Source organism: Lepidothrix coronata, unplaced genomic scaffold, assembly GCF_001604755.1.
Source record: "Lepidothrix coronata isolate B3197 unplaced genomic scaffold, Lepidothrix_coronata-1.0 Scaffold133, whole genome shotgun sequence".
NCBI classification, from domain to species: Eukaryota; Metazoa; Chordata; class Aves; order Passeriformes; family Pipridae; genus Lepidothrix; species Lepidothrix coronata.
In genome coordinates this window covers 2,183,122-2,325,027 of record NW_016690313.1, presented here as the reverse complement: position 1 = coordinate 2,325,027, position 141,906 = coordinate 2,183,122, and the positions used below count along the sequence as shown (strand labels likewise).

The 141,906-nt window shown below is 40.3% G+C and overlaps 2 protein-coding genes across 4 annotated transcripts; both read right to left on the bottom strand.

Moving 5' to 3' along the window:
* Nucleotides 1-44,945: 44,945 nt before the first annotated feature.
* Nucleotides 44,946-64,287, bottom strand: CCDC34 (coiled-coil domain containing 34). Of its 2 annotated transcripts, none has more exons than XM_017827009.1 (6): nt 64,073-64,287; nt 60,428-60,560; nt 57,857-57,964; nt 47,289-47,447; nt 46,731-46,872; nt 44,946-45,443 (listed from the first exon to the last, which is right to left on the bottom strand). In XM_017827009.1, exons 1-6 carry the CDS (start codon nt 64,264-64,266, stop codon nt 45,229-45,231), a joined length of 951 nt encoding a protein of 316 aa, XP_017682498.1. In that variant the 5' UTR covers nt 64,267-64,287; the 3' UTR covers nt 44,946-45,228. The 2 variants fall into 2 exon arrangements, with proteins under 2 accessions (XP_017682498.1, XP_017682499.1); XM_017827010.1 differs by having other exon boundaries at nt 64,146-64,287.
* Nucleotides 64,288-70,662: 6,375 nt separating this feature from the next.
* LGR4 (leucine rich repeat containing G protein-coupled receptor 4) lies at nt 70,663-128,094 on the bottom strand. Of its 2 annotated transcripts, XM_017827007.1 has the most exons (18): nt 127,972-128,094; nt 112,099-112,170; nt 97,937-98,008; nt 96,328-96,399; nt 86,677-86,892; nt 85,946-86,017; nt 84,441-84,509; nt 83,777-83,848; nt 83,619-83,690; nt 82,886-82,954; nt 82,378-82,449; nt 81,242-81,307; nt 80,204-80,275; nt 79,249-79,320; nt 78,824-78,949; nt 77,329-77,450; nt 76,653-76,721; nt 70,663-73,638 (listed from the first exon to the last, which is right to left on the bottom strand). In XM_017827007.1, the coding sequence occupies exons 1-18, from the start codon at nt 128,061-128,063 to the stop codon at nt 72,362-72,364; spliced, it is 2,754 nt and encodes a 917-aa protein (XP_017682496.1). In that variant the 5' UTR covers nt 128,064-128,094; the 3' UTR covers nt 70,663-72,361. The 2 variants fall into 2 exon arrangements, with proteins under 2 accessions (XP_017682496.1, XP_017682497.1); XM_017827008.1 differs by lacking the exon at nt 80,204-80,275.
* Nucleotides 128,095-141,906: the final 13,812 nt, after the last annotated feature.

The following is a 141,906-nucleotide window of genomic DNA, read 5'->3' as shown; positions in this document are numbered from 1 at the left end:
TCACCCGTATCTGCGCATAATTGGATTTTTTCAGCAAGATTGATCCACCACTTGTTCTGGATGTCACGGAGTTTCTGTTGGAGCTTGCTGCACGCGAGACAAAAGGCTATTTAGGTCCTGTAGTGCTTCCTCATCTGTCAGTGTGATGCTGCAGAACAAAACAGTTAAGCTAGGTGTTGTGGTTCAGTGTCCTTGTTGAATTTCTCCCTCACAGGACATAACACAGGGAGGCTGCAAGCATCATTAAGTAACACACAAGCCTCCCTGATCTCCTTCCTTTGCTTTTTTTAAAGAGCATTGTGGAAGCTCCCTAGTCAAAGCACACAGAAGCAACAGAGGAAGGTGACCAGGGACCCATAGTATGGAAGTGTTCCAGCTAAAACATCAGTGATTAATTTACACCCAGACAGACTTCTCTCTGAGAAAGTACGGAGAGAATAACATCTAGCGAGAATTTTGATGGTCAGCGGGGATAAATACAGCACAAAGATATATTATTTTTTAATGGAAGGATGAAACAATATCAAGATTCATCCTTTTAATAGTGGAATAGATCTGCTCATTTACCCAACTTCATGTAATACACCAGGGATGTTTTTTAGCCCCAAAAAAGCCAAGTCCAAGCCCCATCTCAAGATACAGAAGAAATTAAACTGCAAAGTACCTGTGTGGTCATCTGCACTTGCACTCTAACCCCAAGGCAGACCTTTGCCTGTAGCTGAGCAGAACAAGCACATCTACCCCAAAGGTCATATGTAACCCTGGCAACATTTAAAATAATGGTTTACTTGCAAGAGAAGCTCTTTTCTAGATCAGAAACCAAATAAAACCTTGTAAACCCAGGATACATGTGTTCTGGGAGAAGACAACAGCAGAAGGTACAACTGAAACCACTTGTAACTGTATAGGCAAAGCTAGAAAATGCTTCAAAATATATTGTGCTGGAAAAAGTCTCTAAATGCATAAAGAAGTTGGTAACCACAATGATGGGTGCCATTTAGAAACCAGAAGAGAATACAATAGTGTGTATTTGGCTCTTCTAATAACAAACAGCATGTTTCTAATCACCAGCATGAGAGTCCAGCTAAACACTTCAAACCACACCACCAAGGACAATAAAACTGTATATGCTGATGGGTCCTACCCAGCAGGCTGTATTTTTGCTTTATGTCCACCTCACCCATTGTCACACCAATTTTCTCACTTCTTACCAGCTCCTTTTGCTTGTTTGCAACTCTTATTTTAAGCACTGTATTTTTAAAGTCATTTAGCAACTCACATTTGGATAACTGCTCAGATTCCCTAAAGGATTTTGTTCCCATCAGATAAATCAGTGAAAGAGCCAGTTATGAAGTCCCTGACAGCAATCAACTTCGTCTGAAATATCATTCGGGGAAATTCCATTGGAAAACCCTGGACCCAACCAGCCTTCTTAAAGAAGAGGTAGTTTAGTAATTTCCTGGTATTCCCATGTTTCTTTTCTCCTCCTTCATATGTAGCTGGAGAGAATCATGATGAATATGAAGGGCTGGCTCTACATGCCTGTCTGTTTTTCTCATTAACAAAAGCAGAGTAGAATGATTGTTAAACTCGGGAGAAGATGAAACACAAAGCTCTGCTGTCCAACAGGCTGGTGGTCTGTCTGTCTGCAAAGCAACTAATTCCTACATTTACACGTTGCAAAATGAACAATTTTTTTTTTTGTTCATTTTGGGGGGGTTTTTTGTTTGTTTTGTTTTGTTTCAGTGTGCAGTTATAAACAATGGCATGGGGAGAGCAAACATGCAGGAAATTCTAATAGATGGCTGGCAAAGACTTGTCTTGTTGGGTTTCATTACTGAGGTCCACAAAACCAGCAAAAATGAGTCAGACAGAGAACCTGCCATATTTTCAGTGTTCAATCCTATGATTTTCCACTAAAGTCAGGGAGGAGACTGCAGATGAGGCCTCTGGAGGTCAGTCAGAAAAGCTTCCTGCCTCTTCCCCAAACTACTTGTACGATCATGTCTAAGCAAGTTTATTCTTCTTTACCTCAACCCTCTGTTTTCTGTCAAACACACCCTGAGTCTCTCTTGGCAAAACAAAAGTATGGCACTTAGGTAGGATTAATCAGCAATGCAAATTCAAAATGGGGAGTGATTAGTCAGGGTTAGACCTGTTATTTTTCATAACAGGTCTCGGTGATTGCAATGGACCTCCAGCTGAGCATGAATCAACCATGTAACTGGTTATAAAACAAACAAACACCTCACTGGAACAGGCACCCCACAGTCCTTCACCTGCTGGTGGCACACTGGCTAGAGAACAGCATCCCACTTTGGGTGCATGTTCAGGGAAGCCAAACCACCAGGAAGACTTCTGAGAAAGACAAGAGAGGAAGACCAGAGGCCCAGAACAGCAGAGGCACAAGAAGAGCCTAATTTAAATGCTGTTATCCAGCCAGAAATTAAAATTAGACCGGGAGGAGGATTGAAGGGAGGATTGAAATAACAGTGTTCAAGGCTGCTGCAAGACAGAGCAAATAATCTCTTTTCCAATATTTGTGGTGGCTAGGGAAAGAAACAAAGAGCTTAAACTGCAATAAGAGAAATTTATGTGAAACACGATGGAAAGAAGTTCTCTAACAGGAAGGGTAGGAAAGCACTAGATTAAATTGCCCTGGGAATCTGTGGAGTGCTCATCCTTGGGGGCCTTCAAGAATGAGTTGGACAAACATCTTCCAGGAATAACGTGGGGATGGTTAATCTTGCCTTGGGGCAGCACAGTACACTCGGATCTGCTGAAATCCATTCAGCCTGTGGTTCTGTGATAACACCTGAGCAGATGCTGTGTGTTTGTACAGCACCTTGCCCATCAGAGCCCTTTTCTTTCTTCCTGAGAGACAAATGGAAATTAGTAACTATAACTAGTTTTATGATTACTGTATTTCAAAACACACAGTTTAATGCCACATACATGCTATCCAAACTATAACTTCAATTTCAAGAAAATACTGAACCAGACAGTTACGAGCAATGTTTTATTTTTCAATGCCACACTCGCAAAATGAATTCACACAGCTTTCACTGATAGTGGGAAGAGAGAATACTACTGCTTTGAAGATATGGACTTCTCTCCAGTGCTGTAAAAAGGAGAAACAAAAAGTAAATATAAACCACCTATCTATTCTGCTTCTTAAAAAATGGGGGGGGAGGGGGAGAAAGCGAGACCTGAAACTTCATATTTGAATATCTTTTTGCCTTAACCAGAAAGACTTTGAAAATGGTAGGACCGTTAACTCTGATTTATTTTGATTATTGCCTCATGTGAGACTTATAAAAAAATAAAAAGAAATGAAAACCAGTTCATTTCTAATATTTCAACTACCACATAAAGTCATCTTATACAAGCAGGCGACACTCATCAGAATTGGTCACTTCACAAATTACTGCCAAAAATGATCCTCTCTGTTCAGGTTGTTAATGATGTATTTGCTCTCTTTCCAGCCTAACCACATGTGCATGTAGAGGCACATCCCTTAACTGAAGCAAAAATGACTCAATAAAAGAGAAGACTAATCACACCACAAATGAGAAAATTAATGGCTGTACTACTTCTCCCTCACAGACATTACTGGTAGTTTCTGTTTACTTCAGCACGTCATTATTAAATTGACACCAAAGCCCCACTAGGCAATAATAAAATTTAACCAATGTTTCATTTGTTGTAGCCTCAGATAAACCCTTATGCTTAGCAGCAAAGGATGGTACTCACTTCAGTTCTCACCTTAAGGATTCCATACTGCATGTCAATGTCTACAAATGAATTAGAAACGCCTCTGCTTCCGTGTAAATCTGGTTTGGGAGGATTGAATCCCATCAGATTTCAAATAATGACATACCACACAGATTTCCTAAGAAGAGTAATTTGACACAGTGATCCATTACTGGATGAAGAACAATAAGCAAATAATGTGCCAGACACATAATTATTTCCCAGATATTAAGTTGGTCTACATATATTTAGCTACATTTCTACATCATGTAGAAAAATTACGAATTATCTCTTTTTTTAATTGATATTGATATATTTGGTATTTTTAAGCTTGGCTCCCAAGTACATTATTAGCTGAGCTTTCATTAAAAAAATAATGTTTTTGTTATCCTGGAGGATGTAAAGGAGTTTGTATCAAGCAACATCTCATGTCATATTGAGTACAGGAGTAGCCTGAGGAATTTTAAGAGAATACTTGTCCACTAAGCCAATAAGGAGCCCTTGACAGATAGTACTGAGAAGAATGAAATATTTAAAGCTGTTTAATACACTGCAATTCAGAAGGTAAAACATAAATAAGTAGCAATTTTAGGTGATACTGCCTTATCTCAACCTATGAGTTGTTTTCCATTTTATTTTCTCTCCCCTGTCCAGCTGAGAAGGGGGAGTGACAGAAAAGCTTGGTGGGCATGTGGCATCCAGCCAAGGTCATCCCATCACATTAGGTAAGTTAAATATTTTCAACTCAGGCTAAGATATACAAAAACCTGAGGAAGACTTGGGGAGTCTCAGAGCTGCCTGGAGGAGGAATAATAACATAACAGAAAACTGCAGAAGAGTGAAAAGGGTGATTATTCTTACAGATGAGTGGAAAAACACACAGCAGATGGAAATTTGCAGGCCTGGCAGCATACTTCATTTATCCAAACAAAACAACAACAAAAAAAGTGGCACATATAATTAAATAATCTATTTGTAAGCACTGAAAAGAAAAGTGCTCCGTAAGTGGCAGTCAGTGTGGACCTATGCTATGTGCAAATAATGTAAAACTACTCAGTTTCCAGCTATGAGAGGGTAAAGGACTTGTAGGTATGCAGAACAGAATATATCACTTAGTTTTACTTTAGTGCAGCTTTTCGTGTTTTCTTATAGTCACACCAACCAACCACACTCTACATTAAAAAGTAATAGGTCAGTTACAAAACTGGTCGGAAAAGGGATTATTTGTCAATGTTTAAAGGAAATGGAAGCTAGGATTCTGCCAAGGATCGCCATGGGATTTTTACTATGACTATATGACCAGAAGCAGGCATCCAAGAGTCATGACAGTGACAAAATGAGGTTATTAACGGATGAATGACATGAAGATAAGGAGGGGTGACCGAGAAGTTGGAAGGCCAACCGTAAAGAAGAGGATGTTCTTCCTTAAGGACAAGTGCAAGGTGCTGTGAGTACGTGGGAATAATCAGCCTTACAAATACCAACCGGGGAACTACAGGCTAAAAAGAGGGATGCAGTAATGTTGTCAGCCCAAGTCAGTGCAGGTCAACCCCTGGACTGGGTGAATGTATCCGCTGAAATGTATAGCCAGCTACAATCTGTTGGGCTGAGGTGGGAAGCATCCCTTGCACAAGACTCAGGCCTTTAAAGCTCAATACTTAATTTCAGGGCGCTGCATTTCAGGAGAGAGAAGGAGCTGGACAAAAGTTGGATGAAAACCAGGATGTAACTCGGACTGCTTAGCCTGTAGATGAGAGTGCAGGGGGTAGGTAGAATATTAAATAGAAGGATGTCGCAGAAAGAAAAGGAAATCTATTCTCAAGATGTGTGATGAATAAAAGCAGTGGGGATTACATTTCATCCCAGGAGACTCAAGGGTTAAGAAAATTAAGAAAAATCTCATTTTTGTCATAGTACAAGTCAAGAATGCATCAGACTACAGTGCATTCATTCTTGAAGATATCTAAGAATAAGCAGGAAAACATCTGTGAGTACTCATAAATACAGGCTGTCTGGCCTTGCATTGGGGAAAAAAATTACAGAATATGTCAAGGTCCAGTTTAGCCCTATGCTTCTTTGGTATTCAACAGTTAAACAAAAAAAACCCCCAAAACAATATAAAACCAGAAGTCAGAACTTCCAGTTCTATAAATCTCTATAAAGCTAGGGGTGATGTAATTCACTTGGAGTTAGTCACCTTGTAGGCTGGGTACTACAAGGAAAGAAAAAGGAAGAAACAAAGTTGTGCTGCTTTTGGCCAGGGTAGAGTTGTTTTTCTTCACAGTGGCTGGTGTGGGGCTGTGTTTTGGGTTTGTGCTGAACACAGTGTTGATAACGTAGAGATGTTTTTGTTATTGCTCAGCAGTGCTTACACAGAGCCAAGGCCTTTTCTGCTTTTGGACTGCCAGGCTGGCAAGGACATTGAGGGTGTGTGGGAGGCTGGGAGGAGACACAGCCAGGACAGGTGACCCCAACTGACCAAAGGGACAGTCCAGATCATATGATATGTTGCTCAGTATATAAATGAGGGGAAGAAGGAGGAAGAGAGGGACTTTTGGAGTGATGGCTTTTGTCTTTCTGAGTAACCATTATGCATGATGGGCCCTGCTCTCCTGGAGAGGGCTGAACACCTGTCTGCACTTGGGAAACAGCAAACTAATTCCTTGTTTTGCTTTGCTTGTGTGTGCAGCTTTTGCTTTCCCTATTAAACTGTCTTTATCCCAACCCACAAGTTTTCTAGCTTTTATGCTTCTGATTGTCTCCCTGATCCTACTGGTGGTGTGGGAGTGAGTGAGTGGCTGCATTGCTGGCTGAGGTTAAACCACAACGAAAATCCAATAGGACATTTCTCTGCCGGGCAGTTACATTTTTCTATTACAGGGCACCACAAAAAGCCTCCAGAAGAATTAAAAGCCTGCACATCAGCCTCCTGGATTCCTGGCAACAACCCAAACAGATGTGCTACCTTTTGAATATGCCCTAACTCAATTCTCCTACAGAATTATTTTCTAAAGAGACAGGCTGGGCTTGCCTTGACTCCTCTGGCATATTTTGGTGGCTGACTGTAAACCAGAGTGGGGCTTGCTAAGAAGCAATCTAAACCATTTCTGTGACTCGTGAGCTAAACCAGTTATCTCTGGGGAGCAGGCAGAAGGCATTAGTGATCTCCTTCAGCCACCTTTTAGGACAAACACAGCTGGAAAAGGTGTTTGAAGGTGCCTTTCCCTCCAGCTATGGACTATTTACCCATATTGGCACTACTGGATTCCTGAGGTCTTAACTGAGAACAGTGGCTGGGAAGTGAGCTTCCACCCAGACCACAGGCAGCAGAAGCAATGATGTGTGACTTCTTCAAGTGAACTTGCTTGGGAAAAAAGGGAAAGAAAAAAGGGAAAGAAAAAAAAAAAGAAAGAAAAGAAACTCAGCAATACAGACAAGGCAGGAAAGAAATTCTGAAAGACAGGAGGCATGAGGAGAGAGCAGGACAGACAGCGACCCAAGGGAGGTATGACAGCAAAGTAACACAAAGTAGAAAGTCAACGGGAAGACAAACTGTGTGTTTACTAAGGCTGTTAATTCACTCTTCACGTCTCCTACTCAAGTCATCCATCACAACATAAACTAAATAGAGCTCAGACCACAGCTGCCTGCCACTGTAAATGAGCCTTCTGCACACAGAGCACTGCTCTGGCAAGCTGGCATCCTCAGAGGGAAAAACCTCAGCTGCAAAAATAAACAAATCAGGTACCACAACCTTCCTCCCTACACTTTTTCCCAAAGAATGTGTGCTACTAAGTTTTAACTCCTTCTTGGTTGTTGACTCAGTTGGTTAGAGCACAGTGCTAATAATGCCAAGGCTGTGGGTTCAAACCCCACACAGGCCATTCACTTAAGAGTTGGACCTGATGATCTTTGTGGGTCCCTTCCAACTCAGAATAACTTGTGAATCCAGCTCAGTATTTTTATTTTGCTTAAAGCACAGACAACCAGTAGCAACCTGAAGCACCAAAATGGTTACTGTATTTTACTGAATGGCACAAAGCTTTACTGAGGGCCAAATCTGGGCTCAAATTTTACTAACTTTTCCTCCATATCAGAGAGGCAAGCTCCAACTCCCCCTGCCAGATTTATCAAGCAAATACCCGTGGACCTAAAATGCACTCAGTATCATAAAACCCCCACATTTTTCAGTCCCTCCTGCAGTCTTCTCATAACACTTTGCAGTTATGGCCTCACATCCTTTTCTGCAACCCTTGCTTCAGAGCTAAAGTGATCAGCAAATTTTCTGTGCTGTGTGGGGCCCTGGAAAACATGGGAATAAAGTTTGATGGATTACACATATGTAACATATTGTTTGGTGGTTCACAGGTTCAGGTGATCAGGTGTGTCAATTTGATGCCTGGGGCAAGTACTTCTACTGCTTGCTTGAGCAGGCAACTAGTATTCAGAATGTGATGAATAAACTTTGTTTTATGACTTCAAATAATTTTCAAACTGATTTTTTTTTTTAATGAGAAAGTGTGGATCATATCTAGCTTCTATTTTGTACAAACTGGGGATATTCTATAAAATTCTTCTTTTTTAAGTTTAAAATTATTTAAGCTTCAGGGTAGCTTTTAGGGATGTTTAAACAATAGCCTGCATAAAATTTAATGACTGCTGAATCAAAATGAACTGCAGGCCTTTTGTCAGAACAGCCTAAATCAGTGCACAAACAGCTACTCTAAACTTTGACAGCATCACAGTAGAAAGATATGGAAATTGCAACATATGGTTTAAAGAAGAAAAAAAAATCACAAAGGAAAAAGTAAAATAAGGCTTCTGTTAGCTATGAGTATGACTCAGACTGCCCTACAATACTCTTTTATGGCAGGAGTCAAACACCCAGTCCCAAATGTAAATACAGTCTGTAAATTAGCAATATGGTGGATAACACCGTAAATCTTCATAGTGACGTGCAAATGTAAATTCTGAAGACACACCTAGAGTGTCAAAAACAACACAGACTACCTTCCCAGACAGAATATTTGTGGTGTTCTTCCTTTAACCCAGGAAATGTTACAGAACAGGTAAACTGCAGTTTCTCAATTTGTGTGAGGCCATACAGTCACCTACTTCAGAGGGTGCTGCATAAACCATAACTTTAGGGACCTACACAGGAAGTTTCAAAGTTGCAATACCGTGGAAATTAAAAAGAAAGACAGAGAAGACCCCAGTGAGATCACAACAACTGAACTTCCAGGAGCTGGGTATTATTAAAAGGATGAAATTCTGACTCCACTTACATTAGGGGTAATGTAACAGATACCATGGTGTCCAATCCCATCTGTAATCCCATTAGGAGGTTACTTTTCTTACCTCTGAGGATCTTGGAACAGGATTAACATGTTAACAAAGAGCATGTTGGACCAAAATTAACTTGCAAACCCTAGTAATTTTACTGAGACTAACCTAGCATCAGGCCTTTCCTGTTATATCACACAGCTTGCTTTGGCTAATCAGTCCCATGGGTTAAATCAGAAATAGGCTTTTTCTGCTGTGCTTTTGTTTGTTTTGCTTTTCCTACAGGTGATTAGAGTATCTTTGTCACTGCTTGCATTAGGGATTAAAAACATCACCTCCAGGTGGGCTTAAGTAATCACATTCTCCTCAATGTTTATTAAAGCAGTAATTGCTTTCATTTCCCAAAATACACAGTGCACACACCATGTACTGTATAAAATTCTGTTAAAATAAGAAATAAGTATGACCATAAATCTTTGAAGGCAGGGAAAGCTCTGCTTAGCCTTTGATTCTGCACGTGGCAGTTACAGAAGCAAACTTGCTACTGCAGGGACTTCTATCACTGAATAATTGTAAGTACTTTAAATATCCCCTGCCAGTACTTTACAAATAGATGTAGCATTTGGGATGCTCAAGAAGCCACATTTATACATTTGCTCTATTCATTTAATTAAATATTGACCTCAGGCAGGAACAAGTATAAAAATAAGAACTTGCCACATTTAGGGAAAACACTTAGTATTTTCCTCAGTTAGACCTTACCCTGCTATTCTTTCCAGTACATGAATTGAAGAACTCCTGGAGCTGATGCCTCTTCTGCATGTTGGTATAAATTCTACTGATTGTTGAAATCTGTCCAGAGCTCTCTAGTGCCTGCAGTCCATCTCCCTCTGTCTGAGTTACTGCAGTTACCATCAAGTGAGAAACTGGGTGTGAAAAAATGACACATGACTATATGTGTGTTGCTATCTGGAGGTAGAATCTGTCTTCCTCCTCCCATCACCCCAAGAGAGAAACAAGTATTCATGGCATAGTCTTCAGGAGATGGTATGTCTGCATAGTTTTGGAACTTAGAATCATAGAATCATTGAGGTTGGAAAATACCTCCAAGATCATTGAGCCCAACTGTTAACTTCTTCCTCAAGATAAAATACAATCAAATCATCATTACTTGTTTTGCCTCTGTGTGATTACCATTCTTTCCCTAGCTTCCTCATTCAAAGTCAATATTAACTAAACTGTGATGAATTTATCTTTAAACAGATTTCCCAGATTATTTAAATCACTGGACATCTCACGGGTCAACATGAGAGATAATGTAGAAATCACTCTCCTGGAAAATGGAGGGAGAGAGAAAGAGAGATGTTACCAAGAGCCAAGAAATTCTACATATTTTTTAAATAAAAAGTGCTTTAGACTCATAAGAGTTTTGCACAGGTAGAGTCACAAAACCTCTTGGCTTACACAATTTCCCCTCCAGAGAATGTCTCTTGAGGTGTGTGCATGTGAATGTAGCAGAGTAAGAAAGCAGTTACAAGTTAAGGAAATGATGAGAAGTGATGAATACAGTGATATATAAGCTAAATGGCATATTTGGCAACACTCAAACCAGACACATTCATTAAACATGGCTCCACTGTACATTAAAAGCACTGAAGCCTCCATCCAGTGATTTTAAGTAGTTTAGAAACTGATAGTTGTAAATTTCCGAGTAGGTTCAGTGTACAGTCCTCAAAACATGGTGTGGTTATGGTCAGTAAATACCTACAATTTACACTACAGAACAGCCAGTCTCAACTCAGGCTGAGCTGTGTAGGGGAAGGAGAGCATTGGTGCCAACAGATGAACAACCAAGCAGTTGCCTTCCCTTTTTCTCAGGTGTTACTGTACTATTTGACAAGCCCTCCTATCCGGATAGCACAGAGGAGGTGCCACAGGTTTTTTTGCCACTGAGGAGTTGTTTTCTGGAGAAAGCCTTACCAGCTGCTGGAGAGGGCTGGGGGTCATGCTCTGGACCCCGCTTGCTCTTCCACTCAGCTGGGGAGGAACCATCCCCAAACCCCCACCTGTGGAGCAGCCAGGTCCCCAGCTTGTCTGTAGCTGCCACTCACATCCTTGATTGCAGCCGGCTTCCCAAGTGTCTTGAAAATTACTCAAAATTAACTAGAAAGCTTGGAGAAAACATTATTAGACTTGCCAAATTAGTTCATAGAATCACAGTTGGAAGGGACCCATCAGGATCACAGAGTCCAGCTTCTGGCCCTGTGCAGGACATCCCAGGAATCCCACCATGTGCCTGAGAGCATTTTCCAAACATTTCTTGAGCTCTCTCAGGCCTGGTGCTGTGACCACTGCCCTGGGGAGCCTGTTCCAGCACCCAACCACCCTCTGGGTGAAGAACCTTTTTCTAATATCCAACCTAAACCTCCCCCAGTTCAGCTTCGTGCTGTTTCCTCGAGACCTGTCACTGGTCACAAGAGTGAAGAGATTGGTACTTGCCCCTCCACTTCCCCTGAGGAGGATGTTGAAGACCACGATGAGGTCTGTCCTCAGTCTCTCCAGGCTGAACAAATCCAGTGACCTCAGCTGCTCCTCACAAGGCTTCCCCTCCAGACCCTTCGCCGTTGTTCCAGTGAATCAACTAAATTCCTAGTGCGAATCCTTGAAGGGCCAAGAACTGCTGTTTCCCAAAATAGACAATCAAAATTGGAACCAATCCTGGTTTTTGGAAATGAACACTGCAGGCAAGGCAATGCCATCATTATTCTAAAAATGCAGTCTGCACATCGGCAGCTAACCAAGGCCTTTTCTCCCAGGTGGAATACCAGTGTTTGGTTTGGAATCACAAAGTACTTGTGGCTGCAGACCATGCACTGATGCCAATGCACATCATGAATTCGTCTCTGTGCGCTATTCAAAAAGGCAGAGTATCATTTACATGAAAGGTGCCTACATCTGGTACTGTTCATATGCTCTCTCCCCCTTTCCCATTCAAAATAAAAATAGCAACAGAGGGAAAAGTTGGGAAGCTTTCAAGAATTGCTGTAAATTACACGAGAAGGAAAGTTTTAGTAGTTCTGGAGATTTGCCATGGACATCTGCCCACTGGTTCCAGCAAATTTGCCCTGGTGGCACAGCAATTTGCCAGCAAGTCACATGAAGTGACTGAGAGCCTGCTTTGTTTTTAGGAACAGACTCATGTCCCCTTTTATACCTGATGAGAACAACACCACCTGGGGACAACTTGCAGATGCCCTCTGAGGATTGTTACGAGCCCTGTACTTCCCAATATTCCTTGTAAGGGAGGAACTGCTTTAGGACACATAGGGCAGAGAATTGGAGGGCCTTTTGCTAAAGCCATCTCCCTAATTCCTCTCCCAGTGGAATGCTTGTCCAACTGTCTGGGCCCAGCTGCAAAGAGCACCAGACTGACTATAGTCAACTTCTTGAAGAGAAAGACCATCATAGGAAAGAAACTTTAATATCAGTTTCTTGATAGTTTGCAAAAATTGTCCTCTTTGGGAGAGTGTAGAGGGAAATAATTACAAACAGGACAAATATAAACAGTCACTTGCCTTGATATACACCCACATGCACAGACACCTGAAAAGTATCAACTGTGTTTTAGCCAAACTATTAATACAGATTTTTCTATTGCTTTTACAAAAGGAGGACTCTTCCCTGCCTCTAAATAAAATGTATTACTTCTGCCTGTATTTCCCTCTAATTACTAGCCATTTTCTGAAGCCCACTGATGTGACAACAACATTCCAGATCTGGACCCAGCAGTGGTAAAAAACCAGGGAACATCCTGATCCAATATTAAACCAAACCAAATGCATAACAGTATTTTCCCCAGAACAGTATATTCTTTAGTTCTATAAAGCCTTTTTACTTCTTTTTACTTTTACCTACTTTTAGTTTGTAAGGCCAAGCAGCTTAAATAACTTGAGTGAATTTTCCACTAATGTTTCTCAGTGTCATAAATGTTTCCCTTGAATGCAAAGGCTCCTCACCCCTTCCCTGGCAGAGTGGTATTACTGCTCAGTGGGGCTTGTTAGAGTTCCCTGAACACTTTTTCACTGAGAGAAGTTTTATGGGTTGCCCCACAGTGAAGGACTCAAAAATAAAGCCCAGAAAATCCATGTTCCAATAGTTCTTAATGAAAACAAAGCTGGTATGTGTTTTATGCCAGCAAATATGATAAAGCAAAAACAAAAGATGAGGTGCCTTCTACTACGGCCTTATTTTCTTCAGTTGAGTTATTCCTGATTTACACAATAATATGTGGCCTGTGCAAAATCTGCCCCAATAAGCATTAAGCTCCTTTGAACTTTCTGTTTTCAAAGTTAGCTAGAAAAAGATACTTCCTTAAAAACATCTTGAAGCCCTACAGTACCTAACAGTGCCTTGGCCCAAGCCAAACATCAGCTTTGTTTTCCATTTCTGGTGCAGGCCTAAGAGTGACAGTACTTCACCTAACCAACAATTCTACTGGTGCCCATCACTGGAGAGCTCTCCAGAGCCAGTACTCACACTGAACACAGGCTTTGGGGCAGTCCAGTCCAGGAGCTGAGCTTTGCAGGGGTGTGTAACAGCAGCCATCCATTTTATGTAGTTTGCTGCTAACAGAAAAAAAAAAATAAAAAAGGGTGAAAAAAGAAGAAAGTAAGAGCCAATCAATATGACAATAGGAAAAAAATACCCATAGCACAATAGTATATACAACCTGTCTTCCTTTATTCATTCTGTTGAAGGGCGGTAAATACTTACTAGTTTCAGCACAGACTTTGAGAAACCTAAATTTGACCTATGCAGTCATTAAAAAGGACTAATCATCACCACTTTAATTTGTATGCAGGGAGAGATTTTAGCTAAAGTTTACTGATTTCAAAGACCTGCTTACAGGCACATCCTAAGACCGTGACCTGGTGTTTATTTGTTTTTCAGACCATAAATATAGTACTGTCCAATCTACCAATGTATTTTAGTACAGCTGATCAATCGAGACTCTGTTTGCTTTAATGCACATATTTTCATGTTTCCCACAGATCTACTCCTTTTTTTCAGGCCCTCTATAAACCAAAAATGCATCAGACTCCGAAACATCTCTTGACTTAATTGAGTTTGTTCCCATTATTTCACTTTCTCTTTTGCACATACATCAACTAATGTAAAACAACAATCAAAACAGAGAGTTTTGCTCATAGGTTATTAAATGACCATTAATCTTTTTCTTTCATTTTGAAGTTCTCCAAATAGTAAGGAAGTTGGCTTAAGTCTGGACACAAATACAGTCAGAAATACAGATGTGAAAGCTGGAACAGAGAATACAGCTGAAGTGGTAAGCATGATAATGTGCCAAATAAACAGACATGTTTGCATAATATCATGACCACTTCCTGAAAGACAAAACTATATAACATGTCAGAGCAAACAGAGAGTTAAACAGCATGTGAGAATATATTTCTTTTGCACAAATTCAGCTGAAGGAACATAAAATAATGAGCTCATAGTTAAAGAACAGATGATGTATGAAAAGCAAACAATGAACACGAAAACATGATTAATCAACTTAATTTATTTTGCTAGGCCTGGTATTTCTTGTTACCTAAATTTATGGTAAAACTACCCTTAACTGTAGGTGAGAGAGTCTTGAATCCATTGTATGGGCCTGCTGATGTTGTAGCAAGCTTCTGGCTGCCCCTGCTGACATGCACTCAAGCACTTGAGCACTTGAGCTATTCTTACAGAACTGGCTCAGTCTGGAGAAAGAATACATGCAGAGACAAGGTGGTGTGATTTTAAATATTGAAATATGGTTTATTCGTATTTTAAATGTTAAACCCAAAGTTTCAAGGCCCCCTACGATATTTGATCCCCCAGTTCCTACGTTTCTCTTCATTTGTTTATGTAACACTGCTGGGAGCTGACAAACAGGAATAACTGTATTTCAGTGATGGATGCAGTTAAGCCCATAAAGACAGACTGGGGAATTTAGGGTGGGAGAGAGAAAGGGAGAGGGCAGACGTTAAGGAAAGAAAGCAAAAGGGCTTAAAGACCCCAAGTGAGGATGAATTCTGTGCTTCACTGAAGATTATGAGAGTTTAATCAACTACTTCAGCAGGATCAGTATGGAAATCGTGGTTAATGTTCACTTGGATCTTGTACAACAAATTTCATATGAATGTCAGATATCACTAGTCCACATGCAATTTCTTGAAATTGCCTTTATACTTGAAATTCAATATAAAATTGCTTAGATTATCAAATTATAAACCCCATTTCCATAAAAATTAGGTTAATCATCTTTGTGTTAATCATCTTTGTATTAATCTCTTGAACAATTCACACAATAGCATACTGAGTAGAAAGCTGGCTGGAAATAAAGAATTTTGTGATAAAAACAAATAAGATAATTTGCTCCTTCTTCATTAAAATTTTGATGATTAATCCAGAAAAAGAATGCTGTGATTGAGTAGTTATCTCTTCAAATGGTTAACACAAGATCAATGAAATTAAAATAACATAATTATTTCTTACATATATCCATGTATATATATATATATGTGTGTGTGTGTGTTTGTGTGGTTCAGGAATGGAAGAGAAAGTAATATAGAATATATGAAAATATGGACCAAAATACCATGAAATGTTAAAATAGTTTCTTTAGACTATTTTCCATTCAATTTTCACCTCATGAAGTGTGCTTGAATCCCATTTCTGCATTTTTGTGCCAAGTGTCTCCATGGACTACACTTTCCATTGGGATAGGATTTCTGTGATACAAACTGGGTTGAGTGGCCACAGTCTGGCATGAAAAATGTGGCTCTTCCAGTGAACCCAGACCCTGCAGCAGGAGTGAGTCAAGGCACTGGGAAGGTATCACAACAACAGAGATCAACACAGATTAACATGAAGCAGATCTACAAGTAAAAGGATTGGCTTAGGTCTGCAAGCTGATGTTTTGAAAGCTTGTCTGGCAAAAAGTTAAGTGCTTTCTCCCCAGCTGCAATTTCTTTTCCAGTAGCAAATCCAGAACTCCAGCAAAATAATTTTAGAAACACCTCATTTCGCTTCCCACCAGCTGACAGAGCAATACCCACAAGCTCGCACAGAAGGGCCGTGTTTTCCCACTTGAAAATTCACGTGCCTGAGATGAAGCTGCCAGCTGCTGTGGGAGTGGGTGAGCACAACAGGCAGAGGGTGGGATGTGGTGGTGGTTATTCAGTCCAGTGGCACTTTTCTCTGCGAGGTTCCAGTCTGGCAAGAAGCCACAGTCAGTCAGACCCCAGACAGCAGACATATTGTCCAAAGGTTCAGAAATGGAAGATTTTTTTTTTTTTAATTTTTTTTTCCCCCTGATGTTTTTCACTTGAAGAACATAAACATATGGTGGATTTCAGCTGACCCTGCCACTGTACTCAGAATGGGAGGTGCAGGCTGCTGCTGGGGGCTGGCAAATATTGCAGTGAAGGCCTGTGTTCGGTGTTCTGACCAAATTCAAACCTTGTCAACATCATTCTGCCATCCAAAAATATATTCAAGGTTTATTTTGGCTGATATATTCTTCTCTGTGTGCTTTGCACACACTTCTTCTGTCAACTGCTATTTTGGTTAGAGTGGCTGCTTTCCAGGAATGGAGAAATTGATTTCTGGATGCATTTAATAGAGAAAGAAAGAAAAAAATCCAAATGAATTCACAGTTCATCTGACACCACTGTCCTCAGAGTGGACATGGTACAAAACATGGTACAAAACTATAGTACTATAGATAGTACTGTAGTTGCCTTGCTTTAAGAGAGATATCTCCAAAGAGTTAATTATGGACCCAGAAAAAAAAAACTAACAAAAAAAACCCAAAACAAAACATGTGGAAGGCATCAAGCCTAAATTTCCAACATGAGCAACACTAATAGACCTTTTCTATAGCCAGGCACAACCCCTGTAATTCTACAAATTAGACTGAGCCCCTGGGAAGTATGTATATGCAGCTGCTACACAGATGTGTGGATAGAATATGAAGCAAATTCTTCCAAATTACACTGGATGATTCTGAGGCTAATAAAATTACCACCGGTCCAGTGTTAACTGACAACTTTCCTTATACAGAAGTCATACATTTCATTATATAGCAAAACACATTCCAGCCTGAAAAGTATCCTCCCATGGATGGGCAACAAATTTAATTCTCAACTTCAGACTGATTCCCATCTTGTAACATTAATTTATTGTCAAACCTTCCTCTTTAGGAACGAGGGAATTTGTCCTTTGTGCTTACTTGGGAGCAAGAGCTCTTCCTCAGGAAGCTGGTGTTTGTCAAGGCAGACAAACACACGTACACTCCTGAAAGTATTTGTCCAACATTTAAACACAAACTTAGTTTCTGTTTGTGGAAGATGAAGGAATAGCCCCAGACAAGCTGTATGGTTGGCTGATTGTCAAGATCAGCTCTAAGAGCTAAAGGACCTGATTGTGGCAAGCATAGGGCTGGCATGAAGCCCACCAGACCTTACAGACACCTTTAACAACATGATTTTTAGAGTCACATGAGAGTGACCGATTAAAAACCTTTTGTACATAAGTCACAAATGTTCAGGCACTGAATTGACCTCCAATGACCTTTACAGAAACCCTGATTGATGGGAACAGGGACAGCAAAGTGAACGCTTCAAAATACTCCTCCTTCATGGGAGTCCATGGGTAGATTCAAAATTCCTCTTCATTTTGGGGAGCAAGAATCAAAACTGGACAAAATGATGATGGTTATATAGGGTGGGCAGGAAGGGACAGGAGACAGAGCAACCAGAAAGAAAAAGGATGAGTAAGACTGAAAACAAGGGAGAATGGATGAAGGTTGGGAGGGAACGTCACTGGTGTGATGAGTTCACAGGCAGGCAGCAGGAGGAAGAGATCTTTTATCCATCAGTAAACAGAAGGAAATGGGCAGCTCAGAAAGGAAGCAGAGGTATCTGTCAGGAATTACTTTAGCAAACATTTTTTCTTCCCTCTCTCACCTTTCTGCAGAATTGAGATTTATTTTAATCAAAAGGGGTATTTATATGCTCTTCTTGGAACCTGAGCAAAGTGTTGGCTCCTTAGTCAACGTTTCTTAAAGTCTGCAAACGTGCTCAAAATATTCCCCCTTTACTATAACTCAAGTGTCCTACAATCGCTTCAAGCTGTGATATCCTCAGATAGGATAAACAACACTGTGCCAACGTTTGGCTGCTGAAAACCTCCAGAGACATACCAAGAACCTAAAAGGGAGACACTGTAATTTTGCAGAGGGCACTCCTCCCTTTGAATTACTGTTCTGTTAGCATCCCACCATGCCATTAGGAGACACCACTCCGATACCAGTGGTCTCGTACCAGTTGCCTTAGGTCCAGTTCACAGTGCAGCCTATTTGCTAAGGCATCACCACACCAGCAGAAAGGTGGTGCCCTTTCTACCACCCAACTACTATAAATCTCTCAAAACTTCACATTACGCACCACAAAAGTCCCGGAGACCCCTGCAATCTTCCATGGAAGTGAGCAGCTTAATAGGAGCACCCTTGCCTGGTGTAGACATTGCTAATGTCAGACTCATAGAATCATTGAAACACTAAGGTTGGAAAAGACCTCCAAGATCATCAAGTCTAACCTTCAACATCTTCCTACACAGTTTCCTCAGAGTGCAGGGCATTTTTATCCACTTCCAGGCAAGAGGTACTTATGTGGAATAATGGGTCAGTTGCCTTTTTCCACTCTCAGAGACTGGTGCCTGTAGAGACTCACCTGTAACACCCTAGTTTTAAAGCTCTTTTCCAGACAAATACGTGATCATATATTTAAGGTTCTTTTTCTCCAGCAGTTTAAAACATTACAGACTCTGACACCTACCTCATGGGAAATGTACTCATGGCTGATGCCCAACACAGCATTCAGGGCAGCATCACAGGAGATGACCCCATTCCAAGCCCCTGCCTTGCAGATGATCCCCAACACACGACCAATTCTGTGCATCTTCCACTGGAGATGCAGGTCAGGATGAACCTTCTGTCATGTCTGTTAGCACACACCAAAGAAAGAGACACTGGTTGGGCTGCTGGTCCCACTTCCAGCCCTTGGGAACCACTACAACTAGGAGGGCTTTGGCATCACCATGATGCCAGAACATGATTAGCAGCTGCTACTTCTTCATGTCCCTTTCAAGTAGTGAAGGGAGGAATCTACAGCTTCACTTGTTGGTTTTTGACACTGGCTCTTTCTTTATACCTGAATAATTGGAAGGCTAGATGAACCAGAGAATTGGTAATAAGATATAAAATAGTTTTTAGACAGTGCATGTGCTTCTAATCAGGCTTGCTGGCACTGTTGCTGCTGCAGAACAAGGCTGCTTTGTTTTCTGTTTATTACTGGTAACATGGAGGCAGCTAATGGCCCCAGCCAAAAGTCAGGACCACACTGCATCAAGTGTTCTGTAAAACCCTAAGTAAAAATGTTTGTCCTCAAAAGTTTGCATGGGAGACAGGCAGTGGAAGGAAGGAAACCATATCTCTGTTTGCTATGGCAACTGACGCACCAGGATGTTTGTGCAGGGTCACAAGGGTAGGAAGTCTGCAGCAAAGCCAGAATCTGAACCTCCATCTTCTGCCTGCAATCATAACACCAAGTGCAACAGGCCCTTCCTTCCTCTCAAATATTTGTTTTCTGACTTCTAGCTAAGGATTTGAACCCAACAACAACAGCTTGGAAAATAAGCCTTAGACGGTCATATGGAGAAAGAAACTCCATCAGCAATTGGCAGTGCAGAATTCCAACTACACCTGCAGATCAGGAGAGAGCCGTGGTTCTGCCAGCGACTGCAGCCAGGCACAACTCAGCTCTACTCACAAGGCTCAACACTGCATGTTCTGGGAAGCATCTTCCTGAGCCAAGTTTGAAATCAGTCCATGAGGCAAAACAGCAAAGCTTGTTTTCTCTCTGTAGGTGTGAACACAGGGCCAGGTGATGCGATCTCAGACTGCCGCTGGTGGCAGGAAGGGCTGAACACATCTCAGGATACAGTTCAACATTCACTGCTAATATCTTTGCTTTCATTGAAGAGGCCAAACTAAGGTCTTCAGAAATAACTTGTTCTTTCCTAGAGTGCCATGACAGTCTCATTCATCAGGGGAAAGGTTTGCAGACACAGCACTGTCAGAGCTAATGCCTGCTGACTGAGGCTGAGCTTGTGCAGAACAGGCTGCCAGTTCACAGAACAAGAACAGCAGCAGCAAAGACAAAGAGCAGAAAGGGAAAAGCAAGGAAACTGATAGCAGAAGATACTGTGAAGTTGATAGTCTTAATTTACTGCACATCCTCCTCAGAAGTTATGGAACATTTAACTTCATTTATTCACAGGTTGGAATAAAAAAAAAATATGCGGGCTGATTAATAGGACAAATTCTAGCATTAGCCATAGCAAATACATAGCAAATTCTATTTCAGAAACTGAAGTTAACGTGCATTTGCACTGTTTCCCCCACTCAGATATTGCTGCACATCTCTGAAATTCAAGACTTTCAACTGACACCACTTTTTTTTTTTTAAATATTCCAGCAATCTGATAAAGCACATACATATAGTGAAATACCCTTTGTTCTCTGAAACAAAGTTGTTAATGCACATGCAGCTTTGTTGGTGCTGGTCTGGAAACACGGGTGCTTTAAGAAAATAGCCTTTCAGAGCTGCTCATTAGGAGTTTCTGACTGCCCTGCTCCCTCACTGCTTCACCTGGGACCCTTGGCCCAGCCCAGGCCATGGGATCTCAGCTCTTGTCTCCTGGACATCCCTGCAGATGCAGGTTCTAAAGCTTGGGGAAGGTCACCATTCAGAGGGACCTGGTTATGGAGAAGCCAGCCAGGTAAAGAGAACGAGGCCAGAGCCCATTAAAAACCTGTCTGGAAGGCAGCATTCCACTGGAGTTGTACTGCTGGTTAAAAAAAAAAATCTTAATTTCTCCCAAACTCCATCTTATTTCAGCAAGTTACCAAACAGGTAGCAGTACACACTCTTGTTTTCTCAACAGTGGTTGGGAATGAGCCAAATGGCAAAAGGTCTGATTTGCTGGCCTGCCCAGTAGTAGAGCTTCCAAAATCCTCAAAAAGATGGATGAGAGAAATGTGGATTCACTGATTCTCCTGGAGGCACTTTTGGAATGTTTACAGTGAGTTGAGAAATCAAAATTTTGATTATTAAAATGTGGCAGAAAGATTTACAGGAACAAACAAACTGCACTGTATGAAACATCATACAGAGCTTCCAGCTAGAAATTCAGATGAAACAGGGGATAACATAGTTAATAAAAATCAAAATTAATAAATGTTAAAATACTGGAGTAGCCTTTGGACCTGCAAGATGTTATCTGCAAGGGAAAGGAAAGGGTGTTTGAAAATAAAAGGATTGATTTCTATATCAGTTGTCAAGTCTTTCTAACATACCAGGTCATTTAGGAAGTTTTACATAAGCCTTTAAAATGCCTTTTCTGAAGCTAATTTTGACATGCCTTTCCTAAGTGGGAAATGCTGGCAAATTAAAACAGTCCCCTCAGGCTATCATAGGGAATATTCCTCCTACTTCCACCACTGGCTCAACTCCACCCACCACAAAAGCTGTAGGGGGAGAACTGGAATGAAAAGAGTGTCAGTGACCTTGTGCACACTACAGGCACCTAAATCAGAGTGTGCAAGGCTCTGCTGCTCAAGGTCAGAGAGCCCAGGGGTGAGATGTTGTTATTCAGAGCCTGATTTATCACTTGTACTTCCAGCATGGGCACCTGGAGGTCAGCAAATGGTGGAAATACAAGAGATTTTATGGAGCAAAGCAATGGGCAGCAGGAAAGGTACCCAGGCAGATATTCCCCTTAGCTTGAAAAATTAGGGCCAATATCTGACTGTACTGTGTGTACTGATGTAGTTCTGTGCTACTCATGACCTGGAAATAAAGAGTGAGACTTTTTGGACTTCCCAATCCAATTTTTCACCAATATTTAACCAGTTGCACACAGCAACTGCTGAAACAGTTGTTGTTATGAGTCAAAGGCTGAAATGCCAACCAGTACAAACAGTGCCACTGAAGCAAACTGTCTCTCTCATGCTATAAGTCTCCAATTATTCAATGTGAGAATGCAAAGGAAAACTGTTCCTAAACCTCAAGGGTTAAAATAGAAGAAAATAAACCCATGATTTTTCAGTAGCTATGAGACTCTTTTCAATTATAACTGCTTCTCATAATAGTAATCAGTTAAGTGACTGATTTAAAATTGTTAGTTGTTAACATTAAGTGTTCTGAAACACTTATTGAAACAAGTGTTCAAGAATTCTCCATAGCAATAGTAAGCATTTTATTCATTGAGCTGTATTACTACTGAGTGTAAAAAAAAAATTACACTTTACCTTTTCACAGTAGCAGAACTACTATTAGAAAAGTCTTTTTAAAGCATGAACTTTGGTAGCTATTTGTTTCCAAGCTAGAAAAACCAGCTGAACAACTATAGATATAGGAAATTATCTAATTTGGAGTAATCATAAAATCATAGAATGAATCATTGAATGGCCTGGTTTGGAAGGGACCTTAAAGGTCATCTAGTTCCAACCCCCCCTGCTGTGTACAGGGACACCTTTAACTAGACCAGGTTTCTCAGTTCCACTCAACCTGGCCTTGAACACCTCCAGGGATGGGGCATCCACAGCTTCTCTGGGCAGCCTGTTCCAGAGCCTCACCACCCTCACAGTAAAGAATTTCTTACTAATATCTAATCTAAGCCTACTCTCAGTTTGAAGCCATTCCCCCTTGTCTTGTCACAACATGTTCTTGTAAAAAGTTCCTCTCCATCTTTCTTATAGGCTCCCTGCAGGTACTGGAAGGCCAAAATTAAGTCACACCTTAGCCTTCTCTTTTACAGGCTGAAAAGACACGGTTCTCTCAGCCTTTCAATTAAGCTAGGGATCCCTAAAAATAGGTATTCCACCTGAATAAAAAGGGAGATTAGGTTTTGATCCCATATCCCTGATATTAATTTGTCACCCTGTATTCCTTGCCAGCAAACAATTACCAGCCAGTCCTAGAAGGCTGATAGAAGTGAAGGGAACTTCATGCCTAGTAAAGATTAGCAAAGTCTATTTTTTTTTTCCTGTTTACATTGGACATGAGCTTTATATAATTATCCCACCAGCTAGGATTAACTGGCCAATTATCCTGGCAAACAATGGGACATTGATGACAGCCAAACAAAGGCATCTCAGAGCAGCTCCTCCACCAGTGCCACTGCAGCAGAGCCCCAGCAGAACGCCTCAGTCCTGGCTGCTGTCCCAGCACCATCAACCCTCCAACAAGGGCTGCACAGTCACAGGGAGAGAGCAGCAAGGGAAACAGTTTTCCTAACCTGTCAGCACTTAAGAACCCAAACATTTTTCCTTACCAAAAAAGGAGTCGAAAATTTGGAGGTAAAAGCACCCACAGGCTGAGTGTTCGCAGCAGAACAGGATGGCTGGGGAGGGCAGTTTTGCTTCCCGTGCTTTTGAAATGTTTCCATCGGGTTTTGACCTCGTTCATGCAAGTGAAAGCAGCATTTCAACGCTGGAATGGAAAAAAAGAGGAAGTGTAAGAATGGGAATGTCAAAGGGCCTTTTTCTCTCTTAACCCCAAACCCCTATAAGCAGCAGCCTCAGCTAGCTGAATCTTGGCAACAATTCCAGTTCAGTGAATTGACTCATTTTGTCAGAAAAATTCTGACCAGCAACAGTCAGCCAGTTGTATCCCCAGTATTCAAGTATTTCAAACATTCTGTCTCTACAGCAATATCTACAAGCAGCACCTTGAAGGAGATGAGAGCTGTCAATACCTATTGATCATCCACGTTCCAGATAGGAATAGGCAGATCCATCAGGGCCATGAGCAGCTCCAAGGTTGGTGTAAAGGGAAAAATCTGGGGTTTTTTGACCATGGGATGTTCCATGCAACACCTGGTCTCCTGACACCTGGTGGGATGCACCTATCTCAGAGGGGAAAAAGGGTTTTAGCGTAGGAGCTGGTGGGGCTCATCAACAGAGCTGATGAATTATTCTTTGAGGAACTGAGGGACACTTCCAAGTCAACACTCCTTGCCCTTATGGGGGAATTCAACTTGCCAGAAATCCACTGGGAGCACCACACAGCTAGTACAACCCAGCCAGAAGATTCCTAAAAAAACCTGGATGACAACTTTATGGAATGGACCCTAAGGGAGCAGACTTGGAAAGATGCCCTCCTTGATCTGCTGCTTGTCCACGGAGCAGATCTTGTGAGCAAAGTGGAGACTGAGGCTGCCTTGGCCACAGCAACCACGAAGGGATCAAGTTTAAAATCTCTTTTGTCAGGAGAAAAAGTGTCAGAAAAACCTCAAATCCAGACTTGAGGAGAGCAGACTTCAGGTTGCTCCAGGAATTAGTAAATAAGGTCCCCTGGGAAAATGTTTTTGCAGGTTCTGGGGTCCATCAGTGCTGGTCACATTTCAGAAATCACACCACACAGTAGCAGGCGATTCCCAAATACTGCAAGTCAAGCAGGCGAGGCAGAAGGCTGGCTTGGCTGAGCAGGGATCTTCGCTTTCACACTGTTAAGCAGGAAACAAGCACAGGATAGATGCTTTTTAATGAATGTGATGCTACTTTTACCTCCCTGTTCTCTCTGGAGACTTGTACATACTTTTTAGTTTTGACTGACAATAAATAATAAGTTTCCTGCCACTAACAACAAAGTTCCTCTCTCCCATCCCAGCCTACCTTGTTGAGCTAGGCAACACTATGCAGAAATAAAAATAAATTAAAAAAAAAGAAAAGAAAAAAAAGAAAAATACATTCTTATTTCTTTTTAGAGTCTTAGACAGCAAGGAAATAGTTCCCAGTTTTAATCCTTACTTCACTGTAAAGCTAACCAGCATTATTCAAAAACTGTTCACTATCTAGTGGTGCATTTTGGTTTATGGCAATACTCCTCCAGTGCTATAGCAGATGAGGTCCTGTTACTCCACTGAACTATTCAACACATGCTTCTAATTTTCACTCAGTAATTATGTCACTCTCTGACGGTGACACAAGTCCAGCAAGCAATAGTTAGAACTGAGAATTGGTGAGGAACAAATCAAAGTTGGTTTTAATGTAAATAGAAAGTAAGGATATGTTTCTGTATTCCACCTGACCATCAACTTATTCTCTCTCATTTCCGCCTGGTGCTGCAATGAGGGAAGCCACAGCAATACAACAGATGTATTACATTATCTCTGTTGTGCTCTTCTCTGGAGGAGAAGTGTATTATGTTTAATTGTACTCTAGCAATGTTAACACTAGTGCATAGAAAAAATACAGAAGACATGAGATGTCTTAAAGAACTTATGTTATTAGTATTGGAAACCAAAATGGTACATTCTTTAAAAAAGTTTTATTTTGAAGCAGAGTAACAGTGACAGAAGAGGTGAATTTTGCAAAAAAAACCCCAAATCTCAGCTCATGTGCTATTAAACAATATTAGTTACACCAAAAGAATCAAAGTAAGTTAAGAACACACCTTTACCGTAGCTTGAACAACAAGTGCTCTAGGAAGTGTAGGAGGTAGTGGAGAGGCAGATCCTTGCTATAGTCTTATTCTCTAGTTTCTCAGGAAGGATTTTCAGTCTTTCCTCGACCTTTGAGTGCATCCCTGTGAGATACAAACCAGAACTAACCAGGAGTGGCATCAAACTTGTGTTGAGTGGTTTATTTGCAGAGTCTGAAAAGCTGAACTAAACCCTGCCACATTCACCAGCCTTTCAGGCCTCCAGATCCACAGTTCCTTACACAACAGCTTGTTGTCTCCATTTATGTGCACATAACACCATAACACTATGACTTGCAAGACCTCAGCACGCATTGCCTCAGACCTCCCTTGCCTTCATGTAGAAATATTTTTCTACATGAGCAGCCAGGGTCTCCACCAATTCACAGCTACGCAAACTGCACTTCCTTCATTCTGGTATTTCATTCTATTTTCAAAAGCATTTTTAGGAATGAGTCTGAGACAAACAGATTTTCTAAAGTATTAAGCAGTTTCTGGTTTTGAAAATCTTACCACATTGTTTAGACAGCCAGTCTATGAGCCTCTAGGCAAATTTTCAGTACTGTGACAACAGAGGAGACACACTCCTTTGAGTACCACTAGTATTTGACCATTTAAACAGCCACATACATTTTGAAATTAGGTCCTTGGAATTTTTACTCTACCCCCAGGCACTTTTAAACAAAGGGTGCCTACATTTGCTGTACAGAGGTTAGGAAAAATTTCTTACACTGAAAACCACAGAAACAAGAAAAACACCAGTTTAAATGAAGAGCCACAGCTGGGGATCATCTTCACCAGAAGGGAATCCCTCTTCCACTCCTTGTATTATTTATCAAACTAATTACTGGACTTCACTTCAACAAGAGCACTGTTTCTCCACTTTTGGTTTTGTTTGCCTCTAAATTTTGAGTAGTTTAGCAACAGTTGGTCTAAGTAAGAAAGTTGCTAAGGGCTACTATGACCCTGAGGACCTCTCTTTTCTTTGTGCCTCTTTAACCCAACAACCCACACCCAGCTTTGCTCTTTCCATTACCCATAACTTAGATACACTATATTTAGATTAAACAGTCCCAGTCCTTAGAACAAGATGCTTATCTCCTTTCAAGAGCTTCAGTCTAGAAGCGATCACTGTCCTAAGTCTTTGTGAACTTTACAACTTATTGGATTTTTCTTCAAATGTGTCTGTCCTTAAAAGCCAAACCCATCGGAAAAATAAGTGAAACCAAATGCCATGTGATCAGGGCCAACCATAACACACGAGAGCCCTAAAATAACAGGAGAGATACTGCGGCAATGCCTGACCTTCTGAACTGTGCATGTGGGTTGAAGCAAAACAGCCCATAATCACATCCTAAATGGTGCATACTACTAGTTTATTTGTAGCTCAGAAGAGCCCAGTTTACAGAGCCATGATTTTAAAGCTCCATGGACTTGCTTCAGATGCCAGAAATTACTTCACTTTTGGAACAGGCTTAGACAAGGTCACAGTTGAACTTTATTAGCTTATATGGTCAAAATCAGTTCAGCAGGCAGTTTCAATGAATGCAGACATTCCCTGTTTCTCCTACCATGTTTCCACCTCAAAAAGGAAAGTACACCAGTGGATTTTCTGTTCTAAACATTTCAAAATACAGAGTTATTCAGGCTGGCCTGAAACAAGCACCTCAAAAACTTTTATTTAAAGTATACTGGCAACACAACTTCAACAAGAGGTTTCTTACAGAGATGTTATCTGCCTGCACCCAGATTCTGCATCTGCATCTGTATTCAGATCTGCACCCAGCCCTTAATTCAAGTAATAATGTTTATCAGTTACACTCACATCATCCCTGTAGAACCTGAGCACTTGCAATCCCACTAACCTAAGGTGCAGTGAGACCATGCAGGTGCATAAACAGATGCTAAATTGAAGTAGATCTCATTTAAATTTGTTAGGCCTTATATTCCTTGTATGTATTCCTTTTCAAGCCAGGTACAGTTGTTAGACGTGACTGCCAAAGATGACAAACTGAGAAGTGCACAGCCAATAACTACTTAAAATGTAAAGTGTGTAATCAAAATGTAAAAGTATAATGGAAATTCCAGCTATGTGTGAGTGAAGAGTGACTGAGGTGGCCACCAATGAATGACTGAAGAGGGATTGTGTGAGAGAGAGAGACTGTGTAGATATATATTTGTTACAATATCTGTGTGTGCAAACTTAACAATGCTTTTGTATTGGAGTGTTGATACTTTGGGGGAATGTATTACATGGATCTCTTGGACTGTAGTGAATCCTAGTTTTGAATGGTAGACGAGCTCTCTGGATTCTTTCTTGGTGAGATGTTGTTGCTGTGTTTCTCTTTAGCTTTGGATCAGGGGTTGCCAGTGCTGGTGCCTTGCTTGATCAGCCTGTTGCAAAGGGCCCTGCAACAGACTGTCAAAGCCATCTTTGTGGCATAAAATAAAAAAAGAGGGGGAATTGTCGGGGTTGACAGAGAACCTGTCAGCAGCCTGGCAATTAGTGATGAGGAATGTAAACAACTTTTAGGAAATATTTACTGTAATGCCGGACGGAACAAATGTAATGCAGCCCAGACCAAAGGTCACCAATTAAAATGTGTATAGTGTCACCAATAGCATGTCACAGCATGGACAGTGTCTTCAGTGTCACCAATAAGAGTGTGTGCGGTGTCTACAGTTTTTTATGCTTGAGACTTTTGACCAATTGTGTTGTGGCACGATAGTGTACAAAGAGTATAAAAGAAACACTTGAGAGCAATAAACAGCTTCCTGTTCACCTTATACCTGGACTACGTCTGATATCTGTGTCGCTTTGGCCGTTCCGACATTATCAGCGACAGTGCAGATCATGTTACTGCTGACAAAGGTATCAGAGCCCTAGGTACAGATCCATGTGCAGAGCATTATGCCACCAGGACACTGACAAGAAATACGAATCTTTATGAAGATGAAGAAAGAAGCCACAATATGTTAACAAGCAGTAACTTCAGGCAACAAAACTACGGCAGCATTGGGTAACAGCCCCTTGGATAACCACCCAAATTACATATACAGTCAGTCAGGATGTTCAGTAGCTGTTACTGCCACAAGCTCAGCTAAATCGCTGTGCAAACTGTTAGTACAAATGCTGCCCTCAATCCAACCTAAATACCTGAAGTGGCCCAGACACGAAATCAAACTGCAGACACCTACATTCCTAAGAAAGTATATTCGGGTTTGCTCAGGAATTAACGGAGGTGTTTCCTGGGAAAGATTTCCAATAGGATGTGCAACTGTGACACCAGGGAAGGAAAAAGCAGAGGAGAAAAGTCATGATCCCATTCTAGCTGAAAGTCCTTCTAATGCCAGCATCAACACAGACAGGATTTTCTTTAAACACAGACATTTACTTCATTAAAAAGTTTCATAGGAATAAAGAGAAAAGCATTACAAGAACTACATAAGATAGTTTTATCTCTTGCTCCTTTTAGGTCTGGAGTACAGACATACCCTCATGCCCATCCTTCAGGACTCTTGCAGCAGAAGCTACCAGAGATGCTGGCAGAGGTGGGCAAATCAATAGGTAAAAAGTACCAAAACTGTGTGCAATTTGCCATCCTCTAGTGGAGAGGTAGTTATCTGAAATGGGTTTTGACAATAAAAGAGAGACGTGGTAGCCAGACCACAGAGGAAATGACAGTAACATGTCTGTTAATGCATGAGGAATTCAAACATAAAAATGGAAACACTTGTCGTACACAGATAGGATGGGACGGCCAGAGGATGAACTGTTTCACAACAGTTGATTTTGGCACAGGATCATACTTCACTGTACTACTTCCTTCAGGTGAACTCCTGCCAGAAATACTGCCGGCCAGAGTCCAAACTTTCATCTGACCAGACTCACTGAACACCAGTAGAGACCATTCAAACTGAGATGGAGAGAAGGGGATTAAAAATATAAACCACCACTTCCTGCAGGCTTCACAAGACAGGCATGCCTTCTTTGTAGGACCTAATTTAAAATCCATGGAGTTCACTAAACTGGATATTTCTGTTAACAGGGATACTTCTGTGTATTGGTTTGGGGTTTTACTATCATCCATCCAAAACATTGATTTTGTTCTTCTCTGTTGGTTACAACCATAACAGAGATGAACACACAGAGCTAACAGTGGCTCACACAACAAGGCACAGGACTAACCCCAGATGATGACAGTTGGTACCAATACACTGTTCCACCATCCTGTACTGTATCTTCTGTTGGCAGCATTCATAATGCTCTCATTATAACACTGCAAAGCATTCTTTTGTAAAAATGTGACTCTTGGAGGGGGGAAGAACAGTTGCTGCAACATCTTTCTTCAAAAGTCTTCTAAGGAATTAAATTATAATGAAAAGTCCAATAATTTAATATTATTAGGACATAAATCCTTCAGCTTTGACACCTACACAGTCCTATGACATGAAGGATGATCCTGATCTTTCAAAAAAATCATCTCTTCACGTGCCTCCTCTCCCATCCCATCAAACCACCAAGCTATTCCCAAACACTTCTACAAACAGGAAGAGGAAACTGAACCAATACCAACATCCTCAGCTTCAAAAATCATGTTGCTCCCTTGTGTTGTACCATTTGCTTCTTTTTGAGTCCTGCTGAGGTACAAAACATAACAACATTCATAAGCTCTGCTTAGCCTTAGTTCTTAACATTCAGGTTTCATTCAGAGCTTGAGCAAAGGGGTCTTACTTCAGAGCACTGAACTTTAGAATTGTCAAGGTTGGAAAAGTCCTTTAAGATCATCAAGTCCAACCATTAATCCAGCACTGTCACTGTAACCCCTAAACCACTAAACCATATCACTTAGGAATTTTTATCTACACAAGATTTTAAATGCTCTCATTTCTGATTTCAGCAAGATATTTTAGCTCCTCTGTATACTGTGCCTTCTTTCTAAAAATAGTCTGAGTTTCCCATCTTAAAAATTGGTCTGGCTTCAGACACAGTAAGAGGATGATTTGGAAAACTTTTCCTCTATTCATCTGATACTTCCATTAAGTGCCAGAGGGTAACAAATAATCACTCTACTCTTCATAATAATTCTGATTATATCAATATTTTATGAAATAAAATTAACAATAATGCAGATCAGAGTTGCATAATGACTATTAACAAAGTATGATACCTTTACACACAGAATGACAGAATGAACCAGGCTGGAAAAGATCTCTGAGATCATCGAGTCCAACCTTTGACCTAACACCACCTTGTCTGCCAGACCATGGCACTCAGTGCCACATCCAGTCTCTTCTTAAACACTTAAACAGTGACTCCACCACCTCCCTGGGCAGCCCATTCCAGTGCCCAATCACTCTTTCTGTAAAGAACTTCTCCCTAGTGTCCAACCTAAACCTCCCCTGGCACAGCTTAAGACTCTTGTGCCCTCTTGCCCTACTGTTGGTTGCCTGGCAGTGCCTGCCTGATGTCCCATCCTGGACACGACGGCTCAGGGAAGGAAAGACCATTCAGGTTTAGCCTGGTCAAGAAACACTTATTGAAAACTGTCACAGTTATGCTTTTTCCTAACAGATACAGCATTCCTCAGAGCAGAAATGCATGATACTGAGTCAGCATTTGGCTTTCCTAACTGCATTTGAAGACAACTCCGTGATTACAGAAACTATCTTGGAATAACGTTGGCTCATACACTCAGTGATAGTCCTCCCCTTTTACAGCTGGCTTTCCCTTGGCTTCCTAGTGTGTTTGGTTTATGTGCACTGGCAGAACTGTCTGGCTGTTCAGACACAAATCACCCTAAATGATGCTTTCTCTCCCTGTAGCATCTTAATTACAATCATAAAATTGTTTGGATTGGAAGGGACCTTAAAGACCATCTACTTCCAACCCCCACTGCCATGGGCAAGGACATCTTTCACTAGACCAGGTTGTTTAAAGCCCCATCCAGCCTGGCCTTGAACACCTCCAGGGGCAGGGCATCCACAGCTTCTCTGGGCAACCTGTGCCAGGGCCTCACCACCCTCACAGGGAAGAATTTCTTCCTAATATCAAGTCTCTATCTACCCTCTTTCAGTTTAAAGCCATTCCCCCGTGTCTTATCACTATATACCCTTGTAAAAACTCTGTAGGAAAAATCAGCTTGACAAGAATGAGGCCAGGCAGGAACCTGCAATGCAGAAGCCTGTTGCAGAGCATCTGGTTCCCCTAAAATGCAAAATGTCAGAGCAGACTTCTGAAGTCCTTTATATGAATCCCTCTTTTGCTGAGGTACTTGAATCTCAGCTACCCTGCATGTTGAGCCTTCCTACAGATACCAGATATAAAATGTGCTGACAGCATAGATGTCAAAGACAGCATACCTTCCTTTCACCCTGACAATTAATCTTTTTAGCAATAACAAGTTCTTTTTATGGATTTTGGTACCTAGTTCATGACAACAGCTAGAAACAGAGTGAAAAATGCACAAAGGCAAGCCACAAGAAATGCTGTGGGCTGGCAACATCCCAGCAGTTTGGGGAGCACAATAAAGGGCTGCCTGTTTGTAACTTCCTCTTGCTTGTTCTGTCAAGTAAACAAGCACCCAAAGAACACTTTTAAAAGTTTCCATTAACCTGGGTTTCCTGAGCCTTCCAACCATGGATCTGTTCCAGGAAGTGACAAGATATATATATATGTATGCAAGGCTGTAGCTGTGCTAGCAGGGGGTGCTGCAGAGCATCAGCTCATCCCAAAATGCTGAATGGTGTTAAGGGTCTCCTGTCTCCTGTTCCCTGACTGTGTGTGCCAGAGGTTAGACACCCAACTCCACAGCATTGGTTTCATTCTTAGAGCTAGGGGGCATCCTTCCAAGTGATGCCAAGACAAGGATTTACAACTTAAGAACAGGATGAACAGTTAATACCTGTGTTTACATGTTTGATTTTTTACAAGCTGAAGCCTGCATACTTGTAGTCTAACGACAAATGTAAAAATTGAGACGTGGAATTTGACATTTAATCTTCACCACATAGATTTTACACATAGAATACAAATTCTTGTGTTTCACACACATATCAGGTATGTGAGATACACTTTGGAAAATACAGCCAGATCCTTTGCCAGATATTGAACTGCTCTCCTCAGCTGCTTTTAATTTTTAAAACCTCTTTGAAATGTGCAGATTAGCTCTTTTGTAAATACTTTAGCCAGTCAGAAATATTCAGCATTACAAAGAACAGTAAGGTCAAATTCTTGCTTTCCATAATAGTTTAGTCTTTCCACAACATTTTATGAAATATTTTGTGAAAAATCAAGCATCTGACAATCTAATGAAATATCAACTCCCTTTCTGCTTTCGTTAGATTAAAACACACAGATTGGGATTTACGCAAGCGATGAAAGGAACCCTGTGCAGTGTTGAAAAGTTGCCTCCTTAGCCAGAAGAAATCTGGAAAAGTTTTGTTGAACGCACATATACCAGCACAAAACTTTATATGCAATGTCTCCAAGAAGCATACTACTTTCCTGAATAAACCAAAAGCCGCAGCTCTATTAGTTATATATGTAATTAAGACCATGCCAAACTAGCTGATACCTCAGAATTGACTGCATGTTAATTATTGCACCCCTTACCTTACACTGGTTGGTGACACAAGGAGAAAAGGTAAGTCCTCGTATTCCCTCAGCCTCCTGTAACCTGCCTGTGCTACCAAGACACACCTGGAGGAGGTGGAGGAGAAATAAGAGATTAAGAAAATACGAATGGGGGTTAAGAAGTCAACTCCAGGAGAGAAGGCCTGGAAGGCACGCCGTGTGCTGCATCCCAAAGATGAAACGTTTGCTTTCAAAGCACTTGAGGAGAATGAGCTTCTAACAACGACAAGAGAACCTAGAGATCCATCAGGACCCAGAATTCAACTGGATGAAAGAAAAATCCCACTCATTGCTATCAGCATTTTCACCCAGAAAGAACAGATTGAAAATGTCTTCAGAGCCAAACTCTTTGCTGTCTGCTTAATGAACTCATTAACTGATATTTAAATTATTTGCTTCACAATCTTTTTATTACCTAAATCAATCTGAACAACTATATATTATAAAAGACTAAAGCTAATGGGAACAGTAACAGTAATTTTAATAACTGGTTAGTTAATAACTGGACAAGCATCACAGACCTTTAATTGTTGTGAGGATTGGTTTGTTTCAAAGAATTGTTTTCAGATTCAAAAGTGCCCCTTTCTCCTTAAAAAGCAAAATTAATGCCATAGGGTGTAATTAAATTCTCATCACATAGCAGGTAACAAGGAATGTACATTCCAGATACCTAAATCCAGAAAAGGTTCTCAAATGGAGGGGGAGGGGGGTTGTGCTAACAGTTATTGGTACCAAAAATATTGAAGAATCCAGTTATAGCTCCAGTTCTTTTTCAAGACTCAGTTTACCAAGAATCACACAATGTCCAGAATTTTGCAGAGCACCAAGACATCTAGTGAGTGAAAAATATATTGCAAGTAAAATTACTGTATGTTATGTAAACTAAGCAGTGTTTGGTTTAGTTATTAGATGTAAGAACTCTATGGGATCATTGTGAGAGGTGAATTATTACCATATGATTTTTTCACTGTACATTTACAATTCTTACAGTTCCCAGGGGAAAAAAAAAAAAAAAGAATGGATCAAATGCATCAAAACCCATCCCTGTGGGATCTCATTGCAGTGCTCTGGTCTTTTACCAGGTTCTTGCTTTAGTAAAGGCCTGGAACCATAAGAAGTCAGAGAAATCATGTTTACTGGTTTTGCAGATAGTGCAGGTCTGGCATTAAGTCCTGCCCATTAAACACATACCTGGCACATTTATCACTACAGACCATGTGCATTTAAATTCCAATTCAGAAACTGTGATGAAGCATATGGCACAGGATGCCTGAACTGTCGTTTCTTTCTAAAAGAAACACAGTTTTTCCACAACTGCACTGACATAAAGAAGTATGACAAAAACCTGGAATGACTTAATTCCTGATTCAGTGAAAAGATCAAGCTAATTATTTTCCCCATGGGCCTGGCAATCACAGCTCAAGCAATCTGCCATCATCAGCTTCAAATGCATCAGAACTTCTTCTTGGGGCTCCTAAAATAAAGAGCAAGAAAATCAGCTCAGAGAGCAGAACCCCAGACGTTCTGCCAAGAAACCACACGTGGAAAAATATGCTGGGAGGACGTAACACCAACACATGAGTCGCATTCAAGGAACAGAAATGTACTCTTTCAAGCTGAAGCTGAAATTATCAAATAATCAAAACAAAAAAATGGAGGGTAAAAAAAAAAACCCAACAGTGTATCATAACAGGTTCACTAAAAGTTACAAGGGCTGGAAATTATAAGAAATGTTCAGATTCCTTGAAATTGAAAATTAAGTCAGATTCCCCTATTTGTGTCATTGCCTTTATCAATTCCTTTTTTAACCTTAAAAAAAATTAATATTCTCTTATAGACACAGTAGATAGCATATACTGTATATATATATATACATCTATATTTCTTCCCTATTTATCTTTCATTAAGAAAAAGATATTCTTTAAGATAGGAGCAATAGTAAAAGGATTTTCCCTTAAAAACAAACACCTCAGTCTCTACTCCTACATTTTATGCACTGGTCTGCTGAGATGTAAATAGACCTTGCATTACCCACTGGGTGGCCTTTTTGCTGGGTCACACAGCCTTGACCCAGGAAACTCCTTAGGTTTTAATTGCTTACATTTGATCTGGTATTTTCAGAGGTTTTGGTATATGAACTTCGCTTTTTGTAATTTTGTGAGAAAATTCTGGATTGAAAAACAAGAGAATCCCATAAATCTTGAGTTGTCTGACTTAGTTACCTGGGAGAGTTTCTTCGTCACAGACTAGGATTCTGTAATTAGTTATTGTTACACAGGAAATTACCTTTTACAAATCCAACCACAATCCAGCCAGAGGCCCCTAAACCAGAATTTCTCAGAAATTTCTGGTAAGTTCACCAAATGCAGCATGGAAACCAGGAGGAAATGGAGAGTCAGGTAAGCTAGAAGTATTGTGAGTATCAGGTCTAGTGACAGTGACCACAAAATCAGGGGTTATATACTGGGTATTTTACTGCTATGAAAGGATCCTTTCTAAAGTACATTAATTAGATTTCATTTCAAAAAAATCTGCTTTTTCTCATACCACTATTTCCAATACTGCAAAATCATTACCAAACTGAGAATTTATGCAAATCATCAGCTACCTACCTCATCATTGTCCCAACTGCACAAGCTTCAGAAATCTCACACAGATTTCTTCACAAAAATCATCTTCCAGACAATTTGCAGGGAGTTCAGTTTTAAAGAGTAAAGTTTTAGGAGTCTGTTTTTTGCTTTTCTTTGTTATGTTACTTTTCTTGCAACAAGTAATGCTGCTGGGACCAGAGGCACAACCCATACCACTCGTGGACTTGGGATACATTTTGGTCCTGCTTAAATGATGCTGGAAACTCCTTGAGGACTGAGGATATTCAGGCTGCTAGTGACTCCTCTGTCCTACCCAAAACCTGCACAACCATACAGACAAATTTTGTGATTTGTCTTTTTACTTCTGGGACCTGCTTCTTGGTTTTCTCCATCTGACTGTGAATTAAGTTAGCTGTGAGACATACTAACAGCTAAATCTGACAGACAGGGGCAACTTACGCCTGGGGGAACTGGAACCCAGACAAATAGAAACTTAGTTTGTATTGAACAGTAGTCTTTCTCACCAAAAAGTGCAAAAAGCATGAGTTGATTCTCAGTACACTGTTGGAACATTAGTTTACAAATCACAACAGAGCTTTCTCTATTTTCGTAGCATTTTGAGGTTTTGTTTTGTTTGTTTTTAATGAAAAGTGACATTCAATTCAGGACTTTAATTAAAAAATACCAAATGCAAGTCTCAGAATAAAGTTGTGACAGTGACTAATAACAGACACAGTTTAACTCAAGACACAGCTCATGCTACAAAAGCTGTGGGCTGAAAAGGCACAGATAGGACAAATCTGATGAAGCAGCAGACCCCTATGAGGTAGATACCCTTCAAGAGAGTAGTTATATACAATGGAAAGAAACACTTCTAGAGCTTAATTTGCCTTTCTCAAAGACCACTGCTGCACCCTGAGCATGCCAATACATACTCATTGATATAAAAGAACGTAGTGGGGGTAGTTTACAAGGTAGGGATGTGAAGTTAGGTGAGATGAAAGTGAGCCCAAGTAACTTTCATTTTCCCTTTGTCTCCAATTATTTGGGAGAAATTTTAGGAAAGGCTTATCTTATTTAAACTGATGAGCAATTCTCAAAATTGTCAAATTCTCAAATGTCTCAAAATTTACTCACTTTGACACCTGAGGAAAAAAACAGCCTTTAAAACTACTCTCCAAAGTACACAGCGCTGCAACCAATTCTTGAGTTGCAAATCAAGTTGCATTTGAAATCCATGACACAGACTTTCAACCTTCCCCTCCCTTCTCCAGCAACAGGGAGAACTCGTCTTTCCAGAAAGCTGGATTCTGAACTCTGCCTCAAGCTGCAGTGAGTCAAGGTTTCATATTGGATTGGCTGAGCCGCTGTTGCTTTTCTGCCTTGTGGTTTTTGTTTTTGTTTCCCCTAAAAAGCTACCAAGGGGTCTTAGGTTGGACTTAAAGTGCAGAAAAGTTACTATCTTTTATACCAGGGAAGAGAGAGGAAAACTTTTACAAAGTAATAACTGCTCTGTGCATGGTATTTATTTGTGTGGTGTCGGACATCACAACTGGTTATAATTTCCTTTACTGCCAAGGGTTTTTCGGGTTTCGTTTTTGAAAGGGCGAGCACTTCTGACTTCTAATGTTAGTTCCAGACATTGTTTGAGTTTGGTTTATGCTCTACCAGTAAGCTTTTATTATATTTTTTACCTTCCCAAAAAGTTCACGTTGCCAAAGTGCGTTTAGTTGCCTATCAGAGCATGCCTTTCACTCATAATCAACAACAACGATACGGCAGCAGAGTAAGAAACAAGATTAAAACAAAGTCATGGAAAACATGTCATGATATGGTTCCTGGACAATATTTAATTGCATCTGCTTGAGACAGTGCCTCTTATAGCAATGGATCACTGGTGCAGCTAAAGCACTCCTTTACATGCCAGCCATTACCAGATGACTGAAAGCCTCCCTTATCACTCAAGCTGTGCAGTGTAACCCAGCTTTCCACACCCCGTTTCATACAAGTGCTTTTTACCTGGCAATCAAAAGTGCCAATTTATGAAAGCTAGTAGCTTTCAGACATGCTACAACTTTGGCAGAGAGAAGTTACTTACTTAGCATGGCCTTGATCTAACAAAGAGTCAGATACATAACTCGGGAGTTTTAAATCAAGTTCTTTGATTTCATCACAAGGCAGCATTCTTTACCCACTCCATATTGTCTCAATGTTAATTAAAGAGTATACTGTGTAATTCTACAAACTATACACAGCTAGACAAGAATTCTTTTTTGAGATCACGATTCAAAACCTCATGATTATTCATTTTACTTCCCTTTTGCATGAAGAAACCAAAGCAAGACTAAAACTTAGCCAAATGTTTTTCATACATATAAAAATACACATATTATATATATTAAGACTATGAAGAGTACATTTGAAATCTTTATGCAAATAACAATATAATTTCATACATGTGTCTACTGTTGAAAAAGTCCAAAGATAAAACAGGATGAAAATGCTTCATAGTATTAGTAGAAAGAAGAAAACAAACAAACTCCTGGATACACTTTGTAGATAGCATCATTAGCTCGTGAGATGTGTCTTTTGCTTGCCAGTGATTTGATCTAGAGAGTCTACACTGCAAACCCTTCCTGTAGAGGACTTAAACAAAATTAACGATTGGATACGTGCAAAATTAAAAGGAAACAGTAGCACAGTATTGCAGTACTTGTATTACAAATGAAGTCAAAATGCCAATTAATCCTGTTTCTCTTCCCAGACAGCCTCTCTGTTGAGCACACAGGGAAACACAAGTCGCAGTGCACTAATATGAGTCACCATCCACACATTCATGTCCTGCCAACTAGCTGTGTGCAGTGAAACCTTAACTGTAGCTCAGATACTAAGGACACAGTTGTAAAAATAATTAGGGTTTTAGCATCAGTAGAGGAAGTACATTTTCCCACCTCAATCCCTTCCCCAAAATATCATTCAAACTGCATCCAAACCCAAGCTAAAACTGCCCTTAAAGAGCAGAAGCCCAAAATTTTGTTAATTCAACACTAACTTTTGAAGATGAAACATTTTTTTTTTTACCATAAATATGATTACAAGAGGTTTTCACCGAACTTCTGGGAAAAAAAAAAATCAAACCACTTTATTTCCCAATAGTCAAGTAGTGATTTCCACTCACTTTTAACAGGGGTACTCAGGTGAGTGACCTAGTAGCCAAACGAGGAGCTGTTTAATCCTTTCTGCTGGAAATATTTTACTTTGCTTTACTTTACTTTCACTAAGTAAAAGTTCATTGATCAGACACTGAAAGTCACATATCTTATTTTCTAGACCAATGGCTCTGGAATCATTATTACCCGTTAACTATTCTAGAAAAACCATCAGCATTTCAAAAATAATGTCTGAGGGAAGTCAAATTCTGTAAATTTACTGGCAAGGACAGTAAATGAAAAATAAATCACTGATCTAACTGGACTAGGCATGAAGCAGGTTAATATTTTAAGTGACTGTACCAAACATTTGAACAGCTTTACAAAAATATTATGCTCTAAAAGTATCAAAGGCTTGAAGGTAAGTTGCAATGACACTTTTCAATAGTTTTAAAAGGCATAAAGTTGAAGCTTAGTGTCCCTATTCCTGTTTAAGCACTTTAATCCTGAAATCTTATACCTCTGAAGCAGTCTTAGAACAAGCCTAACAATTTTATGTATGAGCAACACACCCAGAGCACCTGAAATAACAAAAAAGTTGGGAGATTTTTTTCAAAGGTCTGTTTGTGTTGGAATCTCATGAAACATGATAGGCTCATAGTTCAAATAATAACTTCGGCTTAAAAAGCAAGTTAACAAAAAAAAAAGGAAAAAGAGAAAAAAGCATCAGCAGCATCTGGATCCTAGAGCTTCCTAAACCAGTATGAAAATACTTTCCTTGCTAAATTCATTGGGGCTATATTACCCACTTCCTCTGCACCAAGAAAGCTGGTGGAGCTTATCCTCCCGTTTTCCTTCCTTAGAAGTATGAGAATTTGGATATGAAACAAAACTAAGGTCTGGAAAGCTGGCTGAGGTTGAAGTATGCAGTAGGAAACAAGGAAGTTTCATACAGCTTATGTCAGCTGCAATGGGCTGGAACACTACAAACATGTGCCAGCCAAAGGCTTTAATGTTCAGCCCTGTACCAGTGCAGCAGCCTTGGCACTTGGCTTAATAAACGTCCCTGTCTGGATTCTACTGATGAGAGCACTTCAAGCTGTTGTCATTCACGTTTGGCTTGGGATAATTTTGGTACACCTCTGACAAACTGTGTATAAGGTGGCATAGGAGAAAGTGCTGGATGAGCACAGTAACTCACTCGCTCCAGCTCCACACTGCACACACTTTGATGTCACGTGAAATAAATGATGCAGCACAGGTACCACGTTCTGCCCAGTCACAGCTGCAGCCTCAGCTGCCATCCGCCTTTCATCTTTGTCTCCAGTATCCTGGCACTTACATCTGCTATGGAAACTGTCTTTGCAAACTCCACATGTCCTTTCACACACCTGCCACTGCCTAACTCAGTGTGCTGTGAGCTCTGCCCAACTGGAACAGATATCCTAACAGAGAGAAATCACTTCTGAACGGTGGAAATAAAGCCACTGGTGTTAGTCCTTTGAACTAGTGCATTAGCAAGAACAACCCAGGAGTTCCTGGGACCCATCCTCTACAACTTGATCACAGTTTTGTTAGGAAAGGCTGAAGTGTGGATTTATACCAGTATCTTTGAAGGGCTCTTTGAACTCAGGCGTATCACGGTCATCTTGCTTTCCTCACAGGTACTGATATAGTACATGGCTTTCAGGAACTGTTATTTAACAATAGATGTGCCAATGTAAAGGGAAATGGAAGAGCTTTCTTCTTACCCTGATCAACATCTTACCTAAAAAGACCTACATATTATGGATTTCATACCTGTACAATCACACATGGGGGTATTGTATAACAAAACTTGTGGGGTGGTTTTTTTTGTTTTCGTCTGACCCAAGTTACAGCGAAAACATTCCAGCATCTATTAACATTTTGGCATTGCTGGATCACTTATTAACAACTTGTTGCCTTAATCCCAAAACACACGACCTCACACTGTTTAAATGAATTAGCTGGAAAAGTCAAAGACCCATCTTCCACAGGACCTATACACAAAAGCACTTACTATGATATTTATCGAGTTGGATTAAGAACTTAGCACTTGTTTAGTGCTAGTAATACTGAAATAATTTCAGGTTTAGCTTCAGTAAAACAAACCAAAGTCTGAGTTCTTTGTAACAACATAACTGAAACATAATTGAATGCACCCTTGCATCTCACTACAACACAGTTCAATTGGTTTTAAAAACTTCAAGTATTTCACTTTCCAAATGACTCACCCTGCCAACTTTCTGTAAAGTCAAATTTGTTTGTGAATTAAACACTTGCAATCCCTGTTTGAGTCACTAAGCCAGACCAAGCAAATACTTGAGTCTGTATAATTAAGGAAAAGTCTACACATTTTCCAAAAATTTACCTCACTTAACTACAACTTCAGAGAATTGTCTAATACGTCATTATAAAATGAGTTACTTGTATAAAAACATGGACATCACCTTACAAATGGAGGCTTTGCTAACTGAACAGGCCTTAGGTCTGAGGTCTCAAATCCCAGAAAGTGTGACTGCTTTAGCCCTTCCTTATCGATGATCTCCCTAGCACATCTCAAGTTAACCATGTGTTTATATGCTTTACTAGATCAGGGTGATCAGATTTCCTTTCTAGTATTGAATTTAAACACAGCCCCTGATGTTGCCCAAGGAACACTCACCTTTTGAACAGAAAAAAAGGCTGAAATCTTCCATATTTACTCACAAAAATCTACGAGTGAAAATCATATCAGGACTACTGACTGCTCTTCAATCTGACTTTCAAAAGGATAAATTAAGGAATTAATTTTACAATCAAACACTACACTGGGAAGGACATTATTAGAATCTGATGCAGTTATCGGGTTTCAGGTGAATCCTTGGCTCCACATCAGAACCCGTAACAAAACTTGCGACAGTGAAGCTGCACTGCGCTACACTAACCAGACTTCCCACCAATGCAAGGCTCCCTACAATCACAGTGACCTCCCACTCTTTGTATGCTCTTCCAGGACTTTTGATCCAGTTTTCTGCTTGTAGCCTTTCAACCCTGAAGCATACGTGTGAAGATCCACTGTTAGTTTCTGGAAAGACACGCTTCTTTACAGAGCACCTACACAGTCATTTTCAAACCCAGAAAAAGCTCACAGGAGATGTAATCCTCCACAGTGAAGCTGAGTGTGGCACTCTATTTATGGCAAACAGATGGAGAGGAGGAAAGGTTGTGAATCCTAGAAGGATGCAGCAGTCACGATTTGGAAGTGGTCTATGAATTCTTACAACCAGAAGTTCTGCGAAAACGCGGGGATGAAAAAAAAGCTGATGTTAAGTCTCCTGTTATTTTAGCAGCATAGACATCAAGATGCAAGATCTTGGACTGGTTCCAGTGAGTAACTTGCGACTCTGAAACTTGATCTACTGTGAAATTTTGTGCCCAGAGAAATTCAGGAGAGGTCTTAATAACAGAATGCTGCTTAAGCTACAACAAAGTGTCAAGATTTTATCTTTCTAATATCTGAGAAAGAATGGTGTAAATTAGTTGCCACAACAGCATGAAATTATAGCCTTCCATAGCACACAACCTAAAACTATGCCACACAGCCAGACCATTTTATTGTGTGTTTGATACCTTGTTGGAAAAAATCCAAACACTATTTCTCTTCTTCAGCAAAACTATTATGTGGACTGAATGAGAGTCAGCATGTACACTCAGGAGCTATCTTGCCTTAACCTTTTTTATAATTTAGTTAGGACAGGACTGTGTTTACAATGCTATGGATAGACTACAGCAAGGGCCTCATCTTAAAGCTTATATTTTAGGGGTTGTAAGCCCACTAGATCATTTTGTTTCACTACAAGCAAATAAATGCTAAAACAAATACAAAGTCACAAATATACACTCAGGCAATTATGTCAACACACCTTCTTGGTGGCCACGTGTTATTTCAGAGAAACTATTAGAGAAAACACTAACATGACAGTACATGACTCTTCAACTAAATCAGTCCCAATCCAAAATTAATCATTTCCATTGCAGTAAAACGCTGTCCCTTCACCTGAACACTCAAGAACTTCTCACAGCTTACATCACTGTCAAACTTCTGTCTCTGATTGGACATCTCAACACAGCAAGTTCAGATGGAGAGATTAACAACTAATCTATGAATCTACAAGGTTCATACCCATCTATTGCAGAGGTCCTTACAGAAAAAGCTGGAGCACAGAGTTCTAGATCCTGAAGATAATGTGCAGACTTCTTCACTGAAGCCCACGTGCTTCTACCTAACAGGAACACAGTTTAACACTCCACGTATTTTACGGAGCCCAGACTTCTCCTAAGTGTGTACAGTAAAATTAAGACTTTGTGAAAGTCTAAATGCAAACACAAACCAACTAATCTATTAACAGTAACTACTGCACAGTGTTGCAGTCTTGTTAGCATTTGTCACTATCCTGAAAGAACAGACACAGGCATATTGTATAAACTGATTCACTCAAAGTAATGCTACAAGAAATGTATTAAGTATGAATACATGAGATGGCTTAGTATTGTTCACAACTTGCTCTGAGGAAGTTGAAATATATTATTAAGACTAGAAGTAGAATCAATTTAATAGAATACTTACATGCCAGAATGTGCCTCAGTGCGTTTATTTACCACGTAAATTTTATAATATGTAATATACTTTTTAGTAGTGTAACTTTTAAAGAAGAACAAGATATTTCCCAAAGTGATACAACTATGATAAGAGGAAAAACAGTCTTCTTTCCTTCTGCTTTCTCCTTTTCACCACTAATCACAGACTTGTTGAGATTGGAATGGACCTCTGGAAATGGTCTAGTCCAACTACCTTGTTCAAAACAAAGGTCGACTAGAGCAGGTTTCTCAGGGCTGTGTCCAGTCAGGTTCTGAATATCTCTAAGGATGAAACTCCACAATATCTCTGGGAAATCTGTTCCAGCATTTAAAGACTCTTCTTTCTAAAAACGTTTGCCTTGTGTTTAAATGGAATTTCCTGTATTTTAATTTTTGTGCTCACTGCCTCTTCTCCTCTCACTGGGCACTACTGGGATGGGTCTGCTCCATGTCTCCACCCATCAGGTATTCACAGACATTGCTCAGACACTACTGAGCTTTCTCTCCTTCATGCTGAACAGTGCCAGCCCTCTCAGCTTCTGTCTGTCAGATGCTCCAATCCCTCAATCATCTTCGTGGCCCTTCACTGACCTTGCTCCAGAACGTCCATGTCACTCTTTCACTGGAGTGCCCAGGAGTGGACATAGTACTCCAAATGTGGTCTCCAACACTTATGGTACAGGGGAAGGATTGCTTCCCAACTTGCTGGCCAGTGCTCTTCCTCCTGCAGCCCAGGACGCTGCTGGCTGCATTTCCCACATCCATCACCTTTCTAGGTGACTGAGGTGAGGTTGCCTGGCCTGTAGTTCTACAGACACACCTTCTTGCCCTCCCTGAAGACAGGGTTGACATTTGCTTTCTTCTAGTCCTCAGGAACCTCTCCTGATCACCATGATCCCTCAAAGATAATGGGGAGTGCCCTTACACTCAGCACTCTCAGTTGCACACTGCCAGATCCCATAGACTCACGTGTGCCACTGCAGGCAAGGCTGCCCCAGCCTTCACATCCCTGGCCAGTTCTCCCTGGTTTGCACATATCAGGACCAGCATTTGTATCCATTCATTGCAGCACTCCAGAAATGGAAGCTATCCCACTACATCTCTGCAATCCCAATGACACTGAAAACTGCACACATAAACCCTGAAACTGCACGCAGGCCTTGAATTCCTTCTGCATTAAGTCAAAAATTGTTTTAAAATCAGTTATAATTGGCATCTTTAAAATAACCCAGTTATACTGCTGCCCAAAAGAATAATCACATACACAGAAGAACTCCTTCAACAACAAGAGAGGAAAGGAAGAAACAATCCTGTGTATTTTATTGGTATTAAGTACAGTCCCGTTACAATTGATTAAAGATGACTTTTTCTTTTCCCCTTTTTTTTTTTTTTTTTTTTTACTAAAATGTAACATAGAAAAAAACCATAAAAAACCTGATTGGTCAGTTAGCTGAAACCTATTCACAAAAATAATAAAAAAAAAAGCACAAAGCAATCTGCTTTGGACATATGTCTACATAGAATTTCACATTTATGGCTCAGTTTGCTCCAGATCATAAGAACACTTTTTTTCTGAACTATGACTTCTTTCTGCACAAGGATCCAATACCAGCGTTGCTCCTGGGCTTAGAAATTACCATAGGTGCAGATGCATGTGGCTGACAAGATACAGGTCTCTTATTCTTCTTCATGGTGAGGACACAGTCTTCCTTTGGGGGAGGAACATGGATTGGTTTCCAAGGAATGGGGTTACAAAATGCTGGGGCTGGATATGAATTTCTGTCAGCAATCCCTAAAACATTTAGAAAATACACGTAACTAAAAATGAATATTTACACTGCAAGCTTTTATAATAATAAACAAGCAGTTATAATATTCATCTGGATTAACAAAGACACAACAGCATCTTCAGAGAAAGACAGCACAGGCACATCACATAATTTAAATTATTCAAGATAATAAATACTCCACCTTTTTTTTTACCAATAACTGGTGTATTGCTCATGTTTACTAAAATAATAAGCAAGATGAATGCTCAGTCCTTGGCATACTTAAAAGCTGTAAATGTCTATGAATTGGCTACTTTGTTTACCCAACCACATGATGGATACACTTCAAAGTCTGTGATATATTCTGTTGCATGAACACAAGTGAGTAGAGAAATATTTTTCAAAAATCATTTCAATAAATGATGGCAGTTGTCAGTAAGTAATGAAGGCCCAAAACAAAACATGAAGGCAAAGTGTATCACTATCTATAAATAAATGTACGCAAAAGAGTAAAGGTTGTTCACTGGCTTTACACATGTTTAAACATTCAGAATTTTGGTCCCAACATTATTTCTGTTTTGAATTCAAATAAAGGCAAGTATTTTAATTGTACAAAAAAGGGAAAAAAAAAGGAAATAGCATATTTATCTATTTTTAAAGAAAAAATAAATTAAAATATAATAAAGCACTCAAACATGTAATGCAATACCACTTCTTGCTGCTCTTCTGCTTTTGTACCATGTGGGGTGACAGAAGCCACCAAAAATAGTGAGACTTGTAAAACACCACACTATTAACAGCATTCTCTTTCACACTAGGCTTTCAAAAAAAAAGGAACAGGATTACAGAGGCCAAGGAGGGGCAATGCAAGGGAAAAGCAAAATGGAAAGGAAATTGTAGCTCACAATAGGTTGATTCCCATGTCTCCTTTCACAGACAGGACTTCTGTCAGTCTTCTTGTGCCTCACAACCCCACCTCTTTTCTAAGGGGGATTCCTGTGTGCTAAGCTGGCACACGCCTTCTGTGGCACAAACATCACCTTTACCAGGATGATAACATAACTGATCTGCTTCACGGGAACCAGTGATTGGCTCTGGTGATTCCTGTGCCCGGTAAAAGAGCTAAGAAAAGTGCACAAAAGGTCTCAGAGTATATTTCTCTGAGTTATACCACATGAGGTAGTCATCCCTATGTGCCAAAATTAGATACTGGATAAGTATCTCAAACAGGCTTCATTTTACATGAAAATATTAGAGGGAAGGAACCACAAATCTAAGTCACTACATATTTGTGTACTAGAAGTACAAACCTCTGGACTTCCCATGTGGGAAACCAAAATCATTTAAAACAGGGCGTGGTTTATTTCTAGCATTTTGCAGCCATTCCTTAAAGATTTTCTCCGATCTTGTTTTCTTCTCCTGTAGCTCAGCTTCCCGTTCTTTTTCTTTTTCCTATAAATAAAAAAAAATCTAAGATAGACAAAGCTTTGTACAACATACACAAAATGGTAAACAATTTTTTTGCAGATTTCCAGGCTGCTGAATATATTTCAAATGTCTTCAACTACAAACACAATCTCCCCAATGACAGAAAGGATGCAATCTTTTCAGTCTGAAAAAAATTTTCAAAAAACCCAACCTCCATGTTTACTCCACTGTTTCTGACAAAAAAGCTCAAAGGCTATAAAAAAAAATGCATTAATGTGTATCTTGCTTTGCTGAACACACCACAATGTCTTCAATGCACTAACATTGCAACTTTGAAAAGTTTATTTTTCATGTACAACACTGGCATTTGATATCAACATATTTAATACAGGTTACAGATTAAGTAACTGCATCCAAATAAATGATCAGCTCATTAATACCTTCTCTTTTTTCTTCTTTTCAGCCTCTTCAGCTCTCTTCTTCTTTAACCATTCTTTATACTTTACCTCAGCCTTTTCTTGTAACTGCATTTTTTCTAGTTCCCTTGTGGCTTTTTCTGCCATTTCTTTGCTCAGTTTTCGTTTCTTTTCTCTCCTTTCCTGTGTGAAACATACCAAAGGAACAGAACACAAACTTTTCAGTACACTTCCATGAGCAATTCTTCTGAGGAATACAGTTAATTTTACTACATAATTACAAATAAAATTATCATGAATCTGAAAAAATATGTAACATTGTAACCTCTTTGAAGACAGAACCTATTCATCTTTAGGTTCCAGATAAAATAGCTTTGGACACATAAACCTGTCAGAAAAACATGATAAAAATTTTACTTTCAGGTCTCCATATACTATTATGTTTAATATTCTGTTTTATTTATTCAGACATTTGTTAAAACACTTCAGACACTTCTCAGTATTTCTGGCAAAGAAATATATGTTTCAATTCTCAACAGTGGTGTGTTAGTTCTACTTGTCAGTGAAATCTAGAGCAAACTACAGTTCCAAATGGAAGACAGGCAAACTGTCCCCTCCTAAGTCATTGAGATATGCAGATTGTTCAGCACCCTTGAGCATAAATTGATAGGAAAATAAAAAGTCCACATGAAAATCCAGTTCATGTCCTGTGGAAGTCTCTAAGTTTTTTATATTCTTCAGTTCATTCATATAGGGACTACTTCACTGAATCCATCCACATGTTTCTCCTCTCAAAATTATCAAAGGGAAAACGAGAAAACACGTTCTAGGGAAGGAAAAGAGTGGTAACTGAGTGTGAAGTGAAATTGCTACCTGACCTGCATGATTTGGGAGACAGAACATGCAGAGGTGTCATTCACTTCTGCTTCTGTTCAGTGTGTGTGCACCCAACGGGACCCAACATTTTGGGGACCTTGCTCTAAGCAAACAACCACGTGCTGATGGCCTGGTCTTGATCTGGAGAGGGAGGTATTTCCATTTGAAGAGGAACAACAGCTCTTCCTTCCATTCCCTGTAACCTTTATGAAATGTCTGGAATTCTATCGATTCCATACTACTCCTGCTTAGCTCGCTTAGCTCTGAAGCAGCTGCATACACGTGTAGAAGCAAAAATCTACCAGACAAGCTGTGCATGTGACTTGGAGGAGAGGCAGAAGACTTAAGAGCAGTTTCATCTTTATAGAAAAGAGCTGTTGAAAAAAAAAATTGTTGTTTTTCTTCTAAGAAACCTTTTACTTGTATGCTTCCATGCGTACTCTTCTGGAACAAAGGAGATGTGTAGTTCAGCAGAAACTTAGACTGACTCAAAATTGCTATAGTTGGCAGTATGGATGTAAAATGCCTAGAACTACAGCTGCAAAGTATAATAAAAAAATGAAATAGAGGAAAAACACATTCACAAGAAAACCAGAAATATACCCCCATTCCCATTTTACCATTATATATCGCCATTTTTCCCATTATAAGCACAAGAAGGCAGAAACTAGAGCTCTCCCATGTCTCCCTCCCCCATCTTTTCCCCCAGACTTACTGCCTTTCTGCAAAATCCAATTATGCATAACGAAGCAGAAGCCATAATACTGGAGCTGGGGACCAGCACGATTCCCTCAGTCAGGTCTAAACAGGATATCTGATGGTTCAGTGCTTGTCCCCCACACCAAACTTACCAGCAACCCAATAAAGTAGCATCATACAGAATAAAAACTTCAGCTTATATTGCCCTGCAAGACACTACCTCATTTCTACCAGAAAAGAAACCAATTTACAGAGCTGCTTGAGTTAGTGTGTCTTGTTCTGTGTTTGCCAACACAAGAAGCATTACCACAATTTTATCAACCAGCAGCTAAACTATTTCCCCTCCCCCCTCTTAGAAGCTGTACTTTATTAATTCTGCTATAATCTCTGAGGTGGATGTTTCTTCACCTAAATCAGAATGATACTTTCAGTACTACTGTTTTGGTATACTCTTGTCAAATAGTCTTATTTGACAACAAAGATTTATTTAATGTACACACTGCTCACAATTTCACAAAACTATTACAATTAGCTAATAACTCTGTTTTCTCCTTTTTTTTTTTGTTTGGATTTTTTTTGTTTTGTTTTGTTGTTGTTGTTGTTGTTTGGTCTCTCTTGTGTTTGTTTCCATTTCACTTCTAATACATTCTAGCAAATATCAGCTGAATCTGTGCTGTAGTGTAGGGAAAGTGGTCCAATATGAATACATTCCAATGTCAGTGTACATTCTGGAATGCAAAACTCCATAGAATTACGATGTAATTGAAGTCTTATTAATATGATTTCGCAGCACTGAGGCCTGTACATGTAATAAAATTATTTACAACTAAGACCAATGAAAAAGAGAATTTCGTTTTGGAAAAAAAAAAAAAAAGTTGAGATTCTGAAATGTTTTTGTACTAGTAGAGAATGGAAATAAGATCTTTCTTAACATGAAACAAATGTTTCCATCCTTAAAAATGTTGAAGAGGAAAATTAATGTATTTTTGACAAATTATGCAGTCTATCACCTTCCTGAAAAAAGCAAATAATCCATTGTCTAAGCTCTTCCTCCTTCATCATCTAAAATTCATCCTAATCTCATTTATCCAGAGCTGTTTCTCTGTCTCTCCATTACAAATATTCCCCACATGCACCTCTCAACAACTCCTGTTTCAAGACAGTGGCAGTCTGTGACACAAAAGAAGCATTAACATAGATGAGATAAAGGTTAAATCAGTGAGTCAAACTATTGGTGAAGGTGGCTTACAAAGACTTCACATATTTTGTTGTTTGCTGACTTACCTCTGATGTACATGAATGTAGGTTACAGAACTAAGGATCTTCCAAAACTACAGTCTTTAGCTAAAGTCTTGGCATATAAAAGGCATGAAAACAAACACAGGACAAAACTGAAAAAAGTGGGAATACCTAGGGGAATTGTTCAATAATGGAAAACTATTATAAGCAGCAAATAGACCTAAAATCTTTCTAAATGCTCCAAATGAAATGCAGGGAAGCTTCTGAAATTATGTATCTTTAATCACAATACTTCAGATGAGTTTAGCTAGTATCTAGGCCAACCCAAAGTTAAATTAGGTCCTATGTAAACAATAATATGCCATGCACACTACCATGAAAGCCACAACAATTGCTAAGTTTTACTTCCAGTGAGACATCGTTAAGATGGGGAGACTCCCTGCAGAACTGCAGACTTTGCAGCTGCCTAGAAATTATTCTGCAGACAAATCAGAAACGCTTCCTCTTTCTCTCACAATCAGAACAGCTTTTCCTTCATAAACTTAGTGTACACCACATTCCCAGCTGCTTTAGGAACCTGTTTCATGTCAAACTCCTGTCACCCTGGCCTTCCCAGCTTCCCCCCCTTACTCATTACTTTCCCTTATACAGGTCTATCAAAAATGCTGTGAATGTGCATATTAATGTACATGTTCTTCAATCCTTCTTTTACTTTTCTTCCATGTATATATGGGAGGGAGAGACCACTTGTTTATGCTTGGTGTTGTCAGATTGGGTTTTAAAAATTCTCTTTGATCTTGTGTTCAAAACAGACATGATCTATTCGCTAAACCACTAGTAAACTTACATACATTAAAGTATGATTACAGGTATTACATAAACTAAGGTATTGATTGTAAAACATCCAATTACTCATTGCAAGAAAGGCTTGTTCTCCTGCCACCCTGCCCAAGCACGTAATTAAGGAGAGGATACAAATCTACTCTGAGGGTTCACTGCTCTGGGCTGTGATCCTATCAAGCCTCAGAACCTAATGAAGGCTGGGCTAGGTCTGTACTTGGAAATCCCCCACCCAAACCAAATCGTTCTGTCCCACAAAGCAGTGATGGTGACTCAGTCTCACTGAGTCAGGATTAACTACTAACTTTTCAAGAAAAATCAGACCTACACGTATGTGGCGAGCGGTCACAGGATTTTAAAATTTGAAGCAGCACCCCACTTCCTTCTTGACAGAAGGCAGAAATGTTAAATCATTTTCCATGCAGGAAAAAAAGCCTAACTGCCTTAGAATCGGAGGCACTATATCCAACTGGAAGAAAACTAATAAAATATATACTTCTGTATTTTCACATCAATGCTTAAATGAGAGGCTGGAGAGGGTAAAGCGCAGAGATGCTTCTGTTCTGCGTTTTCTATGTAGATTGACACTGAGTAGAAATATTTCCAGAAATTAATGTTGTGACTTCTGTGACTTCTCACAGTAATCCTTTTCCACTATATGTCTGCAGACTGTGACAACATTTTTCTTCTCACAGATAATGGTTCTATTTCACAGCTGTTTGCCCTGACATCTTAGCTACCATATTCTAGCATGATTTAATGCTGACTGATGGCAAAATATAGGAAAAGTCCACACTGCCAACATCAGAATATACATCCAAATTTCCTTGTTTATCCTCATACTAATCCTGAACATCAACCACATTTAGCAATCTTGGAAATCTGGGTTGTTCAGACAATTGTAATTATCTTCTGCATTTTACCCTATAACACAATTTGGTCACCAAACCAGCCCACAGAAGTACTTCTTTAATCTCTCCTGAACTGGCAGGTGTAAAGAACAAGAGGCTAGAGAAGAGGTCAGTGAAACAACACTGAGCTGCAGTTGTCTCCTGGTAGGCAGGTTTACAATGATTTACTGCTCAAGTTCACATAAAGTCAGTGCAGACCCCACTGCAGTCTAGGAACTGGAGAATTATTGGATCTTTCTCCCAAACCATGCTCACTTCATGTGGGTACTCAATGTATGTGACAAGCAGGAAGTTTTAATGTACTTGGTCCCTGGAACACTCTCAGGGTCTTCAGAAGAATGCAGAGTCCACAAATGCTGCTGAAATACATGAGCACTCATATTTTACTCATCTGTCACCCTGAATTCCTCCTCCACAGCTCTATCTAAAACTCATTCTAACACTAACCACGAGAAATTAGTTCATTCTACTTACAGAAATCTAAAGGTAATTAAGATTCAGGTACAACCTAAAATAATAACTATGGCACTGGTTAGGCATGATGTCACAGAACAGTTTTGTGTAAAGACACTCCAGGTTCAGAGAGTGAAAGATCCACAATATGCAGAAAAATATCCTAAACAAATTTATCCCAGAGTCACAAAAAATTTAGATACATAGACTTTTATGCAAACAGAAAATTTTAACTGTTAAATGCAGTTGGTTCTCAATATTGGAAAGCATTTCTGCTAGAAGATGCCCTCACAAACACACTTCTTGAAAGGGTTCAGTCTTGAAAAAAGCAGACATCTTAGTATCTCTTTCAAGCCTAAACTGTCAGGGAAAGCCATAATACATCAGGGTCTGTATTAGCAACCACTGCTTCGACTCAGAACAGTAGTTCAGCTGTTAGAAAGTTAACCTGGGACAGGGAAGATCTGGATTTCACTACTTTTCTGCCTGAGGGCATTCCAGTTAACATGTCCCACTGAGAGGAGAAGTCTCCACCTATCAGACTGCAGGTTGGGATGACAGGATTCTTCACCCCTTCTGCTGAAAGGGTCCCACTCCTCACAAGATAATTAACAAGTCATTGGATGAAAGAGAGCATGAGCAAGTATGGTTTTTGAACCTGAAAGTCATGCTCAAGCTGTTGAACAATCTGTGCTCTTCATTACCAATGTTGAGATAAAGCACACATTAAACAGAAAGTCCTTGGATTAAGAGTTGGAATCTCGGTGTCTCTTCTGGGAGGAATCACACAGCACACCAAGAAAGGGAAGTCTGCTCCAAGAACACTCTCATTCACTGCTATATACTGTGTTGGTTCTAGGCCTTCATACTTCTTACTGCTCTCTGCTTCTCAGAAAGACTATCAGCCAAGGGCACAGTAAACTGTGAGACCAAAATTTTCAATGAAAAGGCGTTGAAACAGAATTTTCCCATCCTGTACCTAGTTTCCATTAAAATTATATTTTTCAGTGAGTAAAGGGGTCTTACTGAAAAAAAAGAACAAAAAAAAGTTGAACATTCACATTTTATGACTAATGCCTGCTTTGTTCATATTTGCTGAAAAAAAAGTGATGCCTTATTCTCTGTTCTGCAATGCAGAAAGTATTAGAAATGCTGCAGTCAAATTCACATTGGTATTAATTAGTTTTTCCAATTAAAAATGTGTAAATTCACTACTCATGCTCTTACAACTTTGCTAAATATCATGTTGATATAACATAAAGAATTACATGCAAAGACTAAATACAAGGATGTTAACAACATGAGTTTCAGAGCTAGCTATTTTGGGATGCAAGCATTCCTCTCTGGGCATTTCTGTTACGGTTGCAAACATATGCATTGCACACATGCACTGGGTTTTGGTTGGGATGGAGTTAAGTTTCTTCATAGCAGCTCCTGTGGGTTCAGTCCACAGTCTACAAATCCACATATTTGCATTTGTGACCCATATGGTGTTTGCTGATAACACAACAGCGCTTCAGTCACTGCTGAGCAGTGCTTACACAGCTTCAAGGTCTTTTCTGCTTCTCACTCCCCCCCCCCACCAGTGAGTAGTCTAGGGGTGCACGAGGAGTTGGGAGGGGACACAGGGGACAGCTGACCCCAAGTGACCCAAGGGATAGTCCACACGACAGTGCTCAGCTACAAAAGCTGGAGAGAAGAGGAAAGGGAGGGACATTAGGAGTTAGGGAATTTGTCTTCCCAAGCCACCCTGCTTTCCTGGGGATGGCTGAACACCTGCCTGCCCATGGGAAGTAGGGGATGAGTTCCTTGTTTTGTTTTACCTACTGTACTGTCTTTATCTCAGCTCACAAGTTTTCTCACTTTTACCCTCCTGACTCTCTCTCCCTCCCACAGTGGGGGGATGAGCAAGCAGCTGTGTGGGATCTCAGCTGCCTGCTGGGGCTAACCCACAACAATATATAAATATTTAAGTGAGCAGACATGTACATATATGAATTGAATACTCCAGATATTTCTAAGTTCATATTCTATTGGCATTCTAAGAAGGAAGTAGCTTTGCAGAGTCAGTGAAGGTGAACTAAATATGATTGGAAGATACCAAATTAGAGTGTAGAGGGTGGAGTGCACTGTATCAGTGTTAATTTTTTTAATATTTAATCAAAACTCTGTTGTCATCAGGCCTGACCTTTAATCCTACTATTTTGTTCAGCATTAATTTGTAAGAGGTTCTGACTGCTATGACAATGTTCTAAATAATTAAATAGTCATGGCAGTTTACAGACTCTCCACAGTTTATGCATTCACAATGCTTTACTTCCTAACCTGACTATATAAGGAGTATATTTAACAGTAAGAGCATCACAACTGACGTTGCCATGCGACAAAAGGCAAGAAAACTGGCTTGACATACAGAAAAATGGCAGAATTCTTTTATGCATATACAAACATTTTACTTCTGACATAAATTCTCTCACATTCACGGTATAAAGACTATTCCAGCAGTGTCTCCTTGTGCTGGATGCTCAAGATGAAGGAAAAAGTATCAGGTACGCTCAACCACGCCTTGCTTCCTTCATCACTTCAGTACTGAGCCCTGGAAAAGGATACAGACTTGTGGAGATCACAGAGATAACATCCCTGAAAGTACTGCCTCTTGCCAAATAAAGCTTTTTCTGCAGTCTACACACAGGGGCTCAGAATCAATAGCTGAATAGGAAAAAGGTGAGTGCTTAATGCACATTTCAGTAAAGAATACTGCAAGTTTTGCCTCAAGAAGTACCTTTTGAGACTTCTATGAGGAAATGAAGTGAGGTTTCCAAATAGTAGATGTATAAACAACCCCTAAGAAAATTACAGCAACTGTCAGCGTTCGTGACTCTAACCTTAAACTACAGGTGAAATCTTGATGCAATTTTAAACACCTTCGTAGTCACTGAATTGACATATTTATCCTTTGGTCTGTGACCAGATCCACAAATACTCTTGTGGAAAATTGAAGTGCTAAGATCCATGCAGCTAAAATATTAATATCCTAAAGACAGCTAAGCTTTTAAGTTCAGTTTGTTCTTCATTTGGGTGTGGTTTACAGAAAAGACCAGCCAATGAATCACCCAATTTAAATGAAAATCAGATTACTTTTGGTAAAAGCTTGGGACACGCTCTAAGGATGGCCTTATGCTTCCAAAATATAATATGATAAAGTCCAGACACAATTGGGTTTTTGCTGTCCTCTGGGCTGATGTGATTACCATACAAAAAGACCTCCTATTCCCACTGACAATAGAAGCTGTTAGTCAGTAAATCCTCAAAGACAAAGGTCCACAGAGGGCCCAAAAAAGTAGAAGTCCACAGAAGTTGAAGGAGGGGGTGGGGGCAGTGGGGAAGAGACAGAATGAGAACTTCCAGTTTTGAACTGGGAACTATTTTAACAGACAGTGAATAGTTACAGACACCTATAATTTAATTCTCATTTTAGAAGAGGAAAATGGCATTGTTTGTGCTGAGTAATAAATCTTTTACTTTTTGCTGTGTACTTTAATTAGGAAGGATCATTCCTGAAGCATAATAAATGATCAGAGCAGGATAGATTCTGCAACGGGTTTATGCCAATAATCCAGTCAGCATTAAGACTAAGATTAATTAGATTAGATCCAAACATAGGTTATTCTAGTCATTCCGGGCTGAATCTGAAGAGGGACTTCTGAAAGGAAGAAGACAAATGCATGAGAGGAAAGTCCTGCTTATCAAACCTGGGTAACCCAACTAGTTGATCAAGGGAAGCCAGTTGATGGAATCTTTTTGGATTTCAGTAAAGCTTTCGGGATCCTTCTGGACAAAATGTCCAGCTCACAGCTGGATAAGCACATCAGGTGGTGGGGGAGCAGTTGGCTCACAGGTCGAGCACAGAGGGTAACAGTGACTGGGGCAACATCAGACTGGTGACCTGGCACTAGTGGGGTTCTGCAGGGCTCCATCTCAGGCCCTGAGCTCCTCAACATCCTCATGAATGACTTGGGCGCAGGATTGGAAGGACACTGAGCAAGTTTGCACATGACACGGAACTGGGAGGAGCTGTTGACTCCCTGGCAGGCAGAGAGGCCCTCAGAGAGACCTGGACAAATGAGAGGGCTGGGCAACCAGCAAATGTGTGAAGTTCAACAAGGGAAAGTGCTGGATTCTGCACCTGAGATGGGGCAACCCTGGATGCATGGACAGACTGGGGAATGAGATGTTGGAGAGCAGTGCTGGAAAGGGACCTGGGGGTCCTGGTCAAAGGCAAGTTGAAGATGAGCCAGCAGTGCCCTGGCAGCCAGGGGGGGCAGCTGTGTCCTGGGGGGCATCAGGCAAAGAATCACCAGTGGGGCGAGGGAGGGGATTGTCCGGCTCTGCTCTGACCTGGCCTTGAGGGGAAGCCGTGTGAGGAGGGGCAGACATTGATCTCTGTGGTGACCAGTGACAGGACCCTGAAGTTGTGTCAGGGGAGGTTTAGGTTGGATATCAGGAAAAGGTTCTTCCCCCAGAGGGTGGTTGGGCACTGAACAGGCTCCCCAGGGCAGTGGTTACAGCACCAAGCCTGACAGAGTTCAAGAAGTGTTTGGATTATACTCTCAGGCACAAGGTGCAACTCTTGGGGGTGGTCCTGTGCAGGGCCAGGGGTTGGACTCCATGATCCTTGTGGGTCCCTTCCAGCTTGGCATATTCTGTGATTCTGTAAGGTCTGGATATCTAGCCCAGCTAGATGCCATTATGATATTTTTAACCACTTTTTGTTTGATTTTATTCAGAACCAGAAGTACAGAACAGTGAACAATTGGTTGTGCTCCAGACCATTAGACAATGAATGCATATGCCCATGAACTACCAGGGGCTGAACATGCCCAAGTCTCCCAAGCATTCCCATTTTTGTCACCCAGTGCATATGCTCACATCATGTAACACAGAGTTGTAAAGAGCCCCACTGAGATCAAGATTCTGTCTGCTTCTGATCCTCGACTAAGGCACTCCTCTCTTAAAAAACTTAAAAAATGTTTTGATCCCACTCAGAAATTACTTTTTGTATGAATGAATTCCCAGTTGCTAACTGTGGTCTACTGAGAATTTCCTGACTCTGGCCCCAAACCTCAATTATCCCTCTAAACTTTACCATACTATTTGCCTGTCCACAACAGTACTTCACTAAATCCTTCTTCTGTCCCTGCTTGGTGTACAAGACATTGCACACAGTCAGGGTGTACACTTTACCCAAAATGCTTGGGCACTGAACCCAGGAAGTCTGAAAGAGTTGGGTACACTGAAGACCAGAACCACAGCTATAATCAGCAGAAGGCCCCTGCACAAGATGTAGGCCAGTTGTCAGTTACCTGACTACTCAGAAAACAAATCCCTTAACACCTTAAGGAAGAAAACAGATCAGTCTTGGAAAAATGTTTAACTGTTTTATAATTTTCAGTTAAAGCAGCCACTCATTCACCAAACTTAAAACACGGGTGCCCAAACAGACTGAGTAAATTTTACATAGATTTACTCACACATGGCATGTACTAGAATATTTGCAGCCAAAGCAATGTTTACCTCTTCTCTCTTTTTTTGAACCCATTCCTTGTGTTTCTCTTCAGCTATCCTTTTCCTCCTTTCACGTTCTTGCTTTTGCTTCATCTTCTCAAGCTGTATATTCATTTCCTAATTAAAGAAAAAGTATACCTCTTAAGTCTGTGGTGACCATCTACACCAACACTGGAAATAGTGTTGCAGTTTAAACAATGTAAGCATTAGATTTTGGTGTTTTTCCTTCATTAAGACTTTGGAAAAGACAGACGACAGTCAACACAGAAATATTATGAAATACATTCAGTGGAAATGTATAATTTTTAGAGTATTAACTGGAAATACATATTTTAATTAGGCTTTGGAAGCAAATCAATGGAACAAATCACTCCTCAGCTTATTGAAACGCCTTTTCAGTCAGCAGAATCTTAATCTGCAGCAGTACTTTTCTACAATACTTAAAATTTACATTGTGTAATGCTCTGCACTGTGGATGGAATCAAAAGCTAAGTGAAATATTACTCACTGGTGAGTTTTAGTACCAGAGCTACAGGAACCTAGGCTTAACCCAAAGCTCATTAAAACCAAAATTATTGCAGATTTTAGCAAACTTTGAAACAGGAGCTTTATTTTGAAGATGAGAGAAGAAATTCCCAAGTATCTTTATATGACATACAGTGTATATGTAATCACTTATGTATCCCCAGTGAAGTTAACCAATAAAGGAAAAACATGACTAAGAATACAGTTTGAGAAGTCTGGCTTCTCCAACAGGAGCATTAGCACAAAGTGCTCTTTTTCAATGAAAATTCATACCTTCAAACATAGACAGATGGAATCATTTCCACAAAACTGACTTTATGGTTCCTACACTGCAGCCAGTCTCAGAGAGAACCCTTTTATCTTATGAATTGAATTCAGTTTAGCAGGACATAAAGAGGAGCCTACAGAAAGCTCAAATACCCACAACAGATAGTGTGAAAATACAGTTGTTGCTGTATTGAGGCAGAGTTACAGCAAGTACCACTCCTTTGAGTTCTGAGACATCTGTGTTGCAGGGATCCTGGTCTGTAAAAGCTGATGGCATCATAATTACTTTAGAAGACCCAATCCACTATCCTCTCCAAATGTTTATCTACATTTTTGACAATCAGGACAGACTTCTTGCTGCTGCCAGCAAAAGATCTGGGACTTCACAGTTGTTTCTTATGATATCAGTTTAGAGTACTTTTTATATGCAGGTGTAGTAATAAATTTTTATATCACTATCATATACTTCATTGTCTTCTGGCATCTTACAAAAATGCTGATTGTATTTTTTCCCCCAAATATAAGCTTTTTGTGCTGCCTATGTTGCAGTTTAATACCTAATGTTTTCAAAATCTTACAAATTAAAAATAAAACTCTTACCTATACAGCCATTTTCTACATGGCTTTAAGTAATGTTTGTCCCATAACTCCTCTTAATACATAGTTGAGAGACATCTGCTAGATTACATTTAGTATGGTGTAAATGTTATTGTGTGATACTCAAGAATAAATTGTTTTGGTTCCTCATCAAGACCACATGAGAGATCCACACACAAACCACATTTTCTACATAATGCCTAAAATTGCTTTGGCTCGTTTTTTGTACTTAAAAATCAAAATAGGGAAAGACAATTACCAAATTAGAATATAAAGGGGAAGTCAGGAAACATTGGGTGGATATTAACGGATCAGAACATATTCCTCAAGCTTAAGGAACTACTTTGGTGTTCTGCTGACCTCTAAAAGACTGTTCCAGAACCTTCCATCAGTAGGTGTTTTATAAATAACATGAGGTAGCCCACATAAAACAGTTGTATGCTATATGCACTTTTACAGATAATCACAGAAAAGCTAGGGCACTGTTCAAGGTCAAACAGTAAATCAGTAACTAAAGTGAGAAATTATCTAACTTTGATGTGATTGTTCTAATCACTACCCAATACTTCTAGTTTGATTTTCAACACCAGTATCATTTAATCAACTGCAACTACAAACATATTAATCAAGAAAAGATATAGTGCTCTCACTTAATTGTGCCCCAGCCCCGGTATTCAAGAACTGTTCATTGGCAAGGGGGTAAAAGACAGAATGAGGGGGAAAAAATGCTGTAACAGGGAACCCTATCCTGGGAAGGGACACCAAACAGCTGTAAAATTACACGCTAAGTGTGTAACAATACTGTGCCTCAAATCTAACCAAGGAGCTTGGCACACTTACAGCCAGCACACACCCTGCTGTGTTTTACTACCACCGTGCAGGTGTATGTACCCGAGATGAAAATCGAGGTACCAATTATATAACTATGTTTTAATCTTTTAAACTTGAACCATTACCTGACAGTTGGATAAGCAAAATATTATACAGCACCACTTCAACGAAGCATAACATTTAGCAAAAGGGAATGCACATAGCACGAATCATGCCAGCACTGTCACACACAAACTTAATGCAGACCTAAGACGTTAAAAAAAGTGGACAACACTACTCATGTTTCCACAAAGGAAAAAAAAATCCTGGTGTTCCCTGTCTTCTATTAGATTTAACATCAAGCCAATCGGATGTATTCACCTCTTCAGCTCTAGCCTGGAAGCGGGCACGCAGTTCCTTCTCTTTGCCAATGAACCACTCTTCCCATGGCGAAAGATTGTCTTTCAAAGGTGACTCTTTTGTCCCTCCTACTATTTCAGAGTCTTCAGCCTTCCTGAATTAAAAATGAGAAACGTAAGGGAATATTACCTGTAATGTATTGGATTGAAAGGTTAAGCAGTGCTACTGTCTTGAAAACTTACTTTTATGGCATAATGTGACAACAATGACATCATGTTTCTACTTGCTCAGTAACCTCCTTAACTGATAAATGGCATTTATAGTGCACCTCTGACCATCCCCCTTATATTCTACATTCTACTCGTTAAATTGTAGCTTGTTAGTGATTTCCCCACCCCTGGCAAACCCCCATCCTTCCCCCTCTCCAAACTGTGGAACAGATCTAACTGTTACCTTTTAGAACCCAAACAAAAAGAACACCAGTAACATCAGTGTCACCTTCCTTCTCACACATGGAAAACAAGGAAAAACAGATTAAAATTAACATCCTGTCCTTGCCCACAGAGAGGCCTCATGTATCAAGTGGCCTTTAGCACAAGCAAAGAAAGAGCAAGAATATTCCTTCTTCTTTCAAGTACCATCAAAGTGGATTCATGATATCAAGCCACCTCAGCATTATGAATCCGTTCACTCGAAGAGGTAAAGTTTTCCACCTTAAAAAGCTTTCACAGGAAACATGCTTAAGAACTGCAGAAAGCATACAACACTTGATGGTATTATACAAGGTTCTATTAGACTTTTAAGAGAATACCTTACATAACTCACTTATAACTTCTTTACTCATGAATAATGCAGCAGTCCTAGCCTCAGGTCAGAAATGTCTTTTATAACATTCTATACACATACTATTTCTTAACTAAGACAGTATATTAGGCTCTAAGTCAACAAAAATTGAAAACATGCCGAAAGATTTCTTTAAAAGATTTCTTCTATCTGACATAGAATTTCTTCTTAATAACAAACAGTGAAACAAGACTCCACTTTAGTATTTTACAGGGATGTATGGGCTCTGGAAATACCTACCTATATATTTACTTCACAACAGTGAAGTGTTTGCTGAATTTAAGCTACAAAAGTAGGATCCATTATGCTAATGGCCCCAGACATGAATATTTTAAACATAATATATCTGGGTTTTATCAATATGAAAGTGTAACATATTCACGGGAAACAGCAATACTCCAACACTATGTTGCAAAACATTTTCTGTCCCAGTCATCTTTAGAATATATTTCTGTGACAGGAAACATTTGGGGGCGATGTCAATGCAAAGGAGTTTTGTCCTACTCTTCTCTGTTGTTTTACCCAGGTGTGTTTGTGCTAACACGACTGTTCGCTGCTCAGGTCGTGACATGTTCGGGGGAACTGATTCACGCTGAAACTCACCTGGAAAAGGTTTGTTCCTCCTCACATCAGCCCCCAGCCCTCTCTCACACTGTGCTGCCACAGACATGTAGCATAACAGAACTGACAGGGACACCCTGACACACAGACAGTGCAAGCACAGAGGCAGCACAGGCCAAACACTCCCAAGCCTGGCGTTGTCCAACGCATTCTGCTGCAGCGTTACCAAAGACCAAAAATTTAACACGTACAGATAATAAGGGATGCAACTTAAGAATGCATAATAACACATTTTGTTAGACAATAACTCTCTGGAAGTTTATTAAATACAAGGATAAAAGTATTATGCATTCGCATGCAGGAAAAAGCCCACAACTTTGTACAGACTTGACATTTTGGGCAGGGATACTTCTTCAACGCATTCTTCTGCTTTGCGTGATTTGCATTATGGCACCCAGTACTAGAACAAGGCTGACACATTAAAGCAACCTTACAAAAAGTACTAGGAGAAGGAACAAATTAAGAAAAATAACATTTGCTATGTGTTTTCTTGTATCAGTAATTATGAAGTTCAAGCTGTCAACTTCTCAAAAAAATGATTCACAGTAATAGATTAAAGATTTATTGTAGACACATAAGCATGAAGCTTCAACAGAGGAAAATACACTCAATATGAAGACATCAGTATGAATTTAGGAGAAACACCTCCCCAGTACTGTGTCTCAAGCTCTCAGACTGCACCAGAAGGCAGACATATTTGGCATTAGAAGTGAAGTCTGATTAACAGAAAACACCGTGATTAGCATTTGCCATATATTCACTTACGTCACACCATCAAACACAACACCACTGGTCCATAATGAAAGTATGAAAATGCCTAACACCGTTTCACAAGGCCTTGTTTACATCCTTTCTCTTCTGCAAACATTGCATTTCCCACATTGGATGTCTGCCTCCAGCTAATTTTTGTGTAGTTTTAAGAGGACAACAACAACAAAAAGATTCAGAGTATGTGCATACGTAGAGAGGGCAGTGGCTATGTAAGAAGTGCTCTTTATTATTATACTTTTGAGATCCTGGCACCTGTACCCGGAATCTGCTCTGTGAACATTTGGTAGGCACTTAGTACAACACAGTTACTCAGAAGCGGTGTCTGCCAGAGTGAAGTATACACTGTGCCCACAGTTTAACGAGGCTCTGCTAACTCAGGGCCTAAGAGAGGTCGTCTTCAATTGCACCTTAGTGCTGCCAGAGGATACTGCAGCAACAGGCCCCAAAACTGAAAGCTGTTTCGAAGAGCATCTCAAGCTGTAAGGACATGCTGTAACTTGAACAAAGTGCTACTGAACTTCAAGGTATGTTAACAAATTCCTTCTTGGGAAGAAGTAAATGGTGAGGTAACAGAAAAGCTGGAAGAGAAGGGACCATAAACTGGCTACTATCTTTTTCATTCTGAAGCTTCTGACTACGCTTCAACATGCTTTTCCTGAACTCCCAGTGCTTTTTTCAAGAAGTGCTTGTAAGCAAAGTTCAGTGTGGTTCATATTCCTCCACTGCTCTCCTTGGAGGTGTGAGAACCAGGCTGGAATCCTGAACCCTTGTCCCACCTGCACTTTTAGCTCAGTTCAGCCTTACTAAATTACATTCACCACCAGTTAATGCACAAGTTAGTTAAGTTTCCATGGCAAAGGCTGTACTACAGAATAAGACAGGCACTGCCTGCTCTTCCTCCTTCTGTTTTAAAGGGAAGAATAAGAATTATTTATTCTCCTGTCAAGCTGGTGAGATCCCAAATAAAAAGAAGATATGCTAGGCTTGCATATTATTCAAAAGGAATAAAATTAAACCACAGGAGAAGGCACTGTGCAATGCATACAGGCAACACTGACTCTGGACGCAGCTGCATACGCTAGGCAGAGAGGAGCCCTTTGGTCTCCAGGAGCTTTTAAAAGGATGACAGGAAAGGCTGCAGCTTTTCATCTGGCAAAGACAAGCAACTGCTTGCAGACAGTTTACAAACCCCTAAAAAATACTCAGCTGCCCCCCAAGAAGAGACTTCCCAAGGAAAAAAACACCAACAACCAAAACCAAACCAAACAAACAAAAACGGAACAAAGCGCTTAAAGCGCTTATCTATGCAACCAATTCTATATTTATGTAAAATAATCCTCTGTCCCCAGGGTCTCCAGCGGAGGGCCCGGCTGGTCGCGCACGGGCAGCGCTGAGCTCGCTGCCGGAGCCCGGTCCCAGCCGCAGGGTTACCTATGGCCCGGCGGGCTCCGGGCGGCCGCCGCCCCTTCCTCCTCCTGCCCCTCCTCCTCCTCCTCCTCCTCACCGCTCGGGCAGCTGGAGCGGGACGCGGGGAACAGCGAGGAGCCGCCAGAGGGACTGGGGGGCTCCTCGCCCCCGGAGCCGGGGGAGCACGGCGGGCCGAGGGCAGTGTCGCCGCCGCTCATGGCGGGGCGGCCCCTGCGGGAGCGCCCGGCGGTTACCGGCGGGCCCGGCGCTCCCGGCGGCACCCGCGGCCCCGCCGCCCCCATAGCCCCGGCAACCGGGACGCGCATCCCCGCCCGGCCCGGCCCCGCCTCAGTGCCCGGGCCCGCCTCAGTGCCCCGCCCCGCCTCAGTGCCCCGCCCGGCCTAAGCGGCCCTCCGGCCCCGGGCATGTGCAGCGCGGTGGCTGAGGCGCGATCTGTTCTGCGGGAACTCTTCACAGTTGTCCTTTTCTTAGTGATGTTTTCGCGCGTGTACCAGTTCACTAAACGGGAACCAGCCGCCTCACCTGCAGGTGACAACAGCAGTGGATCAGGAGGAGGCAGAGTAACGTTTGCTAACGGCCCAGTCGGAGTTTGTAGCCCGCACTTGTATTGAATCGCAAAAATCCCCTTTCGGTCGCCACCGTTGTTCTCGTTTCCGATTTAAAATTCTAAAGACTTTTGGTTTTCATACATCTCTGCTGGGCAAATGGCGTCCTTTCCCTTCTCTCCTCTCACTTAATTCTCCAATGAGCAACAATTATCTGTTATAAATAGATCAGATTTTATATATATATATATATATATATTCCTATCCTTGTTTACCAGTAGATTTTTTTGTCAGTATTCCAGTGTGGTTCCAAATCCCAGGTACACAGTCCCTTCTTCATTGCTGATGCTGGGCCACCTTGACCCAGGATCAGCAACAAACACGTATCACCAAAGCTTTTCACTGCCTTCAAATTTCATCCATCAAGGAAATAACTGCTGACTAGCACTGGGCAAATTTTTATAAAACTTCATTGACTCATTTTGCTGTGGCTGACTAAGCAGAAGCGTTACTGATATTAACATGAGATACAGAAGTTTGAAGGTGATTCTCCAGGTGTATGAGTTTAGCAAGAAATATATTTTTAGTTGGATAAAGGTTGAATGTAAAAAATGCCCAAATGGTCATAATTTGGAAATTTTAAGATGGGTTGTTTGGTTCTTGGGCTGCAGAGCCACACGCACCCCAGTCTATAATTTCTCAGCCAGAGGAGCTGCATCTCTCCTGTCTCTCAGGAGCACATACTTCTCCCTCCCTCTTGCTCACCAGACCCTTCACTGACCCACAAAACCTTACTAATGTAGTAGAAAACTCTTTGGCCAAGCAAACTCTTTCGTCTGAGCAAGTTAAAGCTCAGGGATAAGTCTGTCATCTGCTGAGGCCAAAACCAGGCAAGCTCCAGGGATGCAGAGCCACAAACTGGAAGGGAGAGGCAGAGGTGACTTTCCCCTTTCAGTGGTAGAGCTTCTTCATTTGTCTTACCATCTTGTGGGAACTGCAGTTTTGGCAGGTTGGAGAAATATCCTTATGGTTCCTGAAAGAAAAAAACCTAAATATTATCCCATCACTGATCACATGTGCTGATAACCAGTTGATCATCTGGAATGGTTTTCCAGCAAACTGAAGAAAACCCACAAAAAAGGCCTGAATGCATCTCTGATCTAAGCATCCCCAGAATACTGACGACACCACTATGCAGCAAATCGATGCTGATGACGCTGAAATAACTCCAGTCACTTGCAGTAGATTATTTGATGATAATCAGGCTCAACAAAGAAGCAAGTGTGACTAGCCACGGTGTCTAACAAATGAATTACACCCATTAAAATAATTTAAAATCATTAAAATAAATAACAAATAAAATAATTTAAGCTGATGACTTAAGTATTGGAGACAACAGAATATCACTAGAACCTAAGTTTCATGCCAATTAAAGTTACAAGAAGACGACAATTTCAAATTGGATTGAATTCTTAGATCACAAGTTACACAGTCCAGTGCCTTAGCTTTGTAAAACACTAGCCACCTATGGTTTTACAAGAAGTTTTGTGTATGTGCCACATGCAGCTAAAAAATAAAAGTAGTATAAAAGTTGCTTACTCCATGGCTACACAAGCACTGCTAGCAAAGCTCCATTTCCTCCAAGCAGGAAAATTTCAAGTATTTCAACAGGTTGCAGATCAAGGTAATTTCAGAACATCTTAGGAAGGCTTTAAAATCTCCCCGATCTTAAAGCCTGTCTCATAGTGAAGACTAATAACAGTTTAAATGAATAGAAAAAATGTTGCTCTGTCTTGTGTCACTAAATTGAGGAATTCTGGAGCTCACTGCACTGGGCATCTCTCATTTCTGATGGAGGCCCACATCACATCATCTGGGATGGCCAGAAACTATGAAATGGGTGTCTCACAGCAAGGCAGCAGCAATCTTGCCAAAGACACAAACATTTGAGTCTGTCTCTTCCTTCCATATACTGTAATACAGATTAAGAGAATTTCTTAGGGTTCAGGAGCAGATATTGGGCAAATAGTTTTTATTAACAAAGTTTAGCATTGTGACAAGCTACCAGTGTCGGGCAAGACTGCCCATAGAGAAGGTGGTAAAAGCCAGTTCACCTTATGGGGAATCAAAGCATTGCTACTGGAATGGCAGAAGCATCCAACTTTTAAGAGATGTGAAAGTATAAAATAACATTGTTATTATCCCTCTTACCGTTCTGCCCAACTTGTCAAGCCACCTCCACAGCCACTGTGTCCTAGTTAACACAGGCAAGGTAAGAGCCCAAACAATGTAATTTAATAAAATACTAAGGATTGAAACAACAATCCTGCAGGTTCAGGTACACAACTCCTATGGCCATAGCAGGACTTACAAAGCAGGCAAATGGCATGTTACAAGGACAGTGCTTCATGGCAAATCCTTAATTCTGTGAACTGAGTGCCAGAAAGCATCTGCCCTGGCAAGAATTAAGTGCCAACAGTGCTAAAGCCCACAGGCAAAATCAGACTGCCACAGTGAAGCACAGAAGTTGCTGCAAACAACTGAGTGTAGTGAATAAATATATACACGCATCCCTAGGGTTGATGCCAGCGTGCAAAATCATCCTAATTTTTCACTAAAGAAACTACGGTTCAGTCTTTCAGTGCTAACTGAACCAACACCGCCACAGACTACTGAATAAGCATTTGGAGTTATCTAGCAACAGGGAGTAAAATTCAGAGTAAACACAGCATGATGTATTCACAGACCTATACCTTCTACCTGTTTGGTCATGCCAATCAATGTGTCTGAACATCCCGATGCTCCTGGCAAATTTCTCACAAGTACTCCCTAACTGCCATCCACAATATTTGAGAAAACCCTTTATGCAGAAAATATCAAGAAAGAAATTTGACAGGTAAAAGACATAGAAATGAATTAAACTCTAGGCACAAATCAACTAGTCTGAATCACTAAGTACCTTGAATTGCCAACTCCTCTTTATGAAATACTTCAATTTTAGAAATTCAACTGTAATATGATAAACAATCTCTGAAAACACAAAAGTCAGCAGAAGGAAACTTCTGAGTTCAACTTGATGAATACTACCCAGATTTAATGAAAACAATCAGATCAGATGTAATGTCTAGTTCCACACTTGTATTCAGGAACATAGAAACATAAAAATAATCCTATAGGAAAAAAATTACTAAATTTAGACAGAAACAGAGGCTTAGACAACATGCCTTAAGCTTGAAGAATATAGATCTTAATTTTACTTGTGACATTAAAAAGAGTAGAAAATTTGAACCAAATATAGATGAATTTAAGAAGTTTCCCAAGTCCTCCGATTTTCCACTGCGATAAAAAATAGTGTGGCAGGCACGGGAGTGAGGGAGAAACTTGGCTCACACGCCATGTCAGAGCTGAACAAGCACTGCCTATACTTGTCTACTGGCTATTTTTGTGCCTGAATGTGTAGTTCTGCTTGATTAGAGGCTGTGAAACCTGAGAGGTCCTGGATTGCTTCACTTCCCTTGGCAGTACGGTGTATTCCCATGGCTGCAGTACACTGCACGCACCACTAGTCCCAGCCCAGGTTCTGCTGACTGCAGATGTGGAGCCATCTCTTCCAAGGAGCAGGGCCTTCAGCTGAGAATTTTTCTCTTGTTATTTTAAAATCACACCTTTTTCAATAACTGGCAGGATTCCCACTCAACCCAGCTTTTTTTTTGTGAGTTGGAGATCACAGCCCTCCTGCTTTTGAACAGCCTTCACTTCTTTAGTTAGTTTATTCTTCTGCCTAAAGTCTTTCTTTTAAAGCATCAGATAGTAACACATTTACTTGCTCATTTTTGGGCTGAAATTTTCAAGACACAGGTTATGCTTTTGTTACTGGAAACCAGTGAGACCACTTCATATTTTGTTACCCTCAAATCAAAATAATTTCCCTACAGCAAACGCCACAGTGACCACTAACTAGTATTCCTAAAGTAAAATCTAAATAATTATATTTTGTATTACTGTAGTGCCATGAAACATAACATATGAGTCCATTCACCCTCCAAGTTCTTAGAGTACACAACAGTACAGAAAACAGCAATTTGTGATGTATTATATCATTTCAGATTTCATTTCCTTATTTATTGAATCATCTTCAACTGACATCTAGTGCTAAATCAGTCAGACTCTACAGTACAATATGTGAAAGGTAATATTAAAAGTCTCCTGCTAAAAAATAAACTTATGCTACCAGTAAAAGATCAAAAACATTTATGAAATTAAAAATTATTGAGAGTACATATGAAACAAACTCTGCATTGAGCTTTTAATTAAAAACATTACCCTGTAAACTAAAGCTGAAGGCTTAAAAATAGTAGTCAAAGTGAAAAGAATTACTGAGGTATCTTTGTGGAAGTTTGAAATTTCTGAGTAAATTTATGAATAAACACAGGAAATCCCACTGGAAAGAAATGAAAAGAGGCAAAAGGACTCTAGACAAAAAAGTTGCAAAGCAGATGCATAATTTTTGTAAGAGAATGAAAATGCTCAGTTTCCCCACCATACTGCCACAGAGCAGGCTAACAGCCATAAGTAAGAAATTACTCAATGGGGGAAAGGTTGGGAATACCTTTGGCAATACTGTTTGTGACTCTGTCTCCCTGCAAAAAGCTGCTTCCTCACAATGGCAGATGAGGAAGAAAAACAACAACAACAAAAAAATGCTCTCTCCTTGCCCTAATTTTTTCATTTAAATTCAACAGCAAATCCTTTTTGACTGCTAAATCCAGCACTGGAATTCAGTATGACAGTTTGTTGGAGGTCTAGAAGTAAGGTATGTGACACTGTCACTGTAAGAACAGTTTCAGCTTGCTTTAGACTCTAGAAAATTGGAGCATTTATTTTCTGCAGACCTCCAGAAGGGTGTAACGTGAGGTTTCACTTGTTTGAGCCTCAAAACTGAAGTTAGGAAGCTTTGCCTAGCTGAGGAGGAGGCTGCTGAGGGGACAGCTCAAAAAGCCACTGGTACAAAGGTAACAAAAATCCCACACATGGCTCATGCAACACCGCTTTAAGGCAAGGTGTCCATATATTTGACACTGCTTTTGGAGCAGGAGTGAGATGTGAACATCTGAACATTCCATTGTGCCCTAGCCCGAGATCAGCTTGACCAGCAAAGACACAACAAAGGTGGCACTAAGCACCTGACAGCTGGATTTGTCCAGGTTCTCCTTATGTGATTGTCCACGGGCGTTCAGGCACGTAGTCATGTTGAGAGAGGCAAGTTCTGCAGCACTGCTCCTTGGTGGGCTGGTTTTAGTAGCTGCTGCCTGTCTTCTTTCACCTCTACCAGCAGCAGACAGAACCTGTGTGTGCTGGAAGACACTGGGCTGACTGCAGTAAGAGTTAACCACCAGCACAGCTGATCCCCACAAACATACTGATGTAAAATGAAGTACGGGAACTTCAAATGGATCACATCTGACCTTTTTAATAGCACTGCAGTGAAGAATCAGAAGAAATAAATCCATTCTCAAGAACGCGGTTTGAAAATACAACTGGCTTTTTGGAAGCTTGATGCTTGGATTTCCTTCTCTACTGATTATAAATGGCAGCTGACATTTACAGTCCTTTTTGAGAAGCATTCGTGTCACCTTAACAGAGGGAATGTGGGACAGACTGTGACTCTTACAAAATGATAGCTTAAAAAAAAAAAACACCCAACTCTCAACATAAAAAAGTACCAATATGAAAATTATAATCTGTATATTATCCAAGCCATACTAAAAACATTTTAACTCAAATACAATACATAATATCTTTAATCACGAGACTGCTTTGTAAGAAGGCAAACACCTCACTGAAGGTTTTAATCTTTTGAATGCCAAGACAGCATTAGTCAAAGATCATAAATCCACATGTAAATTGGCAGCTTTCTTAATTTTCTGGCAGTTCTTTCCTGAACTCACCACATGCAGCCAAGAGCAGATGACACATTATTTATGCTCAATAATTCTACATGTGCACCATTTTCAGCCTTAACTTTTGAAAAACAGAGATAAATAACAATCAATGTTCATGTACCCTTTATTTGCTTTCAGTGTAACATTCCATGCTAATTGCAGATGTAATATTCATGAGTGTAAATATAAGAATTAACAACTCTGGGTTGGTTTTCTTCCCTTTTTACACGTGAATATTTTGGCTTACAAAATTAACAGCATACAGTAAATAATCCTCCCATACTTTGTACAAACTACATGATTTTGATATACAAGGATTCTGTTTTTATTACAGTGACAATATACAACCACATCTATTTACAATGCAAAAAGTATATAAACCACATTTTAAACACTCTGCTACTGGCAGCCACTATTGTTTAGGAGGTAGCTTTAATTAACAAAATGAACTGAAGCCACATTTTCCATCATGGGTTCTATCAAATAACTTACAATACAAAGATAAAAATTCATTGTATGAACAGTATGTACAGTTTAATTCTCAAAACAGCAATCTAGCTTTAATTCTTACTGAGAATGTCTCCAGAGTGACTGGGACGGCAGTGGATTTGCTCTTGATTTAGTGTATTGTTCAAGAAACATACATAAATACTTATTCATGCATTCATAACTTTATATCCATCAGATTTCAAACTAAATATAGAAAAAATGGATCACTGATTGTACTTAAATCATTAGGGTCTCAGGACTTTAATGGTTTAAAAAGATTGCACTGATTTACGTGAAAATCAGTGACTTCACAGAGTGTACTTCACTCTCAGTAAAATAATTGGAAAAATGCTTTTCTTCATTGCCCAATTGCTTTGCATTTTCCCTCCATTTGCTCAATCTATCCATAAGTATCACTGGAGTGCTGTAACATTCAATAGGCTGCAGAGCATTAGTCAGTCTTTCTGCAAAGACATGAGCTGTGTACACTGACAGCACTGCTAACACCCCCTGATACATCAACATTCCTTCCAATGGTATGACTTGACTGCATAATACTGAAGAAACTTGCTGTGGTTCACCTGAAGTAATGCATCATCACTGGAAAAACATGTTCAACCTGACAACCTGACAACCTCATATTCTTATTCCCCTAATCTATAGAATATTGTGGATTACAAGTGCTTTACTGCAACAAACCCTTTTTTCTTTTAATTGAATATTGGCTTAAAATACAAAACAAACATAGTATTCCTATATTGCTGTCACAGTTACGTATGGGAGAATTAATCCCTTTTTTGGCCCTGCAATAAAATTCATCCTGAGATTCAATGCTGAATACACTATACAAAGCTAGCAAGAGATTTTTTTTGCTTAATTATAGAAAAGTTACATTTAAAAATAATTTCTATAATATCAAACAGCTGTCCTTTATATTGTGCTTTGGCGGGGGGGTGGGAGGGAAATCAACAGAACTTACCTCGCCAACAGCAGAAGCAAAGTACAACTGGAGCACAATGTGGAAACACACCATTAGCATGTAAAAACTGTATAAAAGAAACCACTGTTGCGTGGAAAGAGTAAAAATATCGGGTAACAAATTTGGTTTACCAATTATTTACAGTCAGGGCAATTGATTTATTTGTTTAAAATTTTTTTTAAATGTATGGCTCAAGAAGTTGCTGCCCGCTTCCCTTCTTTACAAACGACACTAAACAATGATTACAAAAGTGCTTCCTGCTCGAAAGGTCAAAACAGGCAACAGTCTGCAAAGCATTACACCTCTTTATTGGAACAGCTGGTGGCAGAAAGCCTTTTCAGTCTTTAATTCTTGGTATGTTGTAGGCGTAACGAACCAAAGGGAACCCTCGGCTTTGGTAGAAACACGCACGGCCACAGGCCTGCACTTGGTCCGAGCTGTCCGACACGAAGGAGTCGTCCTCGTCCGCGTAGTCCGAGTGGGCTGACTGGGTGCCGCAGTCCGACCAGTAGCCATCCGGCCTTTGGCAAGGCACCACTGCCAGCGTGGGGCAGCTCTGAGACTTTATTAAATGTTTACAGGGCACGGGCTTGGATAGAAGGAGCGACTCGCAGCACTCGCACACGGCGATGTTACCCTGCAGGTGGGAGTAAACGCCGCAGTCGTAGTAAAAATCCTGCGTGGGGCAGCCCCCTTGAGCGTTGACGGCGATCGCTACCGCGCCGTTCTTCCTGGTCAGGTGGCGCCTGAGCATCTTCCAGTCTTCTTTGAACTTTGGGTTGAAGAATACGTACAGGACCGGGTTCAGGCAAGCAGGCAGCGGGAAAAATATCAAAGTAACAGACTTCATGATTTCGGGGCTGATAGAAATCGCAGTGATCAACGGTGCAAAGGAGAAAAACGCGACAGGGCAGAAAAAGATGCAGTTCGTGAAGATTAGCCAAGCAACATGCTTAATCGTGCTGGACTGGGAGTTTTCGGAGAGATCCTCTTTTTCCAGGTTGCAATACAGTTTAGTGTAGATAACAGCCATTAGCAAAAACGCTAACGAATTCAGGAGCACTAAAGTTACTGTGAAACCAAGTGAAGGCGTTTCTCCAGTGGGGAAGGGCAAGCAAAGGGGGGATGCCGAGTACTCAGCTTTATAAAAAAGTGGTAAGCATCCCGCTACCACGGCACACAGGAAAGCAAAAACTGCTGCAATTTGAAATTGTTTTTGGCGATTGCTTTTCCCCTTTTTAATGAACTCCTTCGCAGAGAAGCTCCGTTCAACAGCTGCCAACATCAGGAAAAAAATGGCACTTTCTGATGAAAAGACTGCAAGAAACCCAGCAACTCTGCAACCACTGCCAGTCTCCCACCATATGCCAAATTCAGCAAATCTTCCCCAAGAGACAGCATCCAAGAAAGTTAAAATACCAGTATAGACTCCCATAAATAAGTTAGAGACAGAAATCAGGCTTATAAACAGTTTGGAAGATGGCAATGTAGTACAGGATGCAAATATTGTTAACATGACAAGCAGGTTGAAGAACAAAGCAACCAAAAAAATAAACCAGACAGTAAGTCGAATCATCCAGCTGCCCAATAAATATTCACAAGGCTTAAAGGCACCTAGAAGAAAACAAAAAACAAAGAGAAGGACAACCAATTTAGGAAAAAATTCTGCCTTAACAAGCAAGATTTTGAAAAGGTATTACAAGAGTACTCATTAATTAATGAATAGAGTACACAGCTCAACTGCTAAAAAGGTCAGTTGAAAGTAAACTATTCTGTTGAAGCTATTTACTAATTAATTATGCCTGCAATAATAATTACCACAGTGAATGGTCACTTGAGAACACTTTGTATAAACAAGCTAGCTAAACAAACTTAATTACTTTTAGCTACTCAAAATAGTTTTTATTAGTGCCACCCAAATACTTTATTTTATTGAGATTTTATACATCATAAAAAAAGATTGGCAAAAAACGTGAAAGCAAATGTTCACAACCCACTTGTAAGGGGAAGGAATTTTTTAGAAGGAACATGTTCTCTCAAAAAATGATTCACAAACATGCCTTCTGGTGTTAACTTTTGGTCACAAGGAAACATCTGTAAAACAGCCGACAAATTCAATTTAATCAGCTTCAATAAGGACAGGAATTTACCACAAGCCCTGTCCTCCATCCTTGTCACTGAAACACACTGTGAGCTTGGAAAGCCATATGGGAAAATGATTTTTTTTTTCTTCTTCTTTCGCCACTTAAAAATGCTTAAATAGTAAAAAAAGCCCAGCAAGCAAAATAACAGGAGGCAAGACAAGGAAGAAAGGTCACTACTATTGCTTACCCTTCTAATCCTTCTAATTGCTATTTATTCCACAGGGAAGTCCTACTGATTTTAAGTAACAGTTGGAAGAGTTGAACCTCTCCTATATCCCCATTAGGCACCGCTAACTGTCCAAAGCTCAACAGCTCGGGATCCCTCCCTGCAGTCAGGGAGCTGAAGGAAAATGCCAAACTGTGCAAAGGCTGGAGCTTCTGAGCCAGACTCAGCCTGTGACCCTGGCTCTGCACAGCACCTGCCTTCCCTTTTGGCAGGGGAAAGATAAGGACAACCCATCCCTAACATGGGCTGAAACAGAACTGCACAGAACGACTAAATGTCAGTGCAAGGATCTCCCAAGGCCTAACGCAACTTCCAGCAATTAATGAACTGACAAGACAAAAATTAATATTTTGTTTAAATGAGCAAGCTTCATTTATGGGCATGAAATAATGGCGCTCACTGGATTAACAGACCAGTAAAATCAGCAGTAATATCCCTTTTTAGCAGGTATTCCCAAGTAAGGCATCCATGCCAGAATAATCAGTTTTACAATACATTCACATGACACAACAATACCTGCTAAGCTGATCTACATAAAAATAAAAACAACTTCCCACTTAGGAAACTTAAAAATGTCAATTCTGTGCTTACAAAAATCAATTTGAAGCCATTTTTCTAGTAGCTGTACTTTAGACAAACAAAACCCACCACCCTTTCCTGTCTTTCTCCTGAAGCCTTGCTATCCTTAGAGTTAAAAGCTACCCTCCTCTCTCACTGATATTTCCAGCCTATGTGGGAGGAGGGGAAAAATTCATTCTCAGAAGGATGAGTTTCACATCTTTCAGACAACCTGAGCTACTTGAACACCACTGTTCAGCAATCCATTCCTGCCATTAGGCAAAGTAAAGGTGGATCTACGAGTTGAGCAGTGATTCAGAACTTACATGGTGGGTGGAGAATCTTACTTATGACCAGATGACAACATGGCACAGAAACTTGTTAGTATGGGAGGGACTGGTGAAAAATAAGGCAAATTTTGAACTTGTAAAACAAGCTCTTCATTCCTTTTAGATCTACTACAGCATTTCTGGCATGGGCAAAAAGACAGAACTGAAGACTTCAAAGATTTAACCCATGTAACACACCATCTGAATTCTCATTCTGTGAACAGGAGATCAAAAGCAAATAAGCAGCATTAACAAATTAACTCTCAGATTATGTACAATTACATTAATAATATATTTGACTGTCTGACCACAGTCCTTTTTGGCTGTGATCAAGAAATCCTTGTGATATGCTGGATACTAAAGCTCGAGCTAGCCCAAAAGATGGAGAATGAACAGATTTTCATAATGTAAAATACAAGTTAGGAGAAAAGAATGAAATAAGACTTGGATAACTCCTGCTCATCCAGAAGTAACTTTACTGGAAGCATACTGTTCCCCCCATCTATGTGTTCCTTTTTATGCAAACAGGAGCACAGAAGATGTACGGAAGGAATCCTCTGGAGAGGCTGTGGCAAAGGCAAGGAAGTAGGAAGCACCACCACAATTGCTTTCAGGAGCTGAGTGGAACTATGTATGGAAATTTGCAGTTTGAGAAAGAGAAGCAGAAGGGCAGAAAAAAAGCCTGGTATGGAAATATTCATTGCAAAACCAAAGACTTTCAACACTCATGGACCTGAATTGGTAGTTCTGGTATGCCAATAAGACTGTTCATTGCACAAGTGTCTCTAGCAGTTTAAGATGCTACTGCCTACTCCAACTACTTGTAACAGCCCTCTGCTCTCACTTAATGCAGCTACAGCAGGGCTGGGGAACAGATCAGGTGAGTGTTCCTCATCCACTCTCCTGCAAAGACATCAAGCTTCCTTAAAGCCACCAATGAACAGCAGTCTGAGTCAAGCTTTTAGAACATGGGCTGAACTGCCACTGAAACAGGTGAGCATTCATACAGTCTGCCCCACAGACATGTCTTTAGCAAAAATAAAGCAGAATTACGGGGCACAGTGCATTAAATACAGTAGACTCCAAATATAAGTATTACAATCTTGACTGTTCTGCTTATGGAAAGAAACTCCAGTATTTTCCCTAGCATAGTTCTCCAATAAAGTGCTACGTGTCTAAAGCTCAGTCAAATCTTTGTGGCTGCTCATCCAAAACTGACATCAAGTGATGTTTCACCCATAGCATTGTATAAATTAATCTCCTGTGCACAGAATGATTACCAGGAATAAAACATGTAATTCTGCAGCCAGCTCTTTGCGTAACACCATGCCTGAAGTTCACAGTGTGGCTAAAGCACCTTACAGGATTTACCTGTTGCTGGTGTACAGTGAATAATAGTCTGTCCCAGTTCCTCATTTTCCTCATTTCTCAGAACATCAGCTGTAAAAGTGAAAAACACGTTAGTCATAGAAAGAAAATAAAAGTGAAATGCAGTGAAGCTGCCTAGGATGGGAGTAGTCTTTTGAAGGATCAAACACCTAACAGTTCACCAGCTCTCCAGCCTTCAACAAGTGGAGCTGCTCTGGTTTGCCACATAAGGTCAAAAGCTCAGTGCAGAAATGGCTGCAGCAGTTTGAGTTACTCCTGCCTGACCCAGGTACTCACAATGCTTTATAACAAAGCAACATCTTTGATCACCAGGCCTCTGAAACAGACAGTGGAAGGGACAAGCCCTGTCTGAATAGGAAGGTTGAAACACTGAGAACAATAAAACCATGACAGAAGCAATATTTGCAGTTTGAATTTTTTTTTTTTAAAGTTGATTTTTTTTTCCATACAGGCAAGTCTTAGAGCGCCCAGCAAATACCTTTCACATATTTAGAAGGAACAAGGTACTGCTATTTGTTAGCAATTGCTAAGCACTTTCAGCTTTTGTAGCCCTATAAAGATTTACATTTCTCATACTCCCTTATTCAAAGACAGCATACACTGTTATTTGAGTCCAGCACAAAACAATACTGCTGGTTAAGTACAATGAAACATTTACCCTTCTCACGATCCATCAAGGCACCTTGATCTTGGTGACTGGAATCTTCAGCATTAGAGTTTAAATAAGAATCACAACCCCAAAATGCACAGCACTGGTAAGCATATGGTACAGAGAGTGACCTGAAATACAGGCAGACCAACGAAGACTGGTAAGCATTGTAACCAAAGTTAAGATTACCATCTATTAAAAGTATTTAGATAGCACACTACAGTGCAAAACTTAAAGCTTCTTTTTTTGCAGTTGCCAATAAAAAACTACTTCAATTTGGAGCAGGCATAACCATTTCTGACAAACTCTTACACTGAGATAAAGGACAGGTGATGTATACAAGTCTTGTCTGCTGTGAGAAGCACAAAGAAAATGTTACTATGTTTAGCCCTTTACTATTCATTCTATTCCATATACAAACCAAATTCTGATCAGTGTTTGTGGCGTTGCTGTACAAATGAAACTGAAAAGTAATTAAGCATGCTAATTAAAGAGTAACTGTTTTGTAAGAAAGTTAATTCCCAGATGACTACAAGCTTTTAAGTTAAGTCTTTCCTTCTCACTCTTCGTTTGTGGTACCAAAATAAGATTTCTAATTTTTTTTACACGTGTTTGGCAGAAATGGTACATACTATTATTCCAGCAGAGAAGTACACCTGCACACAGAGTTCTAAAAAACCCACATAACCCACATAAGCAATGAAGTAATAGCAGACCAGAAGCTAATTTTTCTGACTCAAGACTACATTATCAACTATCTGCAGTATTGTTCCCGATTCTTGCAAATATTTAGGAGGGATGTCAATCTAAAGAATCCCAGAAAGCATGAATTCTCAAACACAGATCAAAACCTGAAAAACAATCTGCTGTTTCTACAGTACTGCCGAAGCTTGATTCTAAAAGTGACATGGATTCTTTTGCTGGCCTTAGACAAATTAACAGTAGCTTCATCTCCACTTTTTCCATGGGACAGTGTAGGAAATAATTTATAACTGCTTCTTCTTAACGTGCAGAAAGATCTTTGAAAATGGAAAGCAGTTCATCCCTGTCTGATCCACCTCCCACAGAAATCAGTCACAAGTTTCCATTTGAGTGATTATTGTTACTCTTATCATTTGCCTCCAAGAACAAATGGCATATGTATAAAGCATGGTGATCATGGAAGGAGACACCTGTGCATCTGCTCCCATTTTCCACAGTAAAAGACAGATGTGCTCAGTTCAATAACAAATGGAAATCCACCCAAACCACTCCTCCCAAGTGAGATGGTGTCTGCCTGGAAAGTGGTGGAGGAAAAACAGAAAAGATACCAAGAAAATTGTCTGCAAATGGTTTCTTACACCAGAAGAGTCAGATGCCCATTTATATATACCAGCATTGAGGCACTACAGGACTCAGCAAAGGGCCTGATCATGTGTCATGAGTCTAAACTGTCATTTATTGTCACATTGCTTGTTGCTGTGAGAACAAAGGAGGCACTCTGTGGTGTTATTTACCAACGTACCGGAGCTTTGCGAAGTTCTTTGCTGCCAAAGCTTCTTTCAACTCAGAATTGCCCGTGAGTTTAAGCTGGTTCAGCCCACTCAGTCCTTCAGTTGGAACTGAAGTGAGTTCGTTGAAGCTTAGGTCTCTGGAACGTGAATATTAAGATAGTGTTACAAACAAAGTAAGTTTGGAGACCCTATAGCATACACTTCATTGAAGCAGGAAGGACTTTTAAAGTCTCACAGAAGGCTGTGGTCTGGCATATACCTGTCAGTGCAGCAGGCACTCTAAAGAAGTGTGCCCTGCATATGTTCAGCTAGCAAGAGGCTTCCTGATTTACAGATATTAAATGATGGGCATATATCAGTTTTAAGCTAAAAATATTCGCTATCTCAGAAGTTTTATAATAGAGAGAGGAGGTGACTGCACAAATAGCCTACTTACAGGTTAACAAGAGCTCCAACAGAGATAAAAGCTTCTTTGTGGATCTGACGAATCCGATTTCTACTGAGGTCCCTGCAATGAATGCCAAGGGAGATTATTTTAGCAGTTTCACCAAATCTTTGTAACAGCCACTGTACTAAGAAAAAAAGCTAAGATCATTTCCCCTCTCTTCCCAGTCAGCCAGGTGCAGTAGCAGCCAAATCCCTTGGTAAGGCAGCTGTATCCTGCTTCACCTCATCCCCACAGCTGAATCCATCTCCCACTCCTGGCTCCCTTTCCCTTCCTTTCTGCTGCCAGGAGCACAGCCTGTGCTCCCAAGGCAGAGGCCGGCTCTGGCACCACCTATTCCCAGCACAAAGGTGCCAGGACAACCACTTTGGTGACAACTGCACCTCTAGCAGGGCAACTGGCAGAGGTGGGGGAAGAAACCAAAAGAACAGGCAGAAGAGCATCTGCATTTTTGGATGTCAAAATCCAGCTCCAGCTTCTGCTGGGCCACCATGACTTACTCTATTTAAAATACCTGTCAATTTGTGGATTTTTTTCCTGATAATTTAAAATGTTTCTCATATAATCTTCATATACCTAGAGATGTAAAGGGACAGGATAATTTTGTTTACTGATCTGCTCCTCCTGAGGAAAACAGATAGGATCTCTCCAATAAATATTACATAATGGAATAATATGGTTATAATGCAAAGTAGTGGAGCACTGGGAAAAAAGATCTCATTTTCAGTCTTCATATACATAAAAATATAGGCTACAAAAAAATAGAGAGTAGAAGGAACAGGGCTGAAACTGGCTGCTGCTAGTATCTCTTGTACTTGGTTTACTTTATCTTAGGATCCAGCATACCTGGCCTTTTGCCATCAATCAAATTTATAGCACCAAACCCTGACATGGGAATCAAAAATATGATCTTGTTTTACTCAGCACTGTAGCTATGTACACTTACAGGACACGAAGGGAGGACAGTCCTTGAAAGGTGTCCTCTGCAATTTCATGTATTTGATTATGTTGTAAGGAACTGCAAAGAGAAGAAGCAGAAACAGAACTTTATTAGCTAACTGGGCTGACTTCAAACCAAAGGAGAGCTTGCTAATGCATGCATTTAGCCTTATCAATGGCAGGATTTTCCTCTGTCCAATGCACAACTCATTTAATTTAGAAAAGACTGTTAAGTGTGGACTGAATTACTTTCAAGCTAAAAATAACACTGTGAATGTTGAAGAGTCACACTAAGATTAAAAACAACTGTACTCCATTCTGCAGGAAGTCTTTAGGCATATTTTAACCACAGGTACACTTCCATTTTCCAAAATGCAGATTTATGAAAGGAAAATATTGACAAATGCCTCAAGAGCTAGTGGGAAAATTTTAATTCCAGTTCACTAGCTCCCTTTACAATGAACAATGGGTATGAGCCTGGAGATGTCATGAGTACAACAAAGGTCCATAGGCCTGCTAGCCCCACTCTGATTAAGGGGATAGAAACTTGAGAGGTAGAAGGAGAAGTAAGAACATACACAAATGGAAAAATTGCATAGGGTCTGGCAATTAAGCTTAAGTAGATTTAAAGCAATGAAATAAGGAAAAACAAAGATGGGCTTTAAATGTGTCTTACAGGAGCTGAGGAAAAAACTCATTTTACACAAGCACATGCTGATGGCTGGAGGGAACTGAAGAGTGGAAGGGATAACAGGCAGGAAGGAAAAGATATTCCATTTATGTGCACAGCAATACTGCCATGAAACGTGGGATTGAGGTGTGTCTTTCATTTCTTTTGTGCCACAGAGATAATTAAGCATTGGCTAGTTGAGGAAAACACACGTGGTTGAATTCTCTGTCCAGCACACTCCACTCACAGAACGTGGTCATCTCTGTCCTTAATTTTAGAAACTTACAATCAAACATGAAGCAAAAAAGTTTCTAGGGACGTGGACTCAGCATACTAAGGAGTTAATAAAGATAAACAACACTTATTTCTACTTACATTTCTTCCAAGGAATGGCAGCCCTTAAAACTTGGGAGGTCCTTTATATTGTTATAAGACAAGTCCCTTCAAAACAGAAAATAGGAAAAAGATGCTTAGTTCACACTCCTTTCTACTTGAAACCTCCCATCACTGGTAACTGTTAAATAGACTGACAGAATAATCTTCCTGTTAGTACCATTCTGTGGAAAAACTAAGGGCAGTTTAGAGAAAATCACAGAGGGAACCCCAAGTGTATATCTTGGTATACATATACCCTAAAAACATAGTGTACAAGTTCCCCGAATTTTGAGAGTTGTAATATAAAAAAGCTTATTGGTAACCTGCTTTTTTCAGAATAAACTGGATAAATTGTATGTAATGCAGGAATTTGGTGCCAGTTTTGGTGTAGTGTGCTGGTATCTCCTTAAGCAGAGCTAGGAAAACTCAGAATGTTCTCTGAAACTATGCAGCAAAAAAAAAGAAACTAGAACAAGCTAATATCTTAAAATTTCTATTCAAAAGATAAACTGCTGTTTGAAAATAAATCCCACCTTGTCATTCCTTCTCCCCATTTTTACTTATATAAAACAGAGCGTACTTTTTCTCCTCCCTTTTTCAGGATTTGCTTTTGTTCCACATTTTCCTGCGTGTATCCTTCACAAACATGGTTTATCCCTACTGTCCTGATGGCTTCAGTTACCAGTTTGGGGGTTTTTGCATTAATTTTAACACATCCTTACTGCTTTTTCTGTTTGAGCTTTGTATTGCTCTGTCCCGTGTTCCTGGACACGAAAAGTCAAAGCACCATAATAAACTCTTCCTTAACCTCTGAATGTAGATGTTGTGTTAAGGATGAATGGTGGCAGAGTGAATCTGAACATGCAAAGACTGTTCTCTGCAGCACCATCTTACATGTCTCTTATAACATATGAAAGAAATATAGTGCATCCCTACAAAGGGGACTCTGTTTAGGGAATGTAAGGCATTACATCAACTCTGCCAAACGTCCTGATATGAAGAACCAAAAAACCAAAATTTCCAACTTTGAAAGAACTACTGGGATGAGCAATTCAAAGCAATACTTTTGCCCTAAATTAGATTTAAGTTTCTTTCAAAGCATTCTGATGCAGATGAAAAGAGGTATGTCTACTTACAAAGTTCGAAGGACCTTCTGCTCCTGGCATAAATTAACAGGAATACTGTTTATCTTGGTCCCTGTTAGAGTTCTGTGGAAAAAAACCCCACACCAACAAAGTCACATATCTAAATGCCTGTATTGTTGATGGCAGATGGCATAACAAGCATATATAAGAGCAGAATAAGGATGGTGTCTCAGCTATCGGGGTGCTAGATTCACCCACCAATTTTTTTCTTTGGTTTTTTTTTTTTTTTTTGGAAGAGGACAACTTTTCTGTTTTTCAGTTCTGTTAGAGGGGTTTACTACCAATGGCCTTTACATAGGCTTTTATCAGCTTATCCTACTAAAAAAAAAATGTCAAGAGGCACCCAGGTATCACAGTAAGAAAAGCTGTATCATTACATCTATCGACAGGAAGAGAAATATATGCAGTTGCTCTCCAGATCCACTTATTGTATTTCAATTACTTCACAAGAAGCAAACCCAAGAAATTACTGAAATTTATTTCTGTAGAAGATACTTACAAGCTCTCCAGGTTTACAGTTCCTGTCAAATTAGGAAACCACTGCACCATGCTGGCACCCCGAATGACCCTAAAAAAAAACCCCACAGAAATTAGCTGTAAACTGTTATGAAATTGAGTTGTGACATTCAATCTTATTATCAGGTAGATATTTGCACTAAGGAGACATTCTAACACTCTCACTGCTTTTATTTAAATTTTACACTTGAATAGTGTGTGAAAGATGGTCTTTTCACTGCTTTTTATACTTTTTTGCTTGATGAATTACTCCTCCATGAGCAAACAACTGGAATTCATCAAACTGGAAAGAGTGATATCAATACACTTATGAAAAGTATAGTTTGCAGTTCAAAGTTTCACTCCATCTTGCTTATTTGTCACCCCCAGAACTGATATCTTTTGAGGGCATGCATGCACTAACCTGCAAAACATTCTCACAATGTACATCCCCGTTCAAAAAACACACTGAGGACATATTGCAGTTTGTTTAAGTAAGAACCTGAGCTTTTAGCCTGGGGTTATGTGTCTTATGAAAGGTAATAAAAAAAAAGTTTGTAGAGGATATTTACTAGAGCTTCTGAAGAAACTGGTATTCCCAACAATAACAATTTTTTTACAACTTACTGCAAGAAAATTATAAGGTAAGAGGCAGTCAGAAAATTTATTTATTTTGAGTTCTTAGCCACCATATTTCATACCCATTCATTGTACTATATTGTCAAGAGAGTACTTACAGGGAATGCAGATCTGACAGATTCTGAAATGCTGAGTTCCCCACAAAAGACAAAGGATTATCATACAAATGTCTGGGAAATGAAAAACATGTTTCAATGGTTGTTCTTAGAGTCACCGTCTGCTACCAGCTAAAAATAGATGCATGAAAATTACTTACATCGTTCGTAGAAGGGGGTTTCCTGCAAATGCACCATCAGGAATTATGGAAATGTAGTTACTGTGAAATCCCCTAAAGATATCAGCAAAGAAGAAAATCAACATTTAAAAATACACTGCCAGCAGATTCAACCAAGAGTTATTTTCTTCACATCTACTCAATTCCCAATCCTGCCAAAACCAAGATTGCAATTAAATAGGAATAAGTTAAACTGCAGGATTAACTTTAAAGGCATGATTTCTGCCCACTGCACATCAGCTAAACTGAAAATATTTCATTAGAAAGACATTATTCTGTCCAAACATGATGCTGTACTTTCACTCTTCTTACTCCTCTCTTAAGAAGGGGACAAAGAAAACATGTATGATCAATGAATACTTAATTCTGCTACTGGAAGCCAAAACCAGCTTGTGATTAAGATCTATGCTAATGGTTCTCCTGAATAAATTGCTTGCTTATGTAACTCCAAAAAAATTTTCAACACATTCCCTCTCTAGATGATGATTATATTTTTCTTTAATTATAGCTTCACTTAGCATAACTTAAACTGATTTAGGTTGCTGCATAATGAGACAAACACTCTTAAATCCAGGAATTTCTTTTCTTTTTTTATTTATGGAAAGGAGAAAGAAACCAGTGAAAAGGGAGAATAAGTAATACTCACAACTCCTTTAGGCTTGGGAGCGCTTTTATGGCTTCAGGGAACTCTACCATGTTATTATAATTTAAATCCCTAGAAGAAACAAAGCAAGAACATTAAAAAATTTTAATAGTAGTCATGAATTGTCAAAACAGTTTTTCTTTAAGACAGTCCAATGAAAGTAAAAAGTTCTCAGAACACCTTTAACTAGACCAAAGAATAACTTCAACTTAGATTTAGTCTTCTGATGTTTTACATGCTTTATAACCAACTAATAACTTAGGTAAGATATTTAATATTATCCAGAGGATTATTCATATTAAGTCAAATAATATTTCCTTACGGCAAAGCTCAGTATTTTTCAATACCTCACAGGTTTTTCTTCAACAGAATTTACATGGAAATGAACTATGATTTCAAAGATTATTAAATAATAAAAAAAAAAACCTAGTAAAAATGATTACTCTTTATTAATTTACTAAGAAAACTTTCTGTCCAGGTTTTATAAAACAAACAGTAAAGAAGCCATTAGGTAACAGCAGACCTCATAGCAAAAGCAATTACAAATAAAATAAATTAGAAGCACAGGGAAGTCTCATGACACTGAATCAATACACAGGTGACAGAGATGTGTTGAATTCTCAGTTAACATTGCACTGTTCTAGCAGTAATGTCAGGACTTGTCACAGCCTTTTCTTCTGCAAAAGGGATTCCTTTACAAGCAGCAAACCCCATTTTCAGTCTCACATCAGCTGCGTGTATTTACACAGAATGTCACTAGTTAACTGAGGTTCCAAGAGACTGACAAGATGGAGTAAGCAGCATTTCTGGACTCATCCAAATTCCTCAAGTTAACAGAGGCTGTCGCCAGCTTGCTCTTGCCCTCCTTCCTTAGTTTTATTTATTTAACGTTCTCCTAAGCATAACAAAATGCATGGCTAAGATAAGTGAATATCTTATTAGATATTCACTGAGTGAGCAAGGGAAATGGGAGATGTAACCCAAGCAGCTGAAAGCCCTTCCTTGCCCATGAGGCACTCTGGAGGAGGAGGAGCAGTGAAAAAACAGCCCATTGGGGCCCCCTCGGAAACCTCCTGTTGTCACACAACAGTTTTGGCAATGTATCTTAAATATGTTTAATCCTACAGCAAACCTGAGAAACAAATATTTGTCCCTTATCACCCCTGGGGCCACTCAAACACTTGTGATACATCCACCTGACTCAGTGGAGTGCTATGCAAAGATACACCAGCTAGATCAGGGCTAAGAACATTAGAGCCACATCATCCAGCATGACATTTCACCCAGGCTAATATTTACCTGCTTCTCAACAGAGTTAATTAGTTTTGGTGGAGCACTGCACTGATACCAGCCTTCAGTTCCAAAACCTGAGCTGGACCTAAGTGTTAGTGGCATGTGTTGCACAGTGCCTGATTTGCAAAACCTTCATCATAACAGTATGGTAACCTTGATTAAGCTGAGAACGAGACAAACACTGAACAAGAAATTGTTTTAAGAAACATACTTACAAGGTTTCAAGGTTGTCTAATCCATCAAAACAGTGCTTTCCTATAGTTTTTATTTTATTGTTATGAAGATGCCTAAAAAGCAAAACCAAAACAAAGTGAATTATTTCCTATAAGTTAACACATTAGCAGATATTTCTATGAACTCAAGAGAGTTAAATGGTTTAGAAAAAACCATTGCATGGGGTAGATTACGTAGAAGAATATCTTTCACTCCCAGACAGAAATATATCATCCTCATATTGGAACAGAATAGATTGCCTGCAGTCAAGACAACCTATTTTAATTCTTTATTCACTATCCAGAAGTGTGATAAAAATATGATTTAAACATACAAATCAAACTAGTTTTTCACATTATTTCTTGGAGGTTTTTAAGCCTACACAGAAACACGTTTCAGATGAAACATCATTTTTTCTTCTTTTAATATCTCTGAAAGCTTTCTCTGACAACCACCAGTTTGAAATATTCATTCCTATAATGAGATATCAGGAATACATAAATCAAATTTCACTACCCACAGCCCATCTGACTTTCTGTTTAGGAGAAAGTCTTGAGCAAACCTTGGGCGGGTTCTCTAGTGCACATGGTATCATCTGGTGTTGGCAGCACAGGGTGTTTCTAGATAACTGAGCTAAAATGCAGCAAAACAACCATTTTCAGCGCCAGCTCAGATTAATCAAAACTGTAACGGAGGAGGAAAGTGAAGTGACCCACGAAATACAAATACTCACAGGACAACAAGGCTGGAGAGGTTTGTAAATGCATAGTCAGGGACGTGTGTTATCTTGTTGAGGGCCAGCGTTAACGCCTGCAGAGAGGGCAGGTTGCTGAGCGGGTAGATGGGAACTTCTGTCAGACTGTTGTCATCCAGCCAGAGGTGACGCAGCTGCACCAGACCCTCGAAGCTGTCCTCTGGTATGGCAGTGATGTGGTTGGCATCTAAACGCCTGCATTGAAACAGAAAGAATTCCTGCAGCAAACTCACAAACTACAGATCAGCAGAAATATCAGTTGAAGCCCTATTACTCTTTTTTTTTTTTCTCCCCCCCCACGCTTATATGGGTTTTACTGAAATAACCTGGAGGTTATTCTATACCACCCGATGCCATTGCTGGAGGCAAGAGGAAGGGAGACTCTTCTGGGAAGAAGGGGTCCCTGCCAGGTCCACATAGTGCTGGGGGGGAGCAGTTGGGTGGTGTTGTTTCCATGTGAAATATTCACCTCTTTCTTGTACCCTCTGTCATTAGTATTGTTGTCATTACCGTTTATTATCTCATTGTAGTTTCCAGTAAATTGTTCTGCTCTCAACCTGTTACCTTCCCCTTTTGTGGCTCCAGTTCTCCTCTCCAGCCCACTGCAGGGGGAGGAGTCAGTGGGCAACGTGTGGTTTCAGTGGGAACACTGTATTGGAGAACACCATTCTTAAACCACAACAGTGACACACATGGAAGGTGACATACCTATCTTTCACAGAGAAAAATCAAACCACACGTAACTGCTACAGTTACCAGCTTACCTGTGCTAAAGGGTTTCACCTCTGCTTCAGGTTTCAAAGCATCAAACAAAAGAACTCCACACCTGGAAAGCCAGGTTGCCAAAATGCACGTGCTGAGCTCCAGATGTGAAGCCCTCATGGCAGGAGGCACAGGTGTTACTGTCAGACCAGAATCCCGATCCATGACAACTGACAAACCTGATCCTGCAACTCGGTCAGGCTTTGGCAGTGACAACTGAAACTCTCACGCAAAATGACATCTGATTTTTCCTCATGCAACACGTTCTGAGCCAATTTGTTTTTTCACCTTCCTTCACTAGCAGTGCAGTTGTTTGGACAGCACCAATGGCAGCCAGGGTTGGCAAAGGACACAGAGACCGGTTCAGATTTGTCTATGCTATGCCACGTAACCAGATGTGCTTGGGACAAAAGTGGAAAACCACCCTACTAAAAGCCTGGGCTTGGATTTAAGCACGTGGAAGACCCAGGAATGAGAACAGGAAAGGGATAATCCAGGAAGAAGCAAAACATTTATAAAGCAGTGATAGCCCAGGAGATTAAAAAAATGGACTGTAATGGATCTGAGAAGGCATAGGGTTGAGAGCACCAGGCAATTCTTGACTGTCCTCTGACCTAGAGGCTGTCTTCTCTAGGCCAACACACAGCTGAACCACGTTGCTGCACACACAGTGACTTCACTGCAAACACAGAAGAAGACACCTTGCATAACTGTTCTGAAATGAGTGCTGTACCAGCCATGGCAGTGTGCTGCTGTCTGGGGAGACAGAACAGATACACCCTCCTCCACTAGCATTGATGCTTACTATGATACAAATCAGCACAGGTTTGGAGTTACATTAATCATTCACTGTGTTTCTAAAGCCATGATCAGACATTCTCTTGAAAGTCTAGCTGGTAGTTTCAGAAGTCATTGCCTCCAGCCATTCATCTCAACCCTCTCCGAGCAGGCAGCGTGGACCAAGTGACTGCTGTGCTTGTCCCCAGGCACAGTCACAGTACTGAAAGTGATTCTGGATCCCAACACTTAAAGGACATGCAGAATTCAAAGGGAGAAACTAGGCAGGACAAAGAATTAATGCAGAAGACAAGCCTGATCATGAATTAACACAATCTATTTCCTTAAAACAGTTTGTTGTGATGCACTTGGTTTACATATTTCAAATTATTAGGGAAGAAAAGTCAGCAGCTGAATTTCCATTTAATAAAAAGTCAAAAAATACATCAAATTAAGCAACAAATATACTAATACAAGTGGGAACTTACAAAACTGTCTGTAGTCAAAGCTCTCCCTTAAGATGAGTGAGGTGCCATTAGCTCTAAAACTGTACATCAAAGAGCTAATTCCTATGGTTCTTATACTGGCATCCCCTTATCATTTGCCCCATGGTCTGACAGGTGTGTATGATATTCTGTTTGAATGTTCTTAGGCTGTACTGACACTAGAACATTTCAGAGAAATTAAAGTCTGATGATAATAAAGGAAAAAAAAAAAGGAGGGGGGGAGAGGAAAAAAGCCTGCGGCTCTGCTTCAGAAAAAAAAAAAAAAAGGCAACTAGAAATTACCTGTCTTTCTTCTCTCCTAAATTCATACAGCTCCCTGAAGATCAAAAGAATTATTTCCCAGTGGAATAAACATATCTGAGTCTTCTAATTTCTCCCTGTCCTGCCTCCCCAATTGTGTTGCTTTTTTTTTTGGTTTTGTTCTGAGGGTTTTTTTTGGGGGGGAGGGTTTATGGTTCTTTTAAAAGAAGCAGCACACTCAAGAGGCAGGCCTCAATCATTGTGCCTGGTTGTCAAGTGCATTTGCACTTCCCCTGGCTCTTTGCTAAATTCCATTTATTCTAGCAGACTCTGGAAAACAAAAACACACAAGGAAGCCCCAAGTCCTGCTCCTCCTCCCCCACCCTTAAAGCAGAAGATAACCAGGGGAAGGGTGGGTGCCTGCAACGAGGGAGTCGAGCTCTCAGCCAGGGAGAACAAAGAGGGTCAAGGAGAAGGAGCTGGACTCCGAATTCTTAGTGTGCTTTGCCAAGACCTCTGTCCCCCAGCACAGGCAGATCCAGTACCCAAGTAACTGCACCTTAAACTGATGGCTCTTCACAGCCATGCAGTCTGTCATGCTTGTCTGCTCCTGCCCAGAGCAGTGAAGATGTGGGTGGGGGGAAAGAACACCACCACCCACCCACTGACATTGAGCAGGGAGGTTTGGAGGGTGAAAGAGAAGTTTTTAACTTATTTGGACATTTCTGTCTTACCCATATTTCTTTTGTGTTCCTTCATGTCCCTTAGTGTAAGCTTAATATGCTATTTTTCTTTTCCAAACAGTCAAAACTTATCCTCGTGATGCTGAATGCACAAAACATGGCTGAAATGCTTCTATTTAGTGTGAAATGCATATAATGAAGCATTTAGTGAAACAACTGAAAAACAAACCTAAAATATTTGACAACTTTCACAAAATATTAACAATTAGGGACCACACCTTTTCTTTAAGGTGGATATGGGAGTATTCCCTAGCTACGCTAACTAACAAAGTACAAGTAATATTCTTTGCTTGGACTGAACTTTGTACAAAGACTGTGTTTTTCCTTTGCAGTGTTGAAGATAAGACTATGTTCTTTAAATGAGAGCTTGCAGCATGTACTTAGTTCCTTAATCTTCCAAAGCTACTCCAATTCCAGCTTTCCTATAGGCACTGGCTTGTGAGAGACCTTTACATTTTAGTCTGTAAATTCAGAGTTCACTTGGGGAGCTGTCATCTTCACTTTTATTACCTTTCAGGTTCCCTCCTCACACAAATACCAACTCCACAAGAAGAAAAGAGCAGGAGGATGACAGAAACCTATACATTCAGCAGTTCTTACCTCAGTATTTGATATATCGTTAAAACAAGGACATAGCAACTGAAAGGTCTATCAAACAATTATCTCTGCTTTAGGGAAACTAGGACTAACATGAACTCCTACCTCAATTCGAATGAGTAAGAGTTCCAAGCCTAACACACACATGTAAATGAAATTTTACACATATACACATGCACACTGCTTAGGGCAAGCACCCTACAGCCTGCAGCCCCTGTGAGGCCTTCCAGGACCAGCCTTGCTAGCTCTCATCTGTGACCACTGCAGTCTTCCAGGCTTCACCGACTGGGAAATTTTATCAGCCTTGGGCTTACAGCAGGAGTTTACTGCTGATGTTGATAAAAGACAAATCACTCCCAACTCTTGTGTTAAGCCACTTCTGCTCAGTGGTGATTATTAAAGAACTTTAAAGTGCTCCTTCAAAACCCACAAAGAAATCACTCAAAGTGGAATAGATTTTTAAGTTTTGCAGTTGAGTACTGATAAGCCTGGTACCTCAGAAATCCTGCTACAATGGGAGGCAGTAACCCCCCATGTTAACAGAGGCACTTCAAAACACTCTGCAAGTTTGCTCACAGTATCAAGCGGTGGCTCTCTGTGCATTAGGTGTCGAGAACATCAACACAAGGATTTGCTTTATTCAAAGACAAATTTACAGCAGCTCTCAGAAACTAATGATCCCTGCCAAAGCTATCTCAATCACCGGTACTGATGTGCCAGCACATCTGTTTCTTCCATCTAAATGTTTAACATGGTACCAGTCAGAGATCATGAAGTTTGCTGCAAATTACCCACAGAGGATTCAGCTGATCTTTGCCTACATGCTGTTTAACTTCCACCATCTCAATTAATTTTCTGATCATTCAATTTCTAAATAATTCCCTGATTTTATTTAAACATCAGCAATTCCTTAAGCAAGCCCAGACAGTTAAAAAAAAAGAAGCTACAAAAACCCCAGAAATTCCTGAAGCTCACAAGAAACACCCATACTTCAGTTTCAAGTAAACCATAACAGCTTCTAAAGGTGAACATGGCATAGAAAAATAAGATTCTTGTCATTCAGCAAGTACGGGAACGGTACTAAGCAGTATATTTAAACTGCTGCATATTTAAAGATTTTTTAGCACAATCAAACGTGTTCAGGAGAGCTCTTATATGTACTTTAAACATTCAAGGAAAAAAGACATATTCAGCAAATTTAAGTTTGTATTGGTTTTGCAGGTTAAAAAGAAAACGTGTGAATTTCTTTGTTTCCCATTCTGATTAATTCCACAGCTTAACACAGACTCAACCTGAGGTCTGATCCCCTTTAACCCTTTATTAACAGCAAAGCAGGAAACTAGAAAACCCCTGAAGACATCCCATTAAAAGTTACTTAGTTGAAAAACCACCTGCCACTGTTAAAGGTGCATACTACATACAAAACCATCTAATGCTTAAACTTCATCTAGTCATTGCTGTTGATGAACACCTTCCACAGCCTCCCAGACAACATTATCCTTACAGATACCCCTTGTCCTTCCCAACTCTATAATCCAAAATCACTAAAGCCATAAAGCACTCGTCAAGAAGAAAACAGCAGAATTGGAACAGAATTGTGTATTTTTGGTATAGGACTATGTTTGCATTGTCCTCTCCAAATTCAGGGATCTTCCCTTCTGATACATTTCAACATGCTTATGGGTTTACATTCCTGAAATTGCCACCAACATGAACTACTGCTTAAAAATGGGCAGTTTCACTACCAGCAGAATGTTTCTAGATTTGATTGTTTGGTTTTTGTTTTGTTTTGTTTTTTTTTTAATAAATGCAGATGTAACTTGATCTAAAATAAGAAAATGCTAGAAATGAAAGGCTGGAGCATATACGGGCTACGGCACATATTTTAAATATGTCCTGGCTGAAATACGCCTCCATTCTCTGTCCCCATGCTTTTACCATACACCCTTACCCTGCAAAGCAAGATCCCACTCTCATTCCTTTCACTTCCACTTTAGGACCCTAGTGTTTCCTGCCTGGGCCAAGATGATTCCCACTCTCAGAAAATACAGTCACATCCCGGTTAAGCACCTCCTGCTTCACCTTGCCTCAAGCCTGCTCCGGCCTCCTGAGATAGGAAAATGGGTTGAAAAATTGGTTAGGATCCTGCAGCAGAGGCTGTGAGCAGAGCAGGCTGTTCAGGGAGCCAGAACTGCCACCAGGGACAGCACAAAGTGACTGCTGACCACATGCATGAAGACACTTACCCTTGCAGCTCAGGTGAACATCCACACAACAAGAAAGGCAGGAGCTATCACAGCTGAGTACCACACTGGCATGATCCCAAATCCCACAGTTTGGGAATGTGGCAGAACAGCTAACCTGCAGTGCTTTGAACTATTGCTGCAGAACACTCTAATGTTCCCTGCATGTGGGCATGTGTGCACACGTGTTGGGACAGTAACTTGGTCATTCCTGAACTGCAATTATAATAAAATTGTCCCCAGTACATTAGCAGCTATTGACAGGCTTTCAAAAATGACTCTTGGTCAGTGGCAGTTAGGATGTTTTTTTTTTAATTCAAGTGGAATACAGTTTTCCTTTCCAAAGCATCTTTGTTTAAACAGTGTAGTTCCACTATTTGTCACACACTGAGGATTGTACTAGAATACTCTGTGTTATGACTTAAAACTCCTGTGTAGCTGGATTTCCGGGGAGAATCAGAGCAACCCTAAAAGTTGCTGCAGTTTAGAGACCCACTTTACAAACACCCAGATTCTGGGTCAAAGCTCGGTATAAGCAGTGCTACCAAGGAAATCACTGCAGTCACAAATGCTAAGGCATTAAAAGGAGTGACTTTCTCTGATGGTTTCCTGGTCCTTCCTGGCTCTGCACATGCTGCCAAGGAGCAGGGCTGTGCTGCCCACGGCTCTCTGTGTGACCCTTGGATCGCCCGTAAACCTCAACAACACCATTTCCAGATCTAAAATACCAAGTACGCCACCTCATCACCTCGTGCTCACAAAAACATGCTGCTGATGCTTTGCAGTAATTGAAATGCCCCAAGACTATTGTTTGCATTTGTGAAGCTCTTTATTTGTCATGTTTTTCTGCTACCAAAAGAGGCAGGCACAAGGTGGACAACCAGTGCCTTCTCCTTTGGCAGTGCAGTGCCACGGTCCCCACCTGTCACAGTGTCTTGCAGTGTGAGAACACATCCTGCCAGATAAACTTTCCTGGGGTGTTACACAGCGAGTTTCCACTCAGTAAAACTCTTTAATTTTGCTAAATTTCACCTCCATTAGAAAAAAAGAACTCCATTCTAACTCTCTTTTGGAGGCCAGAGCTGAGAAAATATCCAATGCAAACAGAAAATAAAGAGCTGTCATTTATTATTCTGAGCCAGGCTGGCTCCTCACCAGCTCTAATATAAACATTAGAGATCATGAAATGAAGGTTCTATAACCATCTTCCTTCTTTCCACCCAGGTATGTTTACTGAACTTGTTAATACATACAGTATGGCAACTGTCTTCCTATGGAGCTAAAAACTGGAGTGCATTAAGGGAGAAAACAGACAGTTCTAAAGGAGTTTCAAATCAAGTGATTATCAATATACTATAAAGCTTTATGAGCAAGCAATTTGTGTCTTCACTAAGAAAAAATCCCCCAAGCCCTACTTCAGAGTAAAATGGAAAACTGCCAAAAAGGGAGTCAGTTCAGTAATGTTTAAACTTGCAGCTTTGGGATGGAGATTATATATTAAAAGGGTAGAAAGCAGGTTTTCTAAAATATATTCTGCAATTTGTTTTAAAAGAAGGTGCTACCTCCATTACTAGGGGATATGCCTAATTAGTGTAATTATTCATGAGTAGTGCAATAAACAAAGTTTTTCTGAAATTTGTTAAAATCACAGAAATGCATTCTGGGGAGGTAAACATTGCATAGAAAAAATGCTTTGCACATTTCTTACTACACTTGTCTCAAAAAATAATTTATTCTCAAATTCCTGCCCATTCTAACAAATTATAGCGGTCTTGCAGTACAGACAGGTATCCTCCTCAGGAACAGAGAAAGGAGCAAACCAAAGCCTGATCCACATCAGTGGAAAAAAACCCCATAATAAAAAATTGGAGCTTCAGATTAGCTTAGCTGGTTAGAACTAAAAACACCACAGTCATGGGTTTGATCCCTGTATGGGCCACTCACTTAAGAGCTGGACTGGATGATCCTTGTGGGTCCCTTCCAATTCAGCATATTCTGTGATTCTGACACCAGTAACTTCCAGACTGGATTTACCCCCCATATTTCTAGCAGTTGTTTGGAAATCTCAGTTTGGTTTTCCTCAGAAATAAAAGTAACAAGAAGCTTGCTACTACTTATTAACCAAATTTCCTCCTTTTTCACCATCCTAAAATTGATATAGTTTAGCATTTGCCCTTAAACAATGAAGCTCCCAGAAAAGGAAACTTCACCACACTTTAAATTGTTACTCTTATATTTTAATTGTAAGGATGTTTTGGCCAAGCAATTATACTGATTACATTATACAATATCATATAATCATTCCATTATTTTTTTCAACATCTATAATGTCTGATTTTTTTAAATGGCTCTAACAATTTTCTTTCCAATAATATTAAAAGTATATGGATTTTTTAAAAATAGATACATACAATTACTTAATTTACACATTCATTATTTTCCCCCTAATTTCGTCCGTTCCCTTTTGCACATAAAATTATCATCAAACCAGCAGTTGGATATTTAATATTTTAAACTTTAATTAGAGAACAAACATTACTGTAAATAAGTAGAGAAAAAAGAATGTTCACTGAAAATGCAATGGATGATTTGTCGACAAACAAATTTACTAAAGCAGTTCCTCTTTTTGGCATCACAAAAGTGTTGGAAGCAAGGAAGGAGTTTCTGGTTTTGGTTCTTTGTTTTAATAATTACTAAAGGGTTACTCACATCATGCAATTTGGAGGATTTTTAAAACAATGCATAATATTTGCACCAAGACCAAGTTATTGTTTCCTCTACACACATGCTAAAACAAGAGGGTAATGTGGACACTAAATTTGCTGCTTACTGTGCTTTCTTCAGGTGGAAGAGGCAGGAATATCCAAGCAGCTACGAGAAGGTAGTGGCCAAGATCCAAGCTTAGTGAGTGCAGAAAGCACCTTTGCAAAAGTTGTGCAACAGTCTGGAAAGCTATTTTTCAAAACTAATTAATTTTTTTTCCCCAAAAAAAAATCCATAATCTGATGCAACACTGAAAGAAACAGGATCTTAGACCAGAAACATGAATTTTGGCACAGGGGGAAGAGCTAATCTACCCTCTGTCTCTCTGTAGGTAAGCAGAAAGGAGGAAAAATTTTGAGGCCCTTCCCACCTCCGCCTCCTCATCACAGTGATAAGCATCTACCACCTAGAGAGCTGTAACTAACTATTAAGGTCTGATTAAAATGCTTTATAAAACATAATAAGCCATGAGATAGTATAAACACGTATGAAATACCTTATGAGCAACTAGCAATAATGGCTGAGGTATTCATAACTGGCTGTGAGATTTCAACACCTTCCCGTAAAACCAATACTGTGCGTGTCTCAAGCAATACTCCTTCCCAGAAACCCCTTTCCCTCCTCTGGGTAACAAAAGATTTGGGCATCATTCATTTTTGCACAACATTTTAAAATTGCTTAAACACCTCAGGACATGCAAGAAGGGTGATGGTTTAACTACATCACCACTGCATTTACGCAGCAATCCTGTACCTGCGTTTGTGTTTTGAAAGAGTTTGCATTTGGGTCACCCCACCAAAGATGACAAAATTCCTTATGACTTTTACTTGTGAAACTTTGCTCCAGTTGCAGTTGCACTATCAGAGACTCCAGGTACATTACTACACATACATGATTACACTTCACAACCCTACAGAACGAAGTTAAGGTGTACAAAGAGTGGCTGGAAGTGGAACCTGGAGAACAATCCAAACACAAAAGCAAAGTAAGAAAACTTACAGGGACTGCAAACCGCTTAATCCTCTGATGGCCTCATTAGGTACAGTCTTCAGCTGGTTGTTCTGGAGGGTTCTGCAAAAATCCACTGTATTAATAAAGTAGAATTTGACAGTCATCTTTATCAACAGTAGAGGTGACAGAAAAGCCCACAGTCCTGTTATGGTTTCACAGATTTCTAGTGTTCATGAAAGCATGTAAAATTATCAAGACCAGATACCCAAAGGCTACAATGAAACAAGAAAATGTTCTATTTCAGTTTTATTTGCAACACATTAATCTCATTAATTAACAGCATTAATTTGCAGGGAACAAGCCTCTGACATAATAGGCTGAAATTCCCTTGGGAACTCACTGAAGTCGAACAACTTAATACTAGTACAAATTTGCTACAAGAGATATTTTCTTGTTTTCTTGTGGAATCATCCTATACATGCTGCAAAACACATAAACCTCTTTTTTCCTGAAGTCACATGAATACACAATACATTAACAATCTAATTTACAAAATGTGTTCACAAGAAGGCACCTTTTGGCCAAGCTGAATTAAGCTATACTGTTTGGGTTTTTTTAAGAATTTTCTAATGGGACAATGTATTATAGCATGATGAGTTCTTCTATAAAGAGGATGTAAATAACAGAGATCTCACATCTTAATAAATCTTACTAGGTTTTGGTACACACTGGGGTAAAATGGAAGTGGGCAAGTAAGTTGTTAATTAAGATCCATGTCCCAGATTTTTCAAGAACTGCTAGAATTTCAGGCATCTCCAGTGTTGAGTATCAGAATGGATATACCCCCAACAGCTCTGACACTCTGCATTCATCTTACAAAATATCATATTAAGGAGTATTGCAGATGGGCAGTTCCCTAATCTGTACCCTGCTTATAGTGTCTGTTTATGCTTTTTTTTCCCTCTACAACCTCAGAGTCCACTGTTTTTTAAAAATCTCTCTCTAATTAACTACCTATTACCCTGCTAGCATTTGGAAATATTTACATCATCAGAAATGCTACAGTTTCTGAACAAAGGTTTTTAAAATCCCAAACAACAGAAAGCTTTTTTTCTCCTTAGCTATGGGGGAAAAAAAAGTTGACATGAAAATTCTTATCTCAGAAAGAAAAATAAACTTTTTTTAATAGTAACCCATTTTCACCTAAAGAAGCCTCAAACTATAGAAATTATTTCTATCACCAGTAGAGAATAAGTCAAAGGTCAAACAATGTAATAAATCTCTAAGCACTAGTACTATCTGATAATGTCAGGGCACCTGACAGACTAATCTAAAGGAGTAGAAAACAACAAAAAGCTTTACATGCCCTTTTTAGGATTTTTCCTCCAATTCTTGTGCTACAAGATACACTTCAGAAGCAAGTAAGTGTTCTAATTAAATGCAATAATTACAGTTTAGTCAAGTTCACCATGGCTCACCTTAACCACTTACAGCAGGCTTTGTTAAAAAATTATTAAAACAAAAAAAAAAAGTAGGAGGACTATAATTTAGGGGGAGGGAGGGCAAAAAAATTTCCTCCAGCCTACCAGTAAACAGTCTGGCTGTGCACTAAGAAAGCGTACAGCTAGCTATGAAGCTCTAAAACCCAATTACTTACAGGACTTTGAGTTCTTTCAAACCAGACAAGGCCTTTGGATGGATAAAAGAAAGGTCATTGCCAGCCAGTCGCCTGGAAAAAAATTGCAATAATAATTTCAGTCACAAAATACAGTACTTCTACAACCATCTCACAAGGAAAATCACTGATACATCAAATCTTGCAGCTATTACACATTTTGCATTCGAGCATGCTGTATTCATCATCTTCCAAGTTTTTTTAACACTTATTTTTGTCATTGCACATTTTTAACAACGAGAACAACTCAGCCTCATGGATGTTCTTCTGCAGACGTGCAAGAAAAACCACACCTTGGAATGATAAAGAATCTTCTTATGGTACTAGGTTTGAAGAGTGCATTTACCAACATGATCCTCTGGCTTTCAGCATTGCTCTGCTGAAACACAAGCTCTGGTACCCACGTGTTTTTAATCTATGCAGCAGTCTCTAAAGAAAGTATGAACTTAAGTAAAAATAGCTAGATGCTACAGCAAAGCAGGAAGAGTCCTTATGAGAATCCCAAATGTGGAAACAATATTCACAAGCAGGTTGGAAGTTCACAGTGCTGACAGTTGACAGGACGCCTGTTGATGTGACCAAGATATCACCTTGGTAATATTTCAACTTTTTGGTCAGTTATCTGGAGGAACTTTTTAGGAAAGGAAACTGCTTTGGGGGAGGGAGAAAGGGACCAGGATTCTCATCTGTGCTCACTGTCTCTCAAGATACAGCTGGTTTCAAACTTGGACTGTTAGACACTAACACAAAGTAAATTGTGAAAACCACTGTGATATTAAAAGTAATAAATACAGGAGATGCTGCAGAATACAAAGCAGGAAAGCAGAAACAGCAGCCAAAACAGCTGCTTCCAAACAGTTCATTCCTCCTTCCCCCACTCTTTTTTCTTCTTCAACCTTTTTACCTCTCCTCTGACCAGCAGACCCTGTGTGGTCCAGCCTTTGTTGAGCTGCTAATAGTTGTATTTTATGAAGGGTAAAGACAATAATGCAAAACACCTGGCAACCCATAACTGCCAAAAGATGCTATAATTTCAGCCAAAGTATTTGCTTTCAGACTTGGTTTCGTATCCAAGACTAAGCAAAAGCAATGTTGGACAAGGTTGTGCAATGAAATCACCCGTGGAAACACCGTGCAGGGTCCAATAAGTGTTAATAATTAAAAAACAATCAATGTGCTTTAACAACGGTTACAGAATAGCAAAACCCGCCTCTGCTGTTACAGGGCACCGTGAAGCAAGCCAGAACACTAAGGGGAAAATACTATTTCAAAGAGGCAAATGAAGGAAATAATGAGAGCAACATTTAAAGTATCAGCTTGCCAGAACATAGCAACGTTATTACATTTTTATCTTAGTCTCTAACTACATAAAAGAGATTACCCAAAGCATTTAAAGCCTACATAAATCTTCTTGCAACAGAATTAATTACTTCATAAAATGCTGCCTGATAGAGAGGGTGCTAGCTATGTTTATCAAATCCATTTCTCAAAGGTAGGTGGTTTTTATTTATAAATCAAGGGAGAAGAGGATGGTTTCTCATGCACAGGAAGGTGACAGCAGCAGATAATACTTCTTTTTACAAAACTGTGTTACTCTTGCTTGTTAAGGCAGACCTTAATATATTTACCCCTGGTATTTTCACACACCCCCCAATTGCCATAGCTATGGCTCTGACATCATTACAAGCCTGCTTAAAAAAAACCCCCACATGTGCTGACTGCTGAGAAGTTTGGTTATACACAAGCCACGCAGACAAACAGCTCTGAAACCAGAAGAAAACTAAAAAGAATCTATGTATACTTATGTTTTTAATCTCTGGTCTGCAAACGACCTCAGAATTTCAGAGCTGGGATGTGATTTTTCAAATACTTTGAATTTTTAACATTAATGAAAGATTCCAGGCGGCAACTAAACATTCCCCTAAAATTCATTTTGTTGTCAGTAGCTGTCCAAATCAATTTTATTAACTTTATCTGGGGTGACGGGGAGGGAGGTTTGCAATATTTCATGACTTTCTTTTAAACAATTTCCTATGAAGTTCACTGTAAACAGAAAGAAATAGCAATGCAACATGCTGGGTCTCTACAGCAGAGAACCAGTGATCTGCAAAACACATTTATTTTAAAAGGTACTTGAAACAGCAAAATATAAATCCTTAAATCAAGTGAAATTTAACTGAGGCTGTAACTCCTCATTATTTTGCACACAAACAGAACTAGCTGATGCTGATTACATATTACACAATTCAAGGAGTGGCAGCCCTGGTAAATGTGTGTCAGGCAGCTCTGGCTGCAGCTCGGCCAAGGTTCGCCATTAATCCGGTGGGTGTGTGGCTTCTCAGGCATCTGCTCTAACTGCTCCCTCTCCCAGAGAGGCTGGGGATTACTAAAAAAAACCCTAAACTAAACTAAATACAGTTGAATAGCCTCCCCCAACCCCACTGAGTGTCACTAACAACAACCTAAGAAGCACTGGAAATAAAATACAGCTGAGCCAGAGCAAGGCTTGCGTGACTTCAAATAGCGAGACTTCACCTACCTCAAGGCAACTCCTGTTTATTCAACCTTTTTGCAACCAACCAACAGAAAAAAAGCCAGCCCCTACACTCCATTACATTTCCGTTTCTCCTCTATCTGGCAGCTTTCCAGGAAGTGTGCAAAGGCTCTACTAATCAGTTTGCCAAACACACATTTATCATTCACATCCTGGCCTTGGGGAGCTGCTCGTGAGGAGGTTCCAACTGCAGCTCTCAAACAGGCGAAGACCAACACATCACACGCTGCTCTCAACATGCTTCCCTCTGCAGCAACATGCAGCAACTGGGAGGATGGAAAGGTCTCTCTTTACATAACCAGGTTCATTTTAAAGAGAGAACTGAAAAATTAATAGCATGTAGTATACAGCGCACATACAGCGTTATAAATTAAGATGTCACTGAAATCATCCAGTCAGGTTTTCCATGTTATCTCCTTTCAGCAAGTCTTCAAAATATTTATTATTAAATATTTTAAAAGCACCCCTCTCTCTCATGCACACAGTAAACGGGCTAAGGGAAATCACAGTTTTACCAAGGGCAAAACTCTAGCACAACAGAAAGGACACAACCTTCTTCTCCTTGTAGCAACACTCACTAACCTGCTTGGGAACTGCCCTGGAAATTTCTGCTCTATGGCAGGACAGCTTCACACTGCCATGAAGCAGCACCTGGAAGCAGCCCTACATGTACACTGTCAAGAGCCAAGTACCTCCCTCCATTCTGAGTAGAAATGGGTAGAGACCTGGTCTGAAAGTCTATCTCTTGCTACCAAGCCAAGCAGAGACACTAAGGCAGTAAAGACTTAATTAAATAAACCGTTGTAAAGTGTCCTGACATGCTATAAGGCCACAAAAACTTTATTTGCTGTCTCTTACTTTTCCAAGGCATAGAGACACAGCATCAGGCATCATCCAAAGTGGGATGTAAATGTGTATCACACTGACCAAGAGCTTTCCTGCTAGCTCAGTCCTGACTCCCCTAGTTTGGAGACTGCCGAGGACCGCAGGTATCCTGAATTAGTGCCTCTGAGTTAAAGCCTGGAAGTTTCTGCTGCCATGTATCACCACAGTAGGTACCTTTCTTTTAGGTGGGCAATCTTGTAATTGCTTAGCACTGAATTTTGTAGTCCTCTATTTTTACTTTAAAAAATAAAAAAATGAATGCTTCAAAGGGATAAAATTTTTGCAAATTTGGACAAACTCAAATTTACAGAATCAATTTCAGCATAGCAGGATAACAGAGCAGGACACACAGAGGAAAAAAATACTTCTTCTAAGCCTGTCATACAGTGGTGAGCAATACCCTCTAATCATTATTTTAAGTGACACAGTAAATGATCTCCAGATGTAGAGGACACCTTTTTGTTATTACAGACATCAGGATACAATCTGGCCAAGGACTAACCTTCCACGGTATCTCATTCCCAGAGGACATAGTAAGCTTAGCTTCTTGCACTGAAACTGCAGCTAAGGCTGTTTTCCCTCTTTTGGGAAATTAAAACTTCTGCAATTATGAGCCTGGCAACCCGGCTGCATGTTAACCAAGCCAAGTTAATCACTGGTGTCACTCCAGAAATTAGGGAAGATGTCCCAGGGATACATTTTTGTCTGTAACAATTAGAACCACTCTTATTATGACAGGATGCAAACACAAACTTGTTGGAAACCTTTCTGCTTGTCTTGCATCCCAGATGGTAGTGAACCTCAGGATATCTGAGCAAAGAGTTTCGCCTCCTTTTGTCCTTCTGAAAGTCTTGTGCTCATACAGAAAACGTTTTTGCTGTGGATTTTGGGTTGGGTTTTTGTTTTGGGGTGGGTTTTTTCATTTTGGTTGTATTCTGGGATCCTAATAACCTTATCTGTCTATCTTGTCTCTGATAACAATACAATGGCTGCTTTTTCCATGGATCAACTCTAATTTTACTTCCTCACTGAAAATGCCAATAGTGACACGGACCGCAAAATCCTGACATGTCATAATAAAAAAGCACCTGATTTATTATTTCTACATTAGCTGCTTTCTGGTAAGACCCAAGACTCCTACTTTAAGGTGTAGTCAAGACTGAACCTTCCATATCCCTCACAGACCATCCATCACTGTCTCTCTGCCCACCCAACCTCTCCTTTTAGCTCTCCAACTTTTACCTACCTATTTTCACCCCATTGGAAAATATTCCACTGTTTCCCCACTTGTATTTTTGCCACCTCTTTACTTTTTTTTGCTGTTTTACATCAAACTATTTTGCCATCCTTACGTGACTGTCCCTAACATTCACTTTTTCAGGGTTCTCTGTGCTTCCCATACAAGCTTGAGTTTTCCTTCAAGTTCTCCCACAACAGAAGTAACCTTTGAAAACGCCTCAGAGGTAACACCTGCTGGGCAGCATGGATTAAGTTTTCTCAAACCTATGAAAAGAGCTTCAGTTTCCACCTATTCCAGAAGAGCAGTCATTCTGGAAGAGAATTCTGTTTTTCTTAACAGATGATGCATACTTACGTGCTACAATTTATTCATCAAGGTTTAAAGCTCTACAGGAGAGGTACAGCCATTTGCAGGAAAATACAGGGGTTCACTGCATCCCCCCTGCAGGGATGGATGGCCTGCCTGGCAAGGGCACACACCTTTGCAAACAGCTCCTGCCCAAGCTGGGCAGCTGCAGAAGGGGAAGGGCTGGTAAATGGAAGCTGCATCCCCAGACTAAATTTGGCTTTGCTTATCTGTTATTAGCAAACAGCCCCTTTGGGACCTTTGTCAGCTGCAGCCTGCTGCACTGCTGGGAAACCAATCAATAATCTACAGATTACTCCAAATTCCTCCACACCTATCAAACAAAACTAAATGGGTACTTTATTCTACTGCTGCTACTGGAAAATACATTTGTCTCCTTCTCCTTTTCTTGCAGTAGTTTCAGTATTATACAACCTCAAGCATTACTTATTTGATCCTGAGTATGTATGCCAAGACACATCATGACTGAAAAAAGACAACTGTGACTACAACCAGCAGCAAAATGGCACCAACTCCATCCAGCACTTCTTGTCCTGAGCCTTCCCTTTCCAGCATTTACAGCTTTCTCAAAGTTATACCGAACTTCAAGATAGCTGTAATTTCCAAAATGCATCTATGGTCTAAAAAGCTAAAATATCTAAGTAAACTAAACTGACTGATTAAAAAAAGTCTAAAGCCTACCCATAAGTTCTATGGGTAAATCGTAGCAAGAGTCACCAGCATCTACTGCAAGACAAAATGTGGTTCTATGATATTGCTTTTCATGGACTATCAGAGTTGTTTGGTTTTTTTTGTTAACAGGAAAATAGATTATTATGGATTTTGAAGAAAACAAGCATCCCCAACCATGCAAAATATGCTCTATCGTTCTGTTTTCAAGCAGTACTGTATTTGGGCAAGACCTTCCTGAAGTAGACCCCACAGGCTACAACACACATGCACTGAAGGAAATTATATAACCTAAAACAATTATTATACAGTACGAGCTGTTGAAGCAAGCTGCCTTTGTAGTTCAGAAAAAAAACAAAACAACAAAAAAAACCCAGAAGTTTGCATAAATTTTTGAACATAGACATGTATGTCTTAAACATAAGCAACTATACTGTGTTGTCTTGAAAACTGGTTAACAGCTAGTCCACAGTAGTAATACTGAGTTGTTGTTGTAAGAAACCTTGATTCCTCTCACTTCCAAAGATGATTGCAGAACACGTTTTATAAAATACAAACCTCTTCTCCCCACTTGCCTTTGCACATCTTGCACGATGTTGTGGTAACTCTGCTCTGCTCTACCACAGGCCAGGCAGACCTTTCCCTGGACAGCTCTCCCCTGACACTCAGGTGGAAATGCATTTCACTCACCCAGTCTGTACAGCAGAGACACGGAGATAAAAGCACCCAAGCCTGGTTCTGACCAACTGGGATGCAACAACTGAACCAACTTCAGATTTGTGCTTTTAGCAGATAGTGCTGTTTGGATGCTCAGGTTTCCACGATCATGAAACATGCTGATGGTCAGACACAAGGAAGAAAAAATTACTGTTGATATAATAAATCCTCAAAGTTGCTTTGGTCTGTCCATACAGCCTTGTCTCTTGTCCTGGCATTTATTGGCTATGCAGGCATGGGATCTTTTGAATGACCATGCATCTAGCAAGTGACACTGCAAAACGGGGAAGTGGATTAAATCTACATATATTTGGCAATTAAACTTCTGTTACTAGTTTTCTAACCCCTTCTGATACATACTGGGTAAATGTAAGCCCAGGTTCTGTAGACACCTTCACGATGAATGACCTTAAGGAAATGGGAGTAATTTTTAGTACGATTCTTTGATTCAGATTTAAATCAACTGTTTACTTTTTTCCACCTGAAATAAGAGCAAATATTTTAACAGAATCATCTAGAATTTCACTTCTATATAGGAAGGGCAGGAAAAGAGCTTTACAGGAGTGCTGGTTACTACTTCTATGCTAGGATAAAATCCATTAATTAGGCAAGAGTACCTCTGTACGAACAAAAAAAAATACAAAAAAAAAAATACCCAAGAGGAACAGAGGAAAGGAGGCAAAAGAATGACATCACCGTGTCTTTTTATGGTAACATACAGTGTCATACTATGATACTGTGAGGACAGAAGGCATTCCATTACTTTCTAGAGGATAAGGCATTTCCCTTCAACATAGAGGATTTGGTTTTCCTCCTTTTCTGTCTGTGTAAGGTTTTTGCTGAGCTCGTATGACTCTTCCTGACACCTAACCCTGAAACTGGCTACCTGCTCGCTCACACACGTACATCTTTTGTCCCACACTCCCAATTTCTGACACCTAAAGGAGGAGGAAGACTGCATGCCATGAGCACCGTTTGGGGAACTTTACCTGGAGAGACCCAGCCCGAGAGCTTCTCAGGCTACTGCTCAGCCTCCAGAAGTTTCTTATCTGGTTTATACCTTCAGACAGCCCCAACCTGGCAGCATAATAAATTCAGGCTCGTAAGACTGGTCTTGAAGTGTAATAACACTGCAAGTTCAGCCCCCAGGCCGTTCAGCTAACCCAGCTCCCGTGTGCGTGTGCGCGCAGGCGAATTGAGCAAGATGCAAAAAAAGGATAAAGTCTCATTGTCCTCTAAAAGTACTTGCAGCAGAATAACCAGTCTTAGGATCCTTATACACAACCATGCCGACTGGAAATTAATATGTAGAAAAGGAGACTGGAAAGAAACTTCCTCATCTTCTAAAAACAATAGAATTTACTCAGTCTACTAGCATCTGTCCCCACAAACAGGAAAAAACATGCAGCTGTTAAACAGAGCAAGAACCTCCTAAACTACAGAAATATTATTCTCGTATCAGCATGATTAAAACTCATCCAGAATCAAACTGATTTAGGACTCGCAGAGATAAGCAAACACTAATTAAACACAAGCTAGCCAACATGTTTTTAAACATCATTTAGCATCTAGTGCAGACCAAACAAGTGATGTTTAAAAATATCTTAGCTGACTGTGGTTAATTCTACTTGGGAGTCTTTGCCTAAAGGTTTGTCTTGACTAGAATTTGAAGGTGCAAGTTACAACATGCCAGTGCACTTTCTAAAGCTCCAGTGCACACAAGGCAGCATGCATTTCTAATGTGTGCTGGCTGGTCAACTTAAAGCTTAGGCTCTTAACTTGCTACCACACGTGAAACCTACACCTTGCATTTTTTTCATTAAAACTTTATCTCTTGGAATTCAAGCTGGAGCAACTGAGGAAATCACCTCCTCCAGCTGTTCAAATATTCAGAGCTGGTAGATGGATGAAGGGCGCTCATCAGCTTCCAACACAACTTCAGACAGCTATTTTTGAAAGACCAACAGAAGGCACCTACACTGGCTGCCTTCATAACAAAGCAGTTGAAGAAAGCTCTCAGCCATTCAGAGTCTGCTGGAGGGGCTGAGTGGACAGAGATGGGGTGGTAATGTCTCCAATCATGCCAGCCTGTTTTACAGGATGTTTAACCACAGTTTTAGTTACCACAGGTCAGCTAACACAAGGCATCAGGACAGATTTCTCATGAAGATTCAGCCTTACCTTTTCTACTCAAAACAAGTCCTTCATCTCCAGCTTCTCACTGCAAACCTTGGGACTACCCATGTTTATGAAAGAGAAAGGAATTGCACCATCTCATCAACACTCTACCTTGAAAGACCTGGCTTTAAAAGACCTAGCACTGAAGGACAAAGAAAAGGTTCTTCCATCAAATGTTCCACAGCCAGGTGAGGAAAGACACAGCATCCTGAACTAACAGCTCAGCCTTGGCATAACTCCAAGACCTGTCTTATTCATAAAACCCAAGTAATAAAGGAGACATGATAATCCCCCTCCCTCCCCAAGGATAATGCAACTTGGTGCTGATGCAGAAATTAGAAGGAAGGGTACCATCTAAATTACACACTGAAATAGATACTACAAAAGCAAGCAGCTGTGCCATTTCAGCCAGGTGGTCATCTTCAGCTGCAGTCAAGAGGGAAAATAACTAGACATTTCCCTTGCAGATACTTCCTGATTACAACCTTATGGCAAAAACCCACCTCATTTTCACTGCCAGTATGCATTTTAATTAATCCTTATGTTCCTAAAATATACTTTGTCAATTAAAAGCCGAGATCAGAGACACTGGCTGGGAGAGGGGAGGTAAGGAGATATTTAAGCAAGACCTCTTAACTGCTGTAATCAGCATGGATATCATTAAGTAGTCGAGCAAATACTCGGTTGCAGTACTCTTTCTTTTCTTGCAAAAATTACAGTTTGCATGTGTGCGGTCTCTCGCTCTCTGTTTATTCACCTCTCAGAAAGCAGATCAGCATTAGTGTTTCAGAAAAGAGAAAACTTTCATTGATCTAAGTCTTCCTTTTATCACTTTATTTCCTGAACCATTTTCAATCAGCCATTAAATAAAAAACATAACAAAGTTTTGCCCCCACCTGATAAAAAACCCCCAATGTCTGAGGGTAGTGACACAGAAGAGAGACTGTTTCACATCATGTATGAGCAAACACAACAGAAACACAACAGCCCTCGACAACAGATCTTGGTATCAGTACACATCTGGAAGTTAACTGAGGCATTGATGCTTTCAGGAGGGATTATTTTCCTTGCAGTATTACGGGGCACGATACGGGTCTTCAAAATCACAGCAGTCAGAGAGTATCCTCCCTGACCCTTGCTGGAGAAGGTCACAGTCCTGCCCCGAGGCTGACTGGTTGGGAAGTGACCAGTGCTCCCCTTAGGACAACACATCCTTCTGTAAGAGGCAACCTACAGACACAGGACAGCTTGCTCTACCTCTCAGGTGGACCAGCAGCCAGACAGCCAAGACCTTATCATCTAAACCTTGCCCATATGTACAGGGCAAATGAGACAACAACATTTTAAAGGGTTAAGAGTGGAAATCAAAACAAGGTTAAAAGGTGATTAAGTCAAGGATACTTTTGCTTTATTCAAGTGGTTCAGGTTTCTGAAGAAACTTCTGGAAACTGGAAAACTGGACAAGAAGAAAACCATTTTGATTTGCCTTCCTCGATGAGAGAGTGCCTTTTTGTGAATGATCTAGCAGATCATTCACAATTACAGTGAATGGCAATCATATAGTTAAAATCCTTCAGAGTACTTCAGATAACTAGAAGGGACTAACACCTTTTAAAAGGCCATCAAAACATAACACAGCCTGGAAAATGGTTTCTGCTTTCTAAAAACACTGCATTATTTAGCTGTATTTTCCTCTTCTAGCTTTCTATAAATACTTTAAGGTGTGGTTAGAAAATCATGGCCAAGTTCTTCAAGGATTTTTAGCTTCCATATCATGTTCAGGGCTGCAGCATATTTACGTTAGCATTTTCTGGAGAATACACGTCAGTAACTGCTGAGGCAAAACCCTTGGTGGTCTGTTCCTCACTGACTCTGACCGTTGCCATTTCAATAATTTGCAAATTACTTCCAGATGGGTATCAGTTACACAGACATGGAGAATTTTTATAACATTTATAAATAGTGCTAGAATCCTACAGACATATGATAAGTGTGCTATGCAGCGACATGCATGATGAGGCTGTGAATGGGGGTACATGGAGCACACAACCCAGTGGGTGGATTCCACCCATGGACAAGCTGGAAGCCCCTTGTGTGTACCTGCAGGTAATACTCAGATAGGGTACTATCTCAGAGGCACAAAAACTCAAGGTTATACACGCCAATTGGATACTTTTCTGGGGAGTCAGTCTCCTGAACGCAGCCCTTTGGTGCCATTTCAGATGTCTTCCTCCACCTGGCCCCAAGTGCCGTTCACAGCAGCCCTGGGTTCCCTGTCTGTGTCAGCCCTGTCACTCCAGGGAGGGTGTCTCGGATAACTCAGCACATCTAAAAACAGACCGGGACTGACACATCGAAGCGCCCGACTCGCTCCCCCCTTGGTGACGCAGGAGGCACCTCTGAATCCAGCAGCCAGGCCTTTCCCAAGGCTGGTACTTTGCTTCTTTCACCAGTGTTCTTTTTAGGATTCAGAAAATGATCCCCTGGAGTCTCTCCAGACTACCAAATAATTCATTGCATTGAGGAAATGACAACCCTCATTTTAAGCGGCTCCTGCTGCATTTTTAATCTCAGCTGCTCCATATGTGCAATTCAGTTGCCTACATAATACATCTAATTGCCTGGCATTTACATTCAATTAAATTCTGTGATACTATTTTGCAATATTAATTAACTGACTCTGCCAGGGGCTAATTGGCCAGAGCATTTGACAATGGCAGGGCTAAAGCATGGTATGAAGATAAGGGTGTCTGGGGCTGCCTCCTCGATGGAGACCTACTAGAGTCCATGCTGGTGTGGGTACTTATTGCATTCCCATTAGTTTATGGGATTTTCATTTGCTTTAGACATATAATTCTTGGGAGAACTTGATGGAAAAGTCACTCCTACCACAGATTTCAACACCACTTTAACTTTTTTCTTTAAGTTATTTTTCTTTGGTGTGGAGACTCGCATCTAGCTTTGTGTGCTGAAAAAGCAATTCTGTTAATGCCTGGCAGTCAGAATTTGGATCTGTTCAACTATAAATAAAATCCAGGAAGAAAGTTTGAAAATCACAGCGTAGAGAAGAAATATTGTGGTTGTACAGTGGGAAGTACAATAGTTGTTTCTGTTCACAACCACCAAAAATAAAGGCTCAAAGATTTTTGTACCCTGTTCCACAGAGAAAAAGGAATGGACAGAATGAAGCAAAAACATGCCATAGCTGATATTGGTCATTTCTATTAAAGAAATGCTTTTCTTTGAAGCTACTTCATTATGTTCCCATTTAAGATGAACGTGAGCTGAAACAAAGAGAACCTGGACTTGACTTGTTGGGGGGTTTTATTGTTTTGGTTGGAGTTTCTTTTCCCCCCAGAAGTTGCTTTAACGCACCAAGTAAGCATGCTAAGAATGATTTACAGCTTCTGGGTGTTCACACACAATTCTGAGCTTAATGCTAGCTTATTTTTTTTCAAACTAAAAAGCTGGATTTAGAGGTACATGTAGCAAATGGCTCTTAGGCAATAAGCACAACAGATGATGGCTGAAGGCTCTGCCTTTTCTCTTTACCTCCTGACACACCCCAGGGTTTATGGAAGTTACACAACATGCACACCCACCAGTTAGGTTTTATTGCTTAATTACTTATTGGGAAAAAAAAGTAAGTCTCCCATAGCCATATAAGTTGGGAAAAGAGAATTGTTTGCGTTTTTTTTCAAATTTTGGTGTGAAATATGACTGCGAAGAATTTTTAAAAAGAAAAAAGGGGGACTACAAATCTAATTCAACAAAACACACAGACACACAGCAGCACATCATGAAGCACATAGGGAATGTTGGCTAGTATATATTCTGAAGCCAACCAAGTCTTCCTAGGCTTATTTTTTTCCAATTTACTACTCATGCCATAGAGCTTTTCTTAAATCCTGTCAATTCCACAAATGCACCATCTGAAAATCTATTTTTCTTCATGAAGCATTCTCAGCTATACTGCAAATTTAAGCAATACCTAAAATCGGAGGGAGTAAAGCAGAACCTGTTAAGCATGAAATAAGATATCGCACACAATTCATCTGACATAAATAAGCTCAACTGTGCTTCAGAATTGTACTGACCTGACTCAAAACTACTTAAGAACCAGAGAAAATGGAGGTATTTAAGTGCATTAGTAATGGCAGCTGCTACATTACCAGGATATAAGAGAGATCAAAATTGTAAGGAGAGGTAGAACACCTTATTAGAGCAACCAGTGAGGCTGAGGTGCAAAAAATAAAACTAGAGAAGCTTTCAGGAACCCAAGTCTTTCTTCAGCAGCAGGCAATCCATCCCTTATCAATTGCTCAATATCTTTGTTCCAGTGAGGTGCAGTGGTAGATTACCAGAGTCAAAGGGTTCAGGGCTTTATCTGCAGTTTTGCTATAGGGTTAATTTATCCTTTTGCCCTCTACAAATGGTTTTCATTCTTCGCTTGCTCCCTCATTGGTAAAGTCAGGACACCACTTCCCTACCTCATAAGGGTTTGTCTCTTCGGCAAAATGAGCTGTTCTTTCCCTAAGGTGCCTTCACTAAAAAAACCTCTCAGCACAGCATTCATAGTCCTAGTCTTGCCAAAGTCACAAAGAGACAGCCTTACTTTTGCATTTTAAATGCACTTTGATATAAGGAATGCTACTTTATCACTGAAAACGCAAGAGAAGCAATGCAAATTGCAGTAGTTTTGTCTTATCTATTGCCTAGTACTGGAAGTTCTTAAAGCTCTTTAGCAAAGGTTGAACCATTAGCCTTACCCTCTCTTCACAGATAAGGAAACTAGGGCACACAGAAGTCCCATGCCATATAATAGGACTTACTAAAGTAGTAATTGAACGGCAAAGCTGCCTCCCTGTTTATTGACTCTGAAACCCAACCTAATTCAGGGCTATGCTGCTTCAACTTTGCAAAGGCACCTCGGTAAGACTTCAGTTCAGCAAAGTACTGGGCACATGAGCCTTGGTGCAGCTCAAGGATTCAGAAGTCTAAGTATCAACTAAGTAAAACAAAACGAATCTAAAAAGAGAGTGGGACAAATGAGGGGCGGGAAGCGGAGAAAAAATTTCTGCCAGAGAAACTAAGAGCAAGAAGCCCTGTACTACAGAAGCTGAATTTCTGATCTAGGTCAGGATGGGCTTGTGAGCACTGCATCTCCAGCCTACAAGGACAATGGAAGCCAGCTGCTCACTAAGTGAAGCAACATCTATTTCATGGAGCTTATGCAACAGCTATACTGTAGCTCCTTCAGAAACAATGGTAATTACACACCTCTTGTGTTATCTTTGGATAACACTGTAATTATTATATGTCATCACTCTAGCCATGATTAAAATAATTACTGTAAAAAGTCCCTTGTAAGTAGCATTTACTGTTCCGGTTTCCAAACATATACAGGATTATATTTTTAAAGTATAATTGCTTTTTCTGTTCACAGCTCACCTCAACACTGTTTCTCCACCCACCTTCCACTTTACACAGCCATATGATGTTGTAGCAAAACTTTAACACGTGTGAAATACTTACAGCTCTTCCAAGTAGGGAAAGTTCTTGAAGGCATCTTCTGGTAGCCTTGTGATGTTATTCATGCTGATGTCTCTAGAGAAGAGGAAATACAGATTTATCAGTAACCAGTAAGGAATTTTTACACTCTAGGAAAAGGATGAGAAGAAGAAAACCTAATCAGATGGTATAGTAACAGAAAAAAATATTCCAGTATCACACAGTATTATCTCTTTCCAGAAATGTGCATGCTAAACTTTCAAATCACTGTAATTTGAGAATCCAGTTGCAGCAAAGACCTACAAAAAAGGAAGTTGACTAAATCAAGTTTTACAAAACCTCTAAACAAAAATAAATACTGTAAAACTAGAGGGAGGGCATGCATGGAAGAGGCTCTACAGTACTGTTATCCCCAGTACTAATTTTTACTAACTTAGATGTGCATACAGTTTTAATTCAGATAATTAAGACTGCTCTAAAACCACAGCATAGGGGGAAAAAAAAAAATGTGACCACCCAGCATGCAAATTTTCATCCCACAGTGCCTTAAAAAAAAAAAAAAAAAAGAATACATGCATTAGGACTTAATAAATAGCTCCTGGCAAATATGGCTTCTGGAACAACTGACAAGAATAGCAGAAACATGTCCTAGCCCTACCACAGGTTTTTTTGTTTGGTTTGGAGGAGGGGGGTTGGTGTGTGTGTGTTTTTTTCGGGAGGGGGTTGAGTTTTTGTGTGTGTGTGGTTTTTTGTTTGCTTGTTTTTTTCTTTTTGTTTTCCTTCTACAAAACCTACGAAAGTCCTCGAGGTAATAGTTTTAAGCAGATTTCATTCTCAGTCCGTGAGCAGAGACAGGCCAGCAGCAAGTGCCTACATGATAGGTATGCAGACCTGCTCGGCTTTTTTCTTCACAAAGGAGCAGTAAGTGGCAAACTTGGTGCCATCACCTCAGTTCACACCTACACAACCATCACAGATAATCCAGTCCTGAAGCTAGTTATTACCCAATGTGAATAAAAGCAGCACAAAAACAATTCAGTTTGATAATTAAGCTAATAACTGCCTAACAATTTGTGACATAACCCAAGTTCTTACTTTCCACTTTGTTATTGACTTTTTATTTATTTTTTTTAGTACAACGAGCAATTCAGTAAGACTTGTTACCAGAGCCCTCCCTGCTTGCTGTCTTCCACTCAATTTTCTCTAGCAGCTATGCGCTACCTCTCTACATAATTCAGGTAAAAAGCAAACAGTCAAAACACTCCTTTCATCTCACTGACAGCCAACCAGTACCACTGAACCTCCTCCACGAAGATTTGAAGGGTTAGTGAGTGACTTCATGCAGGACAACAGATGTTGGTTGACACCTAAAATGCTTGACCTTGGAATAAAGTACCAACCCCTGCCTGCTGCTGGGGTAGACATTCTTAGCCCATCCATAGCCACCACTATCTGCCCCAACTGGAATTACCACTGTTTCTGATGAGGCAGAGAAAGGCTGGTTTAGACTTTTCCTACTATCCTGGAAGGGCAGCAAAAACAATCACATTCAGGATATCTTCCATGGCTCTCAGAGAGGACTCAGGAGATTCTAAGCCAGGCCCCTAAGGGGAGCAAGGGGCACGTGGAGGGGTTGGTGCTGCTTCCAAGGAAACAGTGTCTCAGGACATTTGTGCCTTCTTTCATGCTGTGATGAACCAAATGCCATGTCCAGTACCATATAACCTGCCGAAAATGTTGCAGCAGCTACTTGAATCACATTTTGCAGAGTACTCACATTATTTGTCCCGTCACCAGACCATAATGTCTAAAATAATTCTTAAAAAAAAAAAAAAATTATTTACACTGACAACAGAATTCAGTTTGTAAAAAAAAAAAAATAAATTAGAAAATCCATAGTTACTGAGGAAAAATTATTTTTTCTCCACAGCAGTTGACAATGTCAACTGATGTCAGTGAATTCATTTTGATGTTAACAAGTAACTGGCAGCTGGTCTGCTGGCCCAGCTGTGCAGCACAGGTCGCCACCAACGTGAACACTGCACTCTAACATTAAATCTAGAGGCAACTGTTTCTTTAAACTAAATGTTTATTAAATAGTAGTCCAAAACTTCATTCCTCATTTCCCAATGTAAACCAAGAGTTATTCCTCAGCAGCTGCTAGCAGTACACTAAAGTAACTCAAGAGCAATGAGATCAAAATAAGGTTCAGCACAGACAAAACAAACCCAACTGTGAGAGGAGCCCAAGAAAACCCACTACAGCACAACAAGCTCCTTTACTAAGGTCCAGAAGGAGCTGAACTGGAGGTGATTTATCCCTGAACTCTACAGCCCACATGCTTTAAGAGCTGCTTTGTGTCTCAGCAGCAGCCCGGTTACCATGCGATGCTGCAGTTGTTGTGGGGGACATTTTTCTTCTTGTGCAGGAAAGTAAATAAAAGCATCAGATACATGGATCGTCAGCTGTCTGCTCCACGGGAGACTACAGCTTCTGTTCTCTCTACCCCCATAGACATTTTTCAAACTGTCATAAAAACACACATTTCACACATCCTCTCCTTCTCAAAGGACTGCAAATCTCCTTCCAGTATCAACTGGGAAGCATTTACGGAAAAGGTAGGAGGGTAAGAAGGGAGTGGAGACCCTAATCCTTAAAAAATAGTAACCTGTGCAAGAAAATCACAACTCTCTCAAAAGACTGTCCAGGTGACATAAAACCCTACTATCATACACGCGGTATTAAATGGTAGTAGTAAAAATAAGTCAACAGTACTTATCACCAGAAAGCACCTTATGAATGCCTATGCACCACTTTGGCAAAGATTTTGGCTGCAGCCACGTTTGTTGCACTACATAACAGCTCTTTAGGACAGCTGAGGTAAAGAAACCACATCCACCTGAAAGAAACAGCCTTGAAATTTCCACAGCTATAAATGCCCAATTTCAGGAGTGTCATATGCAATCCTAAACAAAGTCAATGGAAACCATGCAGTCATACAGCATGGCTGACATCCAAATTCTACGCAATTTTGGCTTTCTCTGGGATCTGAAATTAGCAAAGAATGTTTTTTTGCCTGTAGCTCCAAGAGTTAGCTCTACAATTTTAATATGGGAAGTAGATTCTTCGGATGTAAACATGAAACAGATCACCTTAAAAATGAGGCTCTGAGAAACATCATCAATATCCTCAAATTCTACTGAAATTTATTTTCAGTGAAGCTGAATTTACAACAAAAACAGACCAAATATGAATTGAGATTGTATTTATCATGTGAATCTTTAGAGACTGCTTATCATGATGCCTCGCTAAAAAGCTGGAATTATTACAAAAAGCTGGAATTATTACAAAGTTTCTGTATTGGTCTTCAATACACATGCTAATAACTCTTAGTCAGTAAATAAGCCAATCTTCATAGCACTGACTCACAAGCTTTGGGGAACATCAGAACACCAACTTTCAAAGTTTCTTAACGATCGCCATGTGAGTTTTAAAGCAATTTTTGCTTAATTCAAAACATTCTGTAAAAGCAGCTTTGCTGAGATAGATGCAGATATATATATATACATATACATACAGAGAGGTATCTAGATATAGGTGTGAAATATTTTTTCTTTTCATTTCACTCTACAGAATATCCTCAGAGAATGAGTTCTTAGGCATTATATGTTGGTAATAAAATATTAAATAGTTCATGAGCTTCTGTGGAGTAATGGATAGGGTTAAAAGTTAAAGGAAAATAAGAATTACAGAAGGAGACCCAGCTGCTGCTTCTCGGATGAAACGTGGTCACGATGCCCCACAAAGGTTCCCCAAACTCTGATAAACACCTGTTATGGAGGATGCACCAGAAAGGGGAGCGATGTGAAGGCACTGTGACCTCCCTCCACAAACATCCTGCAGGAAGGGGAACATGGTGACACTCTGACCGTGCCATATCTGTCCACCAGGAAAGACTGATGCCAAGGACAACTACCCAGTTAAGCACTTATGACTACATTCACTCGAACTCCACCTAAACCTAAAGAAATAGTATAAAAGGAAGGAAGGAAATGGGGAAATAGCAGAGGAGAGTTTCCACCAAAACTGCTGGATCAGCTGATGGGCTGAACATGTCTTTCCCCCCCACTTCAGGGACACCTATTGGGGGAGAAACTTATGCTGTATGTGCTAATTACTGCTTTAAGGACTAGATCTCATGTTTTGCTCTATAATATATTAGTAGATTGTTTTGTATCAGAGTTTGTGCTTGTGCCTTGCTTTGTAGTATTATTAGATTGCTTGAAGTGTGTTCTTGCAGCTAGACCCTCTCACCGACAACCAGGAACCTCATTAACTTGTCACAGTTTGTATTAATAAAGTATGTTATTCTGTAAACTGTTGGGGTGAGTCCCTTATAAGGTGCTGAATAACACATGGGAAGGCCTGCTGAGGGGTTCTCCCTTAGGCTGTTACCCAGCAGTCCCCGAAAAAGGGCAATCAAATCACTCTGACCTTGTGAATCTGTTTGGAGAAGGGTTCCCGTGTGGGATACCTGACAGACTGGGTCGGACAGACATGGTTTTGTTTTCCCTGAGGCACTAACAGACAAATAAATCTCTGTGGGTTGAGCAAATCTCCCCACTCTAAGGGTCGGGCATAGCCCCACCTTTCACGTGACAGCTTCAACACAAGAATTTACAACCATTAGGAACACCCAGGTCACTAAAATTAGGTGGCTTAATAACTACTCTCTAAGAAGCTTACCTAGTTAATTTGGGAAGATACTTTTAATAACACATGCTTAATAGAAGAAATGCAACAAAAATGGACTAGCACCATATATTATCACAAAATAATGACAAACAATCCCCCAAAACCACAGTCCAAAACAAAAATAGCCCTTGCTACTTGTACTTTAGGAAATAGTCATTTTACTAATCCTAAAATTAAAAAAAAATCAGTCTGTGCAGTATCAAGAAGGCTGTCCATTTAATGAAGATAAATATTAGTATGTGCCTTAGATACATCAAAGACATCTCCTCCGAGAAGCTGTCCTACTCCACCTGTACCTCCACTTCTACTAAAAAGACCTCAGGTCTAAGAGCCCAGAGCTTATTTAAGGCCCTAATACATAAAATAAAGTTCTAAAAATGAACAAAATCAATACTAGCAGTACTTTCCCAACCTCTAGTAGTTGCGAATGATTCCGTGGGAACGATGATATCACACAACAGAAGGATCGTGTCAGCAGTTGCCTAACGCCCTGCTTCAGCAGGACCAAGCTAAAGGACCCACTGTGGACTGGGTTATTACATCCAGATGTAAGCCCCCTAAAAACAACACAACACCTCTAAACCTTTCGAGTGCCACCACACACAAAACTCCCAACAAACAAAACACCAAAACCTCCCTACATCTGCCCTAAACTTTAGTGGTACACTGATGTTCAGACTCAGTTATCTCAAAGGCTTACATTAAGTTTCTCGTTCTTCCAACAACTCCCCAGTTTGCCATCAGCCCAGTAAACTACAGCTCTGACTTGAATTTAAATTCAGACCCACACTTGTATTTGGGAGGTTTTCCCCAGAAAGCGCAAAACAGACACAACAACTCTAAGAGAGAAGAGATGACAGTAATGCCACGGTTCTACACTGTGGGTTCATCAGGCAAATGAAGGAGAAGCTGTGGTAGACCTGCACCTTTCAGTAGGTAGCCATTAACTGGGTTTATCTGTACTAAGCAGCCAGGCTAGCTCTTCGCTCACTAACCTACCTTAACCAAGGCAGAGGTGGCAGATGCCCCATCCCTGGAAACATGATGGGGCAAGAAGCATTGAAACTAAAAGGATGAACTGCTGAAGGTGGTAACCTCTTTAGCAAGAAGAGGCTGCATCTCGGGGATAACATGAATCACAGCCTTATAGTTACAATTAGTTTCGCCATCTCAGGCAGAACAGAGGTAACACCAGAAAACAAACACGACTGCACTCCCTCCTGCAACACTACTGCTGCCCTGGCTGCAGTTTTGAATGATAAGTAAAGCTCCTCACACTCTGTCAGAAGCTTTGTCCTTCTCCCAGGAAGGTACCACAGAAAAGAATAAAACCAACTAAAACTAGTAGATTGAAGAAACCTACTGCAAATGTTATTTCACCATCCCAGGTACTGCAGATACTAATTATTAAAGGCAAAAGGTGAAGAATCAAGCCATGGTTCTCCAGCAGTCATTTGCTGTCTCCAGCCTGCTCAAGGATATCCCTTCAGGTTATTCTGACAACTACTCGAATCTTCCTTTCTAGCTTAGTTTAGCAAAGTTCCCTGCTTTCACCTAACACAGAAACACTTTAAAGTCTTAAAAGTACTTACACTACCTGGCAAGGGCAGTAAAAGCTACAAAAACCTCCCTCTGTTGAAAACAGGCATCAAATGAGATTTATGTTTCCTTAGGAAAATGAAAAGATGGGTTTTTTTCCCCACTTAAAGCTGTTGTGTCCATTTTCCTTGAAAGAGGAAAGCATCTTTGCTGGACACAGTAAAAAAACACGGAGCACCATATCTTGTCTTGCATGAAGCCAGAGATTTAATCACTTTTAAATCGACCAGCAGTGGAGATTTCAGAATTATAAACTAGGAAATATAATGCACCTAAACTTTTAATTAGACTCCTTCTATGCAAGAATTCCAGTTCCTGATGTGAAGTTTTGATTGGTTGGATTATTTTTTTTTAAGGATTCTTTATTTTACCACTTAACCAAAGTCAAACTTCCTCAGGCTTCACGATGAGCAGAAATACTTTGTCTCTTGAATAGCAACTTACTAATTCTCTCACATTTTAAAAATAGAAACTCTTATCTTTTGAAAGTGGCTTCAGTCACAGCTTTCATCAGTGGTCTCACACAAAAGAGAATTAGATGCAATGCACAGCATGTCACAGTGTCTCCTGCAGGCACAGGTAGCCTTCTCTCTCATTTTGAAGTACTGCCTCTACCATAAAGTAGCCTGATTCTTGTTACATTTACCTTAAACGTCTTTGTTACCGATGGCCAGAGGGTGATTCTGGCTAGAAAGTGATGGGCAAGAGGTGATGGAAAGGGAGGAGGGGAACAATAATTCTTGCATGAGAAGAAAAGCTGCAACAACAAAGAGGGACCACAAAATGGGAAGTATAGACTTCCTGTAGGATAGAAAGGACAACAAAATGATAGATAAATTAGCCCAAGATGTAAGCAGAGAATGAAAGCAAATGACCCACAGTAACTGATAGGCATCGAAAAGGAAAACAACGCCAGTCTCTCTGAACCCGAGGGACATTTAGTTGCAACAGTCTTGTCTTTTCTGACAATACCTTCCATGCATCACTGCATCTCTCCAGCCAAAGGTGTGCACATTTTAGGTAAAGAAACCTTCCTCACTACCCAGCGTCTCCTAAAACTCACAGGAGACGCCGGTGCTACACTTTCCATCCTGGCTCACAGGCTCCTCTCTCAACCCTCGGATCTGCACTGAGCTGGGGGCACAGGCACCTTCCCACCACACTCACACACGGCATCCGAAGGAATGCTAACGACCTAAAACACACCCCTTTGTAAGACAGATCTTAGGCCGAAAAAACCATGAAATACCCAGCTACAGCAAAGCGAAATTTTATCTCCAGCAAAACCAAACTGAGATCTGCTGTTTAAAAAATAAAATTGACACACACCCCTGGGCTTCCCTGCACTTCTTTATTAGCTATCTACTTTTTGGCTTTTTGACTCTGTGAAGTCTAGAAAGGATGGGAGAGAGGGAAGGAGGGAGAGAAAAAGAGAGAGGAGTGTTGGTTGAAGTAAAGAAGATCATGTTTCAACAAGGCACCTTTAAAATCCTATAAAATACTGCCTCTGAGCAAGCTTAACCTGTTTGCTGATAGATAATAGCATGTAATACTGTAGGCTCCATTCAGTCTTTTCCAAGGTCTGGGCCCTCTGCCACTGAGTTATTTAATTATAACACTTAGAAAATTACTTAGGCAGAGCTATCTATATTTGAATAAAGCCCTCCTACCTACTTGTACAAAACCATTAGGTAATAGGTCTTAATCTTATATAAAATTCCCCAGGTAGTAACTATGATCCAGCTTCAGCAGTACTGAGGCTGTTAATATTTTTAGCAACTAGATTAAATAAGCCAGGATACTGCAAATGAATGTCAACATGACATTGCTGGAAAATACTCAGTAACAATCCGCCACTCACTCGTTACCATTTGGACCACTGATACGTGGATTAACCTGATTAAGTTAACATTGGTGAAGATAAAAAAGACAAAGCAACATATATTCTTCTTAGAATACGAGACCAATGGTTCTTTGCCAATGATCAAAAAAAAAAAACCCAAAAAGGGACAGAAGCATATGCAGCTGAATGGTGATGGTCAGTGCCTCAAACTTGGTCCAGGTCCCATCTGTGTTAACCAAGAGAACTTCCTGGTGTTGTGGCAGCAGGGAGAGGCAGAGAAGCTGGAGCCAAAAGTGGGCAAGGGGAAGACACAAAATCAGGGAAACTCAAAGTTAAAGTAATTTAAGTTGTACTGCAGTGCTACAGTCCTCAAGAAACACATTCAGTGCCGAACTCCTTGTAGGAACATGTTCACTTGATGAAAACCAACATAATTTTCATCCAAATCACACCCTTCAGCAGCCAGTCCCAGGGGAGAGCAGGAGCTGAATTACATCTCTGGTTTAGATCCACTTTCCCATTTAGCCAGTTCCTTCAGGATGAAGATGTCCCACTGAAGGGACAGAGTAAATGAGTTTGCATTAATAGTGCCCATGTCTTAATTGTATTCAGTATGTAATGAAAGCATAGAAAGCCTAGAGGATCAGCAAGAAAATTCTAATTCAATTCATTCAATTAAAAAGAAAGAAATTTGGTGGTAGTGTTTTGCTTCTTTTATCCTGATGACAAGAAGCAAACAATTCTCTTCTGGAAGCACCATCTCACAACTACTGCTTTGAACGGTGACTGCACTGTGAATCCAGTGATGCAGCTAAAACCCAAGGATATGCATTACATGCAGACATGCCAACCCCAACAGCAAGAAATCATGAACAGGAATCAAAGAAGTACCAGACAAAGATGATGTTTACAGAGGAGCCTACACTCGGAAAGTGTTTGAGTTCACAGTGATGTTTGCGTTCAAAATAAAGTTGAAATAACATGTTGGGAAATTAATTTCTTACATTTCATACACTACCTACATCTATTACTGCAAGGTAATAGTATAATAGTATAAAACCTATACTAACATTTATATGGTAATAGGACCCCAATGTCCCAGTGCTAGACTGGTATTGTATTTAAAATTTACATTCACTTTCTGACAAGGTCTCCACAACTGCCAGTGCCCATCTCCCAGTGGAAAGGGCCCACTGAGTAGGCCAACAGCCAAAACTCTGCAGTATTAACTATCCCTTATTTCCAATCCTTACTACCACATCCCAGCACAATTTTCTCCTCCTGATATTCATCTACTGTTCCTTTCAACATGGGCAAATCTATTAATGATAAAATGGAAGATTTAAACCCGATTTTTGCATTAATGTAGACTTTTCTCCTTGTGATTCCATCTCTCCCCAACAACCTTAAGCATGTCCCTACTGCCTCTGACATGATCACAGAGACCTCCAAAACTTAAAAAGCACAGAAACCCGTTGTGTACTCATAGCCCATTCTGCAGTCACTAAAACCCTATCAGACGTGCCATTTTTCATTTATGAGCACGTTTCATTTTTCAATTCTTCCAGGAAACACTCTCATACGAAAGGAAATACCCAAATACTTCAAGCCTCAGTCAGTACCTGCTGTGAGTGGCTAAGAAAGGCCCAGGTTGCGTTCCCACCCAGCAAATACACTTGCCATTTCCTGAGTGCCCGCGCTATCTCGCTAATGAGCGCAGCGCCTTATCATCTGCTGTTTGTATTGCCACGAGAAGCCAAGGGCCCTGTTCAACATGTCAACGGGACCGGCGCTGTACAAACACACAGCTGGAGACACTCCTCACCCACAAGAGTTTGCCGCTTCAGCAGACGAAACAACCGGCGCGGGAGGGGAAACAGGCAGGCAGGGGTGAAGCGAGCTGCCCAAAAATCACCCATAGAGCCTGGAGACCCTCCAGTGCTGCTCCCACGTTCTGCTCCTAGCTACTGCCCACCGTGTCATCTCCAAAACAAATTAATTACCTTTCTTCCCCTTCTCCCCGCCCCTGACGCCCTCCCGGCTTTTTCTTTTTTAGCAGGAAAACAGGACAGGAGATGGTTCTGACAACTCGTCGTTTGCTGGATGTGTAGGTTCTCTCCCATTTGGTAGCGGCGGAAAGAAATTAAGCTCTAACTGCTATGCAAGTGGCTTATATGCAACGTTTTCATCCACTTTTCTGTGGCTCTAACTAACTGGAAAGCGTGTGGCAGTGCCCCATCAGTGGGGATGAGGCTCTTAACCTGCTTTTTCATGGAAACAATCAAACTTCAGATTACCCAGCACCCCCGGCTGTTAAAGGGGATATTGATTATCAGAGGTTTTAGGTAACAACAGTGCATGGAGCCCTTTTTCAGTATAAATTAAAAAAAAAAAAAAAATCCTGCCTATTCCAGTAAAGCTTTTAGCATTTTGCTGAAGCAGGACCTACAACATTTTTACTGACAACAACAGAAAAGCTGCAAAATTTCAGACAGGTCTGTTCCTGCAAAAGAAGTAACATCCCCCTTTTTCTCCCACCGTATCTCCAAGTTATTTCTCCTGCCTTCTCCTTCCCATGCCACATCAACCTGTTGTTTTGGTGTTTTTTTTGTTTTTTTTTCCTTCCAACAAGATGTCTTAGCTTTCTTTCAGACACAGTAACTAGCTGTAATGTACCCTATTCATGTGCCAATCAAGCCATCATCAAGATCTTAGAGGGAACAATACTTGTATGCAAAGCCCTATTTTGAACTGGTATTTGAGTCACTGCATGCCAGCCATTAAGCAATCACACATACGGTTAATGGCCTATGTTGACACATGGTGGGGAATTAACCTAGAAAAAAATTCCACTGCATTATTATGAAAGCGATCCTATCCCAGAATAGGAATATAGCGCAAATTAACACGCTTTTCAGTTAATTTTTAAGAGCCACACTTTTGGTGCAGATTACAGGGCTAAAGGAAGGGCTTATTGTAAACTGGAGGAGGAAACAAAATGTCTTTCAGTGCAGGAGCATTTCTTTTACACAGTTAGAGATTTACATACTTAGAGATTTTTTACAGCGGAGAGTAAAATTATGTATTATTCACAGTTTCATAATTATTTACTCTGTGGAATACAGTAATGCCAGGGAATTTGAGTACAAAAAAAAAAAAAATCAAACCGTGTGACAGGCACGCTAATCAAGCAGTCTGAAGGCAAGTCTATGCCGAGATACTCCTGTACCTTTGACTATTCATCACAAAATGCAAATAACCTGTGCAAAACCACGAAGAGGTCCATGGACAAAACCAAATGGGAACTCGGATCATCCGCATCTGTAACCAATTTGCATGGGCTGCTCTCACCCACACTCCTGGTAGGGAAGCATGGTTACATCACAGCTACCCTCTGACTTTAAAGTTTTTTAAAATCATTTATACAAAGTAAGATAATCTTAGCTCAAAACACACGCATCTAAAACCACGCATTACAATCATCGTTTTTGGCAAAGCTCGAGATTATCTGTAAAGCCAGGAAAGGAAAGCAGAAAGATTTCTAATTTTTTTAATCCATAGGTCTCCACACACCGGGAAAACCAGAATGCAGCAACAGGTTACACACTTAAGGCTTCAATCAGTCACACCCTCTAGGTGTATTTCTGGGCTGTGGCCTTTTTTTTTTTTCCCCTTTTTTAATCAGATGAAATCGGGGGTTAGCTGTCAACATACTATGGCCCCAGAAAGAGCCACATCAGCCCAACTATGAAGCAGCAGACTCCTATGGTAACAGGACAGAGCAGAAGTACTGAAGACAGTGGGAACTTCACACTAAGAGAAAATATAACATGTAGCTACGCCTGCAATGAAATCCACACCGGATGCCCTACAGGAGTTTTATGGAAAGATATTTGTCATGTTTTAAGTAAATAAAGTTTAACACTATATCTGCAGCTGAGTTAAAATAGGGCAGCACTGCCAGTTGTATCAATTGTCCTTACCATCGTGGAATCAAACTGAACCATCAATCACCAAGGTTAACTATGTCATTTTTAAACGACTCTAACTTTGAATTTCCTTTAACGAGTTGTCAGTCCCAAATTTAACACATAATCTGAGTTTTGATTTAAGTACATATTGCTAAACCTGACACCGGCACTTCACACGTGATCAAGAGAAGGTTTTGTTCATTACAGTTGAGGAAGTTCTCAAGCATTTTTTCCTTATCGAAAACCTCCATGAACAACCATTGCTGAAACACTAGGAACATCACCAAAGTATGTAATCTAACCAGTTTAATGAGATCTGGGTCCCCCCGCCCTGCTCCAGTCTCAGGTTTCTGCTGCATAACCACCAACACCTACGAGGCACGTTTCATTCCATTTAACAGCTTCAAGGGCAATTCCATAAAACTTAAACCGCCTCAACGGGAGCATCAGGAGCCACGCTCACCCTCCGGACTCCAAGGACACATCTCTCTCCACCTAGCAACACTCTATTTACTAACAGCAAATGTTTCGCACCAAAAGCTCCCCGTTACAGCTCCGGACAGAGACCCAGCGAGGTTCAGCGACTTGCCCCAGCAGAGACTCATTTCGTGGGTTTGGACAGGTTGTTTTCCTTGCCCAAACCTCTGGTTCAAAGGAGAATAATCTTTCTGCATCTCCATGAGGAAGGAGGAGGTTAATGCTGCCTAGACAGAGCCCTGCACTTAAATCTGCTTACTGATAGAAAAGCACTGCTATCATTGCACACATATTCATACAAAAGCCTTCTGTTGCAGTTTCACCGAGTGTTTCTGCTGTTGCAAAAAGAGAACATAAACAGCTACAAATCCAGTTTCATAAAAATGCCAACTTTAGTAACTCTAAGTACTTTGAATTTTATTCATTTTCTTCTGGTTTATTTTGGTCTTCTAGTCTGTCCCACCCAATGTTTAGAAAGCAACCAGAGCCTCAAAAGTTTGGGCAAGAGCTACATTTTTAGATGACTAAAATCAAAAAAGCAAAACAAAATTGGTGCATGAACACAGTCACTGATATGATGAAGCCAGATCACAAAATGTAAATGCCTCAATCAGTCCAAACCTATATACAACAGCTTCAGCATTTAAGAATTTTTTTTCAATTACATATAACATGTAACTTGGATGTAACTAAAAATTATTTCTGGCAAAAAGCACTATAATTATCTATAAGCTGTGGGAAAACTAAAAGCACATAGTACAGCTTCCTAGTGCCAAAATAGACTTCATGGCAGCACCTGGAATGGCCTTTTTAGAACCAAACATGCTTTCGTGTAGCAATTTTCAAGGCATCTTAAATTAGCTGACGAAGCACGAGCAGTTCTGATAAGATGTAAAACTTGACTTTTGGAAATTCTTGGTCATTTATCACACAGCATTTTAACGTAAGAGTAATTTCCACTTTGGGACATTTAAAGGATTAAAGTCTGCCTCAAGTTTCTCACATGGCAGCATTCACGTGTGCCAACACACAACCCTTGTATTTCTCTCAGGAAAGGGTACCTTTAGCAAACAGCAAAGTGAGGGTTGCTGCCTATTGACAAGGAGTGTGGATGAATACCAGAATCCACACAGCCTCAGTAGCTTTGTATCTTTATTCTGGTTTCAGCTACATTTCTCTTTTTTTTGGATTTGAGATGGACGTCCAAGTCCCTTATGTATATGAAGACACGGGTTGAGCATCCCCCTGAGCTTCCAGTAAACATTAGACATGAATTGAAAGGAAAGCTGCTCAAAACATCTGCCAGGACACTCCTAGAGAAGAGCTGCACAAAAGCTCCTCTTTATGCAAAAAGAGGTGAAGGAGGAATGAACTCACATGCACTTCCACCTCCAAAGGTCTGAGGACAAAAGGCAGACAGACTCTCCTCTCACCTGCAGCAGAGGTAAGATGAGGAACATCACCTTTTCCCTTTTGTTTTATACTATTATTATGAACTCTGCCTAAATGCAAAGAGGCCACCACAAGCACCCCATCCCCTGACAGCTGAGCAGCTAACCAAACAAAGATGGATCAACTCTGACTGAGACATGGATCCTTGCTCAAAATTTGCCTCAAACCGGAAGAGATTTCTCCAGAATCCAGTCAGTGAACATGGTTCTTAATCAGCTGAGTCTCTTCACACATTTAAACTACAACTAGAGGCTTAAACAAAGAAAATTTGGGGGGGAAAAGAATTAACTTTGAATTATAAAAGAAAGAGTTTTGGAAAAATATTTTTATAATGTACTGGACCAAGCAATAGGGATGTGGGAGAAGGGGTGACAAGTTTCAGGCACAGAGGCAATTTTTGAGGTCCTTAACAGCATGCAGACACGTATTCTGCCTTTGTAGGGCTTCCCACTGACCTGCACAGGTTATCTCTCCATCACTGTGGCACACAAAGGAGCCAGCACTGCCTGAGCTGGCAGTCACAAGAGGGTTAATGCACACTGCACACCAGTTAGAAAAACCTACAGCTAAAATCAACTGCAATTTCAAAGAAAAAAAATAAAGTATGAGGAGAAAAAGAAACCCAAAAAACCTCACTCACTCACACACCCACAGAAAAAGCTAGTACAGAGTACACTGCTAGCATGGGGAATCCAGTCCCTCACACATTCCCATTCCGTACCAGCATATTCACAGTAGTTTTCAATAAACATCTACACAAGTCACTGAAAGAGGAAAAAAAAAAAATCTGTTTTCTTTCATACAATTCCACAAAAATAACTGTCATCACAACCATCCTTGTGGCAGAAGAGTCCATATTTGCCTGCAGTGAAATCCGTCTGCAGCTGCCCTGTGGAAAAGACAGCCAATAATTGGCTTCTTTCACCTCTGTTAACCACGAACAAAAGTGTCATTCAGCTCCCAAAAGGACAGAAGGCACCAATGGATGGTCAGCTCTCCGAGCCAATGGGCTGGAATAACAATAACCCTGTAGCATTTTCTTTTTCCTTTTGTTTAGTCTTTCAAAGCCCTTAATTAAGACCCTCACAAAGCACCCCTACAGGCTTCTTTCAATGAGGCATTACACGCCTGTTTTCTTGTATTTAAGGAAGAAAAGTAACAGGGATTTCTGAAACACATTAAGCAGTACACACAATTTCCATGTATTCACAACTGAAATACTGTTACATTTTAGCTTTTAAATATTATCGTCAATAACAAGAAGTTCAAGCTTACTGTTCCCACTCTCTGCTGTACCTCCCTTGCTACGTCGAGAAAATAAAAGTAAATACAGGCAGGCAGAAAACTGGCCCAACTGCAACAGCTCGCTCAAATCCATCACAAGACAGCAGCTTCCAAAACGAAGGCAAGTGGAACAAAGCATGTTGATGAAACATCCCTGGGCATCCTGAAGCAGACAGCTGAGAAAGGACCGGGTAGTGCTGAGGCTGCACATGACACGCTGTCGTTGTTTGGAAATAGAGCTGGTGAAGGCTAAGGTATTAAACCCTGATGGGTAAGTGGCCTCGTGTACAACTAAATATCTGCTTGCGTTTAATATGGATGAAGGTAATCTGTACTCCACTACTTAGGACCGAACCGATGTTTGTGTATCAAAAAGGACATCTGAGGACTACCTCTGCTTTTCAGCAGCACAGGTGGACGCTGCTTAACAGAAATGCTACAGAGACTTGCAGTGTTTGAGCCACAAATAGGAAACAAAGCGGTTTTAAGAAAATGCTATTGAAATATCATCCTCACCGATGCAGGCTGTGGTTGGCGGAAACCCAGTCATCTAATCCTTTCCCACTCCAAACCGCAGGATAACGTGGCTGCTGGTTTTCGTGGGGCATCCAGCGGACGCGGTGAAGGGCACAGGGGTGGGTGGGGAGCACCAGGTAGAAGCATCACCTAACAAAGCCATCACCCGGCCAACCGCGGGCCAAGCCCCTCAGTACGCTGCAGCCTCAGTCCATTATGTTGTAAATGCCCTTGTCCCGTGAAAGGCGGCACACAGGCAGCTTCCTCACAGGACCGACCCTGCCAGTCCAGCCAAAAACTACCAAAATCATTAGCAGAGGGTATTTTTCACGTCAAAGAACCACAGGCTGAAGCTTTGGGAATTCTCCCCTGCAAGAGAACTGGAATAGCCTTTTTATGATTGACGGAAACCCCACAAAACACAAGGAGAGAACAGAACAAAGACGTTTTTATTACAAGCACCAATCTGAATGAATACAAAAAGCAATGGTTTAAAATCCTCCTCTCTACACTACCTGTGTATCCAGCAGGCACTCTTTAACAAGCACCACATGCTATAAAGAGAACTGAATGCATCTGGGCAAAAACTGGGAAAGAGAAGGCTTTGGGGTGACCAAATTGCGGCCTTCTGGTACCTGAACGAGCCCACAAAAGAAATGGAAAAAGACTATTTAAAAGAGCGTGTAGTGACAGGGCAAGGGGGGATGGCTTCAAACCAAAAGCCAGTAGGTTTAGATTAGATACGAGGAGGATATTCTTTACTGTGAGGGTGGTGAGGCCCTGGAACAGGCACACGGCCCAGAGGAGCTGTGGATGCCTCACCGCTGGAAGTGCTCAAGGTCAGGTTGGATGGGGGTTTGAGCAACCTGGTCTAGTGGAAGGTGTCCCTGCCCATGGCAGGGGGTTTGGAACAAGATGATCTTTAAGGTCGCTTCCAACCTAAACCATTCTAGGATTTTATGAAAATGCAACTGAGTACAAATCAGCTAAGACCTTTATTGACTTATTTTTTTAAAAAATACACCAAAGAGTCAACTTCTTGTAATTCTGTTTCACATAATCAAGGAAGTAACTTGCCTTTCAGGAATGGTAATCCAATGGTACTCAGTGATTTTGCTTTTCAAAGATCAGACTGCCTACTTACGTATTATACATCAAAATCTCTTTCTAGTCTTACCTTAGACCACTGAATCAAGGCCCCAACAAACACTACATGACTATCACTTGTCTTACATGGTGCTCCTGTTTCCTCCTACAAGAAAATATGATGTAACTATACTAAAATATAAGGAGGGAAAAAAAAACTCAGCAATGTCTGCATGACTTGGTTTGAAGGCCTAACTCCAAGCACACATTTTTGGAAAGCCTGTTCACAAGCCTTTATCGGAACATCTTGCATCACTGACCTTGACAAAGTTCAATGTTGATCAAGGAGGAGTTTGCACTCAAGTTCTGTCACATTATTGACAATTTCTATGATTATTTACCACAGCAGTTCAGGAGGGACTCCTCTCTAGCAGCAAAGAGCAAGAAAAGTAATTCACATTCTAAAAGAACAAGCATGAAATGTCATCCTAAGTGCACCCGATGCATAAACTACAATCCAAATTCATATCAAGCTGATAAAAATGTTGCAAGAATATCTGATAAAACTGCGATATAATGTGAAAATATGCCACTGCAATAATGTAAAAAAGCAAAGCAAGACCCAGCGTGTCCATGCACCCTAAAGCCCACACAAGGGTAAGGCTTTGCCTCTCACTGCTTGCATGGCTCAGTGCCTAAACTGCAGTGGTCTAGGGGAAAAAAAAAAACGAAACTAAATCAAAGCAAACAAGAAAATATGGCCATAAACTAAAACATGAGATGTTCTACCTCAACATGAGGAAGAACTTCTTTCCATTAAGAGTGGCAGAGCACTGGAACAGGCTGCCCAGGGAGGGCATGGACTCTCCCCCTCTGGAGACATTCCAAATCCACCTGGATGTGTTCCTGTGTCACCAGCCCTAGGTGACCCTGTCTTGGAAGGGGGGTTTGGACTGGATGATCTCCAGAGCTGCCTTCCAATTCCAACAATGATGTGATTCTGTGAAAAAACATGAAACCAGACAATCCTCCAAAAACTATCCAGACATCGGAGGCACTCACCAGAATGACTTTGTTAGTCAGGAATTGCACCTCAAACTGGATAGTTGTGATAACCAAATTTAGTAGGACAGCTCTGGACTTCAGGATTCCACCCTAACATAAACAAAAATAATAATACTTACCATTGCTGACCCAAGAATATAAACCAATTAAAAATTAGCATATTTTCTAATTTTTTAGGAAAATGTATACAAGCATATGAAATCTTTCCAGTAACCCTCTGCCAAAAAGAACCACTAGCCATCACTTGCAATTATAAGTAAGAGGTCAAAGAAGCACTTATTACTAGTAATTTCCTTGAAAAAGTTAAGTTCTCCCTTCAGCTTAACTTTGTTCTCAGTACTTAAATGACTACACCTATTTAAAACTGAGCAGATTTTAATCACTAAATTGTCAAGAAAAAAATCAGCATACTTAATGCAAGCAGAACATTACAAGTATTTACATGAAAAACAAAGACCTACCACGTTAACTATCCAGTCCACACTCTTTGCAACAGAGATTAAGGCTTGTCAAGTTTAATCATGTACATAGGATCAATTTTTATATAAACACATCTAATTCGTGTGTGAGGGAAAAGCAAGCGACCCACAAAAGGCAATCAAGTAATCTGCCTGAATTTCTAGCCCGCTCATAGATAGAAATGGCACATGCATCTTTCCAGAAATATGCATTTTACACATGAAGTCCAAGAAAAAAAAATTGCCCTGTGAACCCTTATCTCCTTGGCTATCTCCACATGACAAAAATGGGCATATTTTTACTTCATCACAGCTATCCTACAGGGAAGGAAATACACTGTAGGTCTTACCTAAAGGGCACTGATCAATGTAAATTGACATTAAGACAACTATAATGGATGCAAGGTGGACAAAACATATCCTTCCCAGGCTCCATTAATAAAGAGATCTGGTCTTGTTCTTGCTTGTTTCAAAGAAGTCTGGTTTCTTCTACCTTGAAAGACTCTGAGTTTTACTGAATCAGTAAACTGGGGCCAGTAAAACTTGCCATGCAGCTTGAAACCTGCTCCTCGTACAGTCACCTTAGTGCTATTGACACCCTGCTTCCTCATTACCAATTTAATCCTTTACTACCATTAACACACCGATTTTTCCAATTTATCACCAGCAAAATTATGATGATAATATTAAAAAAAAAAACCAAAAACAAAAAAAATTAATGCCCTGAAAGTTGAGAGGGTGAAAAGGTTTTTATTGAAACTGGCAAACCGTAACCTCTTCTCATTTTTAACACAACACACCTACTAAAGTCAATATTTAAGCTACCAGAAATTAAGTAGTGCTCTGCATTTATGGTGTCAGATTCCACAATAAATAACAACACATCTTATATTGGCTACCAAACCTGAAAGGTATAAACCAGATGCAGTGGTTTATTTTAACCTTTAGCTGAGGGACAGGTATTCCCCCACCTGATCAGATTAGAGCTTTAAGAGACTACCTTAAAGAAAAAGGTGAGAAAACATGTAAAACATGATCACTTTTTGGCTGTTTTTGAACAAGCACCAGGATACAATGAAGAAGGCAGTGTAATTTAAAAACACAGATAGCTTTCTCAAGTTCAAAACAGTTTATTTTTTCCATATACACAGAGACAGTAAATTTTACAAATACTTACTGTGTCATTAAACTAGAGTTATATAATTAGTCCATCTTAATAAGAGAACAAAATATTCAAAGGTCCAAGACCAATGGAACCTTTTGCTACTTTTCTTTATATTTACCACAAAATAGCTAAAATGATGTAAGTACTGTTTATGGTAAATATGATAGAAAGGGAAGCATCCCATCCCTTTGACATATCAGATTGTATTTTGTAAATCTTACAGATTAATAAAAGTTTCAAAAGAAAAAGCTTTTAGAAATAATTCTGTACCAAGAGGTGATCAGTCACATCTCTTCTAACTACCACTGACTTCAAATGAAAAAGGTTTTAGCAAAGAATGTATACACTTTATTCCCGTTGGTCTTTATTATTCGTATTTTCTTTTCTTTCATCCATACTATGTATTAGGAAGGACAGCATGGGAGGCAAACAGAAGGATATGATCCCGAGAAATTTCCACAAGATTAAATTAAGATTAAAAAGATTAAAATTAAATTTCTTTGCTATCACAGGAGCAATCAGTCTGGCAGCATTGCATCACATTCATCTCATAAGGAGTCATTTTCTTTTGACATTTAAATACTGTATGACTAAACAGCTGCTAGTAGAAAAAAATGGTTGAAATAATGGATGTTGTTTGCTAACCTGAATGTCTTTTCCTTTGTACCTGTATTGCCCCACTGCAGTATTGAAGTGCAATGTAAACTGGTGCTTTCCTGCTGAACTCATAGGGCCTTTAGTTAAGGAAGAAATGTTTAGGGCTTGCTAATTCAGTACATCTAGTAGTTGAGTTTCTGCAAACTGAAGCTTAACATGCTATTTAAAAGGTATAATTTACGTTTCCAAGACAGCTCCAGGCACTGCCTTGTTTGGAATTGCTTACCGAGCAACTATGTTTCTCCAAACAAACTAATGTGCAGAAGGGTAAAGGGCAGTGAAGGTGATTATTGGAAGGAAATCTCTCCCTAGGCCAGAAAAGAATAATTAAGCTTGTGCTGTTAAATCACATAGGGGAAGTGAACACTGAAATATTCGAGTGTGTTAGCAAGACCCATCTACAATCTTCTTGGAAGGAAATTAAGGGTAGGGGCAATCTGAAGTGGGATTGTTTAGGCAACATGAAGGCAGTCTCCCCAAACTCCATTCACATTCTCTGCATAAATGTTCACGTTTCCCCTACACACACACACTCCCCCACAGCGGAGAAAACCTTCAGTAACCCTTTTATAGTAAATAAGAGAGGACACCAAATTCACTGGGGCGAATTCGCTGAAAAATGGCATGAAGGAGGAATATTTTTTAATGTTTACACTATCATTCCACTGTTCTCTATTTGTGATGGCACTGAATCAACCGAGACCAGGTGATGGACTTTGCCCGAAGGACATAGGGAATATACTTGGAAAGAAAAATATCCAGGGCATTTGGATATTTATCTGATGCATGTGACAGAATTTCTCCCATTGATGCAGCAAGTTACTAGGGGAAAAAAAATTATCTTATGTAAGTGAAGATAAAGTGACAGTGCAAGCAGTCCTATTCTTAAGCAGGATTTCTTATATATTATCGTTTTAACAATAGCCTTTTTTGAATGTGTACATTTATTTTACTGGCACAGTTACTTAGAAGAGCTGAAGAACTTTAAGGAGGAAAAACTGGTCTTGTTGCACAGTTGCAAAGGATTCTGCTGAAGAAATAAACAACTGCCATTTATTATCCTGAAAACAAATTAAATTCCTGCTTAAGGCTCCTAAACATCAAGATATTGTACGTTTTTAGTCTGGAAACTAGAGACCTGTCTTTGCAGTAAGCAGGTCAAAAAAACCCTACATGTAAACAAACTAGCTGAAATTTTGTTTAAAATGTCAAGCAAGAGCAAGTCAATTCTAAATAAATGATTGACCTGGATATTGAAGAGATATAATGCTGTTAGTAAACACTTAGCACAGAGCCAGAGATTTGCCCTTGTAAAAGACATGGATTTTCTACACCTAGCAAGACTCACACTAGTTCTGTAAAATATTAACAGTTTGGTCAACATTAGCACATCCACTTTTTTCTTTTTTCTTTTTTTTTTTCTTTTTTCTTTCTTTTTTTTAACCCAAGTGTTAAAACCAACAGCATTAAAAAACTACCAAAAGCCTGTGTAGGCCCAAACCATCAGTAACTGCACTCTCAGAGTAGGACTCCTTACACAGGACTATATCCTTTTCTCTCCCCAGCTCAACTTTCCATATCTAGTTCCATGAAGGTCACCAAGACCCCAAAGGGCCACCCAGCACAGTGAGCATTTAATGCCTCAAGAGAGTGGCTGCTCTGAATGAAACTGCAATTAGAGAGACATGAACATACTGCTGCTGGCAGTGGCTTTGCAAAATTCCCTTTAAGAACACGTAAGCCTGGCACCAAACTTTCAAATAGTGCAGGGCTCCCTTCAGCAGGTTCAAGGGCTCCTAATTTGCAGGAGCAGCTCAGAGAACTGCTAAGAGCACTACGAGCATGTGCCCCAGTGTGGGAAAGGTTTCCCCTAGTTAAAAAACCCCAGCACGTTTCTAGAGCTTCCAACCAGAGCACCTGAAAAAGATGACAGCCTCTTTACAGCTTTTACGTGCAAGAGTGAAGAGCAGATCCACCAGTTCCTCCAAGCGAAGAACACCAGACACATTTCCACACAGAAAGACCCTCTGCCCCAGAGAGAGAGGCCTGCACTCCGAAGTCACAGGTTTCACAGTCTCTTCACTGTTCCAGATGAACCAACTACATCAGCTACTGTTCTGGATCAGCATTTAGAGAAACAGCAAGGAAACTTCTGAAGTAGTAGTTATTTTTAAAGTAACACAAGACAAAGTTTTAAAAAGGACAGTCAGGACATCCCTTTCATCAAATTCTAGTAACAAAGAAAGGATTGAAGTTAGACACCACCAAGTCCTTCTGACATGGAGCAACAAACTCCCCCAAATGTCCTTTCCTGACTTGCAACTGTGTTCTCCTCCTGCAATAGGAGCAAACTGTCCTACTTTCCTGCCAGAACCCCAAAGTCCTGAGTGCAGGAGAAACAAACTCTCACTTTACAAGCTAACACGCTGCCTTGTCCTGTTTGGATGGCAGGGAACAGCAGGTCTCACTTGGTGCTCTGAAAGGGGAAGCAACGGGCACAGGAGGAGACTGATCCCCAGGTACGTCCCAGCGGGAGCCTCACATCTGCACTCACATCTTTCACATCTCCTGAGCACCAAATACCAACCACCACCGCGCCCAAAAGATCGAGAAAAACCATTGCCTGGTATCACACACAGGGAATAACGAAACACAACCACGGTGAGCTGTGCTGCATCAGTGATACTGCAATGCCACAACAGCGTTGTCTGACATCCAGGGTTCTGGTGCCGCAGCAACACACGGCACCGGGCACAGCACGACGCCTTCAGCGAGAGCGTTTTGACGGCTCGTGGCAAAACCTTACGGCCAACCCACCGTGAAGTTGGGAAGTCCCGGCCCCCCTGCCCTCACAGCCCCATACATCGCTCGCAAAGATGGGGATGAGATATTCCATACGCTGCCTTTGTCAGCGGCACGCCTGCTGGAAGCGCAGCCGCGCCGGGGCGCTGGGTCAGGCCGTTCATCTGCGACCGTGCAGATGGCAGGGAGGCGATGGGAAAACTCCCAAATAACAACACCTTCGCAGAGCAACCTTATAAAACACGCAACTGCATCTGCAGTTGCATTATTAAGCCAAATTAAACAGGTTTGGGCCTCCCCTGCATACCTCTGAAATTGCACATTCATTTATGATTCACTGCTAATCGTTCACCATTTAAAAGTCCAGACGCATTTGCTTAAAAAGTTTTAGGGTGAATAAAATGTCCTTGCAAGGCCTAGCATTCCACCACGATTGGCTGGAGAGAGAGAAGAAAGGAGGAGGAGGTACACCACTTTAAAAGAAAGAAAAAAAAAAGTCTTTATATTTTAGGAAGAAAATGCTCAACTGAGAGCTATTTACTTTCCGAGGGCCTGACTTCTGAGGGTGCTCTCCAGAGGCCTCTCAACAACTTCACCTGACTTTGGATTCTTCTTCGCCTTTTCTTCAAGGTAAATAATTAGCACGTGCTCTCTTGGAAAGAAGATCTCTTTTTCTGCCCCAAAGACAGCACCTTCTGTGCAACTTCAGTCCCATCTGCCAGACCATAATGATTAGAGGCTCCTCCTTCATCTGTAGTGCAAAGCTTACAGGAATTAATTATACATTTAGAAAAAAAAAAAAAAGTGATAGTATTTTTGGGTTTTGTAATAGTTTCCCTACCCCTAATGAAAAAAAAAAAATTTTTTTTCATAATTTTTAACTTTAATTTTGATTTTCAGATCAAAAACAAAACAAAAAAAATTCAGACCCAGAAATTACTTTAATTATACCTTTACTGTGCCAAAATCTTGAGGTTGAGTTGTCAAAACTCACCAGCCATTGTCTGAATTACCAACAGGTAACCAAGTTATAAAGCAAGATTTTTAATTACATGTGTATTTATCAATATTAGATTTGAACATCAACAAAAAAACAAATTTCAGCAACAGACCTTAGATGTTTTATATTTATCTCACATTATACCAACAAACCTCTGAATACATTTAAAACTGCTATGATTCGAGAAACACAAGAAACCTTTTTCAATTGTAAAAAATATATCACTCTTATCTTCCACACACTCATTACTTCACAGGTGTCCTTACTGAATTGTACTCATCAGACAGAAATGCAAAAAAACAAGGGAAACCTAAGGAATTAGCTTTTTTATTTTTGCCATGCTATGGAGACCATTCTTCCTTTGCGAAGACATCAAATTAAACAAGATATATTTAATAGCATACTTTTTAATAGGTTTTAAAAAATTAATGTCCAAAGGTTCACCAAAGTTTTACTAACTCCAAAACAGGCCACCAAACAAATATATGACTTTCCTCTGACTCAGTAAGTATAAATGGCAGATATGAAAAACACATGGGGGAAAAAGAGGTTGATAAAAATTCATGAAGTGATATTCTTATTTCCTAAAAACAAACATCCCTCACAGTCCACCAGGGAATATATATCAATATCACCTGTTCAAAAACAGCTACCTGGATTTTTTAAATCATGTTATCACATTGGCTGACATTATGTGTGATGCCATCAGTTGGCTGTTAGACGTTCAAATTCAACAGCAGTTTTCAGACACCAACTTTAGGCTGTTATTTTTGAGATCACTACAGTCCCCTCTGTTGTTTTGTAAGAGGTGTATAATATCATTCAAATTCATGGTGAAGCCCTAATCTTTCAGCAACAGTAATATGTTTCTGGGAAGTGGAAAGTTCTGACCTTGTCACGATCCTGTAACAGTTAAATCACTCAACAGTGAAACAAAATGGATTCTGCTATTTCAACTATGTATTTTAAAACAAATGACATACGATTTGAAAATATTGGGAAATTTCAACTTCCGTGAAACTCACTGACAGGTACAATAACTCAGCACTTAAACAAAAAAAAAGTAAAAAGGTCAATTGTTTTGCCAGGTAGATCACAGGGCATTTTTTCATTATTTAATTACACTTTCCAGGCACCTTCTATATCTACTGCTACATGTTTCCAGTTTGGACATACCAGCTTTATTTGGAACAAAAAAACCTAATAAATCTGGGCCTGATTCTGAAACAAGAACTTTCACACATATTTATAGTGAGGACAGTATTTATATGGTAACACCAAGATCTTCCTCTCCCCTGTGTGAGCTCCTGTGACATCTATTGCTGCAATTCTGCATCACCAGACTGGCTGCCCATCTATCAGCAAAGCTACCTCTGTTTTCCCAAAAGGGTTGAGCAGGGCAAGCTAGTGGTGGGAGAGCACTAAGAACCAATATCACATGACCAGAAATCTCTTTTCAGACCAAAGTTTGAGAACATCTTATCAGAAAACTGCAGCAGGTATGAAAGACTACAGAAGAGCACTTCTCTGTAGCAAAATCCCAGGTCACTGCTGAAGCAGATGGTGAGTCCTACCACCATCTGGGGAGGATGGCCAGGGACCTCTAACCCATGAAATGCTGTTGATACCTCTGTTAGCAAAGGTCTTGTAACATTTAAATCTCTGTTGCTTCAATTTACAGGTTTCTTCAAATAGGAGTGGCTGCTTCTCCTCATCTCTTATGTGCCCTCTCCCACCTTTGTCTCCTATTTCTAGGATCGTACAGAGCTCTCTAATTCTTCCTCAAGAGATTTTTGACTTTCTGCTCTTCTGTAAAGAGCCCCAAACCCACAATTTGGCAGCACAGGGCTGCTGCCTGAAACACATTCATCTCTCAATAGAACAACTGCTGGCCATGAAGTTCATGTAGCCATGCTGAAGCTAAAGAGCCCCATCCATTTCAATCCCTTGCTTGTTTGCAAAAAAAGGAGCAGGCAAACCCGGGTGGTTGGCAAATCCTCCAGAACATAAACACAGCATCAGCTCCTGCCCATTCCCAGTAAGAGGCTCATCTTTAGGAACAAGCTTTTAGAAGCACAAGGGTGGCCAGAGGACCTCTGACATTCAGAGACACTCCCGGAGCACCGCAGCTCCCAAGCTCTCTAAAATGTGATATGGGTGCTCAGCCCTCCTAAAATCTAGGCCAGTAATTTTCTCTGGGTAAATAAGAGCTTGTGTTCTACAAAAATTGCTGGCTTAGATGTAGAATACAAAACAAAGATAGATCCCTGCAGAGGAGGTTTCTTTGGGTTTTGTTTTGTTTTTCAGTCCTTATATTACAGCTTCCATATTTTCCCCTCCCGAGCAGATAGTTACTAGTAAATTCCTCTCAAGAACTGAAAAGGTAATTATTTACTAGCATAAACTTGCTTACACTAAAGTCCAACTTTCTTCCACGCTGCAGACTTATCTTAGTATTTACTCTCCAAAGTCATACTTACAAGCCTCTGGCAGTAAGCATCAAACAAGAAATTACATATTGCTGATACAAATGAGCTCAACGTACAAAATAAATGCCAAATACCTGAGAAATTACATGCTATGGCAGAGCATTGGGGTTTTTGAGGGGAGGGATAAAAGGAAAAGAGGAAAACACCAAATTTGCTACCAACAGAAACATAAAAAAGGTAAAAATATTTAATAAACTTTGAATCAACAGCTTCACTTTTGTACGTACTACCTAAGAGCATCTACTTTTTTGCAAGATTGACAGATGAATAGCCAGTTTAAAATGAATCATAAAGACTCCAATCCTTGTGTGATATCAGCTGGAGCCACTGGATGCTGCCCCAAACTCAAGTCCTTCTCCGGTCCGTGGGATTTCAGGGGTCTGTACAAATGTAACAACATCTGCTGAGTCATGGGAGTATTCATTTTGAAATTATTGTGTCTTTCCAAAAGAAGTATGGAATTATTACTTGTGATCCCATCAGTATGTGGCACAGGCAAGTGAAAAACTAAATGGTTTAACTGTAAAACCCTCAAACCTCTAAGTAGATAAGTCCTATCTCAGGAGGACTGCAATTATGCCACATTTTCCAGAATCAAGGTCACATCTGGACATCTTCTTTTTTCACCATAACAACACTGTTAGACAGCATTCACAGAACTCAACCAAGTCCTTACTGTGCTTATCTGACCATAGCAGGATGCCAAATATCTGTGACTTTGTACCACACGTATTAGAAGACATCTCACATCTCCCTACTGCATTTTATCACCACGCTACAAAAAATAACAGTGACAGACGAAAACACAAAAAAAAAAAAAAAAGTGCAAGCTCTGCTCAATCCACACAGAACCATATCATTTTGCCATTTATATATAGATGAAGCAGGGCATCTCATTCAAACTTGGGAAGTAGGCACTTCCAGATAACATTCATACCAAAACACCCTGTGACTGCTGAAACAACCCGCAATACGAAATAAGTGAAAAAAGGATCTTCTCAACTGCCATATCTTGATCTTATAAAGCCAGTACATAACACAGCACACAGAAAGACAGCACTATTAGGTTAAATGAGTAATAAAATCCAAAAGGCCAAGATGACTGAAGGTCTGTCCTCTAGTCTAGGGCAGTCAGAGCTCACAAGCCTGCCTTTCCGAACTCAACGAAACTAAAATTAAAGCAAGGGACCCTGCCTTTCCCTGAAAATACAAGCAAGAAGCGCTAGAATAAAAATGATCTGTACTGTTTTCTTATTTTAAGTGCACTGAGACAGGGCTACATTCCTCATGGTTGTCAGGCAAGACCCTAAAGCAGCCAGGCCCATGGAAGATGTCTCCGAAGTCATTATGCAGAATTATCTGCTTTTCGTCTCCTAAACAAGACTCACACATGCATTAAACATCCCAAACTGGAATTCGAGTTCTCAAACTGACATCATGAGAAATACCAGCATACATATGCCCTGCTATAACTTTCTTTCACTTGCATGAATGTTTTCTAGAATATGGCATGTGAAACATCATAGCAAAGATCAGGAGCACAGTGCACTGAAAAAACCCAAACAAAAACGTTTTCACACTCTAGCACAGGCATCACTTGCACAGACAACATTTATTTTGCAGCAAAGCAAAATCAACCTTCATAAACAGAAAAATAGGTAGATGGTAATTAAGAGTTACATAAACATCTACCTAAATTATACAGAACAAATGGTTGCCTACGGTAAAAGTATCAAGCAATTATCTCTGGTTATGTCCTCTTGACTCCCTCCCCATCCATCTCATCCCATCCCATCCAGCCCCCTAAGAGAGTTTGGCTCTAGTGCTGTCACCTCTCCTTTCTGAGCACTTGTACGTGTCCCAAAAATCTCTTTACCCAGGTAACTGTGGTTGGGATGACATACTCACCCTTCTTTATTCAAATTCCACCTCTTGAAGCGCCCCGGTGACTCAAAAGTAATGAGCAGATACTCCATCTTTCCAAGCTGCTGGGTCTGATGCAACTACCCTCACGTGACCTCCCAGTACTTTGGTAACCATATAACCCCCTGCTATCACCCCAGCCCCTCTCTCCCTGCTTTCCAACCACCACAGTAAGCAAGGAATCAGCAAGGGAATCAAAGCAAGCTGAGTAAACAGAAATAAGGAAAGTGAAGGGGAACCTGAAAGGATATGCCTTTAACACTCTACATAAACCCCCTGCCCAACCATTCATGGCAGCACCTTGAAGCTTGGTTCAATTATTAGAATTAATACAAAGAAATTAAGACAGCAGGAAAACAGAAGTAGTAAAAATTAAATACCAATCCCCTTCCATGGTTCTCAACTGGTTGGAAACTCATTCACTGCTGACTTTAATTGTGAGCAACTTCTCTTCAGTTGCTCTCTTCTGGCAAAAATCCAGGCACAGCTTTGCTTTAGCATCACAGAACATCACTTGTGACACTCTTGCAACCATCTCCACGTTAGGGGCTCTCTCCTGCCATGGCTATAATCAAAAAAAAAGGCCCATAGCAATGCTAAGGGGATTTCCTGGCATCGTTATGGTGCCTGACAGAGAGCATAGAAGAACTTTCTTCACGTAGCTAAGGTGCTTTGCCATGACACCAACACATCAGCTGGGGGGGGTGATTTTATTTTCATGTGTTTTTTTCTCCACACAAACCAAATCTGCATCTCTGAGAAAACTATACATTGCCACATCCCAGCAGGTTGGAAACGGGGTTTTATTGCCTCCAAAACTGCCTTCTACATATCCTAAAGTTCTAATGGCCTTGCTACAAGAGAGACTAGTCAAGCTTGGAAGTGCCAAGAAGTCACCCGTTTTTTTCCTTCTGTCAATAAGGAAACAGGAACTAAACACAACTGGGGATCAAGAGTATCCTTCACCGCCACAGAATGAGTTAGCTACAAAGGTTGTCCAGTTCTTTAAAGAACATAAAACCAACAGCTACAAAACCTCCTCCCGAAGCACACTGAAGCTATGGAGGTCTCCTCTCATTTTTGCCGTTGGCTTTGGGAAATTTGCCTGCACAGTAAGGGGGAACTTATAAACTGAAAGCCTTTGGCAGCCTTATCTCTAATGGGTGTTGGTTATGGCAACTCGTGCCCATTAGACAATGAATGCCATGTTGCAGACACGCAGGAATGTACCGGGCCCATTTCACAAGACAGCCAGACAACACAGCAGCCATAAAACCTGGCGCTTAAACG

Bases quoted from the DNA above. Each gene is read 5' to 3' on its own strand.
- CCDC34 (XM_017827009.1), bottom strand. From the start codon at position 64,266: ATGAGCGGCGGCGACACTGCCCTCGGCCCGCCGTGCTCCCCCGGCTCC. The intron at 57,965-60,427 runs GTGAATACATCC...TTCTTTAATTAG, and splicing joins TCCAGGCTAGAGCTGAAGAG to GAAATGAATATACAGCTTGA. The intron at 45,444-46,730 runs GTTTGTACTTCT...TAAATGTTTTAG, and splicing joins CCCACATGGGAAGTCCAGAG to GGATTGCTGACAGAAATTCA.
- LGR4 (XM_017827007.1), bottom strand. From the start codon at position 128,063: ATGCCCCACGAAAACCAGCAGCCACGTTATCCTGCGGTTTGGAGTGGG. The intron at 98,009-112,098 runs GTAAGTATTTCA...ATTTTTTTCCAG, and splicing joins TTTCCCTACTTGGAAGAGCT to GCGACTGGCTGGCAATGACC. The intron at 96,400-97,936 runs GTAAGTAATTGG...GGATTTTTGCAG, and splicing joins TTGAAAGAACTCAAAGTCCT to AACCCTCCAGAACAACCAGC.